The sequence below is a fragment of the Ahaetulla prasina genome, chromosome 4 (assembly GCF_028640845.1).
Source record: "Ahaetulla prasina isolate Xishuangbanna chromosome 4, ASM2864084v1, whole genome shotgun sequence".
Lineage (NCBI taxonomy): Eukaryota > Metazoa > Chordata > Lepidosauria > Squamata > Colubridae > Ahaetulla > Ahaetulla prasina.
In genome coordinates, this window is record NC_080542.1 from 5774494 (window position 1) to 5910482 (window position 135989).

The 135989-nt window shown below is 47.4% G+C and overlaps 3 protein-coding genes across 7 annotated transcripts in view; 2 read left to right on the top strand and 1 right to left on the bottom strand.

Moving 5' to 3' along the window:
- CEBPE (CCAAT enhancer binding protein epsilon) overlaps positions 1-3427 on the top strand; it is a 13248-nt gene extending 9821 nt beyond the window's left edge. Inside the window, exon 2 of the mRNA XM_058183929.1 lies at positions 1247-3427. Within this exon, the coding sequence (XP_058039912.1) occupies positions 1247-1549 (303 nt within the window). The 3' untranslated portion in view covers positions 1550-3427. The remainder of the gene's footprint in view (positions 1-1246) is intronic.
- Positions 3428-24760: 21333 nt separating this feature from the next.
- On the bottom strand, positions 24761-32364 carry C4H14orf119 (chromosome 4 C14orf119 homolog). Of its 3 annotated transcripts, none has more exons than XM_058183932.1 (2): positions 32076-32364; positions 24761-25266 (listed from the first exon to the last, which is right to left on the bottom strand). In XM_058183932.1, the coding sequence occupies exon 2, from the start codon at positions 25263-25265 to the stop codon at positions 24918-24920; it is 348 nt and encodes a 115-aa protein (XP_058039915.1). In that variant the 5' UTR covers position 25266; positions 32076-32364; the 3' UTR covers positions 24761-24917. The 3 variants fall into 3 exon arrangements, with proteins under 3 accessions (XP_058039915.1, XP_058039913.1, XP_058039914.1); XM_058183930.1 differs by having other exon boundaries at positions 32158-32291; XM_058183931.1 differs by lacking the exon at positions 32076-32364 and adding an exon at positions 31735-31857.
- On the top strand, positions 31677-105435 carry ACIN1 (apoptotic chromatin condensation inducer 1). Of its 3 annotated transcripts, none has more exons than XM_058183923.1 (18): positions 31677-31809; positions 49090-49155; positions 51052-51163; positions 58308-58396; positions 63756-64976; positions 71514-71756; positions 71921-72039; positions 78058-78199; positions 87050-87095; positions 90285-90427; positions 90522-90677; positions 95257-95416; positions 95535-95680; positions 99143-99250; positions 100395-100502; positions 101177-101495; positions 103022-103122; positions 104774-105435. In XM_058183923.1, exons 2-18 carry the CDS (start codon positions 49096-49098, stop codon positions 105071-105073), a joined length of 3573 nt encoding a protein of 1190 aa, XP_058039906.1. In that variant the 5' UTR covers positions 31677-31809; positions 49090-49095; the 3' UTR covers positions 105074-105435. The 3 variants fall into 3 exon arrangements, with proteins under 3 accessions (XP_058039906.1, XP_058039905.1, XP_058039907.1); XM_058183922.1 differs by lacking the exon at positions 31677-31809 and adding an exon at positions 32458-32867; XM_058183924.1 differs by lacking the exons at positions 31677-31809; positions 49090-49155; positions 51052-51163; ... (2 more) ...; positions 71514-71756; positions 71921-72039 and adding an exon at positions 75350-75568.
- The last annotated feature ends 30554 nt before the right edge of the window (positions 105436-135989 follow it).

A 135989-nucleotide genomic window follows, 5' to 3' on the forward strand; every position in this document is an offset into this window, starting at 1 on the left:
TCTCTTCTTGTAAACCTCCATGGATGGAGTAGCACACTCACAAATTCTGGTGGCGAGCCGTTCCACAGAAGAATTCTTCAAACTTGTGGGAAATTTCTCCTTGGTTCTCGCTTGCTTCGCTCCTTGATGAGTTTCCCTAATCCCTTGCCTTCTTATTCTTCCTGCCTTCAGGTCTAGTGGCGAGCCGTTCCACAGATTAATTGTTCAAACTCTCGGTTGCTTCTCTCTCCTTAATGCATTTCCATCTCTTTTGCTTCTTGTTCTTCCTGCCTTCAGGTGAGGTTCTACCAGGGATGAAATGCTCCCGGTTCGGACCGGATCGCGCGATCCGGTAGCGATGATGGCGGCTGGTTTGGAGAACTGGTAGCAAAAATCCCTGCCCTCCCCCCATGCCTAGTTGAACGGCACGATCATCAGAGGGTTGGGGTTTTTTTACTTTTAAAAGCATTTTTTCTTCGGCCGAAAAAATGCTTTTAAAAGGTAAAAAAACGAAAACTCTGATGATCGCACGGCTCGGCTGGGATCGTCAAAGCCTTTTAAAAGCATTTTTTCTTCTTTTTTACTTTTAAAAGCATTTTTTCTATTTTTCTTCGGCCGAAGAGGTTGTAAAAAAATGCTTTTAAAAGGCTCTGACAATCCCAGCTGAGTTACCTGATCTCAGAGGCTTTTCTTTTTTTAAAAAAAGGCAAAAAAAAAAGCTTTTAAAAGAAAACAAAAGCCTCTGATGATCGGGCAACTCAGCCGGGATCGTCAGAGCCTTTTAAAAGCATTTTTTTACAATCTCTTTGGCCAAAGAGAGTTTTATTTACTTTTAAGAGGTTTTACTTACTTTTAAAGTTAAAAAAAAGCATCTGATGATCGCACGGCTCAGCTGGGATCGTCAGAACCCTTTAAAAGCACTTTTTCTACAACCTCTTTGGCCAAAGAGGTTGTAAAAAATAAGCTTTTAAAGGGTTCTGGCGATCAGGAAACTCAGCTGGGATCGTCAGAACCCTTTAAAAGCTTTTTTTCCTCTGGCGATCCCAGCTGAGTTGCCTGATCATCAGCGGTTTTTAAAAGCATTTTTTCTACAACCTCTTGGGCGAAAGAGGTTGTAGAAAAAAATGCTTTTAAAAGTAAAAAAAAAAAAAGTTGGCCACACCCACCCAGATTAACCCCCCCTCCCAGAACCGGTAGTAACATATTTTACATTTCACCACTGGGTTCAATCCACGCTTCTCTAATTTCTCCTTCTCCCCGCCTGCAGGGCCCGGCCTGCAGCTCGTCTCCTCCTTGCGGCAACCCCAAGGGAAAGAAATCGGTGAACAAGGACAGCCTGGAGTACCGCCTGCGTCGCGAACGCAACAACATAGCAGTGCGCAAGAGCCGCGACAAAGCCAAGCGGCGGGTAATGGAGACGCAGCAGCGCATGGTGGAACTCCTAGGGGAGAACGAGCGGCTGCGCAGCCGGGTGGAACAACTGATGCAGGAAACCGAGACCCTCCGGGATATTTTCCGCCAAGTGCCCGAAGCCGCCGGCTTGATCAAGGGTCTCGGGGGTTGCAGTTGAAGCTGGATGGGGGGTTGGCACCCAAGGTGCCAAGAGGAGGCGGGGGGGATATGACTGCAATCTAGAAGAACAAAGCTTTTGCAATGTGTAAATTTAAAAAAAAGTTATTATTTTTTTGGCTTGGCTTTAAACATCTCTGGTGGTGAATTTTTTTTTATATATAGTTTATTGATACATTTACAATTAACATACATATGTTAATTGAACAGTGAACAGTGTAATATTCGGGTCAATTGCTTCCATAATAATATATATATAATAACAATAATAATAATAACACGGCTATGGATGAAGCATGTAACAGTGATACCCATTGTCATCGGGGCACTTGGTACCATGTTCAAGAATTTTACAAAACACATCAAGAAATTGCAGATTCCTGCAAGAACACCAGCGGAATTGCAGAAAAACTGCGCTACTCGGAACATCGTACATCTTAAGAAGGTACTTGGTTGATACCTAGGACACTGGCAGCAACCCGTATCAACCATTAGTACCAGTCAATGGTATTTGTGACGCATTTTTAAATGTTCGGTTGACTGAGTTTCATGTTTAATGACTAAAAGAGATAATAATATTAATATTAATGATAATATTTTCCCAGCTCCTAATTTCTACTTCTATTTTCCAGCCAGTTACAAAACAAATCCCATATTTGAAAATATTCCGTATCTTCCTTCTCTTTTCTCTTTAACGTCAGTCTATCCCAGGGGTCGGCAACCTTAAACACTCAAAGAGCCATTGGGACCCGTTTCCCACAGAAAAGAAAACACGGGAGTCACAAAACCCTTCCTGTGCCTGACTATTTCTTGAGCGGCCACAAAACTAGCATATGAAGTTGAATTAAATGTTCCTGTTTTCTTCTGAAACTTTTCTTTTCTTGGATTTATCCATGGTTGGCCGAGTGGGGGTTGAACAGCTCAGTAAATTGCGTGCCGGCGGGTGTCGCACATTGGTGGTTGGTGACGTATATTTTGAGTGACAGGGAGCCGCAGCAGAGAGGTGAAAGAGCCACATGCGGCTCCAGAGCCGCAAGTTGCTGACCCTTGGTCAGTGGTGGGATTCAAATAATTTAACAACCGGTTCTCTGCCCTAATGACCAGCTGGGTAGGCGTGGCTCGGTGGTCATATGACCATGTGGGCGTGGCCAACTCAACATCACTCACGTCGATGGGCACTTCGCCTTAGCTGTTACAATGTAATAAGGGTTAACCGGAGAGGCAGTTTCTGTAAGTAGGGCAATAAAGATTAGTGTCAGTTTTGGAAGCCAATTTTCTTTTTTTCTTGCTTCTTAACTGCCACATATTTTAGCTGGGGAGGAGGGTTGTTGTTGGAGCGGTAGAAAGTTAGTCATAACAACATTCCGTATTCAGGGACATCCTGCGTCTGATGGAGACTGCCTGAAGATTGTATCCAATTGATTGGATAATGTGATGAACTTGTGGGTGTGGGGCAGGGCTGTGAATTGTCAACTGGGTGTGGAAAACCTGGAAGATTTCAGTTTCGGGTTTTCCCAGCTGTGCCAACATGACATCTCTAATAAATTGGAACTTTGCGGAACCTCAAGCCTCAGAGCCTTATTTCGTTGGGGGTGTTCCTTGGAACCCTGACAATTAGGCTAGAAACAACACCAGAATGTTTCAGTTCCTTACAGGATTAGCTCTGTAAAGTGGGAAAAAAACAAAATAAGATTTCTTCCAACAACCGGTTCTCCGAACTGCTTCGAAAGTTAACCGGTTCTACCAAATGAGTGTGAACTGTCTAAATCCCACCATTAGGTCTATCCATTTCTGAGCAATCTAATGTTCTTTTTTAAAAAAATTACGTCTTCTTCACTTGGGAGTTTCCTCATTTTTCCAATACTATGCAAATACAATTCTGTCAAGGCGTGCAATCTTAAATACAAATTCCCTTTTGTATTTGCTGGCTGGGGAATTCTGGGAGTTGAAGTCCATAATTCTTCATGCTTCCAAATTGAAAAACCCTGGTTTCGATCTACCTAGGATGAGACACGACCCTTCCGAAGCATCTTCCAACATCTGAAGCCGATTTGGTGGAGGTAAAAAGTTTTTAGAATGGAAGGGAGGTGAGCCCAACTCTCATGAGAGAATGGGGGTATACCTTCCCAAAGCTAAATATAAATATTTTGTCCATCTCACCCACGTGTCCCTTTTGGTGGCATCTAGTTGAATGTGGTCCCATCCATTTCATTCTTAAAAACTCCTTGAAGTGAGATCACTTTACATGCAGAGGTGAAATCTAAAAATTTTCTCTACTGGTTCTGTGGGCGTGGCTTAATTGGTGGGTGTGGCTTGGTGGTCAGGTGACCCAGTGGGCATGGCTTGGTGGTCAGGTGATTGAATGGGCATGGCCAATAATAATAAATAATAAAAATAATAAAGTATACAAAACTTGGGACTGCACCAGTCTACCTTCTTTAAAAATAGAGGCACCGGTTTACTAATTGCCTTTTTTTGAGAGTGCACTGGTCTACCTTCTTTAAAAATAGAGGCACCGGTTTACTAATTGCCTTTTTTTGAGAGCGCACTGGTCTACTTTCTTTAAAAATAGAGGCACCGGTTTACTAATTGCCTTTTTTTGAGAGTTGGCAATTGACTCATATTTATGACAGTGGCAGTGTCCCGGGGTCACGCGATTCCCCTTTTGCGACAGTCCAACAAGCAAAATCAGTGGGGAAAGCCAAATTCACTTAACAGCCGTGCTCCTATCTTATCGAATATAGGGGTTCCCTTAATGACGGAGGCCAGGGAGGTCATAAAACGGGGGCGAAAAATCCACTTGACACATGTCTCACTTTGGGACAAAAATGTGGGGCTTAGTTATAGATTACCTCTACTTTTAAGTGAAAGGGACGCGGTGGCTTAGTGGGTAAGACGCTGAACTTGTCGATTGAAAGGTCGGCAGTTCAGCGGTTCGAATCCCTAGTGCCGTGTCATGGGGTGAGCTCCCATTCCTTGTCCCAGCTTCTGCCAAACTAGCAGTTCGAAAGCACTGCTTAAAAATGCAAGTAGAAAAATAGGGACCACCTTTGGTGGGAAGGTAACGGTGTTTCCGTGCACCTTTGGCGTTGAGTCATGCCGGCCACATGACCACGGAGACGTCTTCGGACAGCGCTGGCTCTTTGGCTTTGAAACGGAGATGAGTCGGGAACAACTAGCACGTATGTGCGAGGGGAACCTTTACCTTTTACTTTCAAGTGAATTGAGTCAGTGGTTGGACCCCGGCGGCCTAGAAAGCAAGTTGAAGCTTTTTGAGTTACTCTTTGTTTAGAAAAATGAAGGGAAGGAAAAAAGAAAGAAAAAAAGAAAATAAGCAGGAAGGAAGTATTTTTAATGTCCTCAGACAACCCAAAACAAGGGTCGATCCAAACAAACTGACTGGCATCCAATTCAGGAGCCGAAAAGTGCTTCACACGACAGATCTCAAAGGTGCTTTCCTTCCCCCTCCCCCGTACCGCACCACAAGGCAACCGGACTTCCTTTGTTTTTTCCTTGAAGACGTTTCACTTCTCATCCAAGCAGCTTCATCGGTTCGAGCTGGATGGTGGGAGGGGAAGACGGAAGGACTTGTTATTCCTTGCAATCCAAATGAGCCACTGCGCGCTATCCTTGGCTGCGTTAACGGAGGGACAGAATCCAGATCGCGTGAAGCTCTTGTACAACTCTGCAAAGCCTTAGTAAGACCAGGCGGGGAATACTTGCATCCAGGTGCGGGTTATACCGCAATGCAGTAAAAATGTGGAGACTCTAGAAAGAGTGCAGAGGAGAGCAACAAAGAGGATGAGGGCGCTGGAGGCTAAAACCTATGAAGAACGGTTGCAGGAACTGGGTATGTCCAGTTGAATGAGAAGAAGGAGTAGGGGAGACATGATAGCAGTGTTCCAATATTCAAGGGCAGTGGTTGAAATCTAAATTTCTTTCCTCCTGGTTCTGTGGGCGTGGGTTGGTGGGTGGGTGTGTCATGTGACTGGGTGGGCGTGGCTATCTGACTGGGGGATCAAAAGACAGAAACTCACTAACCATGTCCTGCTGGAGCAGGGTTGGGCTAGATGACCTCCAGGTCCCTGCCAGCCCTGGATTATCCTCTGAGGCTGCGTCTAGTGCCAGGTTTGTAGTCCTTCCTTCCTCTCCTTTTTCCTCCCTCCCTTCCTCCCCCTTTCTTTCTTTCTTTCTCTCTCTCTCTCTCTCTCTCTCTCTCTCTCTCTCTCTCTCTCTAACGAACGCCCCCATTTTTTGCCTAGCAGGCTTCAGCTTTTTCACCTTTTAGAAAATGCTTTTAAAAGTAAAAAAAAAAAAAAAAGCCCCTGATGATCAGGCACCTCAGCTGGGATCGACAGAGCCTTGTTTTAACCCTTTAAAAGCATTTTTTTAACTCTTTAAAAGCATTTTTTTATAACGGCCGAAGAGGTCGTTTAAAAAAGTGCTTTTAAAAGTAAAGAAAAAAGAAAAAAGGCTCTGACGATCGCGTGGCTCAGCTGGGCATGGTGGTGGTGGGGAGATTTTTGCTACCGGTTCTCTGAACCACCTGCCGCCGTCGCTACCGGATTGGGCGATCCTGTCTGAACCGGGAGCATTTCACTCCTGTTTTGAGGGGCGAACCTACGTGATGGCGAACCTACGGTGGCATGCGGAGCCATATCAGCGGGCACACGAGCTCAGCTTCAGAGTGCGTGCGCGTGCCGGCCAGCTGATTTTCGGGCCTTCTGGGCCCACCGAAAGTAGGGAAACAGGCTGTTTCCTGCCTCCGGAGGGCCTGGTGGGTGGTGGGGAAGGCCCGTTTTTCTCTCTCACCTGGCTCCAGAGCCTCTTTAGGAGTCTGGGGAGTCTGGGGACAGCAAAAAAGTCAGTTCCTGTCCAACTGGAAGTTGGCAAATTTCTGGCATCCAGAGACCCTCCAGAGGAGTGGGGAAGGCTGTTTTCGTCCTCCCCAGACTCATAGAGAGGCTCTGGAGCCAGGTGTGAGAGAGAAACAAGCCTTCTGGGCCATCGCGTGCGCATGTGCGGGGGCAGGGTGCATAAAATTATGGGTGTGGGCACATGTGCACACGACCCCCCTCGCCCCCCCTCCTGGCACACGATGGCAAAAAGGTTAGCCATCACTGGCATAAGGCATTCAGTTTGAGTAGGGGGTTGGACTAGAAGACCTCCAAGGTCCCTTGCAACTCTGTTATTGCCATTATTTTTATTCACCCCATTCTATTATTCTGTTATTATCTTTGTTCACCTCTAAGCCTTTTTACACACATATATCACACTCAGCTTTGGTCACCACAACATCAAAAAGATGTTGAAACTCTAGACAGTGTGCAGAGGTGAATTAGGGGACTCGAAGCTAAAACAGACGAAGAACAGTAGCAGGAAGTGGATATCTTTAATCTAATGAAGAGATAGGCTAGGGGTGACATGATAACTATATTTCAACATTTGAGGGGCTGCCACAAAGAAGGGGGGGGTGCCCACCAATTCTCCAAAGCACCCGAAGGCAGGAGGAGAAGCAACGGATGGAAACTAACCAAGGAGCGAAGCAACTTGGAACTAAGGAGAAATTTCCTGACAGGGAGAACAATTAATCAGTGGAACCACTTGCTTCCAGAAGTTGTGGGAGCTCCACCACTGAAAGCTTCCAAAAATGAGACTGGACAACCATTTCTCTGAAATGGTATAGGGCAGCGATGGTTAACCTTTTTGGTGCCAAATGTTGTGGTCCGCCAGCAGCCGACGGAGCTAGCAATGGAGTCGGACAGCGATGAGGCAGAGATGAGGCCAGGGCCATCGGGAAGTAAGGCTGCAAACTCCAGAGTCTCCAGAGACTGATAGTAGTGAGGCAGAGGAACAGGAGGACCCTGTTCCTAATGCACGCATGAGAAGAGCTACCAGAGCAGCTCAAGCAGAGAGGACAACTCAGGAGTAAGGCCAGGAGATGATTGGCCCCTCCCATAAGGCTTAAAACAGACCAGCGTTTGAGCTTTGCCGGAAAACAACGTTGTAGCTACGTCTTCTGCTTTGTCCTATGCTTCGTGTACGTCTTTGTTTTTGTGGCTTCTGGACGTTTGCCAGGAAGGGCCTTTGGCATTTTGCCTAATTGGACTGAGGTTTGTGAAATAACTGAGGAATTTGTGTTGGGAGGCATTTGTTTTACTTTGAGTTGACCGACACTGGGAATGAAGTAATTCCCAGCTGTTCGAATAAAGTTTGTTTTTCCACGGACTAAGTTTATTGCTACCTTCTTGGGCCTGGGTCACAACATGAGGGTCCAAAGCATGTGCGGGAACAGATGCGTGCATGCCCGAACCCCCAAAATGCAATGCGAGCATCCCCCATGCATGTGCCCCACCCCCGTGCATGTGGGTGCCCCGTTTTGGGTCTGGAAAGCCTCCTGTACCAACCTGCACCTCCACCCCCGCATGTGGCCCGCCCCCGCACATGCACGGCAGAAAACCAAAGACCAGGCGGCCATCAGGAGGCATGCGTGCAGGGGCTTAGTCTAGAAGACCTCCGAGGTCCCTTCCAACTCTATTGTTTTTTTTTTTATTTGCATTTATATCCCGCCCTTCTCTGAAGACTCAGGGCGGCTTACACTATGTCAGGCAATAGTCTTCATCCATTTGTATATTATATACAAAGTCAACTTATTGCCCCCGACAATCTGGGTCCTCATTTTACCTACCTTATAAAGGATGGAAGGCTGAGTCAACCTTGGGCCTGGTGGGACTTGAACCTGCAGTAATTGCAAGCAGCTGCTGTTAATAACAGACTGTCTTACCAGTCTGAGCCACAGAGGCCCTGTTCTGTTTTATGTTCTACCTGGCTTTAGCCTTCTCTCTGAGTGCCGTCGAGGCCACTTGGAGGTTTATCTGTGCCCCCCGGGGCAGGGGTGCTAGTCACTTACTTTCCCAACGGTTCGGAAATGTGAGCGCCCCCCCACCCCCCGTCCACATACACACCCGGCCTTCCATGCATGTGGTTTGCTGGCACGCGTGCCTCCCTAGCATGCGCCCGGCCTCAAAAAGGATGGCATAGAGCCGGCGTGGTTGGGAAGGCCCACCTACGATTTCTGCTACCGGTTCGGCTGAACCGGTATGAACCGGCTGAATCCTACCTCTGCCTCAGGGCCAGCCGAATTGTGCAAATGGGTGTGGAATCCTTCTTGGAACTGCTGACAAGGATTGCCTTGTAAACTGGAGGTAGGTGGCGCCTTATCCTTCCCCCTCTGTCAAGGGAGGGCCACTGAACGCTAAGATCGATGGCCTCTTTTGACCCCTCTTTCAAACCAGCGGGGCCTTCTCCGTCCAGCATGTGGACTTTGCCGTCTTCCAAAGAGGGGCCTTCGTCTTTCAAACGCAGATGGACCGCCGAATCTAGCCCTGAGGGCTTTGTTCTCCCGTGTTGTGCCGTGTGTTTGTGAGGTGGTTGTTTTGTTTCCCCGATGTACAGGATCTGCACATGTCTCAGAATAACAGAAGAGTGGGGAAGGGACCTCGGAGGTCTTCTAGTCCAACCCCCTGCCATGTGCCATTCTTACAGAAATGGTTGTCCAATCTCTTCTTTAAAAATTTCAGCGATGGCGTGCCCACAACTTCTGAAGAAAAGCCATCCTACTGGTTAACTGTTCTTACTGTCACAGGACATTTCTCCTTAGTTCTAGGTTGCTTCTCTCTTTGGTTAGTTTCCAAGAATTGTTTCTTGTCCTGCCTTCAGGTGCTTTGAAGAACAGGTTGTCTCCCTTCTTTCTTTGGGACAGCCCCTCAAATATTGGAAGACTGCTATCATGTCACCCGCAGTCCTTCTACGCATTAAATTTGACAAACCCAATTCCAACAACCGTTCTTCGTACATTTTGGCCTCCAGTCCTCTCGTCCTCTTTGTGGCTGTTCTCTAAACTCTTTCTAGAGTCTCCACATCTTTTTACATCGTGGCAACCAAAACTGGATGTAGGATTCCAAGTGTGGCCTTCCTTACCAAGGCCTTATAAAGTGGTATTAACACTTTTAACGTGATCTTGATTCTATCCCTCTGTTTATGCAACTTAGAACTGTGTTGGCTTTTTTGGCAGCTGCTGCACACGGCTGGCTCATATCTAAATGGTTGTCCACTAGATTTACAGATCCCTCGCATCCTGGACATAAACTGTTTCAATTCCTACCCTCAAAACGACGCTATAGAGCACTGCGCACCAGAACAACTAGACACAAGGACAGTTTTTTCCTGAATGCCATCACTCTGCTAAACAAATAATTCCCTCAACAAACTATTTACTAAATCTGCACTATTATTAATCTTCTCATCCTTCCCATCACCCATCTCCTTCCCCTTATGGCTGTATGACTGTAACTTTTTTGCTTGTATCCTTACAATTTATACTGATATTGATTGTTTCCTGATTGCTTATTTGTAGCCTATGACTATCATTAAGTGTTGTAAGTGTTGTACCTTGATGAAGGTACATTTTCTTTTATGTACACTGAGAGCATATGCTCCAAGACAAACTCCTTGTGTGTCCAATCACACTTGGCCAATAAAATTCTATTATTCTATTCTATTCTATTCTATTCTATTCTATTCTATTCTATTCTATTCTATTCTATTCTATTCTATTCTATTCTCTATTCCTATTTCTTATTTCTATTCTATTCTATTCTATTCTATTCTATTCTATTCTATTCTATTCTATTCTATTCTATTCTATTCTATTCTATTCTACTCTACTTTACTCTACTCTATTCCTATTTCTTATTTCTATTCTATTCTATTCTATTCTATTCTATTCTATTCTATTCTCTATTCCTATTTCTTATTTCTATTCTGTTCTGTTCTGTTCTGTTCTGTTCTCTATTCTCTATTCCCATTTCGTATTTCTGTTCTATTCTATTCTCTATTCTATTCCTATTTCTTATTTATTGCTTATTTTATATTTCATATTTCATATTTCATATTTCATATTTCTATTCTATTCTATTCTATTCTATTCTATTCTATTCTATTCTATTCTATTCTATTCTATTCTATTCTACTAAGACTCCAAGATCCCTCTCACAGTTATTACTGTTGAGCAAGGTCCCACCTATAAGGTACCTGTGCGTTTGTTTTTTTCTTGCCTAAATGTAGACCCTTCCTTTTTCGTTGCAAGATTGTGTTGGGCGAAATGCTTACCCAAGAGCGCAGCTGTTCAGATCTGGTTCTCAGGAGGAAACACAAAACTAGATTTTTGGAGTATTTTTTTTGTGTTTTTGTGTTTTTTTTGCATTGAACCCTGCCCTTTACACTCATGCAAACAAACCGGTGTCATCGTCTGTCTCAGGGTGACGGAGTCCCATGGCTTCTGCAAAAATCTCTCTGACACAGAATTTGGTCAGAGGACTTCCGACTCCTGGGTTCTCTTCTGAGGAAACGGTGCTTCTCCACTAAGCATGCTGGGAAGGTTGTGTGTGTGTGTGTGTGGGAAATATATATTTGTTTTTAGGGTGCCCCGTTCCTTGAGAGGTGCTATCCTGACCATCGCCAACAGGCCTCCCCCCCCCTCTCTCTCTTTGCTGGGTCTTCGTGGTGGACACCATCCATGAGCTCCTGGAAGCTTTCCAGATCAGCAGAAAGGCATTGCGCAAAGGTGCCCGTTGCAGGATGCCCGAGAAGGTTGTATGAGGAACGGGAAAAGGTGTACCTTCGCGGTCGAAAAAAAGAGAAGTACCGCAACGATGACAAGGTGGGGGGAAGCGGTGTTGGTGAGTGAGTTCGGACCACCGATGGGGCCTTCTGCTCCATCTAGGATCCAGCTGGGCGGGTGAAGAGGACCAACCCTTCAGAGTTTGGGCTGGACTTTGGTCTCTACTTCGACATTGGATGCCCAGTTTGCAAAGGTGGGCTCCGGGGGATGGGTTGGTAGAGTTTGCAAAGGGCAAGGAGAGAAGAGAAGGGTGCTTGTGGTTTGTGGTAGCCTTCGTTCTCCTTCCTGATGGTGTAACAGTTGGTTTCACAAGACAATGCAATAGGGGTAGTGGCTTACCTTGAAGTTAGCTGGTTTCTACCTCCGTCTTGAAGGACAACCTCCAGACAAGGGGACCACGGCCAGAGTGGGGCTGAAACCCAAAAGCTGAGGACCTGGCTTGGAGTGGAATATTCTCCTCAAGGCCTCTTGATTGTGTGTCTGATGTGGTCACAAGATCTCAGGAGCACAAGGAAGGTTGCCCTACTTCTTCTCGCCTCACCACAACACCTCCATCTCTAAGTTACTTCTCCGGAGGTTGTCACATCAACCGCTGCCTTGCACAACTCTTGTGTGTGTGCAAGTCTGTGTGTGTGTGTGTGTGTGTGTGTGGTGGAGGGTCATGGAGAAAACGACTGGGAATCCTTCAAGTTAGGACGTCTGAGACTTGACCTTCTCCTGGATGGTTGGGTGGACATGTCTTAGAGCAGATGTCTCCAACCTTGGCAACTTGAAGACCTGTGGACTTCAACTCCCAGAGTTCCTCAGTCAGCTTTTCTGGCTGAGGAATTCTGGGAGTTGAAGTCCACAAGTCTTAAAGTTGCCAAGGTTGGAGACCCTTGTCTTAGAGATTGTCCAGCCAACCGTCTTTTGAATAATGGATGATGAAAGAGTCAAGACAGATCCAAAAGATTGAGCTGGATCTTGGTGGAGGAAGCTCACCCGGATATTGCATGGCACCTATTCTGTACATAGGTGCAGAATCGGTGAGACCTTGCTCAATAGTAGTAACTGCGAGAGGGATCTTGGAGTCCTAGTGGACAACCATTTAAATAGGAGCCAGCCGTGTGCAGCAGCTGCCCCAAAAAAAGCCAACACAGTTCTGGCCTTCATAAACAGAGGGACAGAATCAAGATCACGTTAAAAGTGTTCATACCCAGTGGTGGGATTCAGCCAGTTCGCACCAATTCGGGAGAACCGGTTGTTAACTGTCATGGCAGTTTGGTAAACTGGTTGTTGGAAGAAATCATTAGGGCAGAGAACCGGTTGTTAAATTACTTGAATGCCACCACTGTTCATATCACTTTATAAGACCTTGGTAAGGAAGGCCACACTTGGAATATTGCATTCAGTTTTGGTCGCCGCGATGTAAAAAAGATGCTGAGACTCTAGAAAGAGTGCGGAGAAGAGCAACAAAGATGATTAGGGGACTGGAGGCTAAAACATATGAAGAACGATTGCAGGAACTTGGTATGTCTAGTTTAATGAAAAGAAGGACTAGGGGAGACACGATAGCAGTCTTCCAATATCTCAGGGGCTGCCCCAAAGAAGAGGGAGTCAAACTATTCTCCAAAGCACCTGAAGGCAGAACAAGAAGCAATGGGTGGAAACTAACCAAGGAGAGAAGCAACTTAGAACTAAGGAGAAACTTCCTGACAGTTAGAACAATTAATCAGTGGAACAACTTGCCTCCAGAAATTGCGAATGCTCCAACACTGGAAGTGTTTTAAGAAGTTGGATAACCATTTGTTATGAAGTGGCGCAGGGTTTCCTGCCTAAGCAGGGGGCTGGACTAGAAGATCTCCAAGGTCCCTTCCAACTCTGTTATTCTATTTAGGGGTGTGCCGATGAACAAAATGCCTCTGAGTGTGGTCGTCTTTCTTGCCAGCGTTTCACCACCCAAACTAGGTAACTTCATCAGGATAACAGAAGAGATGGAAGGGACCTTGAAGGTTTTAGAAGGACAGGTATTTATTTATTTTTCAGCAGGACAGGCGTGGCTTGAAAAGATATCCCTTGGGCTAGGACGGGGAACATATTCAGTAGTGGGTTGCTACCGGTTCAGCCCAGTTTGGGCGAACCAGTAGCAGCGGTGGTGGAAGGCTCCGCCCACCTGCCCGGATGTCATCAAATACGATCTGCATGCACAGATCGTATTTGATGATGCCTGGGCAGGTGGGCGGAGCCTCCTGCCACTGCTGCTACCGGTTTGCCCGAACCGGGCTGAACCTGTAGCAATCCACCACTGAATATGTTCCCCATCATAACCTGTGGCCCGTTTTGGATGCAGGTATGTGCAGGGCGCGCCCAGAGGCTCGGGGAAGGTGAAAAACAAGCCTACTGGAATTTCCTTCCCGGCCGGAAATGGGCCCTTTTCTGGCCTCCAGAGGGCCTACGGAGCCTGGGGAGGCTGTTTTCGCCCTCCCAGAGGCTCGAGGAAAGCCTCCAGAGCCCAGCGAGGGCAAAAAACGCCCTGTCCACCATGGTGCAGGAAGCTGACTAGGCCAAGCCCACCATGGCCACGCCCACCCAGCAACTGGGCAGAGAACCCCTTGCTAAAATGTTTGAAGCCCACCCCCGTTTTCAACCCTGAGCTCCAAATATTCTCCGTTCTTGGAAACCAAACTGTTAAATTCCTCTCTCCTGTCATGAGGTTTGCAAAGCTATGTGGAGGGTGCTGCTCCGTGGAAGGCAGCATTAAGCTGATGGAAAAAACAGGAATGTTTTTTTCAAACAGGATTGGGAAAAAAAACAAGAACACCTCAGATGATTTAGGAGAATTAGAGGTTTAGATTAGAAAATGAGAGGTTTCGGTTGCGACTGTAGTAAGAGTTGCAGAGAAGAGCAACAAAGATGATTAGGATAAAGGTGAAGGTAAAGGTTCCCCTCGCACATACGTGCTAGTCGTTCCCGACTCTAGGGGGCGCTGCTCATCTCCGTTTCAAAGCCGAAGAGCCAGCACTGTCCAAAGACGTCTCCGTGGTCATGTGGCTGGTATGACTCAACGCCAAAGGCGCACGGAACGCTGTTCCCTTCCCATCAAAGGCGGGCCCTATTTTTTCTACTTGCATTTTTTACGTGCTTTCAAACTGCTAGGTTGGCAGAAGCTGGGACAAGTCACGGGAGCTCACCCCGTTACGCGGCGCTAGGGATTCGAACCACTGAACTGCCGACCTTTGGATCGACAAGCTCAGCGTCTTAGCCACTGAGCCATCGTGTCCCTTATGATTAGGATGCTGGAGGCTAAAACATAGAAAGAACGGTTGCAGGAACTGGGTATGTCTAGTTTGATGAAGAGAAGGACTCAGGGTGACATGATAACAGTCCAGTCTTCCGATATTTCTCTCTCTCTGGGCACAATGAGAATATATCTGCTGCAAAAACTCTGCATCGGCAACAAGAAGGGCATCCGGTCAGGAAACACTCAACTCCATTCAGTTGCCCTGACTCTACCTCGCAAGGAATTAGAATAGAATAGAATAGATTTTTTTTTTATTGTCCAAGTGTGATTGGACACACAAGGAATTTGTCTTGGTGCATATGCTCCCAGTGTACATAAAAGAAAAGATACGTTCATCAAGGTACAACATTTACAACACAAATGATGGTCAATATATCAATATAAATCATAAGGATTGCCAGCAACAAGTTATAGTCATACAGTCATAAGTGGAAAGAGATTGGTGATGGGAACGATGAGAAGATTAATAGTAGTGCAGATTTAGTAAATAGTTTGACAGTGTTGAGGGAATTATTTGTTTAGCAGAGTGATGGCCTTCGGGAAAAAACTGTTCTTGTGTCTAGTTGTTCTGGTGTGCAGTGCTCTATAGCATCGTTTTGAGGGTAGGAGTTGAAACAGTTTATGTCCTGAATGTGAGGGATCTGTAAATATTACGGGGTCATTAAACAACAAACAACAACAATGGTTGCAGGAATTGGGTATGTCTAGTTTAATGAAAAGAAAGACCAGGGGAGACAGGATAGCATCTTCCAATATTTGAGGGGTGACGCAGAAAGGAAGGGGTGAAGCTATTTTCCAAGGTACCCGAAGGCCAGACAAGGATTAATGGATGGAAACTGAACAAGGAGAGATTCCTTGGAAATAAGGAGACATTTTCTGACAGGGAGAACAATCAACCAATGGAACAGAAGTTTTATTTATTTATTTATTTATTTACATTTATATCCCGCCCTTCTCCGAAGACTCAGGGCGGCTTACAGTGTGTAAGGCAATAGTCTCATTCTATTTGTATATTTACAAAGTCAACTTATTGCCCCCCCCCAACAATCTGGGTCCTCATTTTACCTACCTTATAAAGGATGGAAGGCTGAGTCAACCTTGGACCTGGTGGGACTAGAACCTGCAATAATTGCAGGCAGCTGTGTTTTAACAACAGGCTTCTTACAGCCTGAGCCACACCCCGGCCCTTCTGAAGTTGCCTTCAGAAGTTGTGGGAGCTTCATCCCTGGAGGCTTTCAAGAAGAGACCGGACTGCCATCTGTCAGAAACAGTGTAGGATCTCTTGCTTGGGCGGGGGGAGGGGGGTTGGACTAGATGACCTACAGGAACCCTTCCCACTCTGTTGATCTGTATATCTGCACGCACAACCCTCAATTAACCGAACCCCTTTTTCAAATTTGCGCAGCCCGTGAAGTGCCTCTGGAAAAGCAAACCAACCGGGGTTAAAAAACTAACCAGGTTACTTTCAGACACGTGCCAAGAGCCAAAGGCAACGTTTGAAATGGTGTTGGGAAGGGACGGAAGCGGAGATCATTTCCAGGGGAGGAAAAAACGTGGACAGCTGTTGGCGTAAACAAAGATTTTTGCTCCGTTCCTTTTCTTTATTCAGATCTCACGGCTTTAATGGCTTCGGCTTCGAATTTCTTATTTTTTTGTTTTTGTTTTCCCCTTTTCTTACGTTTATAAGGAAGTGGCATCCGGTAACTTGATGACTCTTAATGACATAAATTACACAATCTACAGAATTCATTATCTTATGGCACAGGTGATATCATAGCGGCTGGGCACAAGCCGTGTTCTGTCCTCCTCCGCCTCCGTCCGAATGGTGGCTTAATTAGCACTATCAGCTCTGGCGGCAAAAGAGCCAGCGTCTGCCAAGAGCCTCCGTTATTTTCCACGACGCTGGTGAGTCACAAACTTCAGCTCTAGTCAATCAGTGGATTTGCCTGTTACAAAGAGACACACCAGCTTTCGCTGCCTTTTATATCCTGTGGGGTGTGGCTCCATGACTCAGCACTTCCTAGGCCTGCCTCACCCTTGCTTCTGCTGTTCCCTCCTCTCCTGCCTACAAAACCTAGGGTTCAACCAAGCTTGATTGCCGTCAGCTGGGGCTGAAGGCGTAGCCTGGGGGGGGGAAGAGTCAGGGGACGGAGGCCTCATTATTTCTTCTACCTGGCCTGTTTCTGGCTCCTGGAGTCAGGGAAGCTGGTGCTCCCGAGGTAAGCCCTAATGGCCCTTCCCCCTCACTGTCCAAGTCACTTTCTGGCAGCAGGCCCGGTTCCAAGGCACTTCCGGGCATGGGGCCAGGTTCAGGGGCTGGAGTCACAACAGGCCGCTCTCCGAACTCCGGATCAAGAGGCTTATTCGGAAAGGGAACAGCATGATGGGTATCAGGGTGTGCGTGTCAGTGGCGGGATCCAACCAGTGTTGCCACCGGTTCGCTTTGCTCACATGCACGCCTAACTTGCGCTTCGCGCATTGAATTCCAGAACGGCTGAGGCATGGCAATTTGCTCTGCCACGCCTTTCAGCTGGGCTAAGAACGAAGGGATAAAGGAAGGTATAGCGCAGGGGCGAAGCGGGAGGGCCCAACTGACAGTCGGAGCGAACCGGTTTGCTCCAGTAGTGACGTCCGAACCGGTTTACTACCAGTTCGCTGGACACGCGCATGCGCAGTGCACACCACGCACCAAATGCGAGGGGCATGCCCAAAGGCGGCATCGGGTAAGTAGAACAGTGCACGGGGGGGAGGGGGTGATCAGCTGTGGCGCGCGATCTTTTTTTTTATTTTTAAAAGCATTTGGTTTACAACCTATTTGGCCGAACAGGTTGCAAAAAAATGCTTTTAAAAGTAAAAAAAAAAAAAGGCTCTGACAATCGCGCGGCTCAGCTGGGATCGTCAGAGTCTCTTTTTTTTACCTTTTAAAAGCAATTTTTTGTACAACCTATTCCACCGAATAGGTTGTAAAAATGCTTTTAAAAGTAAAAAAAAAAAGGCTCTGACAATCACGCGGCTCAGCTGGGATCATCAGAGACATTTTTTTTAGCTTTTAAAAGCATTTTTTTAAAAAGAAGTGGCAAGCAGGGAAACGGCCGACCGGGCGATTGGGTGGGCATAGGCGGGTGGAGGACAGGGATTTTTGCTACCGGTTCTCCAAACCACCCGCTGCCATCGCTAACGGATCAGCCGATCTGGTCCAAACTGGGAGCATTTCACCCCTGGTTCACTCTCACATCAATATTTCCGCTACCAACTCTCCCGAACCGGGGTGAACCGGTAGCAACCCACCACTGGTATGTGTGTGAAAAAAATATCATACACACAGACAATAAATATTTTGTTTGACTGCAGCCATCTCCCTCATGCTTTAAGGTCAGGGTCACCCAGCTTGGCAATTTTAAGACTTGTGGACTTCAACTCTCAGAATTCCCGAGATAATTCTGGGAATTGAAGTTCACAAGCCTCAAAATTTTAAAACTTGTGGCCTTCAACTCCCAGAAGTCCCCAGCCAGCCAGAAATTCTGGGAATTGAAGTTCACAAGCCTCAAAATTTTAAGACTTGTGGCCTTCAACTCCCAGAAGTCCCCAGCCAGTGAGGAATTCTCAGAACTGAAGTCCACAAGTCTTAAAATTGCCACCTTGGGAAACTCCCTGCTTTAAGACTTAAGATTTTCTGACCTCCATTCCCATAGTAAAGCAGGAAATTTCACAAACCCAGCCTTGTTGATCAAAGGATCCTGTTCATCAAACAACTACAGAAATATATAATAGTCTGAGGCAGCAGTTGGGTTGAGCCATGCTTTAACCGTCGTGTATCAAATAAACCCCAATTGGTTGGCTTTGCATTAAACCATGATTCACCCAACATATGCCAAAGGCCAATAAATCCTGCGTTGGCTTGATGCGTCTCATTAATCAGATCCTCTTTCTAAGAAAGCCAGTTACCAAGAAAGCCTCACTCAGCTGGGTGCTCCAGATGTTTACTCCAGATGTTTACCTTGGCCTAAATTTCCCATAATCCACAGCCAAGGGAGCTGTAGTTCAAAAGAGATACATTAAGTTTGGAAAGGCTGATCTATGGAACTGTGCTCCCTATTGGCCGGTGAGATTATCCACTAAAGCAGTAATTTGATAAACATGGCTATTTTAAGATGTGTGGACTTCAACTCCCAGAATTCCCCAGCTAGCATTGATTGGCTGAAGAATTCTGGGAGTGGAAGTCCATGCCGCTTATAGCACCAAGCTTAAAAAACACTGGGCTGAAGACTCAGTAGGGCCTCTAGTGGTCAGGAGTGGAATTACCCACAAGAACTGAATTTCTATCAACAATGGAAGTTTTAGTACATCCAAATACTTTTAATCTTAGAAATTTTGTTAGGTATAAGGACTTGTTAACAGATAGTGGGGAATTGAAGCAGAAACAAAACTTGGAAGAACAGGGATTGAATTAGATTGGTATATGTATATGCAAATGCAGACAAGATATGAAAAAGATACTAAACGTGAAAATATTTACAGACTCCTCGCATCCAGGACATAAACTGTTTCAACTCCTACCCTCAAAACGATGCTATAGAGCACTGCACACCAGAACAACTAGACACAAGAACAGTTTTTTCCCGAAGGCCATCACTCTGCTAAACAAATAATTCCCTCAACACTGTCAAACTATTTACTGAATCTGCACTACTATTAATCGTTTCATAGTTCCCATCACCAATCTCTTTCCATTTATGACTGTATGACTGTAACTTTGTTGCTGGCAATCCTTATGATTTATATTGATATATTGACCATCAGTTGTGTTGTAAATGTTGTACCTTGATGAACGTATCTTTTCTTTTATGTACACTGAGAGCATATGCACCAAGACAAATTCCTTGTGTGTCCAATCACACTTGGCCAATAAAAATTCTATTCTATTCTATTCTATTCTATTCTATTCTATTCTATTCTATTCTATTCTGATGGATTGGTTGAATTTCCCCAGCCCGCATGCTTTTAAAGTTTTCAAGTTGGGAAAACACTGCCCGACCTCATAACCCAGGATCAGGAAAATGCAAGGCGAAGCTGAACTCCTTTTCTATTAAAAAAACAAGAACAACAAACCCCTCAAGGCTTTGACATTCCCCTTCGCGGATTATCAGTCGACGGATTTCCATCACCGTCCAAAGATCTAAGGCCAGGAAGATAAAGATAAACACTTAAAACTAAACTTTTTCGCTTCTGGTTTCTTTAGGGGCATTTTGCAAAGGGGCAAAAGGATGGACGGAGGCCTCCCCTGGGACACCTTGGCCCATTACGTCGGTCGGTTCACGTAGCCAGGGGTGGGATTGAAATAATTTTAGCGGTTGCTGGGTGGGTGTGGCCATGGGGGCGTGGCCTACTTGGCTTATGACGGTCGCAGTGTCCTGGAGAGGGGGGTGGTGTCACGTGATCCCCTTTTGCGATCTTCGGACAAGCCAAGTCACCAAGGGGAACGCCGGATTCACTGGACAACCATGTGACTCGCTTAATGCCTGCAGTGATCCACTTAATAACGGTGGCAAGAAAAGCCATAAAACGAGGCAAAATCCCCTGGTTTCGCTTAACAACGTAATTTTCGGGTCAATTAGGGCCTCTGTGGCTCAGACTGGTAAGACAGTCTGTTATTAACAGCAGCTGCCTGCAATTACTGCAGGTTCTAGTCCCACCAGGCCCAAGGTTGACTCAGCCTTCCATCCTTTATAAGGTAGATAAAATGAGGACCCAGATTGTTGGGGGCAATAAGTTGACTTTGTATATAAATATACAAATAGGATGAAGACTATTGCTAACATAGTGTAAGCCGCCCTGAGTCTTCCGAGAAGGGCGGGATATAAATGCAAATTAAATAAAATAAATAAAATAAAAAATAAATTGCAGTCGTAAGTCGAGGATTATCTGTATTAAACATTCTAAAAAGAGGGTTTTGAAAAAGCAACGGGTTTTTTTTATTTAATTTCACAGGATGTTAAAACCAGAAGAGAGTAATAAAGATTAATTTTTTTCTCTGCTGATAAATCTCACTTAGTGATTTATATTTGGCTGATCGAGATCTGGGTATTCACGCTTATCTTAAGAGCTTAACAGCAATTTCCAGGCTCTTAAAATAATATAACCAACGATTCGACTAATGATACACTGGAAAAAATATAATTTCTATGGCATTTTAAATCCCTTGTTAATTTGTTTGTGTGCTTTCATATTGTTTGAGTACTGATGCATCTTCTTTACAAAATCGTAAGAAAAAAGGAGGAGGAAGGGAGGGAGGGAGGGGAGGAAGGAAGAAAGAAGGAAACGGGAGGGATAAAAGGAAGAAAAGAGAGGGGAAGTTAAGAAAAGGAGGAAACAGGGAGGGCGTAAGGAGGGAAAGAAGGAAGAAAGCAGGGGAAGAGATAATGCAGTCTGTTATTAACAGCAGCTGCTTGCAATTACTGCAGGTTCTAGTCCCGCCAGGCCCAAAGTTGACTCAGCCTTCCATCCTTTATAAGGTAGGTAAAATGAGGACCCAGATTGTTGTGGGCAATAAGTTGACTTTGTATATAAATATACAAATAGGATGAAGACAATTGCTAACATAGTTTAAGCCACCCTGAGTCTTCGGAGAAGGGTGGGGTATAAATGCGAATAAAAAAAATTAAAAAAAATAAAGGAAAGAAACAGGGAGGAAGGGAGGAAACGGAAGGGTGAAGGAAGGAAAGAGGAAGAAAGGAACAGGGAGCTAAGAAAGGATGGATGGGACAGAAGGAAGAAAATGGAAGGAAGGAAGGAAGGAGCAGAGGGAAGTAGAGGAGGGAAGGAAAGAAACAGGCAGGGAAGAAGGAAGGAAAGAGGGGAAGAAATGGAAGGAAGAAGGAAAGGAAGGGGCAGAGTGAGGTAGAGAAGGAGGGAAGGAAAGAAACAGGGAAGGAAGATGGAAGGAAAGAGGGGCAGAGGGAGGTAGAGGAGGGAAGAAATGGAAGGAAGAAGGAAGGAAGGAAGGGGCAGAGGAGGTAGAAGGAGGAAACAGGGAGGAAGGAAGGAAGGAAAGAGGGCAGAGGAGTTAGAGAAGGAAAGAAACAGGGAGGAGGAAGGAAGGAAAGAGAGGCAGGGGTAGAGAAGGAGGAAGAAATGGAAGGAAGAAGGAAGGAAGGGGCAGAGTGAGGTAGAGAAGGAGGAAGGAAAGAAACAGGGAAGGAAGATGGAAGGAAGGGGCAGAGGGAGGTAGAGGAGGAAGAAATGGAAGGAAGAAAGAAGGAAGGAAAGAGGGGCAGAGGGAGGTAGACAAGGGAAGAAACAGGGAGGGAAGGAAGGAAGGAAAGAGACAGAGGGAGGTAGAGAAGGAGGGAAGGGAAGAAATGGAAGGAAGGAAGAAAGAAGAAAGGGGCAGAGGGAGATAGAGGAGGGAAGGAAGAAACAGAGGAAGATGGAAGGAAGGGGCCAGAGGAAGGAAAGAAAGGAGGAGAAAGAAATAGATGAAGGTAGAGAGACAGGGAGGAAGCAAGGAAAGAAACCAGGATGGATGGAAGGAAGGAGAGGAGAGAGAGAAAGAAGGAACAGATGAAGAGACTGGAAGGCAGGGAAGGAAGGAAGGAAACAGAGTTAGGAAGGAAGAAAAGGAGGAAACAGGGAGGGCGTAAGGAGGGAAAGAAGGAAGAAAGCAGGGGAAGAGATAATGCAGTCTGTTATTAACAGCAGCTGCTTGCAATTACTGCAGGTTCTAGTCCCGCCAGGCCCAAAGTTGACTCAGCCTTCCATCCTTTATAAGGTAGGTAAAATGAGGACCCAGATTGTTGTGGGCAATAAGTTGACTTTGTATATAAATATACAAATAGGATGAAGACAATTGCTAACATAGTTTAAGCCACCCTGAGTCTTCGGAGAAGGGCGGGGTATAAATGCGAATAAAAAAAATTAAAAAAAATAAAGGAAAGAAACAGGGAGGAAGGGAGGAAACGGAAGGGTGAAGGAAGGAAAGAGGAACTAAGAAAGGATGGATGGGACAGAAGGAAGAAAATGGAAGGAAGGAAGGAAGGAAGGAGCAGAGGGAAGTAGAGGAGGGAAGGAAAGAAACAGGCAGGGAAGAAGGAAGGAAACAGGGGAAGAAATGGAAGGAAGAAGGAAAGGAAGGGGCAGAGGGAGGTAGAGAAGGAGGGAAGGAAAGAAACAGGGAAGGAAGATGGAAGGAAAGAGGGGCAGAGGGAGGTAGAGGAGGGAAGAAATGGAAGGAAGAAGGAAGGAAGGAAGGGGCAGAGGGAGGTAGAAGGAAGAAACAGAGAGGAAGGAAGGAAGGAAAGAGGCAGAGGAGTTAGAGAAGGAAAGAAACAGGGAGGGAGGGAAGGAAGGAAAGAGAGGCAGGGGGGGTAGAGAAGGAGGGAAGAAATGGAAGGAAGAAGGAAGGAAGGGGCAGAGTGAGGTAGAGAAGGAGGGAAGGAAAGAAACAGGGAAGGAAGATGGAAGGAAAGAGGGGCAGAGGGAGGTAGAGGAGGGAAGAAATGGAAGGAAGAAAGAAGGAAGGAAAGAGGGGCAGAGGGAGGTAGACAAGGGAAGAAACAGGGAGGGAAGGAAGGAAGGAAAGAGACAGAGGGAGGTAGAGAAGGAGGGAAGGGAAGAAATGGAAGGAAGGAAGAAAGAAGAAAGGGGCAGAGGGAGATAGAGGAGGGAAGGGAAGAAACAGAGGGAAGATGGAAGGAAAGGGGGCCAGAGGAAGGAAAGAAAGGAGGGGAGAAAGAAATAGATGAAGGTAGAGAGACAGGGAGGGAAGCAAGGAAAGAAACCAGGATGGATGGAAGGAAGGAGAGGGAGAGAGAGAAAAAGAAGGAACAGATGAAGAGACTGGAAGGCAGGGAAGGAAGGAAGGAAACAGAGTTAGGAAGGAAGAAAGGAGGGAAGAAAGGAAACAGGGAGGGAGGGAAGGAAGGAAAGAAACAGTGAGGAAAGGAGAAAGGAAATGGGGCAGAGGCAGGAAAGGAATAGAAGGAAGGAAGGAAGGAAAGAAGGGAAAATATCATTCCCACAACACAGTCAAACTATTTACTAAGACTGCCGTCTTCTTCTCATCCTTCCCATTACCTCTCTTCCGGCTTATGACTACAACCTTGTTGCTTGCATCTGTACGATTTATATTGTTTTATTTAATTTCCTAGTATGATTTATGTTGATCGCCTATTTATGACTATCACAAAGCGTGGCATCTTACGACTCCACACCAATTCCTGTGTGTGTCCGACCACACAGGCGGCACGTGAGAGCCATATTTGTGGGCACACGAGCTTTGCCCGAGGTCAGCTGCAGTGCCCATGTGAGTACTGGCCAGCTGATTTTCGGGCATTTTGGGCCCACCGGAAGTTGGGAAACGTGCCGTTTCCGGCCTCCGGGGAATAGGTGGGGGAGGGGGGGCATTTCGCACTCCCCAGGCTCCAAGGAAGTCTCTGGAGCCTGGGGAGAGAGAAAAACGGGCCTACCGGGTCCACTGTGCCATCATGTGCCAAAAGCGGGGGGAGCATGTGTGTGTGTGGGGGTCATGCACGCCTGTGTGGGGACGGGGCACATTGAATTATGGGTGTGGGCACGCGCGCAGACGACTCCCCCGTTGTTCTGTCTCCTTCCCCATTTCGGATCAATGAGCTGGCCTTCAGCCAGTGAATTCACAGCTCTTATCAGTCCTGGCAGAGTTCAAACAAATGACTCACGTAGCAAGACTTTCAGCTCTTTTTGAAATGGTTCAGCTAAACTTTTGCTTCCTGTGGAGTGAGAGCAGTCCCAAAGCTCCTTATATATCCTGTGGGGTGGGGCTCTTGCCCCACCCTTCCCTTTGATGACGCCACCTCTCTAATCTTCTGAAGCGCGGGTCAATCCAAGCTTGATTATTATTATTATCAGCTGGGTCTGAAGGCGTAGCCTGGAGAAGGGAGGAATCAGGGGATGATGGCCTCATTACATCCTCCGACTGGTCTGGTTCTGGCTCCTGCAGCCGGGCCAAAGGAATCAGTGCTCCCAAGGTAAGCCTTACTGGCCCTTCCCCCTCACTCTTGGAGTCACTGTCGGGCATGGGGCCAGGTTCGGGGGCTGGAGTCACAACACCCGTGCTCCCCCCATTCTTGGCACATGAAGGCCATCACTGCTATAAATCAAGAATTCTATTTGCGAACAATATTTTTTTGGTGCGGCTTTTACGCGCGGCTGTGGACAACGATAAGATTGGTCAACGTGCTCGCCGACGTCCCGGATGACGGATAGGGTACAAAAAGGAGAAGAAGAAACAATATTTTATTTTCATATTATTCAGGGTAGCACACGGGAAGGGCCTTTGGCCAAGCTTTCACAGCAGCCGGCTGAAGACGTCCAGAGAAATCGGTCCAAAATAAAAATAAAAACGAGACGGAAAGGAGAGCGCCACCGGCTGCCTCAGGTTTGTCTGGCGGTGGCGGCCACTTCTTGGTAAAACCGTCCCGCCAAATCCGGCATCTCTTCTTCCATCTGCCGGACAAACTCGTTGCGTTCGGCTTCCGACCAGCTGCGGAACCACTGGTCCCAGAGGCGCATCTGACACTCGTAGATGGACGGGGGCTTATCAGAGCCCATCCGGAGCCCCGACAGGCTCTCCAGCAGGGGGGACAGCTTCCAAGGGACGGCCTTGTCCACCAGGTCTCGGAGGAAGCGTTCCCGTTGGGCCAGAGTCCAGCTGGACAGCCAGTGCAGGAGGCAGCGCATCTCTTGGGCTGTCACGTAAGACAAGGGCAGTGGCTCCGACATCCTGCAGGACATGGCAGAGAAACAAGAGTGGGTGGAAGGGGATTTTAGCCAGTCCTCGACTTATGACATTTCTCTCCCATCCTTTCTTTCCTTCTCTCCTTTCCTCCCTCCCTCCCTTTCCTTCTCTCCTTCATTTCTTCTTCCCTCTCTTCTTTCCTTTTTTCCTCCCTCTTTCCTTCTCTCCTTCCCTCCCTCTCCTTTTCTTTCCTTCTCTCCTTCTTTCCCTTTGTTCCCTCCCTCCCTTTCCTTCTCGCCTTCTTTCCTTCCTTTCTTCCTCCCTTTCCTTCTCTCTTTCCTCCCTCCCTCCTTTTCTTTCCTTCCCCTCCTTCCCTTCCTTCTCTCCTTCCCTCTCCTTCCCTCCCTCTTTCCTTCTGTCCTTCCCCCTTTTTCCTTCCTTCTCTCCTTCCTCTGTCCCTCCTTCCTTCTCTCCTTCATTTCTTCTTCCTCTCTTCTTTCCTTTTTCCTCCCTCTTTCCTTCTCTCCTTCCCTCCTCCTTCCTTCTCTTTCCTTCTCTCCTTCTTTCCCTTTGTTCCCTCCCTCCCTTTCCTTCTCGCCTTCTCTCCTTCATTTCTTCTTCCCTCTTTTTTCTTCTCTCCTTCCCTCCCTCCTTTTCTTTCCTTCCCCTCCTTCCCTTCCTTCTCTCCTTCCCTCTCCTTCTTCCCTCCCTCTTTCCTTCTGTCCTTCCCCCTTTTTCCTTCCTTCTCTCCTTCCCTCTGTCCCTCCCTTTCCTTCCTTTCTTCCTCCCTTTTCCTTCCTTCTCTCTTTCCCTCCCTTTCTTCCCTCTCCCTCCCTTCCACTTTCTCTTCTTCCCTTCTTCATTCATCCTTCTAAGCGGGCAGCACCCAAATCATTCATATATATATGTTTTCTGAGGTTTTCGCGGGTGTTTGTATGTAGATCTTTGGTTATTCGGGTTTTCTCCCGCGTAAAATTGGAAGTGTCTTGGCGACGTTTCGACGAAGTCTCGTCATCTTCAGGCTTCAGCTTCGTGCTTCTGGGAGCAATGTGTGACTGCAGCTGTTTCTTCCTTTTTAACTGCTAGTGGGGGTTTGAACTGATTGGGTGGGAGCTTGGCTGTGCTCTGATTGGATGGGGTTTTTTTGGTGCTCTGATTGGATGGGGATGTGTCCTCTTTGGGTGGGGGCTTGGTTGTGCTCAGATTAGTCTGAGCTGCAGGGGGATTTGAGCTGTTGAGCTGCATAGCTGTTGCCTGGCTTCGTGTTCGTGGTCGTGCTACATCTTCATAGTGGGTGTCAGTCTGCTGCATGTATGGATTGGAGGGGTTTGAAATGGTTAATCTTGCAGTTGCGGTCTGGCTTCTGGTCTTTGGTCGTGCTTCTTGATCAGTGTGGGTTTGGGTCTGCTTTCTGGGTGGATGTGTGGTGGTGACATCCTGTGTGGACCTCGTGAGTGTGGGTCTGGTGTCATTCCTCGTGTTAGGGACACGTTTGTCAATAAGGGCAGGTTTCCAAATGGCTGGTAGGCGGGAGGTATCATCTCGTTTGTTCATGCTGTGTGGGCGTTTTTCTATCTCGATGGCTTCTCTGATCATTCTGTTGTTAAAGTGTTCAGTTTTGGCGATAGTTCTGGTCTTTTTAAAGTCAATATATATATGTAGGTCTTTGGTTATTCGGGTTTTCTCCCGCGTAAAATTGGAAGTGTCTTGGTGACGGTTCGATGAAGTCTCATTCGTCATCTTCAGGCTTCAACCGTGCTTCTGGGAGCAATGTGTGACTGCAGCTGTTTCTTCCTTTTAACTGCTAGTGGGGTTTGAACTGATTGGGTGGGAGCTTGGCTGTGCTCTGATTGGATGGGGTTTTTGTGCTCTGATTGGCTGGGGTGTGTCCTGTTTGGGTGGGGGCTGGGTTGTGCTCAGATTAGTCTGAGCTGCAGGGGGATTTGAGCTGGTGAGCTGCATAGCTGTTGTTTGGCTTCGTGTTCGTGGTCGTGCTACATCTTCATAGTGGGTGTCAGTCTGCTGCATGTATGGATTGGAGGGTTTGAAATGGTTAATCTTGCAGTTGCGGTCTGGCTTCTGGTCTTTGGTCGTGCTTCTTGATCAGTGTGGGTTTGGGTCTGCTTTCTGGGTGGATGTGTGGTGGTGACATCCTGTGTGGACCTCGTGAGTGTGGGTCTGGTGTCATTCCTCGTGTTAGGGACACGTTTGTCAATAAGGGCAGGTTTCCAAATGGCTGGTAGGCGGGAGGTATCATCTCGTTTGTTCATGCTGTGTGGGCGTTTTTCTATCTCGATGGCTTCTCTGATCATTCTGTTGTTAAAGTGTTCAGTTTTGGCGATAGTTCTGGTCTTTTTAAAGTCAATATATATATGTAGGTCTTTGGTTATTCGGGTTTTCTCCCGCGTAAAATTGGAAGTGTCTTGGTGACGGTTCGATGAAGTCTCATTCGTCATCTTCAGGCTTCAGCTTCGTGCTTCTGGGAGCAATGTGTGATTGCAGCTGTTTCTTCCTTTTTAACCGCTAGTGGGGGTTTGAACTGATTGGGTGGGAGCTTGGCTGTGCTCTGATTGGATGGGGGTTTTTTTGTGCTCTGATTGGCTGGGGGTGTGTCCTATTTGGGTGGGGGCTTCGTTGTGCTCAGATTAGTCTGAGTTCCAGGAGGATTTGAGCTTGTGAGCTGCATTGCTGTTGTTTGGCTTCGTGTTTGTGGTCGTGCTACATCTTCATAGTGGGTGTCTGTCTGCTGTATGTATGGATTGGAGGGGTTTGAAATGGCTAATGTTGCAGTTGCGGTCTGGCTTCTGGTCTTTGGTCGTGCTTCTTGATCAGTGTGGGTTTGGGTCTGCTTTCTGGGTGGATGTGGGGTGGTGACATCCTGTGTGGACCTCGTGAGTGTGGGTCTGGTGTCATTCCTCATGTTAGGGACGTCGAAACGTCGCCAAGACACTTCCAATTTTACACGGGAGAAAACCCGAATAACCAAAGACCTACATACAAACACCTGCGAAAACCTCAGAAAACATATATATATATATACATATATATATATATATATATATATATATATATATATATATATATATATATATATATATATATATATATAGAACCCCACTAAAATCCAAGACAGAGAACAAGAAAACGGCACAGCCCTCCTCCCATATATAAAAGGCACCACAGACAGAATCAGCAAGATCCTCCACAAACACAACATCAAGACAGCATTCTGCACAAACAGAAAAATATCCACCATCCTAAGAAACCCCAAAGACAAAATTGAGTTAGAAAATCAAGGAGTATATGAAATCCCATGCACCGCCTGCCCCACCACATACATTGGACAAACCAACAGAAGAATAAGTGCACGCATTGAAGAACACAAGAACTCAGTCAAAAAAGAGGAACCAACTTCTTCCTGGTCCAACACTTTAAAGTCACAGGACATGATATTGACTTTAAAAGACCAGAACTATCGCCAAAACTGAACACTTTAACAACAGAATAATCAGAGAAGCCATCGAGATAGAAAAACGCCCACACAGCATGAACAAACGAGATGACACCTCCCGCCTACCAGCCATTTGGAAACCTGCCCTTATTGACAAACGTGTCCCTAACACGAGGAATGACACCAGACCCACACTCACGAGGTCCACACAGGATGTCACCACCACATCCACCCAGAAAGCACACCCAAACCCACACTGATCAGGAAGCAGGACCAAGGACCAGAAGCGAGAGCGCAGCTGCAACATTAGCCACTTCAAACCCCTTCAATCCATACATGCAGCAGACTGACACCCACTACGAAGATGTAGCACGACCACGAACACGAAGCCAAACAGCAGCAGTGCAGCTCACCAGCTCAAATCCCCTGCAGCACAGATTAGACTGAGCACAACCAAGCCCCACCAACACAGGACACACCCCAGCCAATCAGAGCACAGAAAAACCCCATCCAATCAGAGCACAGCCAAGCTCCCACCCAATCAGTTCAAACCCCACTAGCAGTTAAAGGAAGAAACAGCTGCGATCACACATTGCTCCCAGAAGCACGAAGCTGAAGCCTGAAGATGACAAATGAGACTTCATCGAAACGTCGCCAAGACACTTCCAATTTTACGCGGGAGAAAACTCGAATAACCAAAGACCTACACACACACACACACACACACACACACACACACACACACACATATATATATATATATATATATATATATATATATATATATATATATATATATATATATATATATATGTCTTTGGTTGTTCGGGTTTTCTCCGTGTAAAATTGGAAGTGTCTTGGCGATGTTTGACGTCCCTAACACGAGAATGACACCAGACCCGTGTAAAGAAGTGTCTTTTACACGGGAGAAAACCCGAACAACCAAAGACCTATATACAAACACCCGTGAAAACCTCAGAAAACAAATATATATATATATATATATATATATATATATATATATATATATACACACACACACACACACACACATACATATATATGTATGTACGTATGAAATATCTTTGGAAAGCAAAATTTGGAGAGCCGATGGAATGAGGAAACGTTGAAGATACCAGAAAAGCTAGATTATGGAGCAAAAATGTAGGCAAAATCCTATCCTACATGGATATATTATAGGACCAGAGTCATAACTAAAAATATCTACAGCCAACATCTGTACTGAAAATAAATCCGCTTATTGCCACACCGCATTCCCCAAAGATTGTTTTCCTCCAGGAAACACACCATCAAAAGCTTGGGAAACCCAAACCGGCTCTGCATTTGCAATGAAAAGCAGGAGCACAGCATCCTAAGGATACAATTAGCATAGCTAAATAAACCAAAACAGGTTTAAAAATAACATGCAAATTGTATTAAAGGGCCACTGAAACCATTTCCTACTTAACTCTTTTATTCTCCCCAGCCAAACCGCTGTTTGTAACAATTTCTTGCTCTAAAAAACCCCACACGTTATAATAAATATTGCGTACAGTTCAATTTACAGATCCAAAGGGATAGAAAATATGTTTAGGGGAAGGAAGGAAGGAAGGAAGGAAACTTGTAAGTGGTTGGGCAGGGCAGCCACGCAAGTAAAATTCTCTTCCTCTTCCGCTGGGGGAGAAAAACTTGCATAAAGTGCTTTTTAAACTTTGCAATTTTAAGATAAGCAGATTTTAGCTGAAGGAAAGGAAGGAAATAAGGGGGTAGGGAAGAAGGAGAAAGAGAATGATGGAGGGGAGGAGGGGAGGAAGAGAAGACAAGAAAGAGAGGGAGGGAGGGAAGGAAGGAAAGAGAAGGGGGAGAAAGGAAAAGAAAGCAGGAGAGAGGGAGGGGTGGAGAGAAGGATGAAGACAAGAAAGGGAAGAGGGAGGGAAGAAAAGAAGGGTTAGAGGAAGAGAGGGAGAAATGGAGGAAAGAAGCAAGGAAAGAGAAAGGGAAGGAAGGCAAGAAAGAGGGAAGGAGGGAGATGAAGGAAGAAGGGTTAGAAGTCCTTCCTTCCTCTTTTTCTCCCTTCCTTTTCTTTCCCTCCCTCCCTTCTCCATCTCATTCCGTCCTTCTTTCTTTTGTCCCTATCCTTCCTCCCTTTCCTTCCAGGCTTCCTCCCTTCCTTTCTATCCCTTCCTTCCTTCCTCCTCTTCTGTTCTTCCTTCCTTTCCTCCCTTCCTCTCCTTCCTTCCTCCGTCCATCATTCCTTCTTCCCTCTCCTTCTGTTCTTCCTTCTTTCCTTTCCTCCCTCCCTTCTTCCTCCCTCCGTCTGTCATTCCTTCCTCCCTCTTCTTCTGTTCTTCCTTCTTTCCTTTCCTCCATCGTTCCTCCCTCCCTCTCCTTCTGTTCTTCCTTCCTTCCTTTCCTCCCTCCCCCTTTCTTTCTCCCCTTCCTTCCTTCCTTTCTCCCTTCGTCTGTTGTTCCTTCCTCCCTCTCCTTCTGTTCTTCTTCCTTCTTTCCTTCCTTCGTCCGTCGTTCCTCCCTCCCTCTTTCTGTTCCTCTTCCCTCCCTTCCTTCCCTCCCTCCCCTTCCTCCTTCCTTCCTCCCTCGCCTGTTCTTCCTTTCCTCCTTCCCCCTTCCTCCGTCTGTAGTTCCTTCCTCCCTTTCCTATTCTTCCTTCCTTCTTTCCTCCCTCCGTCGTTCCTTCCTCCCTCTTCTGTTCTTCCTTCCTTCCTCCCTTCCTCCTTCCCCCTTCCTTCCTCCCTCCGTCATTCCTTCCTCCCTCTCCTGTTCTTCCTTCCTCCCTTTCTCCCTCCGCCTGTCGTTCCTTCTTCCCTCTCCTTCTGTTCTTCCTTCCTTCCTTCCTCCCTTTCCTCTCTCTCTCCCTCCCTCTCCTTCTTTCATAACTTTCTCCTTCCGTTCTTCTTTCCTTCCTTTCTCCCTCCATCCGTCGTTCCTTCCTCCCTCTCCTGTTCTTCCTTCCTCCCTCTCCTTCCTTTCTCCCTTTCCTCTCTCCCTCCCTCTCCTTCTTTCCTAACTTTCTCCTTCCTTCCTTCCCTCCAACTCGAACCCACCTTTAAAAGTTGCCAAAGTTGGGAAGCCGTATTGAAAAGCCAACGGGGGAGGTTTCCTCTCAACGGAGCAGGCACGTGAGTATAAAGACAACCCTCCCCCTCCCCCAAACAAGTCAGCTTTTGAACAGAACTCGGGTGGGGCAAAACAAACCCCCAATGCTGGCTAGCCCAGCACGAATCCCGGTTTGCCCCTGGCAGAACCCCAGGCGGGGTTAAAACGGCCCCTCCCGGGTCCTGGGTCTCCCCCACTGTCGGAATGCAGCCCCCAGACACGTGCAAACCGGGTTTAGTTCAGCCCGATGGGATTTGTAGTCCCACCCTGCCCACGATCGCAAGCAAACCTAGGCAAGGCTTTTTGCAATCCCTTTGCCCGGCCGGTTCCTTGGAGCCAGGAGACTAAGCCAGCATCGCCTTCCTTCTCACCTGCTTTTTGGCTCAGATCCTGGTTTGTCCCATCGCCGCGAAAGAAACTCTCGTTTTTCGTCCGCTCCGCCTTCGGGAGAGCCTCGGGCGGGGCGGCGGAAATCGCCGAAGTTATCCGGAAATACCCGAAGATGAACTCGGGGCCGCCGGCCTTTTCCGATCGATTTTTTTTTTTTTTTACACTTCGGCGCTGGCCGGAAGTTGACGAAAGTTTTTCCGGGACCGCCCCCCCACTTCCCCACTTGTCCGATGCCGAAGACTTCCGGAAGTTCCCGAGTCCTGCTCAGAACTCACTTCCAGGTTGGGAAGCCATTCTCGATAGACCCGGAAATGCCCCGATGTAGCCCGGAAAGAGTTGCTGGAGCCAGAGCGGCCCCTCCGCCCCTTCCTTCCTCCTCCTCCTCCTCCCGAACGCCGAACGGAAGTCTCCGAAAACAGACGGCGCTCGACGAAGAGCGGCCGGACGTCCACGAGACGGGGTCGGAGGTCGCCTCCGAGCGCCGAGGCCTTCTCCGGAAGTTGCCGAACGCCCCCGAAGCTCCCGGGGAGGGCAGGCAGCAGCGCCACACAAGATGGCGGACGGGGAGGAGGTTACTCTGGACGGGAGGCCGCTTCAGGCGTTGAGGGTCGCCGACCTGAAGGCGGCGTTGGAGCAGCGGGGCCTGCCTAAGAGCGGGCAGAAGAGCGCCTTGATTAAGCGGCTCCGTGGGGTGAGGAAAAAAAAAAAAGGGCCCGGCGGGGAAAGGGGGCCCGGGGGCCCGGGTGGCTTCGCGCATGCGTAAACCAAGACGGGCAGGGTTTTTTCCCCCCCTCTTTCCTCCGGGCTTTTCAGCAACGCGGGCCCCTGGCCCTGGGGTGCCTCTGCTACGCATGCGCGGGGGCAATAGCCCACTACCGCCACCAAGCGGAGGGGGGGTAGAATAGGTCTCTGTCGCCCATAGGGAGAAATGGGGGGGGGGAAAGAAGAGACTCCTATTGGCTGGAGAAGCCTTTGACGTCACTTTGGGGTCGCCCCATAGAAATAAGGGAGGGGGGATCCCCTTTTAAGTGAGTTGGGGGAAACCCTTGCAGAAGTTTAGCAGCCTGTTGGTGGGGGGGAGAAAAATGGGCACTTCCTGGCCCCACCAGTGCTGGGGGGCTATGGGGTCGCCCCATGGAGGCCTGATCCTCTCCCCCCCCCAAAAAAAGCTTCCAGTTTGGCAACTTACCTTCCACTTTTTGGGGGGTGGGGTTAGGCGGGGAGGGTGGGTCTCCATTCATCCCCTAAGAGCCCCCCTCCCCACCCATAAGTTTCCTAACAGAGGTTGCTCCCTGCAGTGAAGATGAGCTGGTTTAATTCAGATTTCGGTAACAGTTTGACCAAAGAGTCGGAAGGGACCTTGGAGGTCATCTAGCCCAACCCCCGCATTGCTCACACAGGAGACGTGTAACTAGGGGTGCGAACCGCCCGAACTGCAGACCTCTCTGATTGAAAGGCTTAAGGTTAAAAAGTTTTCACCTGGGACAGGTAGGCTCCTCACACTGACGACGGTTCGCTTAGTGACCGGTGCTGGAAAAAAAAGGGGGACCGTTTTTCATGCTTAATGACCGTTGCAGCATTCCCACGGTCGCACGGCTCGGCTCTTAACCCTGCTTTTAATTCGGATTTCATTCAAGTTAAAAAGTTTTCAACTGGGACAGGTAGGCTCCTCGCACTGACAACGGTTCGCTTAGTGACCGGCGCTGGGGAAAAAAGGGACCGTTTTTCACGCTTAATGACCGTTGCAGCATTCCCCCCCCCCACCCACCCACGGTTGCAGGGCTCGGCTCTTAACCCCGCTTTTAATTCGGATTTCATTCAGGTTAAAAAGTTTTCACCTGAGACAGGTGGGCTCCTCGAACTTATGACAGTTTGCTTAGTGACTGGCGCTGGAAAAAAAGGAACCGAGTAACGTTTTTCACGCTTAATGACCGTTGCGGCATTCCCACGGTCGCACGGCTTGGCTCTTAACCCTGCTTTTCATTCAGATTTCATTCAGGTTAAAAAGTTTTCACCTGGGACAGGTGGGCTCCTCGCACTGACAAAGTCACCCAGCCAACTCTTATGGCTCGGGCGGGATTCAACTCACCATCTCCTGCTTTCTAGCCTTGGTGCCCTTAACCGCTAGTCCCAAATTTGCTCAGACATGAAGTTACTACCTTCCTGTTGTATAACCAGGTTTTTTTTGGCACTGAACTCCCATCCTTGCCTGAGGCTGTCATCTCCTCCTTACAGCTGTACAGCTTAGCTTGGGATGATCAATATTAAATACGATAATAATCAAAGTTTGCGACGGAATTGAACCAGTCAATGGAGCATCCTAGTCAGTGAGTGTTTCGCACAGATGGCGGCGACACTGAACTTTGTGCCTAGAGAGTTTTTCTCCAAAGGACACGTCGTTGCACAGGAAGTCCTCGACTTAATGGCCGCAGTGGAGCCCCAAATGTCTGTTGCTAAGCGAGACATTTGCAAAGGGAGTTTGGCCCCATTTACAATCCTTCTTGATGTAGCACTCGTTAAGTTAGTAACATGGTTGTTAAGTGAATCAGAAGGTTGCGAAACGTGGTCACCTGATCCCGGGACACTGCGACCGTCATAAATATGAGTCAGTGGCCAAGCGTCATATTTTGATCACCTGAGCATGATGTAGCTGTATGTGGAAAACGGTCTTAAGTCACTTTTTAAAGTGCTGTTGTAACGTCGGTCACTAAACAAACTGTTCTAAATCGAGGACTGACCGTATTCGGTAGGATTTAAACGCAGAACTTAAAATATTTGATGCCTTGTTTGTGTGTCATTGTCTGCTTAATGAATCCTTAAATCTGAAATTATTATGGTTGTGTTATAGGGGGGCATTGCACTCTGTTTTAATTCATTTTTTACTCATTTGGAAGTAAACTTATTTGGGCTCTTAAGGCAGCATAGTACAGTGGTTAGAGTCTGCACTGAGGCAGGTGACTCTGATCCGGTTCATTGCTGACCCAGGGGCCATATAAATTTCTTTTCCTTAGCATTTCCTGCCCCACAAAATAGTTGGAAAATAAAATGAGCCCGGAAAGGCTGCATGTTTTAGACTAAAACTCTCTGGAGAAATAAATAGAAATGTTACGAAAGAACTATAAAGTAGCCCTTGATGTAAGACCAGCCAAATAATTCTATCATGAAGCGAGACGTAAGTGAGTTTCCCCCCATTTTTACAACCTTGCTTGCCGCCATGGTTAAGTGAATCGCGGCAGTTGTTAAGTTAGTAAGAATGGAAAAGCCAGATTAAGTGAATCTGGCTTTGCCATTGATTTTTTTTTGCTCGTCAGAAAGTCTCAAAAAGTGATCACGTGACCCTGGGACAGTCCAACTGTCATAAATACGAGTCAGTTTGCCAAGTTTTTTATTTATTTATTTATTTGCATTTATATCCCGCCCTTCTCCGAAGACTCAGGGCGGCTTATACTATGTCAAGCAATAGTCTTCATCCACTTGTATATTATATACAAAGTCAACTTATTGCCCCCAACAATCTGGGTCCTCATTTGACCTACCTTATAAAGGATGGAAGGCTGAGTCAACCTTGGGCCTGGTGGGACTTGAACCTGCAGTAATTGCAAGCAGCTGCTGTTATTAACAGACTGCATTAGTCTGTTGAGCCACCAGAGGCCCAGTTTGCATTTTGATCACGCGATCGTGGGGATGTTGTAAACGTTGTAAGTTTGAAAACGGGTCACAAGTCCTTTTCTTTCTCCAGTTCCGTGGTAACTTTTGAACGGTCACTAAACGAACTGCTGTAAGTCGATAGGACTGCCTGCCTATGTTGGCTTGGGAGGAATCCACGTGGATCAAGGAAAGTGGAACTCCAAAAACTCGTAGTTTTTAGCAGAGCTGCTCTTTTGCCTTCGATTGGAGAAAAGCCGGCTGTCAGCTTTGGAAGCCATATTAGTCCGGAGGCTTCCGTGCTGCTACTATCTCATATGTGGGAAAATAGCAGGGGGGGTTTAGTAGAGGGGTTGTCTTTAGACATAATAGCATTCTTTCTGTCGGTCAAGGTCAGGCCGAACCTGCATCTGGAGAAGGAGTGGTCGGAGTGTTGTCTCGAGATGGACGGTTGTTGATTGGAGCATGGGATCGACTGCGGAGTCAGGAGATGGTTTGGGGTTTTTTTGATTTACTGAAGGAAAACCCGGACCGCTCAAATTTGGGTTTTCCCAGATATGCCAGTTTACCTATCCTAGTAAATAGAACTTCGAAAGATGCTTGCTTCGGCGTTTTTAACTTGGAGTGGGAGTTTTTTTCTGGAATGCTGACACCGGCTGGATTTAAATCATGGTTTGTCAGGTACCGTGTTTCCCTGAAAATAAGACCCGGTCTTATATTAATTTTTGCTCCAAAAGATGCATTAGGGCTTATTTTTCTGGTTACGTCTTATTTTGGGGAAAATACGGTACTAAATGCGTCCGTCTGGCTGACAATCTTAACTGGGGCTTATTTTGGGGGTAGGGCTTATATTACGAGCATCCTGAAAAATCATGCTAGAACTTATTTTCTGGTTGAGTCTTATTTTCGGGGAAATACAGTACTAAATGCATCCATCTGGCTAACAATCTTAACTGGGGCTTATTTTGGGGGTAGGGCTTATATTACGAGGATCCTGAAAAATCATGCTAGAAATTATTTTCTGGTTGGGTCTTATTTTAGGGGAAACACGATACTAAATGTGTCCATCTGGCTGACAATTTTAACTGGGGCTTATTTTGGGAGTAGGGCTTATATTATGAGATACCTGAAAAATCATGCTAGAACTTATTTTCCAGTTGGGTATTATTTGCGGGGAAATACAGTACTAAATGCACCCATCTGGCTGACAATCTTAATTGGGGTAGCTTATTTTCGGGGTAGGGCTTATATTACGAGCATCCTGAAAAATCATGCTTGGGCTTATTTTCCAGTTTGGCCTTATTTTCAGGGAAAATGGTATTTAGGCTTTGAGGTGCTTGGGTCATAAACAAAAGGTGTGGGTGTGATAGAGACAACAATCAGCCACACAACTCTCACCGAGAGGGATCAGATGTTGTATACAGGTAGTCCTCAACTTACAGCCGTTCGTTTAGTGACCATTCGTACTTACAACGGCGCTGAAAAAAATTGATTTAGGAGGATTTTTCACACTTCAGACCTTGGCAGCATCCGAGGATCATGTGATCAAAATTCAAACGCTTAGCAACTGGAGTATATTTATGACGGTTGTGGATGGTGCTCAAGGGTCATGGGTTTTATATATATATATATATATATATATATATATATTTATATATTTATTTATTTTACAACCTTCCGGCAAACCGAGGCAATGGGGAAAGGCAGATTTCTCCCTTTAACAATCGGGTTACTAACTTTAAAAAAAAGGACAGCGATTCTCTGAACAATTATGGCAAGAGAGATTGTAAAATGGGATGAAGCTCCCTCAAAGGTCGCTTTGCTCATTAACAGAAATTTGTGGTGGGGGGCTAACTCTGGTCGTAAGTCAAGGATTCCCTGTATGTAGTTCCACTGAGAAATAATAATTTTGGACATGGGATGTTTAGCTTTCTTCGGCGCCAATCCTGCAGATCTAATTTCAGGTGCGCAGGTGAGAAACCTGTAGAAAGGTCTGAATTTGTCAATCTCGTCATAACTGTGAAAAACGGTCATAAATCCCTCCATTCAGCGCCATTGTAACTTTGAATGGTCACTAAATGGAACCGTTGTAAGTTGACTCCTTGTATTCTCTGCGATTCCGCAGCATTTTTTCCTATTCTAGTGCTGCTGATTTTCAGCCAAGAAACGGTATTAGATATTTTGAATTAACAATGTACAGAAATTCGCAGCCGTTCAAAAATGTCCCGAAACAGATTTTACTGCATTTTTCTACAGCTTTGCTCCACAATGTTTTATCCCCACAAAAATGCTCTTAGATTACGTACATTAAAGATATAAAAGTATGTATGCTTTAGGATTATTTAATGAGCTTGCAGACTGGAAAAAAAAATATGAGTTTTTGAAGTTCTCTTTTTACCCTTTGCCCTCTTAGCCTCGTTGAAGCCACACGATATAGTTTGTTTGTTTGATATTGGCCTGAGTCTTTCGCTGTTCTGGTATCAATAACCAATGGCATAAGCAAACATATGAACCTATTAAATATGTCCCTGCTTTGAAAGATGTTAATAAAGATGTTAATAAGAGTTGAAATTCCAAAAAGAGCAAGAGATGATGGATAGATATAGAATATTTTTTTAATATGGTGGTTATGGTGGTTTAAAAAAAAGTAGAAAGTAGAAATTGGGAAAATAGTATTATGTATACTGAAATATAATAGAACTTTATAATTGCTATGTATGCACAAATGTTAGAAGTTTTTCTAACACTTGTGTACCATGTTTTCTGCGAAAATAAGACCCGGGTCTTATATTAATTTTTGCTCCAAAAGACACTTCAGGGCTTATTTTCCAGTTACGTCTTATTTTAGGGGAAATACAGTACTAAATGTGTCCATCTGGCTGACAATCTTAACTGGGGCTTATTCTGGGCGTAGAGCTTATATTATGAGCATCCTGAAAAATCATGCTAGGGCTTATTTTCCAGTTGGGTCTTTTTTTTTCAGGGAAATAAGGTACTAAATGCACCCATCTGGCTGACAATCTTAACTGCGGCTTATTTTGCAGGTAGGGCTTATATTATGAGCATCCTGAAAAATCATGCTAGGACTTATTTTCAGGGAAACCGGGTATACATCGTAATTCTAATGTACTATTATGAAAGATTGAAAGATTAGGATTATGTATATTTAAATGCTACTCTTCACTATTAAAATTGTGTGTAAAATATGTTGACCCGGACAATACACTGTTCACCAAGCACTTTGGGATGTTAAATAAAAAATTATATCAATAAAAAATTAGTAAAATATGTTCCTGCTTGTATGTGGAGAAGCACTGCTATACAGGTAGTCCTCAACTTATGACCACAGTTCAGCCTCAAATCTCTCTTGCTAAGCCAGACACTTCAATGAGTTTTTGCCTTGTTTTATGACCTTCCTTGCCACATTTGTTTAAGTTGGTCTCTGCAGTCGTTACGTTAGTAACCTAGTTGTTAAGTGAATCTGGCTTTCAGTCTCCCTCCTTGAAAAGGTTGCTATTGTGATTTACCTCACAACTTACCTCACGCAGTTAGGATACAATTGTCCGACGCAAGTCTTCCTCGACTTACGACCACCAACAAGCCCCAGATTTCTGTTGCTAAGGGAAGACATTTGCAGAGTGAGTTTGGCCCCCATTTTACGACCTTTCTCACCACAGTTGTTAAGTGAATCAGGCTTCCGCCTTGACTTTGCTTGTCCAGAAGGTTGCAAAAACGGGATCACGTGACTCACACACCCCCGGGACGCTGTGACCGCCACAACGATGAGTCAGTGGCCAAGCATCTGAATTTTGATCACGTGACCATGGGGGGGATGCTGCAATGGTCGTAACTTATGAAAAAACTGCCAAAAAAACTCCCTTTTTTTCAGTGCCGTTGTCGCTTTGAATGGTTGCTAAATGAACGGTTGTAAGTTGAGGATCACCTGTCTAGGTAACGGATCCCCATATTTCATTCCTGTGAATGTTGTTTCCTGGAAGTATAAGTAGCCTGTTGATTTGACGGCAGATTAATTTAGCTTGTTAAATAATTGGTTTGCTTCTATGGCGAACCTCATTGGTTCGCTTCTACGACCATAATCTCTCCTAGGAGAGAACATTTAGTTGTACTACCTACCGTCTTTTCCGAAAATAAGTCTTATTTTCTTTTGAACCCCAAAATAAAGGCTTGGCCGCCTTATCGAGGGGTGTCTTCTTATTTGGGGGTGCAGGAGGCGGCGAGCGTGAGGCTGGATGTCCCTTCGCCGCCATCGCCTCCCCTCCTTGTTCTTTGTGCCGGCCGAGCGGGTGGTGGTGTGACTCAGGCCCAAGTAGGTAGTAATAAACTTGGTCCGTGGAAAAACAAACTTTATTCGAACAGCTGGGAATTACTTCATTCCCAGCCTTGTTCAACTCAAACAAACAAATGCCACCCAACACAAATTCCTCAGTTATCTCACAGACCTTAGTCCTATTAGGCAAACTGCCAAAGGCCCTTCCTAACAAACATCCAGAAGCCACAAAAACAAAGACGTATACAAAGCCGAAGCAGAAGATGCAGCTACAACATTGTTTTCCAGCAAAGCTGAAACGCTGGTGCTGATCTGTTTTAAGCCTTACGGGAGGGGCCAATCATCTCTTGGCCTTACTCCCGAGTTGTCCTTTTTGCTTGAGCTGCTCTTGCCTTCTGGCAGCTCTTCTCATGCGTACATTAGGAACAGGCTCCTCCTGTTCCTCTGCCTCACTACTATCAATCTCTGGAGGCTCTGAAGTCAACACCTCGCTTCCCGATGGCCCTGGCCCCACCTCAGCCTCATCGTTTTCAGACTCCGTTGCCAGCTTCGTAGGCTGCTGACGGACCACAACAGATGGTCACCGCTGCCCTGACATATCCCATCGCTGCCTCGTGGAGCAAGACTCTGCAAGGCTTGTTGTGCCGTTGCCCGCACGAATGGCAACACCGCTGCGAGCTTCATCATACCTGCACAGCTAGTGTCCTGCCGCTCGCAGCTGCGCCGGTATGTCGAACCTCGAGAGCAGTGCTGCCGTTCGTGCGTGCAATGGTACAAGCCTTGCAGAGTCCCTGCTCCACGAGGCAGCGGCGGGACACATCAGAGTGGCAGCGGCGGCGGCCAGCGCAAACAACGGGGGCGAGGGCATGTTCTCCCCCTCCCCCCCTCCAGCCTCGCCTCATCACCTTGTGTTGTTTGCGCTGCAAGCAACCAGAGGAAATGGCGTATTTTATCACATGCGCTCAAAAGCCCGTTTGGGCTTATTATCCGGAGAGGTCTTAGTTTCAAGGAAACACGGTAATATGGCATTTAATCCTGTTGAATTTTTTTTTATTTTTTTATTTTATTTTTATTTTATTTTGTCACAACAGTATAAGTAAACCTCGATATAAAACAACAACACATCATAAAAGAAAAACATTTATATAAGTAAAAGTATGCAATAACTATATTAATTTGATATAATGAAAGGGAACAATAGGACAGGAACGGTAGGCACTTTTGTGCTCTTCTGCACGCCCCTTATAGTCCTGTTAGGAATGGGGTGAGGTCAATAGTAGACAGTTTTTGGTTGAAGTTTTTGGGATTTTGAGAAGAGACCACAGAGTCAGGTAGTGAGTTCCAAGCGTTAACAACTCTGTTACAGAAGTCATATTTTCTGCAATCAAGTTTGAAGCGGTTGACATTAAGTGTGAATCTGTTGTTTGCTCTTGTATTATTGCGATTGAAGCTGAAGTAGTCTTTAACAGGGAGGACATTGCAGTAGATGATTCTGTGTGTTAAACACAGGTCATGTCGGAGTCGGTGGAGTTCTAAGTTTTCTAATCCCAGGATTTCAAGTCTGGTGGTATAAGATATTTTGTTGTTTTCAGATGAGCGGAGAACTCTTCTTGTAAAATATTTCTGGACGCGTTTGATTGTATCAATGTTAGAGATGTGATATGGGTTCCAGAGAGGTGAGCTGTATTCAAGAATAGGTCTGGCAAATGTTTTGTATGCTCTGGTTAGTAGTGTAGAGTTTTTGGAAAAGAAGCTGCGTAAAATTAGGTTTACAACTCTTAGAGCCTTTTTTGCTATGTAGGGTTAGGGTTTACCTTTAAGCTACTCCATTGTAGGCAGTTGGTTTAAAGACGCCTGGAGAAGACCAAGAGATTAATTTTTTTTTAAAAAGTAATACAGATAGGCCTCAATTTACGACATAATTGGGATTGGAATTTCAGTCACTAAGCATTGCGGTCATTAAAGTCGTCACTGGACAGATCTGATTTTACAACCGTTTTTCCCACAACTGTCAAGGGAATCACCGCAGCCATCACCTGGTCATTAAATGAATTGCATGGTCATTAAGTGGATCTGGCCTGTCCGATTGGCCTTGTACGTTGGAAGCCGGTTAGGGAGGCCGCCAAATCAAGATCTCACTTACGGGACTGTCTGCTGCCACCGAATGCCTCTCACCGACCCGTGCGCTCTCACAGAGAGGGACTCCTCAGGGTGCCGTCGGCCAGGAAGTGCCGACTGGCGACACCCAGGGGAAGGGCCTTCTCTGTGGGGGCTCCCACCCTCTGGAACGAACTTCCCCCAGGACTCCGCCAACTTCCTGACCTTCGAACCTTTCGCCGCGAGCTTAAGACACATCTATTTATTTGCGCAGGACTGGACTAGAATTTTAAATTTTGAATTTGGTTTTAATGGGGTTTTATTATTTGTATTGCTATTTTTAAATATTCGGCCTTATGTAATAAGTTTTTTAATTGATGTTTTATTTTGTATTTATATGTATGTTTTATCTGGCTGTAAACCGCCCTAAGTCCCTAGGGAGATAGGGCGGTATAAAAATGCGAAAAATAATAATAAATAAAATAAAAAATATCTCACGACCAGCAGACACTGAAACTGTCATAAATGTGAGCCAGTTGCCAAACGTATGAATTACAGTTTGTGTGTGTGTGAGTGTGAGACGGTCACAACTTTGAGGATGGGAACTATGTCTGATATTTCTGAGGATGTCATAACTTCGACCTGCTGTTAAACGAATGGTCGTAACTCAAGGAATGCCGGAATGAGTTTTGGTTTCCCTCCTTGAAAAGGTTGCTGTTGCAATTTACCTCACAAGGTTGTCGCCCAGGTAGGCAGCCTACGATTGTCCGACACAAGTTGTCCTCGACTTACGACCACAATTGATCCCCAGATTTCCGTTGCTAAGGGAAGACATTTGCGGAGTGAGTTTGGCTCCCGTTTTATGACCTTTCTTGCCACAGCTGTTAAAAGTGAATCCCTGCGGTTGCTAAGTGAGTCACCCGGTTGTTAAGTGAATCAGGCTTCCCATCGACTTTGCTTTTGTCAGAAGGTCGCCAAAGGGGATCGATTACATGATCCCTGGACACTGCGACCGTCATAAACATGAATCAGTTGCCAAAAATCTGAATTTTGATCAGGTGACCGTGTGGATACTGCAACGGTTGTAAGTGTGAAAAACAACCATAGCTCGCTTTTTTCAGTGCTGTTGTAACTTTGAATGGTCACTAAATGAACTGTTGTAAGTCAAGGACTGCCAGTATGGCTTCCTAACCGCTTCTGCAAAAACAACAAAACAACAAAATGCTGCTTTGAGCAGACTCCTGCAAGGCAAAAGATACCTTGGACAGCCGGCATGTTTCCTTAGTGCCGTATTCACACGCTTCAGTGTGGAGTCTATGACAAATCGCCATGGCCAACTCGCAACAGGACAACTCACCGCAGGAGAAGAGTTACTCTAAGATCAAAGAAACGGTAGAATAGAATCATTGAAGAAAGGATGCAAAAGGAGGGGACAGAATGAAATGTGAATGGCAATTTTTTTTTTTTGGAAAATTATTTATTTTAAATAATGAAATAGAATTGTTAAATTGTCCTGCAGCGAATTGGCCATAGTGAGTTGGCCGTGACAAGTTGATTGTGGCGAGTTGTCCTGCAGAGAGTTGTGCTGAGTGTGCCATGTTGAATTGGTTGTGATGAGGTGCCCAGAAGCGGGTTGGCCGTGGTGAGTTGGCCATGTTGAATTGGTTGTGATGACTTGGCCGTGGTGAGTTGTCTTGCCGCGAGTTGGTCGTGTTGAATTGGTTGTGATGTGTTGCCCAGAAATGAGTTGGCTGTGGTGAATTGTCCTGCAGCGAGTTGGTCGTGGTGAGTTGGCTGTGATGAGTTGCCTTGGCTGTGGTGAGTTATCCTGTGGTAAGTTACCCATGGTGAGTTGTCCTGTGGTGAGTTACCCGTGGTGAGTTGTCCTGTGGTGAATTGTCCTGCAGCGAGTTGGTCGTGGTGAGTTGGCTGTGATGAGTTGCCTTGGCTGTGGTGAGTTATCCTGTTGTGAGTTACCCGTGGTGAGTTGTCCTGTAGTGAATTGTCCTACAGCGAGTTGCTTGTCGTGAGTTGTCTTGCAGTGAATTGGCCATGTTAAATTGGTTGTGATGAGTTGCCCGGAAGTGCCCGTGGTGAGTTGTCCTGTGCCAAGTTGTCCTGCAGCGAGTTGGTCATGGCGAGTTTTTCTGCAGAAAGTTGGCTGTGCCAAGTTGGCCGTGTTGAATTGGTAGTGATGAGTTGCCTGGAAGCGAGTTGCCCGTGGTGAGTTGTCCTGTGGCAAGTTGTCCTGCAGCGAGTTGGTCACGGCGAGTTTTTCTGCAGAAAGTTGGCTGTGCCAAGTTGGCCGTGTTGAATTGGTTGTGATGAGTTGCCCGGAAGCGAGTTGGCCGTGGCGAGTTGTCCTATTTCATCAGTGTGTTTTGTGTGGCTTTGCCGCTGAGCCTCAACTGTTAAGACTACAAGTGAAAAGTTTAGATAAAGGTTGGTTGTGTGAAAGATGGAGGAATGTGCTGTAGCCAATTTCTCCCAAACAGAATCGGTTCTGATCAAGTTTATGTTTCAAATTTGGTTTGATAGTCCTCGACTTCCAACAGTCATTTATTTATTTATTTTATTTTATTTTATTTTATTTTATTTTATTTTATTTAATCGCATTTTTATACCGCCCTATCTCCCAAGGGACTCAGGGCGGTTTACAGCCTATTAAAAACACAAATATACATATATAAATACAAGATAAAACATTAATTAAAAAACTTATTGAATAAGGCCGAATTAACATTTATAATTAAAATAATAAAACCCCATTAAAAACTAAATTACATTCAAATCCTAGCCCAGTCCTGCGCAAATAAATAGATGTGTCTTAAGCTCGCGGCGAAAGGTTCGAAGGTCGGGAAGTTGACGGAGTCCCAGGGGAAGTTCATTCCAGAGGGTGGGAGCCCCCACAGAGAAGGCCCTTCCCCTGGGTGTCGCCAGTCGGCACTGCCTGGCGGACGGCACCCCAAGGAGTCCCTCCCTGTGAGAGCGCACGGGTCGGTGGGAGGCAGTCGGTGGCAGCAGACAGTCCCGTAAGTAGCCCTGCCCTAAGCCATGGAGCGCTTTGAAGATGGTTACCAAAACCTTGAAGCACACCCGGAAGGCCACAGGTAGGCAGTGCAGTCTGCGCAGGAGTGGTGTCACATGGGAGCCACGAGGGGCTCCCTCTATCACCCGCGCAGCCACATTCTGGACTAACTGGAGCCTCCGGGTGCTCCTCAAGGGAAGCCCCATGTAGAGAGCATTGCAGTAATCCAGGCGAGATGTCACGAGAGCATGAGTGACTGTGCATAGAGCAGTCTAGGAAGGGGCGCAACTGGTGAACCAGGCGGACCTGGTAAAAAGCTCTCCTGGAGTCGGCCGTCAAATGGTCTTCAAAAGACAGCCGTCCATCCAGGAGAACGCCCAAGTTACGCACCCTTTCCATTGGGGCCAGTGACTCGCCCCCAACAGTCAGCCGTGGCTGCAGCTGACTGTACCGGGGTGCCGGCATCCACAGCCACTCCGTCTTGGAGGGGTTGAGCTTGAGTCTGTTTCTTCCCATCCAGACCCGTACGGCCTCCAGACACCGGGACAGCACTTCGACAGCTTCGTTGGGGTGGCCCAGTGTGGAAAAGTACAGCTGAGTATCATCAGCGTACAGTTGATACCTCACCCCGAAGCCACTGATGATCTCACCCATTTATTGACCGTTCGAAGTTACAACAGCATTGAAAAAAGGGGACTCATTGTTTTTCACACTTATGACCGTTGCAACATCCCCACGGTCACGTTGATCAAAATTCAGACACTTGGCCACTGTCTCATATTTATAACGGTTGCCGTGTTCTGGTGTCATGCGATCCCCTTTTGCAATTTTTGGACAAGCAGAGTCAACGGGGGGAAAGCCAGATTCACTTAACAACCGTGTTAATCACTGAACAACTGCTGTGACTTCATTTATCAACTGCGTAAAGAAAAGTCGTAAAACGGCAAAAATTTGACTTGGCAAATGTTTTGCTTAGCGACAGAAATTTCGGGCTCCGTTCTGGTCATAAGGCGAGGATTACCTATATAGGATGAGAAGATGAAATATAGATGTAGATGTTGTGGTCCACCAGCAGCCTGCAGACCTGGCAGCGGAGTTGGACAGTGAGGAGGCTGGAGGGGGCGGGAAATGGGCCTGTCCTGGAGTCAGGGGAAGACCCAGACGAGGGCTTTGCGTCAGAAGCAGAGGTGGGGCCAAGGCCATCTGGGAGTTATGCGCGGACTCCAGAGACTCCAGTGGCTGACAGCAGAGAGGCAGAGGAACAGGAGGAGCCTGTTCCTAGTGCACACATGAGAAAAGCTGCCAGAAGGCAAGAGCTGCTGAAGCAAAAAGGACAACTCAGGAGTAAGGCCAGGAGATGATTGGCCCCTCCCATAAGGCTTAAAAGAGCAGCAATGAGCCAGTTGGATTCTTTTTGGAAAAGCATTCCATTGCTTCTTGTCAGAGTCTCTTCAACTTTGTGGGGGTTTTGCCAAGAAAAGCCTTTGGCAGGTTGCCAAAGGTAACAAAGGTTGGTGATAAGGCTGCAAGACTGTTTATGAAGAATTTGTTTTGGACTAAACTGAGAATGGATTAATTCTCAGCTGTTTTAATAAAATAAGTTTGTTCAGGCCTGTATAGTGTTTGGTAATCACTACTTGGGCCTTGGTCACAACAGTAGATATAGATATACAGGTGAAACTCAAAAAATTAGAATATCGTGCAAAAGTTCATTTATTTCAGGAATGCAACTTAAAAGGTGAAACTAATATACGAGATAGACTCATTACGTGCAAAGCGAGATGGTTCCCGCCTTGATTTGTCATCATTTTGATGATTATGGCTGACAGTTTTGCTGGCTGAGGGATTCTGGGAGTTGAAGTCCACAAGTCTTAAAGTTGCCAAGGTTGGAGACCCCTGGAGTAGAGCAACTAAGCTGATTAAAGGGCGTGGAGATGTGAAGAACGGTGGCAGAAATTGGGTTTGGCCAGTCTTGAGATAAGGTGGACTTAGGGGGTGACATGATAGCAGTAGTCCAGTACTTGTGGGGCTGCCCCAAAGAAGACGAGGTCTACTTATTTTCCAAAGCATCACATGCTTTGGAAATTAATCAAGGAGAGAAGCAATCTGGAATTTAGAATAGAATAGAATAGAGGGCCTCTGGTGGCTCAACAGGCTAATGCAGTCTGTTATTAACACTGCTGCTTGCAATTACTGCAAGTTCAAGTCCCACCAGGCCCAAGGTTGACTCAGCCTTCCACCCTTTATAAAGTAGGTAAAATGAGGACCCAGATTGTTGGGGGCAATAAAAGTTGACTTTGTATATAATATACAAATGGATGAGACTATTGCTTAACACAATGTAAGCCGCCCTGAGTCTTCGGAGAAGGGTGGGATATAAATTCAAATTAAAAAAAAGAATAGAATAGAATAGAATAGAATAGAATAGAATAGAATAGAATAGAATAGAATAGAATAGAATTTTTTATTGGCCATGTGGGATTGGACAAAGAAGGAATTTGTCTTGGTGCATATGCTCTCAGCGTACATAAAAGAAACATTCATCAAGAATCATAAGATACAACACTTAATGATAGTCATAGGGTACAAATAAGCAATCAGAAAACAATATCAATATAAATCGTAAGGATACCAGCAACAAGGTTACAGTCATATAGTCATAAGTGGAAGGAGATGGGTGGTGGGAACAATGAGAAGATTAATAATAGTGCAGATTTAGTAAATAGTTTGACAGTGTTGAGGGAATTATTTGTTTAGCAGAGTGATGGCATTCAGGAAAAAACTGTTCTTGTGTCTAGTTGTTCTGGTGCGCAGTGCTCTATAGTGTCGTTTTGAAGGTAGGAGTTGAAACAGTTTATGTCCAGGATGCGAGGGGTCAGTAAATATTTTTACAGCCCTCTTTTGACTCGTGCAGTATACAGGTCCTCCATGGAAAGCAGGTTGGTAGCCATTTTTTTTTCTGCCGTTCTAATGATCCTCTGAAGTCCGTGTCTGTCTTGTTGGGTTGCAGAACCGAACCAGACAGTTATAGAGGTGCAAATGACAGACTCAATAATTCCTCTGTAGAACTGAATCAGCAGCTCCTTGGGCAGTTCGAGCTTCCTGAGTTGGCGCAGAAAGAACATTCTTTGTTGTGCTTTTTTGATGACGTTTTTGATGTTAGCTGCCCATTTTAGATCTTGCGATATGGTAGAACGTAGAAATTTGAAGGTCTCTACTGTTGATACTGTGTTGTCTAGTATTGTTAGAGGTGGAAGTATGGAAGGGTTTCTCCTAAAGTCTACCACCATTTCTACAGTTTTGAGTGCGTTCAGTTCCAGATTGTTCCGATTGTACCATGAGGCTACTTGTTCAACCTCCCGACTGTATGCGGATTCATCATTGTCTCGAATGAGACCGATCACTGTCGTGTCATCTGCCAACTTCAGTAGTTTAACAGATGGATCGTTAGAGATGCAGTCATTGGTATACAGAGAGAAGAGAAGTGGGGAGAGCCCACAGCCTTGGGGGTGGGGCCTGTGCTGATTGTACAGGTATCTGGTGTGATTCTTCTTAGCTTCACCTGCTGCTTCCTGTTTGTTAGGAAGAAATTTCCTAACGGTGAGAACAAATTAAACCAGTGGAACGGCTTGCCACCAGAAGTTGTGGGTGCTCCAACCCGGGAGGTTTTTAAGAGGCGATTGGACAGCAAGTGTCTGGAATGATGTAGGGTCTCCTTGAGCAAGGGGGTTGGACTAGAAGATCTCCAACTTTACTGTGTAAGCAATCCTGTAAGTGGAAGATGAGTGCAGAACTTGGACCTGTTGAGGGCATTCTAGAGACCTTCTCTAATCTCATCTCCTCTTTCGTTTGTAGGCCCTGATGCTTGAAAACCTACAGAAGCATTCAACCCCCCACACCACCTTCCAACCCAATTCCCAGGTAAGATGTGTCAGCCCATCCTTTCTCTATGGTTGAGCCAGTCCTGCCAGCGACCAGTGGATCTGGCAACAGATTTGGACAGTGAGGAGGTTGGGGAGGAACATGGGCCAATCCTGGATTCTGGGGAAGGCTCTGATGAGGGCTCTGCATCGGAGGCAGAGCAGGGGCCAGGGCCGTATGCCAGTTATCAGCTGCCTTCGGAGTCAGACATCAGTGAGGCAGCTGAACAGCTGGAGCCTGTTCCAAGTGTCCGCATGCGCAGAACTGCCAGGAGAAGGGAACAGCTAAGGAACAAGGGTCGACTCAGGAGTAAAGCCACAGGTAGACGGTGAATGGCTTCTTCCATAGGGAATAAAAGGGGAGTGGAGTTTGCAGGAGACCATTAGTTCATTCTTACATCCTTGCATCTAAAAGATATCGGCCTGGCCACTCTCCAAGCCTGCTAAAGGTCGGTAATTGTGAACGATCTTGAAAGACTCTGGGAGAGGAAAGACTTTGCTGGAGAGGAATTCACTGTAAATGAAATAAAAGGGATTTACCGGGACGAGGACTCGATTTCTGCTGCTGGGGAAACCTAGGTCAGAACACAGTCCTCGGACTACTTCCTTTTTTTCTCCCCCTCTCTTCTTTCCCAGTTCACATGGAAATTAATCATAAGAGTTTGGCGCGCTTGTGGTCCTCAACAGAAGACTTAATTACCACTCATCTCTTGTATCCCTTCTTCTGTGGCTTCCATGCCTGAGAAGTGTGCCAGGCCTCACTCTAGATCGGTTCTCCAAATTTGGCAACTTGGTTGCCAAATTTTGGTTTTTGAAAAAATACAGATAGAAAAATGGACAAAAAAATTAAGGGAAAACTATTCGATAAATAGATGTGAAACTGAATTTGAATATTTAGTATCTCGGATTATGAAAGATGAAATTGGGCTAAAGGGACTCGTTAGTAGGGTTTATAAGATTATAAACTCTGATGAAAAATTACAAAGAGTGATGAGGACAAATTGGGAAAAAGATCTTAATATTGAAATACCAGAGTCAGATTGGAATGTGAATTGGAATAGTAGAATTATGAGAACTTTATCTATAAGGATTAAAGAGCATAATTATAAAGTTGTTTGGAAATGGTATTTGACTCCAGTAAGATTGTCACAAATGGATAAAAAAATTAGTAAAAAATGTTGGAGATGTGAGATGGAATTGGGGACTTATGAACATATGTGGTATAAATGTGATAAGGTTAAAAGTTTTGGCAACAATTGGAGAAAATGATATTTGAAATGATGGGGAAAGTAATAATATTGAGAGTGGAAACTATATTATTGTTGGTAATTAAGGAAATAGAATTAACAAAATATGAAAAAGAATTGATTAGAATTATGATTATAATAGGTAGAATTATAATAGCTAGATATTGGAAACTAGATGTGATTTTTAGAATAGAAGAGTGGAATTCTGAAATGTGGAAATTAGCTTTAAATGATAAAATGACATGTGATATTAAAATTAGAAGTGGTGTGTATAAAGAAGATATTTTCTGGAAGATTTGGAAACCATTCGTGGACTATGCGCTTGGAAAATTGGACGCCTCGGTACCTGTACCTCGAGAACGTGGATTTTGGCAATCATGAGGACATATCCGAAGACCCAAATCTTCCTTTTTTATGTATAGCACAAGGGTGGAATAATGTTTTTTTTTTTCTGTTTGTTAGAAAAAAGCAATTAAAAAAAACCAAACAAATTTGGCAACTTCAAATCTTACGGAATTGAACTCGCCATAATTCCACCGCATGGCTGTGGAAGTCCACAAAGTCTTAAAAGTCTGGAGTTCCTTGCTCTAGATCCGTGTTTCCCGTGCTTTGCACTTCTGACGCCTGTTTTCTCTCCCGCGTCCACCCAGATCGGGGAAGAAATGAGCCAGAACACCATCATTAAGCAATATCTGGAAAAACAGCAGGAGCTGCTGAGGCAGCGTCTGGAACGGGAAGCTCGGGAAGCCGCTGACCTAGAGAGTAAGTGGAGTTTGTCCCATGCCCTCCCTGCCCTCCCTGCTCTTAAGCCATAATTCATTTGGGGGGGGGCGGGGAGAAACCAGCTTGTTGTCTTAACCAAACTCATCTTCGGGCCTCTTCTGTTTCACGCTTCCTTCTGAACTCTGTCGGATCAGGAAGAAATCTTTACGGTAGCCGAGCGTGCAAAAAAAAAAAAAAAAGGCCTTGCAACAAACGGATCTATTATCTTCCATCCATGGATGGATGGATTTGTATCCCATCTTTTATTTTATTTTTTTACAAATGAAAGTGGCCAACATATCCGACACGCCTTCCTTTTTTCTCACAACAACAACCCTGGGAGGTGGGTTGGGCTGCGAGAGAGGGATTGGCCCAAAGACACCCAACTGGGTTTGATGCCTAAGGCAGGACTAGAACTCCCACTCTCCTGGTGATTGGCCCAAAGTCACCTAGCCGGCTTTCATGCCAAGGCGGGACTAGAACTCCCACTCTCTTGAAGATTGACCCAAAGTCACCCAGCCGGCTTTCATGCCTAAGGAAGAACGAAAACTTGCTTTCTAGCCTGGTGCCTTAACCACTAGACCAAACTGTCTCTGTTCCTTTCCTTTTCCTTCTCTTTCTCCTCTTCCTCTTCCTTTTCCTTCCTCTTTTCTCTTTCCTTTCCTTTCTTTTCCTTTCCTTTCCTTTCCTTTCCTTTCCTTTCCTTTCCTTTCCTTTCCTTTCCTTTCCTTTCCTTTCCTTTCCTTTCCTTTCCTTTCCTTTCCTTTCCTTTCCTTTCCTTTCCTTTCCTTTCCTTTCCTCTTTCCTTTCCTTTTCTGTGAGATTGAGCTAAGGGAAGGGACTGACCAAAAGCCACTGAGAAAGTTTTTGTGGCTAAGGGAGGTCTGGATCCTGGATCTCCCTTGATGCTGGTACAATGCCTTCACCGCAGGGGTGAAATGTAAAATTTGTTACTACCGGTTCTGTGGGCGTGGCTTGGTGGGGGTAATGTGACTGGGTGGGCGCGGCCAACCTTTTTATTTATTTATTTATTTATTTTTAAAAGCATTTTTTTTCTACAATCTCTTTGGCCGAAGAGGTTGTAGAAAAAAAATGCTTTTAAAAGGTTCTGTCGATCAGGCAACTCAGCTGAGATCGTCAGAGGAAAAAAAAGGCTTTTAAAGGCTTCTGACAATCCCAGCTGAGTTGCCTGATCGCCAGAACCTTTTAAAAGCATTTTTTTTTACAACCTCTTTGGCCAAAGAGGTTGTAGAAGAAATGCTTTTAAAGGGTTGTGATGATTCCAGTTGAGCCATGCCATCATCAGAGGCTTTTTTTTTTAACTTTAAAAGCATTTTTTCACCCGAAGAAAAATATTTTTAAAAGCAAAAAACAAAAAACCTCTGATGATCACACGGCTCAGCTGGGGGGCGGGGCAGGAATTTTTACTACCGGTTCTCCGAACCACCCACCACCAGCACTACCAGCTCGGGCGATCCGGTCCGAACCAGGAGCATTTCACCCCTGCTTCACCGTTACATGTACCTAGTCCTCAACAACCGTTCCTTTTAGCATTCCATTCAAAACCAGTCTAAGTTAAAACGCCCCTGAAAAAAGCAACTTAACCGATGGTCTTCATGCTTCCAACCACTTACAACATCCCCAGGATCACGTGATAAAAATTTGGGTGCTTGGAGACCGGCATGTGTTTATGACGGTCGCGACATCCCGTCATCCTCCGATCGCCATTTGCGACCTTCCCAGCCGACTCCCAACAGGGCAAAGTCAACGGGGGGGGGGAGAGACGCCAAAATTCCCTGACAACCGTGCGGTCCATTTAACTGTGGAGGCTCTTGCTAAAACACTCTCGCTTAGAAACAGACATGCTGGTCTCGACGGCCGTCATCAGCCAAGGACCGTCTGTCCTAACTCTTGCTTGGAGAGCCGGAAGGATAACGTTCTCGCAAATCCTGTGTTAGCTTTAAAAACAGCTGATGAGACTCATCCTTAAGCTGAGAGATTATTTATTAAGAAAATGTATGTGACCGCCCAACTCTCTGTGACTCCAGCTTCTTCTTTCCTCTTACGTGATTTAACATTTATATGTATTTATAGGTATGGGTGTAGGTATATAATTTGTATGTATGTCTATGTCTATATATGTGTGTCTCTCTCTCTCTTTGTGTCTCTCTTTGTGTCTCTTTCTCTGTGTGTCTCTCGTTCTTTCTGTCTCTCTGTCTCTCTCTCTATCTTTCTGTGTCTCTTTCTCTCTCTCTCTGTCTCTCTGTGTGTCTGCCTCTCTATCTATCTGTCTGTCTCTCTCTGTCTTTCTTTCTGTCTCTGTCTCTTCCTCTGTCTCTCTCTCTCTTTCTCTCTGTATCTGTCTCTTTCTGTCTCTCCCTCTTCCTTTCTCTGTATCTCTCGCTCTCTCTTTCTTTCTCTCTCGCTCTCTCTTTCTGTCTCTGTGCATCTGTATCTCTGCACCTCTGTCTCTCTGTCTGTCTGTCTCTCTCTTTCTCTGTCTCTCTTTCTCTCTCTCTGTCTCTTTCTCTGTCTGTCTCTGCCTCTCTTTCTGTCTCCCTCTCTATTTCTGTCTCTTTCTGTCTCTCCCTGTCTTCCTTTCTCTGTATTTCTCGCTCTCTCTTTCTTTCTCTCTTTGTCTGTATCTCTGCATCTCTGTCTCTGTCTGTCTCTCTCTGTCTGTCTCTGTCTCTGCCTCTCTTTCTATCTCTGTCTGTAACTCTCTCTTTCTGTCTCTCCCTGTCTTTCTTTCTCTCTCTCTCTCTGTCTCCCTCTCTGTCTCTGTCTCTCTATCTCTGTCTCTCTCTATATATGTACAGGTAAAACTCAAAAAATTAGAATATCGTGCAAAAGTTCATTTATTTCAGTAATGCAGCTTAAAAGGTGAAACTAATATATGAGATAGACTCATTATGTGCAAAGGCGAGATAGTTCCCGCCTTGATTTGTCATCATTTTGATGATTATGGCTGACAGCTCATGAAAGCTTATCTAAGCAAGTGGCTTACCAAGATGCAACCCCAATAAACCCCCATGTGACCACAATCAGACCAGCCACTTGGAGGTCTCCAGGTCCATTGGCAGAACCACATCATCGGGACTTTGCAAAAGGATGTCAAAGTTGGGGGGGGGGTGAGTGGTTGAGTGATCTTATCTTCGAGTATGATGTTCTTCAGAGAAGGAGCCACCACAAAGAAGTCTCCTGCTTGAGCTGGAGGGTTGGACTAGATCAGCGGTCACCAACTGGTGGTCTGTGGACTACTGGTGGTCCGTGAGAAAATTTTGATGGTCCCCAGAAAAATTATTGGCATTTTTTATATTAAATTAAATTAAAGTTCCTCAAACTACAGCCCCTGGGCCGGATGCATACAACGAACATTTGTGTTGCTGCAGAGAGTCTCCCCCTTCAGGGTCTCTTTGTGTGGGTCGGAGGGGGGCTGAAATTCCAACTTGGGGGTCTGCTTCAGCTTCCTTGTATGGGGCTTTGGGCGAAGGGTGGAGCTACTGGTGGCAAAGAGCCGGAGGGCCTCATTCCAGTGGGACTGCATCATGGCCTGGAACTGGCTGACCATCTCAGCCCACTGAGCCTTCAGGTGCCTGTACCTGGCCTCACAGTTCTGCAGGTCTTCCTTCTGCTTGGAAAGCCTATGCTTCTAGTCCTCAGTGACGTGCTTCAGCTGAGCCTCCTTCTCAGCCAGATCCAATTTGAACTGAGCCAGCTGTTTTGCCAATTCTTTCTCATGGTGGCTGCTTAGCTCCAACAGCTGCTTCCTGTTAGGGCCCTAAGGAGCCCAGGCGGGCAGGCAAGGAGTGGGTGGGAGGGGCGAGTAAAGGCTGGCGAGCTGTCCCGTGACGTGCGTGACATTGAGTTGGCCACACCCACCCAGTCACATGACCACCTAGCCACGCCCACCCGGCCGGTCATTAGGCAGATCCTATTAGTGGTCCGCGGGATTTAAAATTATGAATTTAGTGGTCCCTGAGATCCGAAAGGTTGGGGACCCCTGGACTAGATGACCTTTATAAGGTCCCTTCCGACTCTTGTTAATCTGTTAGTCACCCCATCATTAAAGTGAATCTGTCTTCCCCGTTGACTTTGCTTGTCGAACGGTCGCTGAAGGGGATCATCGCTTGACTCTGCAACCGTCATAAATGTGAGTCAGTTGCCAAGCGCCTGGATTTGGATCACGCGGCCATGGCGGGTGGAGCAGCAGTCGTAAGTGTGAAAAGCACGCCCACCCTATTTTTCGGACTATAAGACGCACCTAAGAGGAAAACAACAAAAACGTTTTTGGCCTCCACGTGCCCCTATTTCTGCCCTCTTTTTCTGCCCAATTCGAGGCTACTTTTTTTTGGGGGGGGGTCCTTTTTTTTTGGAAAAAACAAGCTGAAAAAAGTCCCCAAAACGGGCCAAAAAAAGCCCTGGAAACGTGCCAAAAAAGTCCTGAAAATGGGCTGAAAAAAAAAGCTTTGAAAACGGGCTGAAAAAATGGCCGAAAATGAGGCGTGCGGAGGCCGAAAAACGGCTGGTCTATAAGACGGCCAGACATTTTCACCATCTTTTGGGAGACAAAAAAAAAAAACGTGCGTCTTATAGTCCAAAAAATACAATCGGTTTCTTTTTTTTTTTTTTCAGCGCTGTGGTAACTCTGAACGGTCAGAAAACGTACCGTTGTAAGTCAAGGACCACTTGTACATGATCTGAAGCCGTTGGGTCCTCTCATAAGGAAAGAGAAAAAATCTGGCAGAAATGGCAAAAATCTCTGCTTACTTGAAAGACTATACACAAGAAAAATATATTTTAGAATGGGAAATGTGGATTGATTATATTCAAAATAAGTATCAGATAAAAAAAATATCGAATAGCATATGAGTAAATTTAGGAAATATTTTGTATTAGATATATTTCTGAAGGAGAGGGGAATTGAGAGTGTGATTAAGTGTGGTGTGACTAGAGATTATAATTTAGGAATTATTTTAGATTATGATTGTTAGTTTTGATACCCTGCATTTTGTTCTGGGAAGTCGGGGTGGGGGGTAAGGGGGAGGGGAATTGGGGAGTTGAGGCTAGAGATGGAGTGATGGTTAACGTACAGGGATTATTGAAGATGTATAAATATAATTAATGTAGGGTCGGGTCTGCCCAGTTACCATTTTAGAACGGTGGGGAGGGAGAAAAGAGGAGAGAGTAGGAGGTAGGAAAGAGGAGAAGAGGAAGGAAGAGGGGTAGAAGAGGGAGAAGGAAGGTGTAGGGTGGAGGGAGGAGAGGATGTAGATAAGAGAAGGAGAGGAAGGTTAGGAAAATAAAAGAAGGTAGAAGAGGGAAGAGTGTTAAAAAGGGGGGTGGTGACTGGACAAGCCCGACTAATTGTATATAACTGTACATTGGATGAGTTGTTTGACATGATTGTAAAAATAAAACTTTTTTATGAGAAAAAAAAAAAAGGAAAGAGAAAAAATATTGGCAATATTTTCAAGGGTTTATTCTAATAAGCCCGTGATGGCACGCAGAGCCATATCGGTGGGCACGGGAGCTCAGCTCCAGGGTGCATATGCGTGCCGGCCAGTTGATTTTCGGGTCTTTCTGGGCCCACCGGAAGTAGGGAAACAGGCTGTTTCCTGCCTCCGGAGGGCCTGGCGGGGTGGGGAAAGCCGTTTTCGCCCTCCCCAGGCTCCTAGAAAGGCTCTGGAGCATGGGGAGAGCAAAAAACAGGCCTACCGTGCCATCACGTGCCAAAAGCGGGGGGAGCGCGGGGTGTGTGTGTCACGTGCACACGGGGCATATAGAATTATGGGTGTGGGCACGCACACATGTGACCGCCCACGCTCCCCACGCTTTTGGCATGCGATGGCAAAAAAAAGATTAGCTATCACTATAATAAGCAATGATGCTGGATCAATTAAACCAGGGAAACAAAAGACGTGAGAATTTGAGGGGGATGGTTATTACAATCCAGACAATCTTGGAAGAAATGCTTCTCCAAAAAAAAACAAAAAAACAAAAAAACACACCAAAATGCTTCTCCAAAAATGGATGATCAGTGGTTGAGAGAAAAACAGAAGGTGAAAGAAATTGGCAAAAAAATATATAAAGTGGCAGAGAGAAGTTTGTCGCCTGTTCTCTTGACTCGGCTCTTCTTCCTGTGTTAAGCAGGGTTTTCTTCTCTGCAGTTTTTTATTGTGTCGCCTTTTTTAAAAAAATACAATATATGTAGTCCTTGGCTAGCAGTGATGCTGTTAACTAGTTGGGTCAGGAAACATCTGCAAGAAAACCAGCAAGCTCAGAGAGAACGGAAGCACCCCCTCTGTGCTTGATTTTACGACCGCAATTAAGCCCAAGATTTCTGTTATTAAGTGAAGCAATTATTGTGTTTTGCCCCCCATTTTACGAACGTTCTTGCCATAAGTGAATCACTGCAGCCGATTAAATTTAGCAACCTGGTTTGTTAAGTGAAAAATGGCGATAAGAGACTTTTATTTCAGTGCAGTTGTAACTTTGAGCGGTCACTAAACAAACTGTTCTAAACCGAGCACTGCTTATACTGAAATAATTTTTCCAATCCCCTCAACGTGATCAAAATCCCCTCACGTCATCAAAATCTCCTCACGTCATCAAAATCTCCTCACGTCATCAAAATCTCATGTCATCAAAATCTCCTCACGTCATCAAAATCTCCTCACGTCATCAAAATCCCCTCACATAATCAAAACCCCCTCACATAATCAAAATTCAGTTCTTTGAATTCATAGTTATGACGGCTGCAGCACCCTGGGATCATGGAATCAATCTCCATTTGTGACCTTCTAACAAAAGCACAGTCGATGGGGAAGCCCGTTTCGCTTAGCGACCTCAGTTACCAACTCATTGACCGCAGCGATTCTCTTCACCCTGAGAAAAGCTGTCCAACGGGGGGGTCCAAGCTCGCTTAACGACTGTCTCACTCGGCCACCGAAATCTTGGCCTCGATCCTGGTGGTACGTCGAGGCCTTCCTGTAAGGGGCAAAGCAGTCCTCGACTTAACAACCGTTCATTTAGCGACCACTGTGGTCGCATGTCGAGGACTGCCTGTATTTTATGAGCGTAAGCCCATACGAGTGTAAAAAATAATAATAATAATGAAACGGACGTTTTGTTCTTTCGCCAGGCAAAAGTTGCGTCATCTCGCGCAAGAGGGAAGAATCGGACGAAGAGGAAAGCCGAAAACCGGAGGAACCCCTTTCTCGGGTCAGGCAGGTAAATGGCCAAAGCACAGGTGGGGCGCGGAAGTTCAGCCAGGTCAGAGACCCACGTGCCTCTGAAGAGGGAGGTGGAAGGGGCCGATGGGTGAGATGATTGGCAGGAATGGAGGGGGGGGGGGGCTGTCTCAACATTTTGGATAAATGTTTCTGCCCAAATTTGAGAATCACCGTTGAGTGATTCCTGATTTTTTTCTTTTCTTTTTTTCTTTTTCATTCTTCCTTTTGTGCTTTTCGACAGCCAAGAAGTAGGGATAGAGCGGTGGCTCCTGTGGCTAAGACGCTGAGTTTGCCGATCGAAAGGTCGGCAGTTCGGCGGTTCGAATCCCTAGCACCGCGGAACGGGGTGAGCTCCCATTAATTGGTCCCAGCTTCTGCCAACCGAAAGCACGTTAAAAAAAAATGCCAGGAGAAAAAAATAGGGACCGCCTTTGGTGGGAAGGGAACAACGTTTCCGTGGGCCTTTGGCGTCGAGTCATGCCGGCCACATGACCACGGAGACGTCTTCGGACAGCGCTGTCTCTTCGGCTTTGAAACGGAGATGAGCACCGCCCCGTAGAGTCGGGAACGATTAGCACAAATGTGCAAGGGGAACCTTTACCTTTACCTTACAGCCAAGAAAGGGGCTTAACGCACCTGTTTTAGGTGCGTTAAGGTGTATAGGAATTAAGGTGACAATTGGCACTGCTGTTATTTGGGGTGGGGTGTGCGTGGCTGCTGGATGTTGGCGGTTCGGGCTGTGTGGGATCATTTGGCTGGTAAAAGAAGCTTCATAAATGGTCCCTTGAATAGGAAAGGATAGGATAGGATAGGATAGGATAGGATAGGATAGGATAGGATAGGATAGGATAGGATAGGATAGGATAGGAAACAGGATAGGATAGGATGGAATAGAATAGAGTAGAGTAGAGTAGAATAGAATAGAAAGCGGGATAGGACAGAAAACAGAATGGAATAAGAGAGTTGGAAGGGACTTTGGAGGTCTTCTAGTCCAACCCCCTGTCCAGGCAGGAAACCCTATAACCATTTCGGACAATTGGTTATCCAACATTTTCTTAAAAACTTCCAGTGTTGAAGCATTCACAACTTCTGGAGGCAAGTTGTTCCACTGGTTAATTGTTCTCACTGCCAGGAAATTTCTCCTTAGTTCTAAGTTGCTTCTCTCCTTGATTAGTTTCCACCCGTTGCTTCTTGTCCTGCCTTCAGGTGCTTTGGAGAACAGCCCGACTCCCTCTTCTTTGTGGCAGCCCCTGAGATATCGGAAAACTGTTATCATGTTTCCCCTAGTCCTTCTTTTCATTAAACTAGACATACCCAGTTCCTGCAACCGTTCTTCATACGTTTTAGCCTCCCGTCCCCTCATCATCTTGGTTGCTCTTCTCTGCACTTTTTCTAGAGCAGTGGTTCTCAACCTTTATAGTGCTGCGACCCCTTTAATACAATTCCCCACGATGTGGCGACCCCTTTAATACAATTCCCCACGATGTGACGACCCCAACCGTAAAATTATTTTCGTTTTTGACTTTATCGCACCTGAAGCCGTATTGGTTAGCGATCTGTACTGCTTGCGATTGCCTTGAGGACGGAGGCATTAAAGCGGAGACTCCTCCCCTATTAAGTTTATCGCGCCTGAAGCCAGATTAGGCTAGGGATTGGGAGTGATTGCAGCTGGCTTGAGAGGGAGACATCAGAGCAAAGATTTCTCTCTTTTTTAATTCATCGCGCCTGAAGCCGAATTCGGCTAGCGATTTGAAGAGCCTGCAGCTGGCTTGTGGAGTCAACCATTGGAGCGCGATTCTTCGACTCACAAGTATACTTCCCATATTTCCGATGGTCTTAGGCGACCCCTGTCAAATGGTCATTCGACCCCCAACGGGGTCCCAACCCACAGGTTGAGAACCGCTGTTCTAGAGCCTCCACATTGGTCATTGTACAGGGCAATGATTAAGTCTGTCATTTTGCACCCCGATACTCTCTGGTTTGGTACAGCAACCAAAACAAGACAGGCACAGAGTACCAATGAATAGTTAGAACCGCAGGGGGGAAAAAAAAAACATTGCAACCCTCCTGCCTTCCATAGAGGACCTGTATTGTCTGTGGGTCGGAAAGAGGGCTGTTAAAAATATTGACAGACTCCTCGCATCCTGGACATAAACAGTTACCACTTCTTCTCTTGAGATGACGCGATAGGGCAGGGATGGCTAACCTGTTTTCCCTCAGGTGCCAAAAGCGCACGCCTGTGCCCACACCCGTAATGCAATGCCCCCTGCGCATGCTCTGCCCCCCCCCCCACACATGTGTGCGCAATCCCCCGTGCTTCCCCATCCCCCTGTACAGGCTCGTGTCACCCTTCCCTGCACTGCACCCCTTTTTGGGCCTAGCAGGCCTCCCTGAAGCCTCCGGGACTTCCGGTAGGCCCGTTTTTCGCCTTCCGGAGGCTTTCCTGGAGCTTCCAGGAGGGCGAAAATGGCCTGTTTCTGGACTTCCGGGAGGCCCGTTTTTTGCCCTTTACAGGCTCTGGAGGCTTTTCCTGAAACCTCCAGGATGGTGAAAATGGTCTCATGAGGCCTTCCAGAGACTGGAAATGGCCCGTTTCTGGACTTCCGGGAGGCCTGTTTTTTGCCCTTCACAGGCTCTGGAGGCTTTTCCTGAAACCTCCAGGATGGTGAAAACGGTCTCAGGAGGCCTTCCGGAGACCGGAAATGGCCTGTTTCTGGACTTCCGGGAGGCCTGTTTTTTGCCCTTCACAGGCTCTGGAGGCTTTTCCTGAAACCTCCAGGATGGTGAAAACGGTCTCAGGAGGCCTTCCGGAGACCGGAAATGGCCCGTTTCTGGACTTCCGGGAGGCCCGTTTTTTGCCCTTCACAGGCTCTGGAGGCTTTTCCTGAAACCTCCAGGATGGTGAAAACGGTCTCAGGAGGCTTTCCGGAGACCGGAAATGGCCCATTTCTGGACTTCCGGGAGGCCCATTTTTTGCCCTTCACAGGCTCTGGAGGCTTTTCCTGAAGCCTCCAGGAAGGCGAAAATGGTCTTCCCCCAGCCCTCAGGAGGCCTTCTGGAGACCGGAAATGGCCCGTTTCTGGACTTCCGGTAGGCCTGTTTTTTGCCCTCCCAGAGCCTCCGCGTGAGCCCTGTACTTACCTGGCATCCAAAACGGGCCAGGTGGAGACTCCTGGGAGGGGAGGGGCGGCATGTGCATGCTCACACGTCTCCCACATGCGTGGCAGAGACCCAAAAATCAGCTGGCCGGCGAGAGGCGCATTGCGCAGTAGAGCTGATTTAGGGCGATGGCTCGCGTGCCCGCAGAAATGGCTCTGCGTGCCACCTGCGGCACATGTGCCATCGGTTCGCCATCATAGCACTGCACGCCGAAAAAACTAAACACAAGGACAGTTTTTCCTCCTCCCCCGCGCCCTGTGCCATCACTCTGCTAAACAACTCATCCCTCCTAGGGATGTGTTTCTATTGTCCTTCTCCTTTTTCCTATGACTCATTTCCTTCTCTTAATGACTATATTTTTTTGTTGCTTCTAGCTTACGATTTGTATTACAGGTAGTCCTTGACTTACAACAGTTCATTTAGTGACCATTCAAAGTCGCAACGGGCACTGAAAAAAAGGGACTTTTGCCACATCCCCTGTTGTAAGTCGAGGACTAACTCGTATACTTAGCCGCGTTGTATGGCTGTGGTATGATTACTATTACCCTTTCATCTTATCTCCTATCCCTTCTTATTGGTATCATGATGATGATTGTTGTTACTCTGCTACTTTGCATATACAGGTTAGTCCTCGACTTACAACCCTACATTTCGTGACCAAAGTAACAGCAGCAATGAACAAAAAAAGTGACTTAGGACCATTTTTTCACACCTTCACAACCACTGAAGCATCCCCATGGTTGCATGATCAAAACTAAGACGCTTGGCGATTGACTCATATTTATGACGGTCGCCGCGTCCAGCAGTCAGGCGATGTTTTGTGACCTTCCGATTGCAAAAGTCAATGGGGAAGCCCAATTCACTTAACAACCGTTGCAGCGAGAAAAGTCGTAAAATGGGGGCAAGCTCACTTAACATACGTTTCACCGAAATTTTGGGCTCAGTTGTGGTCGTGTGTTGAGGTCGACCTGTCCGCTGACAGCTTTTGCATCCGAGATAAATCCCTCGTGGTGTCTACTCACGCTTGGCCAATTAATACAATTAATTAAGGCCTCTGGTGGCTCAACAGACTAAGCAGTCTGTTATTAACACAGCTGCTTGCAATTATTGCAAGTTCAAGTCCCACCAGGCCCAAGGTTGACTCAGCCTTCCATCCTTTATAAGGTAGGTAAAATGAGGACCCAGATTGTTGGGGGGAATAAAAGTTGACTTTGTATATAATATACAAATGGATGAAGACTATTGCTTAACACAATGTAAGCCGCCCTGAGTCTTCGGAGAAGGGCGGGATATAAATTCAAATAAATAAATAAATAAATAAATAAAATACTGCTTCATTGGCCAAGTATCATTAGATACCACAAAGGATTTCCCAAACCTTCCCGGATTGGCAGGAGAAGGGATGGTTCCGCTTGAGCGGCCGGCAAGCGCACACATGCAGAGCCATTTTTGTGAGTGTCGGTGTTGTGGCCCGCCAGCCGCCAGCGGAACTGGCCACAGATTCAGACAGTGAGGAGGTTAGGGAGGAACATGGGCCAGTCCTGGAGTCTGGGGAAGGCTTTGATGAGGGCTCTGCATCAAAGGCAGAGAGGGGGCCAGGGCCGTCTGACAGTTATCAGCTGCCTTCGGAATCAGACATCAGTGAGGCAGACGAACAGCTGGAGCTTGTTCCCAGTGTGCGCATGCGCAGAGCTGCCAGACGAAGGGAACAGGTAAATAACAAGGGTCAACTCGGGAGTAAAGCCACAAGTGGACAATGAATGGCCCCTCTCAGAGGGAATAAAAGAGGAGCAAAAGGGGAGTGGAGTTTGCAGGAGACCATTAGTTCGCTTAATTGGTTCGTGATTCCTTGCCATCTTTTGAAGATATCGGCCTGGCAGCTCCCCAAGACAGATAAGGTCTGCGACTCTAAATTCTCCTTTGAAAGACTTTGCTGGATGTAAATGAGAAGAATTCACAGTAACTTAATAAAAAGAGGTTTTTGTCGGGACAAGGTAGTCTGTTTTGTGGTTTGGGGAATCCTAGGTCGGAACAGTCAGGCATGTGCGGCCGCTGCTTGCGTGGAGCTCACGCAGGGGGGTATACACTCGTCATTTCCGCAGCCCAGTTGGCAAACAGGTTCACAGCTTAGTAGTGAGCCACAGCCTCCAGGTTAGGGAACCCTGCCATACAGTAATCTATTCTCCCCTTCTTTTTAGGCCCGAGCGGTGAAGACCGCAGGCGGCGGCCATCCGCTGGTGAGTGAAGAGCGGGAGACTTCCCTTCGGAGTCGAAGAGCTGCCCAGCGGGTGCCGGTCAAAGAGGAGGAGGAAGAAGAAGAGGAGGAAGAAGAAGAGGAGGAGGAGGAGGAAGAAGAGGAGGAGGAAGAGGAAGATGCGCCCCCTTTGCTGGTCGGCCAGACGCCCATGAGACCAGAGGAGCCAGGCATGCCTGCTCCCCAAGAGACGGGCATGTTCCAAGCTTCCTTGCCCATCGTCCTGCAAGCCCAGCAAACGGAGACTCGCTCTCAGACGCCAGACAGCCCAAGCGGTGAAGCCGCTATGCCAGTCCTCGCGCACTTGCAGAGGTCAGAAGACGAGGAGGCTCAGCCTCGGGCGACAGACCCGGGAGAAAAGCAGCAGGCAGCTCTAATCTTGGGGGAATCCCCCATGGAAAAGGATCCCCTCCCAGATCCCCCGAAGAAAGTTGCACCCCAGTTACCCGAAGCCTTAAAAATGGAGACCAAGGAAGACCTGGACCTTCCAAAGGAGCCGAGGTCGACCGAAACTCCCCAAGAGGAGAAGGAGGAGGAGATGATAGAGCAGGGCGAGACCCCGGCGGCTGTCGTCTTGCAGAAGGAGGGCAAAGCCCAGAGCGAGGGGACCCCAGAAGCAGCCACAACCCAGGTGCTGCACAGCCTAGAGGAAGAGGCGTCTACGGCTGCGGCAACGCTGGTACAACCCTCTCCGTCTCCCCCGCAGCTGATAGAAGCACAACAGTCCCAACAAGATCCCCGGGGAGACGAGCCGCCTCCACCCCTCCTGACCAAGGAAGCCCCCGCGGGACTCGCCCCGGCGGAAGACGAAACCCCTCCTCAGCTCTCTCAGCCATCTCCCCCTGCTCAGGAAGCACCGGCTGCGCCCAGCCTGAGAGCCTCGCCATCCCCCGGGGCGCTTCCACCGCACCAGCCAGTACGACCCGGCAGCTCCCGCTCCTCTTCATCCTCGTCCTCCAGCTCCTCCCATTCTCGTTCCCGGTCCCCGGGCAGCTCGCCACTCCGCTCCCGGGCTAGGAGGACCCGCTCCGCTTCCTCCGAATCACCGGCTCGGAAGCGGCCAGCGTTGGAATCTCGATCCCGCTCCGGCTCGGAGCGGCGTAGCAGTTTGGGCTCCCGATCTCGTTCCAGCAGTGGGGGCAGCAGCAACAGCAGCAGCAGTAAGGTGAGTGGGCTCGGCGCTTTCTTCGCGCCCTCGACGACGGTTGCGTCTTTACAACCATGTCGGGAAATTTTACAGGTCTTCGACATGCAACAGTTTAATTAGTGACCACTGGGAGTTATAACAGCACCAAAAAAAAAAAGTGATTTGTGTTTCGTTTTTCACACCATTGCAGCATCCACCCATAGTCATGTCATCAAAACTTGGAGGCTTGGCAACGAGTACATATTTATGACGGCGGCAGTGTTCTGGCGTCACATGATCCCCCTTTTGCTTTCCGCTGAGCAACATCAATGGGGAAAGCCTGATTCACTTAACAACTGGGTTATTAACGTTAACAACTTTGTTTACTAACTTTAACCACAAATTTTGTTAGGGATTCACCTCACCAAAATGGCAAGAAAGGTCGAAAAATGGGCCAAAACCCACTTAACAAATCTTTCCCTCAGCGACAGAAATTTGGGGCTTAGTTATCATAAGTTGAGGACTACCTGTATGATCCTCCTCCTCCTCTTGTAACGACCCCATCATCCCTTGCGAGATGGAGTCAGGGCAACTGAATGGAGCCGAGTGTTTATCCGGCCGGATGCCCTTCCTGTTGCCAGTGCGGAGTTTTGTTCAGCAGATATATTCTCTCGGTGTATCCAGAGAGAGAAATATCTGCCTCTACCTAGGATCGAACTCACGGCCTTCTGATTGTGAGGCGAGAGCTCCACCTCTAGGCCACCGCACCACTCAATGAACGAACGAACGAATGAATGAATCATCATTTAATGACCCCATAATCCCTTGAAGGGTGGGCAACTGAATGGAGCCGAATGTTTATCCGGCCGGATGCCCTTCCTGTTGCCAGTGCGGAGTTTTGTTCAGCAGATATATATTCTCATTGTGCCCACAGAGAGAAATATTTGCCCCTACCTAGGATTGAACTACCTGTGTAGACATGCTCTATGCATACACTCAGCGACAGAGAAGTTGTTGTTCAGTTGTGGTCGTAAGTCGAGGACTAGCTTGTATAAGCGTAGCTCTTTGCTAGCAAGGCTGCATTTTGAACCCAGGGCCTAGAGCTAGCGGCTCTTGCTTTGAAATCAGAACCGCAGGAACCTTGCGGGACCTTGCCACTCAAGCAAGGCTCTTTTTGAAAACAAATTATATTTTCAGGGGCTAATGAGATCCTTTAATGTAAAGAAATCGTTGGATTTTAGACACCTTCCCACTCGCTTGCCCGCTCAAGCGTTTTCAAGTTTTGCGTCTTTAAAAAGAAGATGCATTTCACAGCTTACCAAAAAAAAAATATATATATATGAGGCAGGGAGTTTGGTTTAAAGAAAAAACGAATTCTTTAAAAGAAAAACTAATTCTTTTCAATTTGAGAGATGCTATCCTTTCGGTCGTTTGTCTGACACGAGTGTCTTCAAAGCCAACAAATTTCCGTTAAAAGGCTCGTTAAACTATCTCCAGAATTTATATCCAGTCATTGAAGTTCAAAAGTCCAGCCATTTTTTTTTTTTTTAAAAAGGCATCTTCATTTAATGGCTTGGCATCGCTCGAATCTATTGAAAGTATAACAAACTGCAGAGGCCTTATAAGATATACCTTCCTTTCTGTGTGAAAAGTGTTTGGTATAAGGCGACGGAGACTTATCTAATTCTATACATTTGATGAAAACGTTGAAAAACGTCCTGTTTCCTCTTTGAAAACGTTAATTCTTTCTCAAAACGTGCGTCTGTAGATTTTTCAGCTGATTCCGTGCAAAATCCACAGAATTAACCAGGGATGGGATTCAGCTGGTTCGAGAAAACCGGATGCTAATATTTATATCTGGTTTGCCGAACCAGTAGTTGCAAGGACTGGCTGCCCTCCCCCCTCCTCCGAGGATTCTCTATGTGGCCCATTTTGGATGCCAGGTAAGTTCAGGCCTGCACAGAGGCTCAGGGAGGGCAAAAAACGGGCCTTCCAGAAGTCCGGAAACGAGTCCGTTTTCGGCCTTCGGAGGGCCTCCAGAGCCCAGGGGAGGCTGTTTTTGCCCTCCCGAAGGCTCAATGCAAGCCTCCGGAGCTTGGGGAGGGCAAAAACGCATACACACACACACATACACACACCCGTGGTGCAGGAGACCAAGTAGGCCATGGTCACTGTTCTGTCTCCGTCCCCACTTTGGAGTAACGAGCTGGCCTACAGCCAGTAGATTCAAGGCTCCTATCAGTCCTGGCAGAGAAAATGCAGCTGCCTGCCAAAAAAGTTCAAACAGAGTAAAACTTCAGCTCACTTCGACACGGTTCTGCTAATTTGCTTCCCGTAGAAATGAGAGCAGTCCCAAAGCTCCTGTCGTGTCCCACTCCTCCGCTGACGGCCGGGTCAGGGAAATCCGAATCAGGCGTGCCTCTGCAGCTCTGCCAAAGTCCTAGCAAAGTCCTCAGGGCAGGCAGGAGACCAGAAAGAGACTTCAGCAAGATATGTTTAGACTTTGCCTGACTCAGAGAATGCCAGAAAGCAGATCCTTTATATAGGCCATGGGGTGTGGCTCCATGACTCAGCACTTATCCAGGCCTGCCTCTCCCTTCCTTCTGTTGCCTCCGCCTATCAAGTCTTCTGACACGAGGGTCACTCCAGTCGGCAGCTGTTGGTAATTGACCTCCCTCAGGCTCACATGCTGTGGAGGAGGGGGAGGGGTCTAGTTGCTCCGTTTGCCTGGGCATGGAGCCAGAGCTGGGGGCTGGAGGTATTTCCTCCTCTTCAGCCTGTCTGGGCATGGAGCCAGGGCTGGGGCCGGGAGGCATACTAGGACATTCCTCCGGAAGCAGATAAGAAGGCCCCAGTTGTGGTGAGATCAGACGAGACACAACAGCTCCTTATATATCCTGTGGTGATATATATCCTTTTGATGACGCTGCCTCTCTAATCTTCTGAAGCGCGGGTCAATCCAAGCTTGATTATTATTATTGTCAGCTGGGTCTGAAGGCGTAGCCTGAGGAAGGGAGGAATCGGGATGACGGCCTCATTACGTCCTCCGACTGGCCTGGTTCTGGCTCCTGGGGCCGGGCCAAAGGAATTGGTGCTTCTGAGGAAAGCCTTCCCGGCCCTTCTCCCTCACTCTCAAGAGTCACTTTCGGGCATGGGGCCAGGTCCAGAGGCTGGAGCCACAACAGTCACCATGGCCACGCCCACCCAGCCGAGAGCCGGTTGCTAAAAATTTTTTGAATCCCACCCCTGGAATTAAACCTTTATTCTGTGAGCTTGGTGGTTTTCTTGCAGACGTTTCCTGACCCAACTAGGTTACGTCATCAGTGCTAGAAGGGAGTAGGGTTTGTGGAAATGAGGACGAGGACGATGACTGGTGCTTTCCCCTTGTGCTCTCCGAGCTTGGGGTGGGGTTGTCTTTTTAAAGACATTTCATGACCAACCTAGGTAACATCATCAGTGCTGATGGGATGTTAGTGCTGGCACTGATGCTGTTTCCTAGTTTGGATGTGAAACGTCTACAAAAAAACCACCCCAGCTCAGAGATCACCAGGGTCCCCCGCAATTCGCCCCTGAGCTACATAATATGAGTCCTTGACCTACAACCACAATTGAGCCTAAAATTTCCATTGCTGAGTTAGTTTTACGGGTTTTCTTGCCACGGTCGTTAAGTGAAGCTAGTAAACATGAGTTGTGAAGCCAGTCCGGTGTATCACGTCGACTTTGCTCGCCAGAAGGTCACAAAAGGGGTCTGTGTGTGTCACATGAACGTGAGTCAGTCAAGCGTCTGAATTTTGGTCCTGTGATCGAGGGGACGCTATGACGGTCATACGTGCGAAAAACGGTCCCGAGTCACTTTTTTTTCAGGGCCCTTGTAAATTTTGAACGGTCCCTAAATGAAGCGTTGTAGGTTGAGGACTACCTGAATTCTCTTCTATAGAAAATGAATGAATGAATGAAAAAAGGAAGGCAGGCAATGAGGGGGAGGAAGGAAGGAAAAGGGAATAAAGTAGAAAGAAAAGGAGAGAGGAAGAAGGAAGGAGGAGGAAGGCAATGGGAGAAGGGAGGAAGTAGAAAAAGAGGAAAGAAGAAGGAAGGACAAAAGAAAGAAAAGAAGAAGAAGGAAGGACAAAAAGGGAAGAAAGAAAAGAGAAGGAAGGGGAGGAATGGAGGAAGGAAGGAAGACAATGAGGGGGAGGGAGGAAGGAAGGGAATAAAGTAGAAAGAAAAAGGAAGGAAGGAAAAAGGAAGGACGAAAGAAAGAAGAAAGAAAAGAGGGAAGGAAGGAGGAATGGAAGAAGGAGGGAAGGCAATGAGGGAGGAAGGAAGGGAAAGGGAATAAAGTAAAGAAAAAAAGAAAGGAAGGAAGGAAAAAGAAAGGACAAAAGAAAGAGAAGAAAGAAAAGAGGAAGGAAGGAGAGGAAGGAAGGCAATGAGGGGAGGAAGGAAGGAAGGAAAAGGGAATAAAGTAGAAAGAAAAGGAAGGAAGGAAGAAGGGAGGGTGGGAAGGAGGGAGGAGAGGAAGGAGGGAGGGGAGAAAGAAGAAGGAAGGAAGGAGGGAAGGGAGGGGGAGGGGTCTAGTTGCTCCGTTTGCCTGGGCATGGAGCCAGAGCTGGGGGCTGGAGGTATTTCCTCCTCTTCAGCCTGTCTGGGCATGGAGCCAGGGCTGGGGCCGGGAGGCATACTAGGACATTCCTCCGGAAGCAGATAAGAAGGCCCCAGTTGTGGTGAGATCAGACGAGACACAACAGCTCCTTATATATCCTGTGGTGATATATATCCTTTTGATGACGCTGCCTCTCTAATCTTCTGAAGCGCGGGTCAATCCAAGCTTGATTATTATTATTGTCAGCTGGGTCTGAAGGCGTAGCCTGAGGAAGGGAGGAATCGGGATGACGGCCTCATTACGTCCTCCGACTGGCCTGGTTCTGGCTCCTGGAGCCGGGCCAAAGGAATTGGTGCTTCTGAGGTAAGCCTTACCGGCCCTTCTCCCTCACTCTCAAGAGTCACTTTCGGGCATGGGGCCAGGTTCAGAGGCTGGAGCCACAACAGTCACCATGGCCACGCCCACCCAGCCGAGAGCCGGTTGCTAAAAATTTTTTGAATCCCACCCCTGGAATTAAACCTTTATTCTGTGAGCTTGGTGGTTTTCTTGCAGACGTTTCCTGACCCAACTAGGTTACGTCATCAGTGCTAGAAGGGAGTAGGGTTTGTGGAAATGAGGACGAGGACGATGACTGGTGCTTTCCCCTTGTGCTCTCCGAGCTTGGGGGTGGGGGTTGTCTTTTTTAAAGACATTTCATGACCAACCTAGGTAACATCATCAGTGCTGATGGGATGTTAGTGCTGGCACTGATGCTGTTTCCTAGTTTGGATGTGAAACGTCTACAAAAAAACCACCCCAGCTCAGAGATCACCAGGGTCCCCCGCAATTCGCCCCTGAGCTACATAATATGAGTCCTTGACCTACAACCACAATTGAGCCCCAAATTTCCATTGCTGAGTTAGTTTTTACGGGTTTTCTTGCCACGGTCGTTAAGTGAAGCTAGTAAACATGAGTTGTGAAGCCAGTCCGGTGTATCACGTCGACTTTGCTCGCCAGAAGGTCACAAAAGGGGTCTGTGTGTGTCACATGAACGTGAGTCAGTCAAGCGTCTGAATTTTGATCCTGTGATCGAGGGGGACGTTGCGACGGTCATACGTGCGAAAAACGGTCCCGAGTCACTTTTTTTTCAGGGCCCTTGTAAATTTTGAACGGTCCCTAAATGAAGCGTTGTAGGTTGAGGACTACCTGAATTCTCTTCTATAGAAAATGAATGAATGAATGAAAAAAGGAAGGCAGGCAATGAGGGGGAGGAAGGAAGGAAAAGGGAATAAAGTAGAAAGAAAAGGAGAGAGAGGAAGAAGGAAGGGAGGGAGGAAGGCAATGGGAGAAGGGAGGAAGTAGAAAAAGAGGAAAGAAGAAGGAAGGACAAAAGAAAGAAAAGAAGAAGGAAGGACAAAAAGGGAAGAAAGAAAAGAGAAGGAAGGGGAGGAATGGAGGAAGGAAGGAAGACAATGAGGGGGAGGGAGGAAGGGAAGGGGAATAAAGTAGAAAGAAAAAGGAAGGAAGGAAAAAGGAAGGACGAAAGAAAGAAGAAAGAAAAGAGGGAAGGAAGGAGGAATGGAAGAAGGAGGGAAGGCAATGAGGGAGGAAGGAAGGGAAAGGGAATAAAGTAAAGAAAAAAAGAAAGGAAGGAAGGAAAAAGAAAGGACAAAAGAAAGAGAAGAAAGAAAAGAGGGAAGGAAGGAGAGGAAGGAAGGCAATGAGGGGGAGGAAGGAAGGGAAAGGAAATAAAGTAGAAAGAAAAAGGAAGGAAGGAAGAAGGGAGGGTGGGAAGGAGGGAGGGAGAGGGAAGGAGGGAGGGGGAGAAAGAAGAAAGGAAGGAAGGAGGGAAGGGAGGAGGGAGGGAAGGAATGGAAAGAGAGAAAGAAAGAAAGAAAGTCAGTCCTATATTTCACCTTAACCCACCCAGCCTTTTCGGAGAACCGAGAAATGTCAAAAATTCTCTTTTTTTCTCTTCTTTTTTTCCCCTCCAGTCCCGCAGTCGCGAAGCTTCGCGGGACAGCACCAGCTTTCCCCCCGCCAAAGAACCCTCTCTACCCGGGGCGCGGTTCCCGCCCCACAGCCCCAAAGCTCAGCACCAAGAGGGCCCATCCAGCCCCAGGGAAGAAGGGAGACGGACGCCCTCCTCCTCTCCTCCGAGGCAACACAGCCACACCCCACCACAACCACAACCACCAGCACGCGGCATGCAGGCCGAGAGCACATTTCCAAAACGAGTATGGGGGCGTTCCAAGAGGGGGGGGTTCATCTCCTCGGAGGGGGGGTGTCCCAGCTTCGCTTCAGCTTAGAATTTGGGGCGGGGGCAGAGGTGGCAGGCAGGAGACTCGGCCCTGTGGCCCCTTCCTGCTAAATTAACCCTTTCCCCCCCCCTCCCCAATAGGGCAGCCCAGAGCCCCTCTTTCCGACGGAGGGGTCTGGTGTAGACATCGGGGGCGCCGCCTCGGAGCCGCCGCGCCCGATCGAGCTGCTGCGCCCGATCGAGCCGCCGCGCAGCAAAATGTGAGTATCGGGGGTGGGGGGGGAGAGCTGAGCCATGGTGGGGTAGCTCACTTGATTGTCTTACCTTCAAGGATGAGGTTCTTCAAAGAAGGAGCCACCCCAAAGGAGTCTCCTCCTTGAGGGGCGGCGGGGGTTGGACTAGATGACCTATAACCATGATGGCGAACCTATGGCACATGTAGCCATACCGGTGGACACGTGAGCTCAGGTCTGGTGTGCATGCACGCAGCGGCTAACTAATTTTCAGGACTTCTGGGCCCATCGGAAGTTGGCAAACTGGCCATTTCTAGCCTCCGGGGGTGGGGGGGTTGGGAAAGACCGTTTTTGCCCTCCCCAGACTCCTAGAAAGGCTCTGGAGTCTGGAGAAAAGCAAAAAATGGGACTTCTGATCCTACCATAAGTTGGCAAACGGGCCATTTCCGGCCTTCGGGGGTGGGAAAGACTGTTTTTGCTCTCCCCAGGCTCCTAGAAAGGCTCTGGAGCCTGGAGAAAAGCAAAAAATGGGACTTCTGATCCTACCATAAGTTGGCAAACGGGCCATTTCCGGCCTCCGGGGGGTGGGAAAGACTGTTTTTGCTCTCCCCAGGCTCCTAGAAAGGCTCTGGAGCCTGGAGAAAAGCAAAAAATGGGACTTCTGATCCTACCGTAAGTTGTCAAATGGGCCGTTTCGGGCCTCCGGAGGGCCTCCGGTGTGGGGGGAAGGCCATTTTCACCCTCCCCAAGCTCCTAGAAAGGCTCTGGAGCCTGGGGAGAAAAAAAAACCGGGCTTACCAGGCCCACCGCGCCATCACGTGCCAAGAGTAGGGGGGAGAGGGGGTGTCACGCACGTGGGGGGTGGGGCGCATAGAATTGTGGGGGTGGGCACGCGACTCTCCTCCCTCTCCCCTCTCCTGGCACGCGATGGCAAAAAGGCTAGCCATCACTGACCTATAAGGTCCCTTCCAACGCTGTTAATCTGTTAGACTTGGGAAGGTCAATCAGTTGGGGCAGCGGGGCACCCCAAAAGCGCAGGAGACAACTCTCAATGGACCAGAACATACCAAGTGAAACCAGAACTCTCACAAGGCACAAGCAGAACGGCTGCAGGGAAGAGGTTCGAAACCCGATATTGCTGCGAAACTGACCGGACCGTGGCCTGTTCCACTGGGGCCAAGTCATTTTTTGGGCGTTTTAAGGTGTCCGGCCAGGAGGATCCCACGCAGGGGTGACTTCACTGTCCTTTCTCACATCCCAGGGTTGTGATTCAAGAGGGGGATATATTTTTTTTAATTCATCCCACTACAATTATTACAGTTATTAGGGTTGGCTAAGACGCTGAGGTTGTCGAGCGAAAGGTTCGAGTCCCTAGCGCTGCGTAACAGGGTGAGCTCCCGTTCCTTGTCCCAGCTTCTGCCAACCTAGCAGTTCGAAAGCCCGTAAAAAATGCAAGTAGAAAAAATAGGGACCGCCTTTGGTGGGAAACGAACCGGTGTTGTGTCCGCCCTTGGCGTTGAGTCATGCCGGCCACGTGACCACGGAGACGTCTTTGGACAGTGCCGGCTCCTTGGCTTTAAAATGGAGACGAGCACCGCCCCCTAGAGTCCAGAACGACTAGCACATACGTGCGTGGGGAGCCTTACAATTATTTGCAATTTTTAAAAGGGTAGCCCCCCAAATTCTAGCCCGAATTAAGTAATTATAGGGTCGGGCCACCCAACTCCAGTGGTCCAGATCCCAGATCGGCCAGATGGGCCCTGCGCAGAGGGTGGATCCCGTTTCCTGGAGAGGGGGGGGGGAGCCGCCTTCAAGGCCCCCTCCCCATGCCCAAAAGTTTACAGGCACCCTCCTCATCCGGAAGGTGCCCTCCCCATGTGCGAAGCTTAGTGCTCAAACTCTTAAGGGAAGGTTCCTTCATGCTTGACCGGTTGGATGGGGACCTGGCCTTTAAAGGGAAGGCATCTTGCAGCCTCCTAAGGGAAGGTTCCTATATGCTTGACCAGTTGGATGGAGGGATGGATTCCTGCAGCCACTAATGGAAGGTATCTCTGTGCTTGACCGGTTGGTTGGATGGAGGGAGGGAAGGATTCCTGCAGCCATTAAGGAAAAGTTCATGTGTGTTTGACCGGTTGGATGGGGATCTGGCCTATAAGAGTCCATCCTGCAGCCACCTAAGCGGAGGTTCCTGCTGTGCACTTGACTGGTTGGATGGATGGATAGGGTGGAAGGGGAGAAATGGGGTGTCTGGCCTTTAAAAGGGGACCCCCCCCCTGCAGCCTTTAATAATGAAAGGTTCCTGGGTGCTTGACCAGTTGGATGGGGGCCTGGCCTCTAAGAGAAGTGCTCCTGCAACCTCCTAAGGGAAGGTTCCTATGTGCTTGACCAGTTGGATGGAGGGATGGATTCCTGCAGCCACTAATGGAAGGTATCTCTGTGCTTGACCGGTTGGTTGGATGGAGGGAGGGAGTCCTGCAGCCATTAAGGAAAAGTTCATGTGCGCTTGACCGGTTGGATGGGGACCTGGCCTATAAGAGATGCATCCTGCAGCCACCTGGTTCCTGCGCGCTTGACCAGTTGAGTAGGGGCCTGGCCCCTAAAAGAGATGGATCCTGTGTGCTTGACAGGTTGGTTGGTTGGTTGGTTGGTTGGTTGGTTGGTTGGTTGGTTGGTTAGTTGGTTGGATGGGGTGGGCGGGGGTGGGGAATGGGGTGTCTGGCCTTTAAAAGGGGATGGATGCTCCCCCTGCAGCCTTTAATAATGGAAGGTTCCTGCGTGCTTGATTGGTTGGATGGGGGCCTGGCCTCTAAAAGAGAGGCCTTCTGCAGCCTCCTAAGGGAAGGTTCCTGTGTGCTTGACCAGTTGGATGGAGGGATGGATTCCTGCAGCCGCTAATGGAAGGTATCTCTGTGCTTGACCGGTTGGTTGGAGGGAGGGATGGAGTCCTGCAGCCATTAAGGAAAAGTTCATGTGTGCTTGACCGGTTGCATGGGGGCCTGGCCTCTTAAAAGGGATGGATGGATGGATGGATGGATGGGGAAAAATGGGGGTGTCTGGCCTTTAAAAGGGACGTCCCCCCCCCGCAGCCTTTTTATAATGGAAGGTTCCTGCTGGGCGCTTGACCGGTTGGATGAAAAGTTGGTGGTGGGGGGGGCCTGGCTCTTAAAGGGGACGCCTCCTGCAGCGCCCACCCACCTATGCCGTATTGGGGGAGGGAGGGTCCCTCCTTCCCCCCTCCCAGCTTCGGCCCCGCCCCTCGGTGAAGGGGAGGGGGCTTTCTCCTCCTCCTCCTCCCGGGGGCTGCCGGGAAAAAAAAAAAAGGGAGGGAGAAAAAAAAAAGGAGGTGGGGGGGAAAGAAAGGAGGCTCGGCGCCCGGCAAGATGGCCCCGCCGCCCGTCCGCGGCTCCGCTTTTGCGCCGGGCCCCCCGCCGTCGCCCGGGCCCCCCTCCCGGCCTCTGCGCCGCCCGCGGGACTGCTGAGAAGGCGGAGCCCCCAGGAAGCCGAGCCCCGATTTTTTTCCCCCTCCGGCCATGCTGCTCTCCGAGAGCAAGGGAGGGTGAGACCGGGAAGGGCCCCCGGCTGGCCGGCCTTGGCTGCCTCCGCGGCCCCCCCTCCCCAATCCCTTCTTCCTTCCCTTCCTTCCTTTCCCTCTCCTGCGCCATTCTCTCCTCCCTCCCTCCCTCCCTCCATTCATTCATTCATTCCCTCCCCCTCCTCTTTCTCTCTCTCTCTCTCTCTGCCTCCCCTGCTCTTTCCCTCCCCTTCCCCTCCTTCCTCCTCCTGCCCTCCATTTTCTCTCTTCCTCCAGCCAAGCTCTCCCCCACCCTCCCCAGCGCCTCGGCCCTTCCTTTGACAGGGGCATCAAACCCCTTTCCCCCCATCGCTTTCCCTTTCTTCTTCCCAGGAGGTCTCCCACTTTCACTGCGGGGGTTCCTCCCCTCCCCTTTGCTTGCTTGGCTGGCTGTTTCCCTTTCCTTCCTTCCCTCCCTCCGTCCTTTCTCTCCCCTCCCCTCCCCCCCTTGCCCAGTCTGGGTCTTCTGCCTGCCTTCCAGCTGCTTCCTCCTCTGCCCCTCCTTCCCTTCCATCCATCTATCTTCATCCAATCTCTTATTTCTCTCTCCCCGTCCCCATCTCTATCTCTTCCCCATCTCTCTCTATCTCTTATCTCTTCCCCTTCTCTCTATCAATCTCTATCTCTTTCCCCATCTCTATCAATTTCTATCTCTTTCCCCATCTCTTATCAATCTTTCTTTCCCCATCTCTCTCTATCAGTCTCTTTCCCCATCTCTCTCTATCTCTTTCCCCATCTCTCTCTATCAATCTCTTTCTCCCATCTCTCTCTTTATCTCTTTCCCCATCTCTCTCTCTCTCTCTTTCTCTTCCCCATCTCTCTCTATCTCTCCCCCATCTCTATCAATCTCTTCCCCATCCCCCATCACTTATCAATCTCTAGGAGTCCTGGCCTCTGCTTGTTTTCCAGCTACTTCCTCCTCTGACTCCTCCTTCCCATCCATCTCTCTCTCTCTCTCTCTCTCTCTCTCTCCCCTCCTCCCCAAGTCTTGGCCTCTGCCTGCCTTCCAGCTGCTTCCTTCGCTGCCCCCTTCCTTCCCATCCATCTATCCATCCATCCATCATCCAATCTCTATCTCTTCCCCACCCCACCCCAGGAATCCTGGTCTCTGCCTGCTTTCCAGCTGCTTCCTCCCTCCCTCCCTCCCTATCTATCTATCTATCTATCTATCTATCTCTTCCTCTCCCCAGGAGTCTCGGCCTCTGCCTGCTTTTTAGCTGCTTCCTTCTCTGCCCCCTTCCTTCCCATCCATCCATCCATCCATCTCTCTCTCTCTCTCTCTCTCTCTCTCCATCCAATCTCTCTCTCCTCTCCCCCAGGAATCCCAGCCTCTGCCTGCCTTCCTGCTGCCCCCTCCCTCTGCCCATCTCTCTCTCCCTCGCTTTCTCTTTCTATCTTTCTCTGCTCCCCACCCACCCAGGAGTCTAGTCCTGTGCCTGCCTTTCAGCTACTTTCTCCTCTTCCCCCTTTTCTATCTCCCTTTCCCCATCCATCCATCCATCTGTCTTGTCTATCTATCTACCTATCTATCCATCCTCCTCCCCCAGTCCAGGTTCTTTGCCTGCTTTCCGCTGCTTTCTCCACTAGATTCTCCTCCCCCTCCTCCTCCTCCAGGGCTCAGCCACGCATCCTTTTCTCCCCCCTCCTTTTTTTCCCCACCGCCTGCCCTTTTCTCTGCAGAGATATTTTTTTCCTTCTTCTCCTCCTTCCCCCTCCCTTCCCGCTCCCTCTTTCCATCCCGCACGTGTGTGTCTGCTTCCCCCCCTCCCCACTCTCCTTCCCTCTTTCTGCCTCTCTAGCTGCCGCTTTTCTGCTCCTGGCCCTTGGGCGGTCACCCCCTCCTCCCCGCCCTTCCCCTACCCCCCCCCCAGCAACAGTAGGGGGGCCCCCAGGACGAGGAGGAGGCGGCCCGGAGCCCCGGCCGAGATGATGGGGTTGTGGGTGGGTGGGCTCTGAGATGGGAAGGCTTTGGTGTAAATGACCGGGGGATGGAATATGCGACATGAAAGGAGGTACAGGTGGGTGGTTTGGGGGAAGGGGCTTGGCCATTTAGGGGGTCCGGCCTGGGTACCTGCTCACCCTCCCCCACCCCTCATTTGGACGGGAGTGGGGAGCTTGGAGCCAGCCCTTTGAGCAGCCCTTGTGTTTTGTTATGTGTGTGTGTGGGGGGTGTTACTCCGAAATTGGGGAAAACATACTCCAAGGATGCTTGGGGACGGAGAAGTCACCTTTAGATGGGCCGCAGTGGAGGAGACGAAGGAAGGCCGCAGCGTGTAGCCAGGAAGTGAATGAAAGTCGGGGCTGCTATGGGGCAGAGGTTTTTTTGGGACTGGGGGGGGCCAGAAACCCCTTGTTGTAAAGGCGGCTGCCCTTCCCGATAACAGCCAGGCACCCCTTTGTCCCCTCGCGACTCCCCAGTCCCCCTTTCCCTCCCCCACTCCAATTATCGCCTCTCCCCTCTTTTTTTCACGCAGCGAGGAGAAGCAGACGATGTCGATGGAGCTGTCGGAACCCCCGCCGGAGAATGAGGCCCTGGAGCCCGGCGGCCCCGAGGATCAGCCCTCCGCAGAGCCTCCGGGCCCCGAAGCGGGCCCTGAAGACGAGGAGAAGAAAGAGGTAGTGTGTTGGGAGGCGCCCTTCAGCAGCATAGAGGCGGGGGGGGGCCCTAGGGGGCATCCATCTGAGCGGCTGGGGAGGATGGGGTTTTCTTGGGGCAGATGAAGGGCCGTTTATCACTACAATGGAGGGCAGGTGCGATGGGAAGGGAGGAAAGGCCTGGCGGGAAGAGGGGGGGGGTTTCAGAATGCTTGGTGAGATCTAAGCCCCCCAACCCCTATCAAAATCTTTCCACTAGCGACTTGGCTCCTAAGCGTGACACCTCATTTGTAGGCAGGGGAATGTGGGTGCAGCACAATTCACCTTTAATTTTTTCCCCCCCCAGAATGTACAATTCTGCTTCCTAAGAATTTCCATTTGGGTGTGCTTTGGGGGAAATCGTATTTCTCCCCCCTCGCGTTTAATTTTACATAATAAAATCACTGCAATTGGAAAATACGTGAGGCCTATCGGGCTGAGAACGAGGAGAAACGCAAAATCAGCCTTTGGTGCCGTGTTTTTCAACTGTTGTCGCTTAAAAGACAGGGGGGGGGACTTCAACTCCCAGAATTCCTCAAGCCTTCAAAAGTCGAAATCCGTCATGCCGGCTGAGGAATTCTGGGATTTGAAGTCCACACGCCTTAAAGCAAGCTGGCTGGAGAATTCTGGAGAAGTTGAAATTGAACCGTCTGAAAAGCATGCCGGCTGGCTGGGGAATTCTGGGAGTTGAAGTCCACACGTCTTAAAATGGCCACGGTTGACAAGCACTGCACCAATGGCTAGCAGAGAGAGAGAGAAAAAAACCACTTCTTGCCTTTTTAAATTTTTCTTGGCTAGCAAAGCACCTGCATTCATGTCCCAATTTAGGGCCAAATTATATCCCAATAAGAGAAAATATTGCAATATTGACATGCAAGAATTCAGAATCCGGGGGGGGGGGTGTTGGTGGTTATGGTTTTATTTTTTTTGTCCAGTCCGGAGGCAAAACCTATATTCTGAGTCTGATGCTTCTTACATCCTCCCTGCCTTAAGCCAAGATTGGTTTGAGTTTCTTCAAAGCAGGGAATATCCCCAGCCCTCCAGCCGGTCCCTTAAACCAGGATTCCTGCTCTCAAGCACATTTTGGCATGCTTAATTATTTTTTGTGTGTGGTGATGGTTGTTTACTATAGATCCATTGCAAAGATTTGGTTTACCCTTCGGCCATTGCTGATACTTTGGCCTCTGTCCCCTGTGTTGTGTAAAGAGGGGAGGGGGGTTGAGTGGGTTTTGTGATAGGAGGGGGCTGGGAGGTCTGGGGAGTGGGGGATTGAATACATTTGTGCGCCCGCACGTACATATTTTGCACTCACGACTCAGATCCTGGCTTTTCCGTGCTGCTGAGGAAGAGAGGGGTGGGTAGGGACAGGCCTTGCTTCTCCCCTCACCCTTAAGATAGCTTCCCACAACCCCCTCCTCCCCCGTTGACATTCTCCTCTGGACTCGTTTGTTCTGATCCCCGTTTTAAAGAGGCATCAATCTACTGGGAATGCGAAAGAGAGAGAGAGAGTGAGAGAGAGAAACCGGAGAGAGAGAGAGCGTGGACACGTTTGAGCAGGCCGCAGCCAGGCGTCGGTGAAGGTGGACTGGAGGAGGAAAAAAAAAAAGAGATTTTGGAGATGATCTTCCTTGGCCCTTCCTGGAACTGTTTTCTGCCTTCGTTCGGCGGAAAACCCTCTGTACATCCGTAGCCGTGGAGAGAAACTGCCTCTCGGAGTCCCACCTGCTCCGGGGGGGGGGTCGTGCTTCCGAAAACTTGATGGTGCACCTCAACTGGTTCCTTGTTCATCGCCAACGTCCGGGAAAACTGCAGCTCTTTTGGAAGGCCACCTGGTGAAAACTCGGGCCAGCCTTCGGAACGAGGTGTCCAAAAGACAGTCACGCAACACGTCAACCTGTTCCGTCACCTCCCCGAGGCAGTTTGAAGCCACATCTCCTTCACCGTCCCGAGGAAGGCTTCCTCGCACGATGAATTCCCGGGACCTTTCTTGCCCTGAGAAGAGCTATCCAAATTCTTCCGATCTTTGTCACCGATCCCATCGCTCTTACAATCCCACTGGCTTCCCTGATTTGGGGGGAAATTTCGGCACCTGAGTGACTTTTCCATCCGCCAATGGGGAGTGTCCCCCCCCCCCCGTCGCCAAATCCTTAGGAACCAGATTGATACCAGATCCAACATTCCACCTATTGATTCCTGAGACCGGGCTCCAGAATTTGTGGGGAAGAAGTTCCTCTGCCTTCCGTAACGCTGCGGGTACGCAGAGGTCTTCGACCCGTCAGCAGCGGCATCTCGCACAAGTCCCACACTTTCTCCACCAGCCCCACGTAGGACCTGTTTGTGGCTTCTTTTTTGGGGAGGCACCAAGGCTTGCCTAAATAGGACTTGGCGCGTGGAGCGTCCCACAGACCCCGGCAGTCTTTCCATATCGAGGACATCCTTTGCGGTGTGTTATTTCTTCCAAAACAAAAAAGAACAAGGACTGTCAGATTCTGTTTTCATTTGTCGTTGGGATGTCTGCCCCGATTTGTGAATTTTGGTTTTCACTGACACTTTCCACTTAAAAAGAGAATCCCCGCCACGAACCGGACAGTGCTACATCCTGCTGTCCCGACGGTCCGCAGCCGCCTGCTGAGAACTGACGATGCCTTGATCCTCATGATGTTCCCCCCCCCCCTTTCAGCCCTTGTGGGGGGGGTGACTTCTGTCTCGCCCTCTCTCTTCCGGGACACTTTGACTTCCGACCACCAGCCAATCAAGCGCTAGGTTCCTACCTACTACCTACCTACCGGCCAACCAATCAGCACCTCTCTTGTCACCCAGCCCAACCAAGCACGCACCTTTCAGGCCAGGGAGGGCTCGTTCCGATTGGACCAGCCGTTGCCTAGATACAGCGCACACACACTGAGGTGTGATTGGCTGAACAGAAGACCCTGCCCCAGGTGTGAGAGGGTACCTGGAGCGCTTGTCCTAATTTTTTTTTCTTTTTCTTTTTTCTTTTCTTTTTTTTTTTCTTCTTAAAAAAAGTTTTTTTTCCTTTTCTTTCTTTTTGTTATTTTTTGGGCTTGTTTTCTTTCGTGTTCTTAATTTAAATAGAAAAAAGAGAGAAAGGGAGAATTGGAACGGCCAGGCGGGCGGGGGGTGGCGGATGGATGGATGGGTCCCGTTAACGGTTTAAAATGGAGGGGTTTCCCCCCTCCTCAGCTTTCTTTGTTTCTTAAATGATGGGGAGTCTTGGGACATTGGCTCAGGAGGTGCATTTCTCTCCCACCCCTCCCCAAATCCTTGTTCAGCGTGACCCCTCTGTTGACATTGGGGCGACCCGTGGTTTCCATTCACCTGTCTCTTTCGAGGGACACCCGCTGTTCAGCCATGAAGTGGAGAATAGCCGAGTTGGAAGGGACCTTGGAGGTCTTCTAGTCCAGCGGTTCTCAACCTGTGGGTCGGGACCCCGTTGGGGGTCGAATGACGATTTGCCAGGGGTCGCCTAAGACCATTGGAAATATGGAAAGTATACTTGAGAGTCGAAGAATCGCGCTCCAATGGTTGACTCCACAAGCCAGCGGCAGGCTCTTCAAATCGCTAGCCGAATTCGGCTTCAGGCGCGATGAATTAAAAAAGAGAGAAATCTTTGCTCTGATGTCTCCCTCTCAAGCCAGCTGCAATCACTCCCAATCGCTAGCCTAATCTGGCTTCAGGCGCCATAAACTTAATAGGGGAGGAGTCTCCGCTTTAATGCCTCCGTCCTCAAGGCAATCGCAAGCAGTTCAGATCGCTAGCCAATACGGCTTCAGGCGCGATAAATTCAAAACGAAAATAATTTTACGGTTGGGGGTCGCCACATCGTGGGGAATTGTATTAAAGGGGTCGCAGCACTATAAAGGTTGAGAACCACTGTTCTAGTCCAACCCGCTGCTCGGGGGGAGAGTGAGGCTATCCTAAATTAAAAAAGGGGGTTCAAAAAAGGGAGAACCGCCACAAAAGTGAGGAGCTGAGCGAAATATATTTTTTACAGAAATGCAAATATCTCTGTGCCCCCCCCTTCCCCCCCCCCCCAACTTGGTGCGAAGAAACGGCATAAGACCCCTGAAAAGCCTCATGGATCACAAATCTTTTGTTGTGTATGTTGGCTGAGTTTAGCTTGGTTGCTTTCTTGTGGACGTTTCATTACCCAAAACTAGGTCACCTGACCCATCTGTTCCTTTAACGACCATTGAAAGTTACGACGGCCCGGGGGGAAAAAAAGTGACCTAACACCCATTTTTCACATTTACGACCTTCGCAGCGTCCTCGTAATCGCATCATAATTCAGATGCTGGACAACTGCTCGTATTTTTGACCGTGATCCTCTTTTGTGACCTTCCGACAGGGACTCACCAGATTCACCTCAGAACCGTGTTAGCAAGTTAAACTAATGCCGTGATTCCGTCAGGGTTCAATTCTTTTTTACAAAATATTTTTTTAAAAAAAACAGATATTTACATTTTTGGTAAAACCCTCACTCCATGAATCTGCAAGCTGAGGTAAAATGCACTGCATGGAGGCATTTGCACAATTTCGCAGCAGAAATGACAGTTGCTTGTTGAAAAAATTACGATTTAAATCGAGTGGCTTTAAACTTAGAACAATTAATAAGTGGAACGACTTGCCTTCAGAAGTTGTGAATGCTCCAACACTGGAAATTTTTAAGAAAATGTTGGATAACCATCTGACTGAGATGGTGTAGGGTTTCCTGCCTGGGCAGGGGGTTGGACTAGAAGGCCTCCAAGGTCCCTTCCAACTCTTATGTTATGTTATGTTATGTTAAATCAAACCTTTATTTACTACCGATTTAAATCAGGATTTAAATCGGCTTGATTTCAATCAAATCCAAACCCTAGATTCCCTTAACAACTGTAGCAAGAATGGTCGTAAAACGGGGCAGAACTCACTTAAACACATGTCTCAACGGCGGACATTTTTGGCTCAATTATGGCCGTAAGTCGAGGACTATCTAGAAACCAGCCAAGCTCAAGCCCATGGATTTCAACCCCGAGCTACAAATATTCTCCTTTATTAGCATATAGTCCGATTTGCAAAATGCTTCCTTTGACACACACACACCCTAAAAAAAACCAACCACCATTGCCAGAAAGCAGAGGCAGGCAGGAGTGGAAATAATTTGGCCTGAGACAGACGGAATTTTCCGGTTCAATTTCCCACCTGGTTTTGCGCGAGTCTATAAAATTGGCGTGGGAGAGGAACAGTTCCTTGAGGGTGGGGAAAAATCAGGAATTGTGCAAGCCGTCAAGAATAACAAAAGAGTTGGCTCCTCAAGCAGGAGACCCCTACACGCATTCCAGACAAATGGTTGTCCAATCTCTTCTTTAAAAAGGGATGGAATACGTGTCAGGAAGTATCTCCTTCAATCCACAGGTAGTCCTCGACTTCATGACCAGCAACGGAGCCCAACACTTACGTTGCTGAGTGAGAAATTGGATCAAGTGAGTTTTGCCCCGTGTTTCGACTTGCCACAGTTTTTAAGTGAATGGTTGCTGCCGTTGTTCAGTTAAGTCACACGGTCGTTAAGTGAATCGGGTTGACCCGTGGATTTTGCTCATTGGAAGGTCGCAAAAAAGGAGATCGTGGGACCCCGGGACGCTGCGACCGTCATAAATTGGGAGTCAGTTGCCAAGCATTTGAATGTAAGTCACGTGACCATCGTGACTGCAACGGCCGTAAGTGTGAAAAACGGTCCTAAGTCCCTTTTTTTTGTAACCGGTCACTAAGTGAACTGTTCTAAATCAAGGACTACGTATACTCAGGGGTGAGGAACTATGCCTTTTTATGACTCGTGGAATTTAGCTCCCAGAATTCCTGAGTCAGCCATGCTGGCTCTGGAATTCTGGGAGTTGAAGTCCGCAAGTCTTTAAAGGGGCCATAGTTCCCACCTCTGAACGATTAATTAGGATTACTTGAAGAATGTCTGAATAAATGCTGAATAAATGCTACAGCTGGGTAAAATCTCTCCAAAATAGCCAGAGGAATGAAAAGGCCCAATTTTTAAACCTAATCTGACGTCATCATTTGATGGCTTGTTTCAAAATGAGTAAGCCGTATTTGAAAGAATATATATATATTCTGGGGTTTTCGTGGGTGTTTGTATGTAGGTCTTTGGTTATTCGGGTTTTCTCCTGCGTAAAATTGGAGGTTTCTTGGCGACGTTTCGACGAAGTCTCATTCGTCATCTTCAGGCTTCAGCTTCGTGCTTCTGGGAGCAATGTGTGATTGCAGCTGTTTCTTCCTTTTTAACTGCTAGTGGGGGTTTGAACTGATTGGGTGGGAGCTTGGCTTTGCTCTGATTGGATGGGGGTTTTTTTGTGCTCTGATTGGATGGGGGTGTGTCCTGTTTGGGTGGGGGCTTGGTTGTGCTCAGATTAGTCTGAGTTGCAGGGGGATTTGAGCTGGTGAGCTGCACCGCTGCTGCCCGGCCCCGTTGCTGCCCGGCCCCCCAGCCAATCAGAGCACAAAAGAAACCCCATCCAAACGTCGCCCCATCCAAACGTCGCCAAGACACCTCCAATTTTACGCGGGAGAAAACCCGAATAACCAAAGACCTACACACACACACACACACATATAAAATGTAGGGAAAACCCACTGCTAGCAATTCTTTAGTATATCCTGTTTCTGTTTTTTAAATTGAAATATTTTTGCCCGCTTTCTGGATTTTTAGTTTATTTATTTATATCTATCTCTATCTATTTGTCTATATCTATGTGAAATATTTTTGCCTGCTTTCTGGATTTTTAGTTTATTTATCTATATCTATCTATCTGTCTATCTCTATATATTTATCTATATCTATGTGAAATATTTTTGGCCGCTTTCTGGATTTTTAGTTATTTGTTTATCTATCTGTCTTATCTATCTATCTCTGTATATTTATCTGTATCTATGTGAAATATTTTTGCCCACTTTCTGGATTTTTAGTTATATATTTATTTTTATATCTATCTATCTACCTATTTATTTATTTATTTATTTATTTGATTTTTATACCGCCCTTCTCCCGAAGGACTCAGGGCGGTGTACAGGCAAGATAAAATAATACAATATACAGATTAAAATACCATTTAAAAAACTTATTTAAATTAGCCTAAAATTAAAAAATTCCCATACTAAAAACCCCGTTTAAAAATTGATAAAAAATAAAATTCAATTTAAGACAGCCCCGCACAAATAAAAAGATGCGTCTTCAGTTCGCGACGGAATGTCCGAAGGTCAGGTATTTGGCGTAAACCCGGGGGAAGTTCGTTCCAGAGTGTGGGAGCCCCCACAGAGAAGGACCTTCCCCTGGGGGCCACCAGCCGACATTGCTTGGCGGACGGCACCCTGAGAAGTCCCTCTCTGTGAGAGCGTATGGGTCGGTGGGAGGCATGTGTGTGTGTGTGTGTGTGTGTGTGTGTGTAATGTGTGTGTGTGTGTGTGTATGTATGTGCAAAAACATTTCAATTTAAAAAAAGAAACAGGATATACTAAAGAATTGCTAGCAGTGGGTCTCCCCCACATTTATGTGGGCTTTCAATTCCCATCATTACCAGTCAGTGCAGGAAAGGGTAGGCTGGCTGAGGATAATGGTACCTGTAGTCCTATGCAGCTGAATCCCAAGGATTTGGGCCTTCCCCCGACTTCAGCCTTCGCTGTCACTCCAGCTTCCTTATTTTTTATTTTCATTAAAAACATCCAGTTTTCTTTCCATAATACAGAAGTAAAGAAACGCTGAGGAGAAACTATGAAAAGCAGGAAATACAACCGTGGAAGTCTTTTTTAAAATTATTATTATTAAAACCATTCCAAAGCAAATCTATGAAAAGGATAGTTAAAAATACTGCTAAAATAATGAAAATCAACTGTTGTGTTTCTGAATAAAAAGGGGATCTGAGTAGAACTGGTCATTTTCCCTCGATTCGGTGCCACAACTAACAAAGCTGTGTGTTTTACCCACTGGTCACTAGCGGGACTTAAATAAATGATTTAGTCTTAAATAGATGATTTAATCAATTACATTTCCAAACTTGTAGCTCCAGAAACGTTTACGCCTATAAAAGAGAATTATTTACAGCTCAGGGTTGAGCTGTGCGCTTAATAATGCTGCAAAACCTCTCTCCTTTCTAACGCTGATGACATTACCTGGCTTGGCAACGAGACGTCTGCAAGGAAACAACCCCAACCCGCAGAACCGTGTTCGATTTCTCGTACCCGTGAGGACTAGAAACCCTTTTTGAACATGGTTTTTTGTGTTTTATTTTTTTTCCCCCCCTGTTTGACCTCCCGAAGGGCCAAATAGAGCAGGAGTCTCCAACCTTGGCAACTTTAAGCCTGGAGGACTTCAACTCCCAGAATTCTCCAGCCAGCTTTGCTTTGCTGGCTGGGGAATTCTGGGAGTTGAAGTCCACCAGGCTTAAAGTTGCCAAGGTTGGAGACCCCTGAAATAGAGAATGTTCTAAAAGGGTTTCTAGTCCTCATGAGGGAATCCCACTCCCAAGTATTAGGGAGGCAGGATTTTGCCCTCTCCACTTCATTGCTGAGGCAGCCGGGCACCCCTTTGCCCGTTTTCCCCCTCCCACACTTCATCTGGGCCCCTCCATTATTTAGGCCTTCTCTCCCACCCCCACCCCTTGATGTCCCTCAGATGCGACGGCCGCTTTCCAAAACCCCGATACTGACTTTACTTCCCCCTCTACACGGGGTTTTCTTTCTTTTGTCTGTCCTTCTCCCATTTCTCCCCCTCTCTTTCTTTCTCTCTCTCTCTCTCTTTCTTTCCCTTCCCTTCTTCCTTCCCTTTCTCCACAGGGTTCGGCTCAGCCCAAGGCCTTCAAGAGGAAGATCTCCGTCGTCTGTAAGTAAAAGGGGCAAGGCAGTCCACCCGTTGAGCGCAACTTTCACTTTGGTGAGACATCGGAGGAGGGTTGGAGGTCCTCTGGTGTCCCACCTCCCACTCCTGAAAGCAAAAGTCTCCAAACTTGGCAAATGTAACACTTGTGAACTTCAACTCACAGAATTCCTCGCCTCGGCATTGCTGGCTGAGGAATTCTGGGAGTTGAAGTCCACAAGATGCCATGGTTGCAGACTGGCTGAGGCATTGTGGGAGTTGAAGTCCATAAGTCTTAAACTTGCCTTGGTTGCAGATTGGCTGAGGAGTTCTGGGAGTTGAAGTCCACTTGGTTGGAGACTGACCGAGGCATTGTGGGAGTTGAAGTCCACAAGCCTTAAACTTGCCTTGATTGGAGACAGGCTGAGGCTTTGTGGGAGTTGAAGTCCACAAGCCTTAAACTTGCCTTGGTTGGAGACTGGCTGAGGAATTCTGGGAGTTGAAGTCCACAAGCCTTGGTTGGAGACTGGCTGAGGCATTATGGGAGTTGAAGTCCACAAGTCTTAAACTTCCCTTGATTGGAGACAGGCTGAGGCATTGTGGGAGTTGAAGTCCACAAGTCTTAAACTTGCCAAGATTGGAGACTGAGGAATTCTGGGAGTTGAAGTCCACAAGTTGCCATGGTTGCAGACTGGCTGAGACATTGTGGGAGTTGAAGTCCACAAGCCTTAAACTTGCCTTGGTTGCAGATTGGCTGAGGAATTCTGGGAGTTGAAGTCCACAAGCCTTGGTTGGAGACTGGCTGAGGCATTATGGGAGTTGAAGTCCACAAGTCTTAAACTTCCCTTGATTGGAGACAGGCTGAGGCATTGTGGGAGTTGAAGTCCACAAGTCTTAAACTTGCCAAGATTGGAGACTGAGGAATTCTGGGAGTTGAAGTCCACAAGTTGCCATGGTTACAGATTGGCTGAGGAATTGTGGGAGTTGAAGTCCATAAGTCTTAAACTTGCCAAGGTTAGAGACTGACTGAGGAGTGATTTTCACTCCCACTCACTCAAGGCTGGCTAATCTGATAGCTACCATTGCAGGCCGGGGTCAAGGGTGAAGGACTCATGGGGTGGGGAGGTGCCCCATCTGGGCCTTGGCTTTGGGGAGTGAGGCTCAAGTCACATTCCCGGAGTGGAGGCCAGTGTGATTAAATACACACTATATGCAGTTACATTAAATACACTAAGTTGAATACATTAAGTACACTGGTTATACATTTAATGCACTGAAATACAGGTAGTCCTCACTTAACGCCCAGTTGCTTGGTGACCAGCTGCAGTTACAACTGACCTTCCCAGCAGGTGCTTGCTTGTTAAAATTTTTAGCCCACTTTTATAAGTAAAAAATAGCCAACCTACCTTCTTCCTCCTGTTTTCTCCACAACAGCCCTGTGAGGCGGGTTGGACTGGGAAAGGCAGACTGGGGCAAAGTCACCCAGTTTGCTTTCATGCCTAAGACAGGACTAGAACTCCCAGTCACCTGGTAATTGTCCCAGAGTCACCCAGCCGCCTTTCATGCCTAAGACGGAACTAGAATTCCCAGTCTCCTGGTAATTGGCCCAGAGTCACCCAGCCAACTTTCTTGTCTAAGGCAGAACTAGAACTCCCAGTCACCTGGTAATTGGCCCAGAGTCACCCAGCCAACTTTCTTGTCTAAGGCAGAACTAGAACTCCCAGTCACCTGGTAATTGGCCCAGAGTCACCCAGCCAACTTTCTTGCCTAAGGCAGGACTAGAACTCCCAGTCCCCTGGTTTCAGAGTCAACACCTTAACCACTAGATCCAACTGGTTCTTGCAAGAACTGCAACCTGCAATTTTTGGACACTTGAGTACCAGCTCACATTTATATCTGTTGGCCACATCCTGCGGTCACATGACCTGTTTTTGGCTGGTTTCTAGTATTTACTTCCGCTTTCCAGGTAAAAAAATTCCCCGTCGAGTGTAATGGCTTCGTTTAACGACCGCTGCAAAAAAAGGGGGGGTGGGGAGGTTGTAACTATAGGCACAATCACGTAGTGACTTGCTTTTAACCGCAACTTACGACTAATTCTAGGCTCAATTGAAGTTGTAATTCGAGGATTCCCTGTGTGCATTTGATGGGATGGGATGCGTATTTCTTTATTTTTAAAGATACGCCTGGTAAAGTATCCTTTGCACCAATTGCTTCGGCCAGCTTACTGTACGTAGTTTTGGGGTAGCAGAAGCATAGTTCATTTAATACCTGTAGTAATAATAAAGGCAGCTGTGATGAAATGGCTAGCTCAGTGTTTCTCAACCTCTGCCCCTTTAAGATGGGTGGGCTTCAACTCCCAGAATTCTTTGCTATGCTGGCTGGGGAATTCTGGGAGTTGAAGTCCACCCATTTTAAAGAGGTGGAGATTGAAAAAAAATGAACTAAATTCTTTTTTCTCTCCCAATATATAGCCCTCAGCTTACAATAATTCATTTAGTGACTGAAATTACAGCAGCATTCAAAAAGAATAACTTACGACCATTTTTCTGACTTGCAACCCTTGTTCACACGACCGTTGCAGCAGCCCCATGGTCACCTTGATCAACATTTGGGCACTTGGCCAGCAGTTCATATTTATGACGGTTGCAGCATCCCGGGACCACGTGATCCTCTTTTGCGACCTTCTGACAAGCAATGGTGGGAAGTCAGATTCCCTTAATGGTCATCTGACTAACTTAAAAACTGCAGAAATTCACTTAACCGCTGTGGGCAAGAAAGGTCGTAAAATGGAGCAAAACTCAGTTGTCTCACTTAGCAACAGAAATTTTGGGCCCCATTGTGGTTGTAAGTCAAGGACTACTGTACTGGCAGACCATGCAGAAGAAGGCATGGGGGTTAGGGAAAGAGGGCGGACGTGAACTGACTCACTCACACCGGCCCTCAAGACCAAAGCTGCCCCAACTGTGTTAAGAAAGGTCGTAAAATGAGGTAAAACTCAATTATCTCACTTAGCAACAGAAATTGGGTGCAATTATGGTCATAAGTCAGCCACCTGTATTGGCAGATCATACAGAAGAGGGCATGGGGCTTAGGAAAAGCGGGTGCACGTGAATTGACTCGCTCACTCGAGCCACCTCAAGAGCAAAGCTGTCCCCAACCGTGTCCTGAGAAAATTGCTCAGGTTTTTAACTCCTTTCCTCCCTCCCTTGCTTTTAGCGTCCTCCGTGGCCAAAGGGGCCGTCGCCACAAACAGCGACACCGAAGGAAGCCAGCCGGCAGGGCGCAAACGGCGCTGGGGCGCCAGCACTGCCACGACCCAGAAGAAACCTTCGATAAGCATCACCACCGAATCCCTCAAGGTAACCAGCTAGCCAGGATCAAAAGTTGACTCCGGGACAGCCTAGATCAGACCCTGATGTGCTTTTCTCCTTCCTCCTCCTCCTCCTACTCCAGAGCCTGATCCCGGAGATTAAGCCACCGCCGGGAGGCCAGGAAGCCGTGGTGGACCTTCATGCCGACGACTCCCGCATCTCCGAAGACGAAGCCGAGCGCCACTTGGAAGAGCCGGCTCACGAGAAAGCGCTCAAGATCTGCCGTACGGTCACGCAGGTTGGTGCTCGGGGGGGGGGGGGCAACAACAGCTCCCAATCGGTCCCAGGGCGGAAGCAGCACTCGGGCGCGAGACGTGGCAAGCTACGAAGCTGCACGCACGCCAGATGACCGATTTATTCAACTCCGTCGTTTTTACTGCACTCTCTTCTCCCATTGATTTCAGGGTGATCAGTGGCCAATCTCCCATAAATGAAATCATTAAGCTCAAGGCTTTTTTTATTTTTTTTTAAGGCAGATATTAATTGTCAGGGCCAAGGCAGTGCTCGGATTTAGACGCTGGGAAAAACTAAAAAATATCCTAAAACCTGAGCGTAGCTGTCAGGTTCTTCATCTGCAGGGAGATCCTCCTCTTTTGAACACGACACCCCACCCCCCCGGCCGCCCAAAATTAGTCTTGCAAAAGGTATTTGGCTACGCTGATGACGTTATGTACTTTGGTAAGAGAAACGTCTGTAATCAAACCTTAGGAACGCCAAAGAATATAGGATTAATTCTATGGATTCGCCATTGAATCAATTGGTTGTTGTGGCCCGCCGGCAGCCAGCAGAGCTGGCAGCAGAGTCAGACAGTGAGGAGCTTGGAGTGGAAATTTATTGGGTTAGAGATTTTCTGTCTTCACTGTGAGTTGTATTGTGTTGGGGGGGGGGAGGGTGCACTGAGGGAGCTCAACCAATCGCATTGTACGTATGTTGTGCAGCGACAATAAAGATTTGAATTTGAACTTGGGCCAGTCCTGGGGGCTAGGAAAAGCTCGGACGAGGGCTCTGCATCGGAGGCAGAGAGGGAGCTAGACAACAGCGAGGCAGAGGAACAGCTGGAGCCCATTCCCAGTGTCTGCATGCGCAGAGCTGCCAGAAGACAAGAACAACTCAGAAAGCAGGGTGGACTCGGGAGTAAAGCCACTCCTTGGAGGTGATTTGCCCCTCCCATGGGAAACAAAAGAAGAGCAAACGGATAGTGGCCTTTTGCAAGAAATCATTCATTCATTCTGTGCCAGGTTTCGCCTTGTACTGCGGCTGGCAGCTTGCCAAACGAGATACGGTCTGTGCTGAGAAATATTCCTTTGAAAAACTGTTTGGACAAGCCTTGCTGACTGTGATTGAATGTAATTCACAGTTGTGTAAATAAAAGAGGTTTTGCCTGGATTAATTCCTGCCTCCTGCTTGTTACAGGAGTCTAGGTCAGAATATTGATAATGTACTCTGTGTATACAGTACACTATCAATGTTCTGACCTAGGCTCCTGTAACAAGCAGGAGGCAGGAATTGATACATACATACATACATACATATATATATATTTGTTTTCTGAGGTTTTCGCGGGTGTTTGTATGTAGGTCTTTGGTTATTCGGGTTTTCTCCTGCGTAAAATTGGAAGTGTCTTGGCGACGTTTCAACGAAGTCTCATTCGTCATCTTCAGGCTTCAGCTTCGTGCTTCTGGGAGCAAAACATTGCTCCCAGAAGCACGAAGCTGAAGCCTGAAGATGACGAATTGAAGCCTGAAGATGACGAAAGCATTGCTCCCAGAAGCACGAAGCTGAAGCCTGAAGATGACGAATTGAAGCCTGAAGATGACGAAAGCATTGCTGAAGCCTGAAGGTGACGAAAGCATTGCTCCCAGAAGCACGAAGCTGAAGCCTGAAGATGACGAATGAGACTTATATATATATATATTCTCCAAAGCACCAAAAAACAAGACAAGAAACAATGGATGGAAACTAATCAAGGAGAGAAGCAACCTTAGAACTAAGGAGGAATTTCCTGACAGGACAATTAATCTGGAACGGCTTGCCACCAGAAGTTCTAGGTGCTCTCCAACACTGGAGGCTGTAGGGTAGGGTGGAGTGGAGTGGAACGGAACGGAACGGAACAGAATAGAATAGCATGGAGTTAGAAAAAATGGAATGGAAATAGAAATAGAGAGTTGGAAGGAGGTCGTCTAGTTCAGACCCCTTCTAGTTTAGGCAGGAAACCCTTTACCATTTCGCTTCTTAAAAACTTCTAGTGTTGGAGCATTCACCGATTCTGGAGGCAAGTTGTTCCACTGATTCATTGTTCTCACTGTCAGGAAATTCCTTCTTAAAGGTAAAGTTTCCCCTTGCACGTATGTACTAGTCGTTCCCGGCTCTACGGGGCGGTGCTCATCTCCGTTTCAAAGCCAAAAACACAGTGCTGTCCGAAGACGTCTCCGTGGTCATGTGGCCGGCATGACTCAACGGGGAAGCAGCACCGAACGCTGTTACCTTCCCACCAAAGCTGGTCCCTATTTTTTCTACTTGCATTTTTTTTACCTTTTTACTTTCGAACTGCTAGATTGGCAGAAGCTGGGACAAGTAACAGGAGCTCACCTAGTTACGCGGCACTAGGGATTCGAACCGCTGAAGTGCCGACCTTTCAATCGACAAGCTCAGTGCCTTAGCCACTAAGCCACCCCCGTCCCTTAATTTCTTCTTAGTTCTAGGTAAATCACTTTTAAGAAGAGATTGGGCAACCATTTGTCTGAAATGGTATAGACCAGTGGTGGCGAGCCTATGGTCCGCGTGCCAGAGGTGATACTCAGAGCCCTCTATGGGCACATGCACAGTAGCTCCATCATGCTTCTCCCGTAGGAGGGAGGGAAAGAGAGAAAGAGGGAAAGAAAAAGGGAGGGGGGGGAAAGAGAGGGAAAGAAAGAGAAATGATATTGTTGCTAACCATAATATTTCAAAAGCAGGAAAAAAAACGAAGGGGCATAAAAGTGCATTTATCACATTTTTCGTAGAACAATTAGCTGAACTCTTGCAGTTGCTGATCATTATTTTAGGTCATCAAACCCTGCTAAGACAGTCTGTTATTAGCAGCTGCCTGCAATTACTGCAGGTTCTAGTCCCACCAGGCCCAAGGTTGACTCAGCCTTCCATCCTTTATAAGGTAGGTAAAATGAGGAACTAAGATTGTTGGGGGCAATAAGTTGACTTTGTATATAAAGATACAAATAGAATGAAGACTATTGCTAACATAGTGTAAGCCGCCCTGAGTCTTCGGAGAAGGGCGGGATGTAAATGCAAATAAAAAATAAAAAAAATAAAAAAAATTCAGGTTCAATTGCCGAGTTGGCACTTTGCGATAAATAAGTGGGTTTTGAGTTGCAGTTTGGGCACTCGGTCTCTAAAAGTTTCGCCATCACTGGTCTAGACCGTCACTGCTTGAGCAGTGGGCTGGTCCCCTTTCCAACTCAGTTATTTTGTTAAATACACGTTGGAGAAAGAAAAATTCTTCTCCAAAGAGAAAAATATATCATATAGGGAGGAAATTATTGTTACATTTGTCAGTGTTCGCTTTTATCTATTGCCTTTTTTCACATTTTTTTAAAAGGTTCTTGCCTAGTTTTGTTTTGTCTCTTGATTTATTTATTTTTCCTTTCAGATTTTTTTTTTAATTTCAATTTTCTGAATAAAATAAAAAATTGACAATTATAAAAAAGAAAACCGAGTTTAAAGAGCCCCAAGGACCTCCCTCCCCCCAAAAAAACATTGGTATTTCTCATGTCATGAGGTCTAGAAATCCTTCAGAACAGTCTCAATTGAACATTCTTATCATTCTCTGATACCCCTTGAACCGAAAAGGGCAGGAAGATCCTTCCTCGTCTTCATCTGCGACACGCAGATCTTCAGATCGAGAAAAGCCAGGGAGGAAGGGTCCCCCACAAACTGGGTTTAGCAAAAAAAAAACAAAAAAACGGTCCTGCACAAACCGCCGTTTTGTCAAGTTCTGCCTCTATCCCAGCGGTCACCAACTGGTGGTCCGTGGACCACTGGTAGTCCGCAAGAAAATTTTGGTGGTCCACAGAAAAACTATTTGCATTTTTTTATATGGCACTAAATCGGGGGTCCTCAAAACTACGGCCCCTGGGACAGATACGTGCAATGAACGTTTGTGTTGCTGCAGAGAGTCTCCCTCTTCGGGGTCTTCTTGTGGGTCAGAGGGGGACAGAAATTCCGACTTGGGGTCTGCTTCAGCCTCCTGGTGTGGGGCTTTGGGTGAAGGCTGGAGGGAAGCGCTGCTGGTGGCAAAGAGCCGGAGGGCCTCGTTCCAGTGGGACAGCATCATGGCCTGGAAGTGGCTGACCATCTCAGCCCACTCATCCTCCAGGTGCCGGTACCTGGCCTTGCACTCCCGTAGGTCTTCCCTCTGCTTGGAAAGCCTATGCTCCTAGTCCTCAGTGAGGTGCTTCTGTTGAGCCTCCTTCTCAGTCAGATCCAATTTGAACTGAGCCAGCTGTTTGGCCAACTCTTTCTTACGGTGGCTGCTTAGCTCCAGCAACTGCTTCCTGTTGGGGCCCTAAGGAGCCCGGATGCGGAGGCGAGGAGTGGCTGGGAGGGGAGGGCCGAGTAGAGGCCTGCAAGGCACCCCTCGACATGAGTGACATCGAGTCGACCACACCTACCCAGTCACATGACCACTGAGCCACACCCACCCACCCAGCCAATCATTAGGCAGATCGTATTAGTGGTCCGTGGGATTTAGAGATGAATTTAGTGGTCCCTGAGATCCGAAAGGTTGGCGACCCCTACTCTATCCCACTCTTTCCTCCCAGGTGGTCCCCGTCGAAGGGCAAGAGAATGGCCAAGGAGAGGAAGAAGAGGAAGAGGAGGAAGAAGAGAAGGTCCACGAGGAAGAGCAGCCGGAGTCGGTGCCCGTTATAGCTGTAGAGACGGTGGTCCTGCCTCCCCCGGTAGAGCACGAAGTCAAAAAAGGTATGTGGGTAGAACAGGACGGGGGGGACGACCGGCAGAGGGGGGGGAAGCGAGTGACACTCCCCCCCCCGACAGGTAAGACTCACCTGTGGGCTTCTGTCTCCCTTTGCCCCCGCAGTCACGCTGAGCGATACGCTCACCCGGCGGTCCATCAGCCAGCAACGTTCCGGGGTCTCCATAACCATCGACGACCCCGTCCGCACGGCCCAGGTCCCCTCCCCGCCACGGGGCAAAGTCAGCTGTATCGTTCACATCTGCAACCTGGTGAGTGCTTTTTGGGGGGAGGGGCTGTATCCATTTCGGGGGGGTTTTTTGGAGGCATCAGGTGGCGCAGTGGTTAAGAGTACAGTACCGCAGGCTCCTGCGGCTCCTGCCTGCAGTTTGGCAGTTCAGATCTCACCAGGCTCCAGGTTGACTCAGCCTTCCATCCTTCTGAGGTCGGTAAAATGAGGGCCCAGATTGTTGGGGGGGGCGGGGCAAGAGGCTGACTCTGTAAACCGCTTAGAGAGGGTTGTAAAGCATGTAAATAAGTCTCTCCTTTTTGGGGGGTCCAAATTTTTTTATTTTATTTTAATTCAAATATCATCTTCCATTAAACAGTGTGTCGCCTGGGTACAAATATTTTGTGCAAATATTTTATACAATAACAATAGAATACAATAGAATACAATAGAAAATATAGAATAGAATAGAATAGAATAGAATAGAATAGAATAGAATGAAATAGAAATAGAAAATACGGAAGGGAAGGGAGTAGAGTAGAATAGAATAGAATAAAATAGAAAAAATGGAATGGCATAGAATAGAATAGAATAGAAAATATGGAATAGAATAGAATAGAATAGAATAGAAAATATGGAATGGAATGGAATGGAATGGAATGGAATGGAATGGAATAGAAAATATGGAATGGAATGGAATAGAATAGAATAGAATAGAATAGAATAGAATAGAATAGAATAGAATAGAATAGAAAATATGGAATGGAATGGAATAAAATAGAATAGAATAGAATAGAAATAGAAAATACGGAAGGGAAGGGAGTAGAGTAGAATAGAATAGAATAGAATAAAAAATACAGAAGGGAAGGGAGTAGAGTAGAATAGAATAGAATAGAATAGAATAGAATAGAATAGAATAGAAATAGAAAATACGGAAGGGGAGTAGAATAGAATAGAATAAAATAGAAAAATGGAATGGAATAGAATAGAAAATATGGAATAGAATAGAATAGAATAGAATAAAAAATATGGAAGGGAAGGGAGTAGAATAGAATAGAATAAAATAGAAAAATGGAATAGAATAGAATAGAAAATATGGAATAGAATAGAATAGAATAGAAAATATGGAATAGAATAGAATAGAATAGAATAGAATAGAATAGAATAGAATAGAATAGAATAGAATAGAATAGAATAGAATAAAAAATACGGAAGGGAATAGAATAGAATAGAAAATATAGAATAGAATAGAAAATATAGAATAGAATAGAAATAGAAAATACGGAAGGAAGGGAGTAGAGTAGAATAGAATAAAATAGAAAAATGGAATGGAATAGAATAGAATAGAAAATATGGAATAGAATAGAATAGAATAAAATAGAATAGAATAGAATAGAATAGAATAGAATAGAATAGAATAGAAAATATGGAATAGAATAGAATAAAAATATGGAAGGAAGGGGTAGAATAGAATAGAATAAAATAGAAAAATGGAATAGAATAGAATAGAAAATATGGAATAGAATAGAATAGAATAGAAAATATGGAATAGAATAGAATAGAATAGAATAGAATAGAATAGAATAGAATAGAATAGAATAGAATAGAATAGAATAGAATAGAATAAAAAATACGGAAGGGAATAGAATAGAATAGAAAATATAGAATAGAATAGAAAATATAGAATAGAATAGAAATAGAAAATACGGAAGGGAAGGGAGTAGAGTAGAATAGAATAAAATAGAAAAAATGGAATGGAATAGAATAGAATAGAAAATATGGAATAGAATAGAATAGAATAGAATAGAATAGAATAGAATAGAATAGAATAGAATAGAAAATATGGAATAGAATAGAATAAAAAATATGGAAGGGAAGGGAGTAGAATAAAATAGAAAAAAATAGAAAAAATGGAATAGAATAGAATAGAATAGAAAATATGAATTGAATAGAATAGAATAGAAAATATGGAATGGAATGGAATAGAATAAAAAATACGGAAGGGAAGGGAGTAGAATAGAATAGAATAGAATAGAATAGAATAGAATAGAATAGAATAGAATAGAATAGAAAATACGGAAGGGAAGGGAGTAGAATAGAATAGAATAGAATTCTTTATTGTACACACAAGGAATTTGTCTTGGTGGATATGCTTGCAGTGTACATAAAAGAAAAGATACGTTCATCAAGAATCATAAGGTACAACACTTAATGATAGTCATAATCATTAGTCATAATTAATGATAGGTACAAATAAGCAATCAAATCATTAGGAAACAGTCTATAAATCATAAGGACACAAGCAACAAAGTTACAGTCATACAGTCATAAGTGGAAGAAGGTGGGTGATGGGAACGATGAGAAGATTAATAGTAGTGCAGATTTAGTGAATAGTTTGACAGTGTTGAGGGAATTATTTGTTTAGCAAATTTGTTTAGCAGACTGATGGCATTGGGGGGAAAACTGTCCTTGTGTCTTGTTGTTCTGGTGTGCAGTGCTCTATAGTATCGTTTTGAGGGTAGGAGTTGAAACAGTTTATGTCCTGGATGTGAGGGGGTCTGTAAATATTTTCCCAGCCCTCTTTTTGACTCGTGCGGTATACAGGTCCTCCATGGAAGGCAGGTTGGTAGCAATTATTTTTTCTGCAGTTCTAACGATCCTCTGAAGTCCGTGTCTGTCTTGTTGGGTTGCAGAACCGAACCAGACAGTTATAGAGGTGTAAACTCAATAATTCCTCTGTAGAACTGGATCAGCAGCTCCTTGGACAGTTCAAGCTTACTGAGCTGGCACATATTTACAGTCATACAAGGGCCTCTGGTGGCTCAACAGACTAAGTCTGTCTGTTATTAACAGCAGCTGCTTGCAGTTACTGCAAGTTCAAGCCCCACCAGGCCCAAGGTTGACTCAGCCTTCCATCCTTTATAAGGTAGGTAAAATGAGGACCCAGATTGTTGGGGGCAATAAAAAGTTGACTTTGTATATTATATACAAATGGATGAAGACTATTGCTTAACATAGTGTAAGCCGCCCTGAGTCTTCGGAGAAGGGCGGGATATAAATTCAAATTTTAAAAAAATACTATTTTAGCTCTTCTTAACTTAATACTAATAGTAATATATACCATACCTAATGCTATAACAGTCCTCTCCTTAACTTACTTAACTTTATTAAAACATTTTCTCTCTTTCACGCCTCTGCTTTTTTTCCACTTTTCATATTTATTCTCTTAACCATTGATAAAATAGTTCCCATAAGTTATCAATTGGTTCCTTCTCTTTAATTTCAAGCGTGAACTTATTGATTTCCGCACGTTCTAACATTTTCCTAAATCGCATTTGCATCCATAGGGATCTCTTCCATTTTTTCCCCCAACGTCGTGCGAATACAATCCTAGCTGCAGTCATTAACGTGAATTATCGAAATTAAAAAGCGGGTATATAAGTCTTAAGTGCTATTGCTATCGGGAGCCTTTTCTTAATCCTCGGATGTTTGTCCGCGCGGGTAGGTGAGGCCCTTCACCCTGGGGCAACTGAAGGAGCTGCTGGGCCGGACAGGCACCGTGGTCGAGGACGCTTTTTGGATCGACAAGATCAAATCGCACTGCTACGTCACAGTGAGTCTCCTCCAGATATTCGCCTTTCCAGAAAAATCAGCATTTCGCATCTATTCCGGCTGTGCTCAAGCCGTACTTTTGAAGGCGAGAAAGTGGATGCTAAACCGAGGAGCCCAGATGGTCTGGGTTTGTTCAGGACGCTGCTCAATGCCAAAAAACGGCGTCCGGGTTTTTAAAGGGAATTTAGAGAGAGAATTTTAAAGTAAGCTGCCCTTTCGGGGAAATTTTTAAGTGGAATGTTTATGGGGATTCTCTTATCATCAAAAGTCATGGTTGTCCCAAAGGTGTTTTTTTTTTTTTTTTCCCTTGAAAACATTTCGCTTCTCATCTAAGAAGCTTCTTCGGTTCAGTTTAAGAGGAACACTTTGGGATTTGGGGAGCAGGGGGGAGAAATAGCTGGAAACACATCTCTCTCTCTCTCTCTCTCTCTCCCCCTGTATCTTATCTCTCTCTCTCTTTCTCCTTTTTCTCCCCTCTTGTCTTTCTTTCCACCTTTCTTTCTCTCCCCCTTTCTTCTCTCTTCTCTTTTTCTCTCTTCTTTTTCTTTCTCTCCCTCTCTTTCTCTCCCTCCCTCCCTCTCTCTCTCTCTGTATCTCTCTCTTTTTCTCCCCTGTCTTTCTTTCTTTCTCTCTCCTCTTTCTCCTTCTCTCCTCTCTTTCTCTCCCCCCCTTTCTTTCTCTCTCCTCTTTCTCCTTCTCTCTCTCTTTCTCTCCCCTTCTTTCTCTCTCCTCTTTCTCCTTCTCTCCTCTCTTTCTCTCCCCTTTCTTTCTCTCTCTCTCCTTTTCTCCCTGTCTTTCTTTCCTCTCTTTCTCTCCCCCCTTTCTTTCTCTCCCCTTCTTTCTCCTCTCTTCTCTTTTTCTTTCTCTCTCTCCCTCCCTCCCTCTCTCTCTCTGTCTTTCTCATTCTTTCTTTTTTCCCCATCTTTCTTTCTTTCCTCTCTTTCTCTTTTCTCTTTTTCTCTCTCCTTTTTCTTTCTCTCTCTGTTGCTCTTTCTCTCCCCCCTTTTTTCTCTCTCCTTTTTCTTTTTCCCTCCTCTCACCCTTTTTCTCTCTTTGTCTCTCCTCTCTCTCTCCCCCCCCCTCTCGTTCTGTCTCTCTCTCTCCATTTCCGTCTCTTTCTCTCTTTCCCCAATATTGCCTTTCAGTATTCAACAGTGGAAGAAGCCATCGCGACGCGAAACGCCCTCCACGGGGTCAAGTGGCCGCAGTCTAACCCCAAGTTTTTATCCGCTGATTTTGTGGAGCAGGATGAGGTACGGAGCCCAAGGGGGAACAAAGACAGGATGGGTGGAAAGGGATGTGTGTCTTCCCCCTCCCCTGTGCACTGGAGTTGGGTGCAAGAAAGTGAAACAGGAATTAATGCCCCCAAAATGATGGGGTTTTTTCAGAAGACGTTAGCCATACAGGGAGTCCTCAACTTACATTTAGCGTTACAACGGCAATGAAGAAATGCGAGTTATGACCGTTTTTCACACCGTTGCAGCAACCCCATAGTCACATGATTTACATTCTGGGGCTTGGCAGCTGACTCACGTTGATGACGGTTGCACCGTCCTGGGGTCGCGTGATCCCCCTTTTGCTACCTTCCAACGAGCAAAATCAATGGGGAAGCCGGATTCACTTAACAACTGTTATAGGTAGTCCTCAACTTACAGACACCTCTAGGCCACTCATTATAGCTTCCTTAAATGAACAGTTGTAAATCGAGGACTCCCTGCGGTGAGTCACTTAACAACTGCCTCGTTTAGCAACTGAAATTCTGGAATCCGGGGGGGAACAGACTGGATTCACTTACTGATCGTAAGTCAAGAACTACCCGCAAAGTTACCGCCACAAGATAATGTCTCTTACCTTTCTTGCAAGTATGATTTTGTATCTTGTGGAGCTTCCACTTGCTCACCTGAGGCCCTTCATTTCTCTTCCTCAGCTGGATTTCCATCGTGGTCTTCTGGCCGACCGTCCCGCAGAGGTCAAGGCAGACGAAGCGCCCACCTTCCCCGGGGTGGGCCCGACCACGCGGGGGGAACGGGAGCTGTCCCGGCGCTCAGAGGCACGGGAGCGGGAGGCGGCCGTGCGGGAGCAATGGGCCGAACGGGAGCGAGAGATGGAACGCCGGGAGAGGACCCTGGCGGAGCGGGAGTGGGATCGGGACAAGGTGCGCGAGGGCCCCCGTTCTCGATCCCGATCCCGAGAGAGACGCCGCAAGGAGCGGCCCAAATCGAAGGAGAAGAAAGCAGAGAAGAAAGGTAACAGGAGAGAGAGTTTGGTCTAGTGATTAAGGCACCAGGCTAGGAACTGGGCAATCATGAGTTCTAATCTCACCTTAGCCATGAATGCCGACTAGGTAACCTTGGGCCAATCACCAGGAGACAGTGAGTTCTAGTCCCGCCTTAGGCACGAAAGCCAGCTGGGTGACTTTGGTCCCATCACCAGGAGACTGGGAGTTCTAGTCCCGCCTTAGGCACGAAAGCTGGCAGGATGTCTTTGGGCCGGTCCCTCCCTCTCAGCCCAACCCCACAGGGTGGTTGTTGTTGGGGAAAACAGGAGGAGGAAGCAGTGTTAAATATATTTGCCACCTTCAGTTGTTTATAAAAATAATAAAGGCAGAATATAAATTAAAACAATTTGCCTACCTCCCCCCCCCCCCAACATCCCTAGAGTTCATGGTCGCCTAGTTGGAAGTTCAGCTTTGAAGTTTGAAGCCCAGTTCTACTTCAACGTGGAACGAACGTCCATAGAGGTTCTCCCATCACCCAGGCTGTGGGTGTCCCAAAGCCGCTTTTCCAAAAGACATCCAAACTTCCTTTTTTTTTTTCAAACTCCCCATCTTGAAAACATTTCACTTCTCCTCCAAGAAGATTCTTCAGAAAGCCGTTTCTTGGAGGAGAAGCGGAATGTTTTCCAGGAAGAACCAAAACCCGAGAAAGTCTGGTTGCTTTTTGGAAAAAGCACTTTGGGGCAGTGCTGACGTTCAAATTTTTTTCCCTACCGGTTCTGTGGGAGCTGGCCACACCCACTCAGTCACATGATCCCCCCACCAAGCCACGCCCACAGAACCCAGTAGGAAAAAAAATACGTGTAGGAGCATGAGAAGGGCTCATAGTGAATGCTGTGGCAGAGAGAAGCCAAACTTCTCTCCCTCCATTCACAGTGATGCTGCTGCTCCCTTTATGGTCCGTCTGTCCTCCTGGGGTCAAAGTACCTTAAAGGGACAGGCTGCAGCAGTTCCGCTGTGAATGGAATGGAGGGAGAAAACGTCAGACTCTCTCGGCTTGAATTCTGTGGCAGAGAAAAGCCGAACTTCTCTCCCTCCATTCCCAGCGGAGCTGCTGCAGCCTGTCCCTTTAAAATAGTCCTCAGGAGGAGGAGGCTGTGGAGGACCATAAAGGGAGCAGCAGCTCCGCTGGTGAATGGAGGGAGAAAAGTTGCACCCTATAGTGCGGCAGTGAATGGGCAGGTCGAGCGGCTGGAAGGGGCGACCATGGGCAGGGCCAACCAGGGATGGTTTTTACCAGTTCAGCAAACTGATTCAAATCGTCCCTCCCGGTTCAGCCGAACCGGTTGAATTTCATTCCTGCTTTGCGGGCTTTCTGCTATGACTGTAAAGATAATGTCTCTGGGACGACTCACGTAGGTTTAACCCACCCCTTTTTAACCAGGGTTGCTCTTTTCAGGTAACCAAGCTGTCGTCAAACCTGGCCTTTTTTTCAGCCTCTTTATTGGCAAAAACTCAGAATAACAACCAACCTTCTTGCTTTCATTCCCCCAACAGAAAAGGCCCAGGAGGAACCCCCGGCTAAACTTCTCGACGATCTGTTCCGCAAAACCAAGGCAGCCCCTTGCATTTATTGGTTGCCCCTCACGGACATTCAGGTGAGAGGGGGACGGGCACCTACAGGAGCGGTGACTTCGTCACCAGGTGTGGTTTCTTCAGCCCTGAGGATGAGAAGGTGCATTCAGGATACATGTGTGGATGCCCTTTATAGGCAATCCTCGATTTACAACTGCCATTGAGCTCTCATTGCTAAGTGAGATGGATGTTAAAGGTGAATTCTGCCCAATTTTCTGACCTGTCTTGCGGCCGGGGTTAACTGAATCCCCTCAGCGGTTCAGTTAGAAACCCAGTTGTCACGTTGAATCTCGCTTCCCAGCTGACTTTGCTCGGTGGAAGGTTGCAAAAGGGGAATCGCACGACCCCGGGACCCTGCAGCTGTCATAAATATGAATCGGTCACCGAACGACTGAATTTTGATCCCGTGTGTGGGATGCTGCTACAGTCCTAAGTTGTGGAAAACTATTCGTAAGTTGCTTTTTTTCAGTGCCATCGTAACTTCCAATGGTCACTAAGCGAACGGTTGTATGTCAAGGACCGCCTGTTCTTCTCGTCCCAGGCTTTTGAGAAACAAGAATTGTGGTTGTTGATGGTGATAAAAAAAAAACCAGAAGGCGTCTCGGAGCACATATTCCGACAAAAGATTTTAAAAGCTTTTTTTTTTTTTTTGCAAGCTACAATTTAGTAAAATTGCAAGCTGCAATATTAATAAAAATGTTCCCAGATTCTTTCTGATTTCCAGTCCCTAGGAAGCAGATTTGATGACTGGGCATTTTTTTGCCTGACCCAGAAACTTCAGGTGGAAAAGATAATTCCGATATTTGGAGAAATATTTCATACACAAGTAGCACTTGACTTACCACACATTTATTTAGTCATCATTTGAAGTTACAATGGCACTGAAAAATGTGACTTACGACCATTTTTCACACACAGCGACCATTGCAGCAACCCTAGGATCGCCTGATTAAAATTCCGCTTGGCAACTGGCTCATATTTACGACGGTTGCAGTGTCCCGCAGTCATGTGATCCCCTTTTGCGATCTTCTGACAGGCAAAATCAATGGAGAAGCCGGATTCACTTAACAACTGTAATATAGGTAGTCCTCAACTTACAACCACAATTGAAGCCAAAATTTCTGCGGCTAAGCGATACAGTTGTTAAGTGAGTTTTGCTCCATTTTACAAACTTTTGTTGTTAAATGAATCACTGCAGTTGTTAACCCAGTTGTTGAATGGTTGTAAGTGTGCAAAACGGTCCCAAATCACTTTTTTCAGTCCCGTTATGGATTCAGGAAATCATCATCATCATCATCTTTTAATGACCTCATAATCCCTTGTGGGGTGGAATCTGGGCAACTGAAGAGCTGAGTGTTTACTGGCCAGATGCCCTTTCTGTTGCCAATGCGGAATTTTATTCAGCAGATATATTCTCATTGAGCCCAGAGAGAGAAATACCTGCTTGTACCTAGGATCGAACTCACAGCCTCCTGATTGTGAAGTGAGAGCGCCATCTCTAGATCCCTCGTTATAGCTTCATTAAATGAACAGTAAACCGAAGAGACTCTGCAGCGATTCACTTAACCGTCTCACTTAGCAACCGAAATTTTGGAGTCGCTTGAGCTCTTACATGGAGAACTGCCTGTACGTGGCTGTCCTTCAACAGTTGCTCTTCCCCTCCTCTCCTTGCAGTGTGTCCAGAAACAGGCCGAGCGAGCAGCTCGGGCTCGCGAACGGGAACGCCGGCGCAAAGAACTGGAAGCCGAGGAGGCCCGTCAGCGGGAACGCAACCGCCAAGCCGAGCGGGACAAGCGGCGGGAACACAGCAGAGAGCGAGAACGCGAGCGCCCCAATGCTACCAGCTGTGGTGGGGCCAGTCGAGCGGGTGAGCGCGGCGGCCGAGGAGACCGCGAACGGCGCGAAGCCAAAAGCCGCCACAGCCGGAGTCGGAGTCGGAGCACGCCTGTACAGGACAGAGGGGGGCGCCGCTGAGCTATTCCCCAGCCTTTCTTTTGACCTTCGGGCGGGGGGAGGAGTTGGTGGCGGGGGCACTTTCCCCGAAATCAAGCTCCTGAGTTTTGCGGCCAAGGAGGATCAAGGAAGGGGAGTGAGTTTCTTTGCCCACCACTGGAAGGGCCGAGAGGGGTCCGGCGTGGCTGGCGGGCGGCCGAAGTGGTAGGGTTCTCCCTCCCCCTAACGTGGGGATAAGTTTGATTCCCGACCCCTCCTGCTCCCCTCTTCTGGAGCCAGTATCCTTCCCGTTGATTTGTATTTTATTTTGGGAAAATGTTTTTTTTATTCTTCTGATGATACAGGAAAGAGAGCATAAATAAAGAGATGGCGTTAGTTTTAAAGCTGCTGTCCTGCTTTTTTGAGGAGGGGGCGTGGAAAACGGGGAGTCCACTGCCGATGCCGGGAAAATAGTTTACTATCCTCTTGCAAAGACGCTTGAATCCTCTTCTGTTACATTGGGCTGTTGTGTGTTTGCCCAACAGGGAACTTCTCTAGCAAATTGTGGTAGAATTTGTTCCTAAGCCACTAAGCTCAGAGGGCGCCAGGGAACTCACGCTGGTTTTCCTGCAGATGTTTCATTACCAAACTAGGTAACATCATCAGTGCTAGAAAAGACTGAGGTAGTGTGGAATGTGAGAGGAGGAATGCGAGGTCCCTGATGCTCTCTGAGCTTGGTGGTTTTCGTGCAGACGTTTCATGACTCGGCTAGGTAACAACATCAGTGCTGGAACGGAGTGGGGGCTTGTGGAGGAAGAGGAGGGAGGACTGTGGGGTCCTTGGTGCTCTCTGAGCTTGGTGGTTTTCCTGCAGATGTTTCATTACCAAACTAAGTGACATCATCAGTGCTAGAAAAAGACTGATGTGTGGGAGGAGGAATGTGAGGTCCATGGTGCTCTCTGAGCTTGGTGGTTTTCTTGGAGACGGTTCATGACTCGGCTACGTAACAACATCAGTGCTGGAAGGGAGGGAGGGAAATTTGTTGAGTAAAGAGGGAGGAAGAGGAGGAAAGGGAAGAGTGTGAGGTCCTTGGTGCTCTCTGAGCTTGGTGGTTTTCTTACAGATATTTCATGACCCACCTAGGTAACATCATCAGGGGAGTGCTGGAGTTTGGTAAACAAAATCCCAAACGAAGCACTACCAACTCACACAAACAGTAAACAACCGCCGAATCAAGGAGCCACCAAGAACACCCACCAACACTTAACAGGGCAAGCCGCTAGCCTATAAACAGACAGCAAACCTTACTCCCTTCTAGCAACTGATGATGTTACCTAGTTGGGTCATGAAAGGTCTGCAGGAAACCAACCAAGGACCCCAATTGACCGGCTCGTATTCATGCAGAAAAAGGCCCTTTAGAAAGAACATTGCTTGCGAGGAGCACTGGAATTTCTGTGCATTATATTTCATACATTTATTTCAAACATTTCTAAAGCCCCCGCCCCTCTTCTAACCAACTCTGGCCGGCTCACACTCCAAAGTTAAAAACAACCCATAAAATCATTAAAACTATAAAACAAAACCCAAGAGTCAAACGGACTTTCTGGTTTTTCTTTCGCTTCTCATCCAAGAAGCTTCTTCGCCTTTTGACTATCGGATGGTGGGGGAGTGGAAGGATTGTCTGCAAGGAATATAAATCTTTCCATTCCCCGCCATCCAGTCAGAGCCGAAGAAGCTTCTTGGAGGAGGAGGGAAACGTCTTCAATGAAAAAAACTAGTTGCCTCTCGAAAAAAAGCATCTTTGGGTATCCACCGGCTGATTTTGACTTTCACGAATTCCAGAGTTTAAATTCAGTCACCCAAATTTCACTTTTAAATAATGATTATAAGATTTTTGTAAAAATAATAGCAAATAGATTAATGTTAGTTTTACAACAAAGAATTCATACTGATCAATCTGGTTTTATAAAAGGGAGGCAGATGAGGAATAATGTTAGACAGATTATTAATATATTGGAATATTTGGAAAAGAAGAATACTTCAGCGGCACTTATTTTTTTGGATGCAGAGAAAGCCTTTGATCGATTGCATTGGGATTTTTTATTTAAATTAATAGAGAAAATGCAATTTGGAGACTGTTTTATTAGAATAATTAAAGCGATTTATGGAGAGCAAACAGCACAGATTATAGTAAATGGTAGTTTGACAGAAGTTATTAAGATTGCGAAAGGAACAAGACAGGGATGTCCCTTATCACCATTATTGTTTGTTTTGACTCTGGAACCATTATTAGATAAAATACGAGAATTAATGAAAATAGAGGAATTAAGATTAGACAATATGAGTACAAAGTTAGAGCTTTTGCAGATGATGTAGTGGTTACGTTAATGAATCCTATAAATTCAAGTAGATTTTTGTTGGAAGTAATTGATAAATATGGAAAGGTATCAGGATTTAAAATAAATCAGAAAAAAACAAAAGTGATAATTAAAAATATGTCTATACAACAGAAACAAAAACTAGAGGAAATGACAGGATTTGAGGTAGTAAAAAAGGTTAAATATTTAGGGGTCTATATTAGCTCATCGAACAAGAAACTTTATAAGAATAATTATGACTTGCTATGGCAAAAAGTTCAGAATGATATGAATGGCTGGAAGAAATTGCAGTTATCCCTATTGGGAAGGATTGCGGCTATTAAAATGAATGTGTTACCTAGATTTTTGTTTCTGTTCCAGATGATACCTATAATTAAAAAGGATAAAAATTTGGAAGATTGGCAGAGGGATTAATAAATTTATATGGCAGGGTAAAAAGGCGAGGTTAAAATGAAAATAATACAGGATTCACGGGAAAGAGGTGGTTTAAGAATGCCTAATTTTAAACTATATTATGAAGCAGTAACCCTTTCAGTAATAAGTGACTGGTTTAACTTAACAGAGGAAAGAATTTTGAATATAGAAGGTTATGACTTGTTATATGGATGGCATGCGTACTTATTTTATGGAAAAAGTGGATAGGGCTTTTAAGAATCATGTGTTGAGAAGTGCTCTTTTGGTCTGGAATAAATATTCCTATAAATTAGATTATAAGATTCCTATATGGGCGAGCCCTAGACATGCAATAGAGAATATAAATATAGAACAGAAACAGGAAATGATTACATATAAAGAACTTTCGTATGCTGAAGGAGGTAGATTGCAATTAAAATCATTACAGGTATTAAATGAAGAAGGAGGAATTATACTTGGTTTCAATATGGGCAAATAAGTGCTAGATGGAAAGAAGATCAAAAATTGGTATAATGCAAAGGAGGAAAATTTAATAAAGCAAATTAGAAATCAGACCCAGGAGCATATAAAGAGATTGTATAATGTGTTGCTTGAAATAGATTCGGAAAAGGATTTGGTAAAGGATTGTATGATAAAATGGGCACAGAATATTCAGGAACCAATAATGTTGGAAACATGGGAGAAAATTTGGGTTAGAAATGTTAAGTTTACACAAGCACAGAATTTAAGGAAAGTTTTTATAAGATGTTTTATAGATGGCATTTAGATCCCAAAAAATTATCATGTATGTATCCTAATATCCAAGCGAAATGTTGGAGGTGTGATTGTGATGATGCTACATATTTTCATATTTGGTGGACTTGCAAGAAAATTAAGGTCTTTTGGATAAGAATTTGGTGGATTATTCAAAATGTACTGAAGAAGAAGATAAAGTTCCTGCCACAATTTTTCCTTTTGGGAATTATAATGGATTGTACAGGGATTGAGACTAAACTGATTTTGAACTTAATAACAGCAGCAAGACTGTTGATTGGACAATACTGGAAGAAGAAGAGATACCTACAATAGAAGAATGGATATTGAAAGTTATTAATTTGGCTGAGATGGCTAAAATCTCAGCGCTTTTAAAAGACAATACGCAGGAAAGATATTTAATTGAATGGAAAAATGGATTGATTATCTACAAAACAGATATCAGATTAAGAAATATCAGATTGCCTTTGAATAATTAGAAAGTTATTTTATGTAATGGGGAGGGGGTTGGGAGACGAAAAGCTTTGGATGTGGTTATTTGGATTGGACTTTACCTTGTGATTGACCCGGGAAGCCGGGGGTGGGGGAGGGAGGGGGATGTTTTGTTTTTTTTTTTTTTTGGGAGGGAGGGGGAAAAAAGGGGGAAAATGTTTTTGTTTTTTTTAAAACTCTTTCAATAAAAAAAAAAAAAATAAATTCAGTCACCCAAAAATGGAGCGCAGAGTGCAGAATTCAGCAGACAGACAACTATACCTGCCCGTCATACTCTCTCTTTTCGGCGAAACTGACGTTAAGCAAAGCAGAAGTAATAAGACTTTCAAGATCCGATCTGGGTCGTTCAACGGGACCAGAGGTTTCGAATTCGTCCTTGGAGCCCATCCTCAGGGAACTTCACTCTAGCAGAGTGTGTGCTTTGGACAATTCTCTTGCAGCTGTTCAGATTGTTGCCTGAGCAGGGACAAAAACAGCCAGGGAGATAGTGGAAGCGTGGGAAACGGCCCTTTGTCAATCAACCAGCTTATCAAATATTTAGCATTTGCAACAAACAGCCATCGACAACTAAAAAAACCCCACACACAAGTCGCCATATAAATGCAGGGAGTCCTCGACTTACAGTTGTTTGTTTAGTGACTTCAAAGTTACAGCGGCGCTGAAAAATGTGACTTACGACGGTTTTTCACAGCTGCACCCTTTGCAGCCTCCCCTGCTCATGTGATTAAAACTCAGATGCTTGGCAACTGGTTCATGCTTAACGACTGTGGTTCTGTCCCGTGGTTACGCGATCCCCTTTTGACAAAAGCAAAGTCAACAGGAAAGCCAGATTCGCTTAACAGCTGGGTTACTAACCTAACCAAAGGCAGCGATTCACTTAACAACCGTGGCCAGAAAGATTGTAAAATGGGGGCAAAACACTTCTCAACAGAAATTTCGGGTTCCATTGTGGTCGAGGACTACCCATATTCACCTTCAGACCCCCCCCATCCCAGCCGCATAAGTTTCCTAGCAGATGTTCCTGCAATGATATGAGCCAGCAGGGTTCTGCTCGTACCCTGGTTTAATTCAGGTTAAAAGTTTCACCTGGGGCAGGTAGGTCCTCAACTTACAACAGTTCACTTAGGGACCGAAGTTAACAACGGCACTGAAAAAAAAGCAACCTAGGAGCCTTTTTCACATTTAACAACCATTGCAGCATTTCCCCCCCCCCCTCCGTGGTCGCATTCACATGCATGACTCACAGTTATGACGGTTGCAGTGTCCCGGGGAGGGGTCACACGATCCCCCTTCTGCGACTTTCGGAAAAGCCTAGTCGATGGGGAAGCCGGATTCGTTTAACCGCTGGGTTACTAACTTAAACCAACGGCAGCGATTCACTTAACAACCGTGACACAAAAGGTTGTAAGATGGGGGCAAAACTCCCTGCACGCCAGTAATTTTGGGCTCCGTTTGTGGTCGTAAATCGAGGACTAACCCTTATTGGCCATCGTTCGTGAGACTTTTGAGAATTCACCTTCAAAGGAAACGAAAGGCCGGGAAAAAAATACGTAGGGAAAAAAAAGGGGAATTTTAAAATCGGGAATCTTTAAAAATTAGGCCACGGCGTAGATCGTCCTCGGAAACCTTAGCTGGAAAACTGGCTTGATGTCTTAAAAGACTGTTTAGAAACTTACATAAACACGATTAGCGTTAATGTTCCAATAAGATCCAAATATAGCTGAATGTCTTAACGCGAGGGCTAAACTCAAAAAAGATTTGCGCCGCGCTTGGAATTAGCTTGCAAACACCCTTTTTTTTCCTGTCTCTGTCTCTCCAAGTGGAATAAATTACTTTTCCCTTTTTTTTTTTGCACTTCTATTTTCTCCCCTCTCTAAGAGCTTTGGGGGGGCGGGGCGGAGGGCATCCGCATCTTTTTTTTTCTCCTTTCCGTTTTCCCGCTCCGATGGAGAGGCATGATTGATGCACACGACAAGAGCTTTCCGGCTAGGATTTGCACACACGCACAATCCTGGCCAAACGCCACAATGACAGATGATGATTTACAGAAGGTTTCTCTCTTTCCCCCCCCACCCCCCCACCCACCTCAATGGAAGTAATAACACCGCGCCAGGATTTATCAGATGTAGTTGTTCCCTTCTTGGCAGATAGATGGCGCCGGTCTTCCACATAACCTGGTCAAAGGATGGAGGCAGGTCACGTACTCAGTTCATCTACAAAAACACACACAAATCGCAGGCCAAGGGGACAAATTGTAGAAAGAAAAGGGGCCGAGCGAGAAGGGAAAAACATTTCTGCTCTCAAACCCTGGTCTCTTTCACCTTCTAACCTCCCCCACCCCCACCAAATCTTGGTTTGTCGTCGTCCCCCCACTTCGCTCCAGAACCACAAGATGCTCGCTGCGCCCCTGAGGAACATCTGCAGCTGCGACCCTGTCCTTTTTCCTGCTTCCAGACATCTGTTTTGCTTTCCGCTCCTTTGCCATGTTCCTCTTTTTTTTTTTCCCCATCCTTCGCACAACCCTAAGCGCTCCCCTCTCCGACATTCCCCCCCCCTCCTACCTCACCCTACTCTTATTTTTCTTCCTCTCCGCCCAAGGCTCCTTGGAGGATGGGAATTGTCATCCAATTTTTTTTTTTTTTTGGTCCTGCATCCTAGAGCTTCAATCCCTGTTTCTCGGACGCCAGCATTTGGCATGCGGGGTCTGTGAACGAAAGGAAGCATGTTTTGCAAAGTTTTTAAGGGCCCACTCCCATTGTTCACCCCACCTCCACCCCTTAAAAGACACCCCCCCCGGCCCTTCCAAATTGTCGTCAAAACTTGATTTCATTGAGGGCCGCGTCAGGGTTGTGTTTGACCTCGGGCCGCTGATCAGGTTCGGCTTGGCCAGTTTGACGTCACTCCTCAAGGCTCCAGTTTTTTGTCACGACGGCCAAAACTCGGGGAACTCGGGGAGGCCGCGCATGTGTCCCACCCAGCCTCTGTTTTTGCCAGCAGAGGGTTGCGGTAGGCCGTCACGGCGGAAAACGGAGCCCGGGTAAGACACACATGCCCCCCCCCGGAATTCCATTTTCACTGGCAGAGGCACAGTGGGGCGGTCCTTCGTTGTTTCCAGGGCAGGCCAGCGGGCCAGATCTAAGCACCCTGCAGGCTGGATCTGTTGTGACCCAAACCCAAGTAGATAGTAGTAGACGCAATCAGTTCGAAAACAAACAGACTTTATTAGAACAGCTGAGAATTAAACTCATTCTCAGCGTTGTCCAAACTAAATCAAAAACAAATTCTTCACAGCTCAACTCTTCTGTCTGATCACCAACCTTGGTCTAATTAGGCAAACTGCCGAAGGCTTTTCTTGGCAAAAGTTCAAAAGCAGAAAACGCCGACAAGTAATAAATGCAGCAAGACAAAGAGCAAGTCTATCAATGTTGTTTTCCGACAAAGAGCCCAAACGCTGTTGCTGGTCTTTTAAGCATGATGGGAGGAGCCAATCTTGGCCCTACTCCCAAGTTGTCCTCTTTGCTTGAGCTGCTCTTGCCTTCCGGCAGCTCTTCTCATGCATGCATTAGGAACAGGCTCCTCCTGTTCCTCTGCCTCACTACTGTCAGTCTCTGGAGGCTCCGGAATCCGCACGTCACTCCCAGATGGCCCTGGCCCCACTTCTGCCTCTGACGCAGAGCCCTCATCCGGGCCTTCCCTAGCCTCCAGGACTGGCCCATCTTCTTCCTCAGCATCATCACTGTCCGACTCCGTTGCCAGCTCCGCAGGCTGCTGGCGGACCACAACAGGATCCTTGAGTTTGACACCCCTGATCTATACTTTCCCCCATCCATGTACTTTCCTCTGCAGATTCCAAGATCTGGTGCCTTTGATCCGCTCCTTCAATCCTCCAGCTTGCTTCTCTGTGGGTCCAGGAGAAATTGGGTGCAGGGCATAGGTGGGATTCCCTTCCCTTCCCTACCGGTTCGCACACCCCACCTCTGTGCATGCGCATGGCCTTCTGCGCCGGTGCAGTACTCGCGCATTATGTCCAGGCGAGTGGGCGGAGCCTCCCACAGTCGCCACTACCGGTTCGCACGATCCGGACAGAAACGGTTGAATCCCACCACTGATGCAGGCTCCCGACTGAACTTAAAGGCCAGCTGTTTCGGCAGCAAGTCCCAAAATATTAAATCTCAGTTTCTTTCGGTGAGTTGGGAAGCCTTTCATTACAGTTCGTCCTTGACATACGACCACAATTGACCCCCAACATTTCTGTCGCTAAGCGAGACAGTGGTTAAAGGAGTTTTGCCCCATTTTACAACCTGGAAAGTACTAGCATTGTTGACTGAATGGCAATTGTTAGGTTAGTAACCCGGTTGTTAAGCAAATCTGGCTCCCCTCTTATCAGCGTCGCTTGTCAGAAGGTCTCAAAAGGGGATCACGTGAACAGGGCAAAATTCAGGCACTTGGCAACCGACTCATATTTATGACGGTTGCAGTGACTCGAGGTTATGTGATCATCTTTTACGACCACCTGACCATCAAAGTCGACGGGGAAGCTGGATTTCACTTAACAACGATGTCACTAACTTAACAACGGCAGCGATTCACTTACCAACTGTGACAAGAAAGATGGTAAAATGGGGCAAAACTCGCGGAATAACTGCCTCGCTTAGCAACCAAAATTTGGGCCTCCCTTGTGGTCGTAAGTCGAGGAGTAGCTGTACGAAGAACGTTATTATTTCCTCAGGTTATTGTTTCATCTCTTCTCTTTTCAGTTTCTCCCTAAGATAAAACGAACACCGGGTGCAGCCTTTTGTTTCAGGAGTTCCGTCGAGCAGATCTATTTGAACCGATGGCTTCTAGTCCTCATTGAGGTCCGGGAAGAAAAAAAATTACCACTAAGAATCAAGTTGAACGTTGGGATGACGAAGCGGCTTTTCTAGAGGGCAAATCTCGGATATTTTACCTCACAGGTAAACTGGCCTCTTTCTAGGTAGCATATACATATTAAGGCCTCTGGTGGCTCAGACTGGTAAGACAGTCTGTTATTAACACAGCTGCCTGCAATTACTGCAGGTTCAAGTCCCACCAGGCCCAAGGTTGACTCAGCCTTCCATCCTTTATAAGGTAGGTAAAATGAGGACCCAGATTGTTGGGGGCAATAAGTTGACTTTGTATATAATATACAAATGGATGAAGACTATTGCTTGACATAGTGTAGGCCACCCTGAGTCTTCGGAGAAGGGCGGGATATAAATGCAAACAATAATAATAATACAGGTAATCCTCAATTTATGACCAGAATGAAGGCCAAAATTTCAGTTGGTAACATTTGTTACGTCTGTAACACGGTTGTTCAGCGAATCTGGCTCCCCCGTGGACTTTGCTTGTCAGGAGGTCACAAGAGAGGGGGGGAAATCACATGATACACCCCCCCCGAAACGCTGCGACCATCATAAATATGAGTCAGTTGCCAAGCGTTTGAATTTTGATCACGTGACTGTAGGGAATGCTGTCACGGTCGTATAAGTGTAAAAAAACCAACAACTGATCATAAGTCCCTTTTCTCAGGGCCGTCATAACTCCGCGCAGTCATTCAACGACTTACGGTCGTAAGTAGAGAACTCCCTGCCACCACAAAACAGCGGCCTAAAAACATCACCCATTACTGGGTTCAACAACCCGATACTTTTAGACGAGGATTTGACCTGGAAACGGCCCTCTGGCTCCCTCCTTTTCGGCTCTCGCCGTCTCCTGCGCCCCACAAAAGTGGGGCCTGAGCCACCCCCATTCTTCCCAGCCACAGCTGACCCCCCGCCCCACTTGCAGATGTGAAGATCTGGCTTGCCGGCAGGCGGAGAGGTTATTCCAGCTACTCCTGTGGGGATCACGGATCCAAATTTTGCTTCCGCAGGAAGGAGGAGGAAGAGGAAGATGGCTGAGAAAATGTCCCCCTCTTCTGCCGGCTGGTGGGGGGCTTGCGGTGAGGGGTTGGAGAATTCTCCAGCAATTCTGGTCTATTTTTATCCCCTTCCTTCGTTCCCCTTCACCTCTTGTTGGAGAAAGGATTGCTCAGGAAATCTGCTGAGCAGGCACCGCTAGAAGTGGGCTGCTTCTTGTAAAAGACCCAGACCAGAGGTGGTATTTAGCCGGTTCGTACCGGTTCAGGAGAACCGGTAGCAGAAATCGCGACTCTACGCCGTCCTGTTTCGGCACGTTTTTGAGGCCGGGCCAGTGGTGGGTTGCCCTCGGTTCGGACCGGTTCTATAGAACCGGTAGTAAAACTGACAGAAGGCTCTGCCCACTGACCCGAACATCATGAAAAGTGATCTGCGCATGCGCAGAAGAGCGCGTGAGCGGAAAGAGCGAGCATGCGCGGGCACGATGCGAACCTGTAGTAAAGGTAAGTAGAACCCACCCTTGGGCCGGGCGTATGTGTGGAAGGCGCGTGCAAGAGCAAAGTACATGCGTGGAAAGCCAGGTGTATGTGCGGAAGGCAGGTGCGTGCACGAATTGGGCGGGCACACGGCAAACCAGTAGTAACAAAATGGGAAACCCACCGCTGACCCGGACTGAGCTTGCCCTTTGACCTCTTCTCCCACCCACCTACCCACCCACTCCCACAAAATAATTCCCTGCTATTTCTCCCGTTTCTTTCCTCCCGCTCTGTCAACTTCGGTTCCCCTCCTGCCTTCTCCAAGTGCTGAGTTGTAATCTTCGATAATCTAATATCTGATTCATCCTTCTATCAACTGTAGGACCTACACATGATGAAGAATAGAATAACAGTCTTGTGGTCCACAGAGCTAGCAGCAGAGTCGGACAGTGAGGAGGCTGGGAAGGACAATGGGCCAGTCCTGGAGTCAGGGGAAGGCCCGGACGAGGGCTCTGCGTTGGAGCCATCTGGGAGCGATGCGTGGACTCCGGAGCTTCCAGAATCGGACAGCAGAGAGGTAGAGGAACAGGAGGAGCCTGTTCCTAGTGCACACATGAGAAAAGCTGCCAGAAGGCAAGAGCTGCTGAAGCAAAAAGGACGACTCGGGAGTAAGGCCAGGAGATGATTGGCCCCTCCCTTAAGGCTTAAAAGAGCAGCAAAGGCCCTTGGGCTCTTTGTAGGAAAGCAACATTGCTACATTTGTTTTGAGTCGGCATCCCTTGTTTCTGAACTTCATGGGGCTTTGCCAAGAAAAGCCCTTGGCAGGGTGCCAAAGAAGACAAAGGTTTGTGATAAGGCCGAAGGACTTTTTCTGAAGGACTTCGTTTTGGCATTAATTTGGACTAAGCTGGGAATGAAGTAATTCCCAGCTGTTATAATAAAATAGGTTTGTTTAAGACTACTTGTGTCTTGGAGCCTAAGTCAAAAACAAACAGAGGGATCTTGGAGGTCTTCTAGTCCAACCCCCTACTCAAGCAGGAGACCCTATACCCTTTCAGACAACAGTCAGGAGAAATTTCCTGAGAACAATGAATCAATGGAAGAAAATTGGTGAATGCTCCAACACTTTTAAGCTTTTAAGCTTTTAAGAAGATGTTGGATAACCTCTTTGTCTGAAGCGGTGTAGGATTTCCTGCCTAAGCAGGGGGTTGGATTAGATGACCTACGAGGTCCCTTCTAACTCGGTTACTCGCTTATTCTCCTTTCTTGAGAATCTCAACCCTCCTCCAAAATCAGGTGGTGTGATTTTCGGCTTAATTTCGGCCCCTCCCTCTCTGCTTGGTTTAATTGGGAGGGTGGGGGGAAGGAGTTCAAGAGGGGGGGGTTGATCCGGGGAGGGGCGCTCAACGGGCTTCCCTCTCTGCTCAGTGGCCCACTCAGACCCCCCCTCCCCGAATCAAACCCCCATCCTGAAATCCCCTCAGATTAAAAATGGGGAAACCCCCCCCACACACACACACACATTCCTTGTAGCTCTCCCCAGGGAAAGAGTTAAGACCCCCAAACATCTCCCCTAATTCCAAATTGCCTCGCCTCTTGTCTCTTCCGCAGCCCCGTTTCCCCTCACCCCCTTCCCCAACCCGGCAGGTTAATTACACGATTTAAATTCCCTCAAATAATCACAGCCAGTTAATTAAACCTCAATCGATCGTTAAAAAAACCGGGCCAATAATGAATATTCCTGCTGTCTCGCTGGGAGGGCGCCGATGCTGTTGACTCATAGGCTCTCCCCATGGCTGTTATCCTGGTTAACATCCCCCCCAAATCAACATCGGGTTGGGGGGGAGCCTGACCTTTGACCCCTAAGAACCCCGTCTCTTGCCTCGTTCGACACTCTTCCTTCTCCGTTTGGGTTCCTGTCTTTTCCTTTTCCTTCCTGTGGGAATTCTCAAACTTCTCACCCGCGAAGGCCCCGTACGGACAAGTCCTTGTCTTACGACCCCCCGTGGAGCCCCGAATTCCGGCGGCGAAGTGAGATGGACTCGCCTTTCAGTACATTTCAACCCTCCCACCACCACCCGTTTCACGCCCTTTCTGGCCACCGTCGTTAAGCGAATCCTCGCTTTCCTTCAGCGAGTAGAGACGGTTGTTCGGCGAAATCTCTGGCTTCCTCGCAGACTTTCGCTCGTTAGACGGGCGCAAAAGGGGACACCCCGCAATCGTCGTAAATATGAAGTCGTTGCCTAGCGTCCAAATTTTGAATCCCATGACCGCTGCCATGGTCGTAACTACGAAACCGGTCACAAGTCACGTTTTTCGGGTGCCTTTGTTATTACTAATGGCTTAAATGACTGTGTCTTCTGGGGTTGTGCGTGAAATGGGGGGATTTATTGTTTTTTATCTTTTTTTTTATCTATACAGTGGAGGTTTTTCTTTTTCTTGGCTTGTAAGCCGGCGAGACTCGTCGGGGAAGCTGAGTTGGTGGCTCTATAAATTTCCTAAATAAATAATTACATTTTCGACTGTCGCTAAATGAAGGGGCGGTAAGTCGAGCCTTATTTTTTTGTGGGGTGGGGTTAGCCCTCAACCCATCCTTTTTTTCTTTCTTTGAAACTGTGGGTCCCCCCTCTCTTATCTGGGGCCATTCCCCCTTCTCTGCCCCCCCCTTCTCCCCAAACAATAAAAGGAAATGCACTCCTTTTATTCTGCCTCTAAACTCCGCTATCAATTTTTTAAAGCGAACCCTTGTTAGAAATTCACAAAGTTTCCCCTGGAGAATGAAATCCGTGGAACAAAACAAACTGGGCACATTAGGATGAGCAAGGCGAGAGGAAGGGAGAGAAAAGGAAGGTGTCGGGGGGGGGTCCCCCTCTTCCAAATTCGAGGTGGGGGGGAGAAAAGAGAGAGAGAGAGGGCTTTCTGAGCTGGCACCCCAAATTTTGCCGACGGGCCAAATTCCCACCTCCAAATTCCCGCCACTTCGGGTCTCTTAAAATAATAATAATAATAAAAATTTGTTCAAGTGCAATTGCAATTAAACAATTTTTTGGGGGGGGCTGTTTACTCACATGGCGTATTGAGAGGGGGGAACGTTGAAGGAAAGAGGGTGGGGAGGGCAGGAAGAGTTGAGAAAATTGGAACCCCTTCGATTTAAAATAAATATATGATGATGATTGTTAGTAGTGTTATCTTGAAAAATGGATATTTTCTCTCCAGTCCTTTTTTTTTTTTTAAATGTGGTCTTCGCCTGCAAGGAAGGAAACCCACCCACCCCCGCATCTCGTTTTATCTTGCTGGGGACGGGGCGGGGGGGGGGGGAAGATAGGTGAGAGGGTGTTGCTGGGCAGTCTGTACATGCTCAGAGGCCCCCTCGCTCTTCCAGTTTTGTGGGGAGGGGGTGTTTCTCTCTCTTTTTGCATTCCTCCCTAAAGTCCTCCGAGGTCAGTTTGGCTCAAGGAGGAAACCTTACCGAAAGGTGTGATTGAGGAGGGGGCTTTTGACCCTGAAGGAAAGGATCTGGGATTAAGAAGGGGAGGATCTTTGGTTGGGGAGGGGGATATATTTTCCGCGGGGGGGGGGAGGACCCTACAACCCCTCCAGAAGGAGTGAAAGAAGAGAAATAGGGTAGAAAGAGAAAAGGGAGGGGAGGTTAGGGTTTTCCTGCCTTAAGCAGGGGGTTGGGCTAGAAGACCTCAGAGGGCCCTTTCCAACTCTTATTATTCTAAATATGTGTTTTCTAAATACAGACTCCAGGCGACCAAGGTGAGGGTGGGGGGGGGGCAGGATAGAGGGCACGGTCGAAGATAGGACCCTCCCCACCCCTAGAAGGGCTGAAATTTTGGGGTGCAAAGTGGAGACCCTCACAGTTTGGGGTTCCGAGGAGAGAGAAGAGTAGGGGGCAGAGTCCTGGAAGGAGATTCCTGGGGGGGGGAAAGCAGACTCCCAGGGAATGTGAGGAGGGGGCTTCCCGATATGGAGACTCTCAGGGAATGTGAGAAGGGGGCTTCCCAATATGGAGAATCCCAGAGAATGTGAGGAGGGGGCTTCCCAATATGGAGACTCCCAATGGGAATTTGAGGAGGGGGCTTCCCGATATGGAGACTCCCAATGGGAATGTGAGGAGGGGGCTGCCCGATCTGGGGACTCCCAGGGAATGTGAGGAGGGGGCTGCCCGATCTGGAGAATCCCAGGGAATTTGAGGAGGGGGCTTCCCGATATGGAGACTCCCAATGGGAATGTGAGGAGGGGGCTGCTCGATCTGGGGACTCCCAGGGAATGTGAGGAGGGGGCTTCCCGATATGGAGAATCCCAGTGGGAATTTGAGGAGGGGGCTTCCCGATATGGAGACTCCCAATGGGAATGTGAGGAGGGGGCTGCCCGATCTGGGGACTCCCAGGGAATGTGAGGAGGGGGCTGCCCGATATGGAGAATCCCAGTGGAAATTTGAGGAGGGGGCTTCCCGATATGGAGACTCCCAATGGGAATGTGAGGAGGGGGCTGCCCGATCTGGGGACTCCCAGGGAATGTGAGGAGGGGGCTGCCCGATCTGGGGACTCCCAGGGAATGTGAGGAGGGGGCTGCCCGATATGGAGAATCCCAGTGGGAATTTGAGGAGGGGGCTTCCCGATATGGAGACTCCCAATGGGAATGTGAGGAGGGGGCTGCCCGATCTGGGGACTCCCAGGGAATGTGAGGAGGGGGATAAGCCAGGGTCGGGAGTGGGAAAAAAGTCTTGTCGCATTGCCAGACACTGGGGAGGGGGTGGGTGGGATAGTGTGTGTGGGGGTCATCGGTTGCTCTCTTCCCCCCTATCCCCCCCCATACCGCCCCCCCCAGCCGGAATTTTGGCTCAGGCACCTCTAGGTACTCCCCCTCCCCACCCGGCAGAAGAGGGGAGGGGAGGGGGGAGAGGAAAGGGAAAAGGAGGGGAGGGGGAGCGCGTAGTAGCCGAGCGAAGACGAGCGGAGGGAGGTGAGAGCTTCAGACGGGCAGCGCCGCATCCCTCCGTCGCCGCTCCTGCCGCGCTCCCTTCTTCCTCCTCCTCCTCTTTGCCCTTTTGCCGCCCCGCCGGCTCTCCCCACACACTTTCTTTCCCCTCCTTCCCCTTCCCTCCTCTTCTTCTTCTTCCTCCTCCATCCGGACCCAGGTAGGTCCCGTCCCCTTTCTCGGGAGAAAGTGGAGCCCACCCCTCAAAAAAAAGACGGGGTTTTATTTTGGGTGGGTGGGTGGGTTCCGTCCTGCTTCCCCCCCGCACATCTTCAGCCTCCTGGGTCGTTGAGGGGAGGGAGGCAATCTTGAGTTGGGGGGCAGAGAGAAAAAAAGGGGGGGGTGGGTGGGTCCCGTCCTCCCCCTCTCTCCCCCCTTCAGCTCCTGGGTCGTTTGCGGGGTGGGGGAAGGCAATCTTGAGTTGGGGGCAGAGAGAGTGAAAGAGAGAGAAAAAAGGGGGGTCCAAGAGACAGTAGGCGAATTTGGGGCGGTGGGGAAGAGTTCCTGCTTTTCTTCCTTTCCTCCCACTTTCTCCTTCCCCCCTTTCCCTCCCCCCTCTCCCCTCCACCAGCTGCAGGTGGGGCGCCCCTCTTCTCCGGCTTGTCTCGCCCCCCTCCCCATCTCTGTCTGGTGGGGGGGGAAAGCAAATTGGATGGATAGGAAGGGGAGGGAGAAGCAGGGGGTCCTCTCCCCCTCTCCCACAAAACCCCCTGCCCTCCTCCACTCGTCCAGCTTCATTCTTCCCCCTTTTCCCTCCCCTCCCTCCACCAGCTGCAGGTGGGGCGCCCCCCCCTCCCCATCTATGTCTAGGGGAGAAGGAAGGGGGCTCCAAGTTGGATAAAGGAGAGGAAGGGGATGGGGAGCAGGGGGTCCTCTCCCCCCCCAAAAAAAAGCCCCTTGCCCTCCTCCACCCGCTCAGCTTTTTCCTTCCTTCCTTTCCAAGTCCGTAGAGAATTTGGTTCTGGCGGGATTCCCCTCCGGGCTGGGGGGGAGGAAGGGGATGGAGGGGATTTGGGGGAAGGGGGGGCTCTTTCTCCCCCACTCCCCCCCACCACCAGTTATAGGGTCTCCCCCCCACAGCCCCCCAACCCCTCCAGGCTTGCCCGCTTGCGAAGCCCCTGATTAAGGATTTCAAGCACGGAGCTCCGGATTGTAAATCTACCCCGGGAGTCTTCTAAGACTGCAGCGCGGGGGAGGAGGCGGGTGGGGAGGGAGGGGGGGCTCAGGGAGGGAGGAGGAGGAGGGGGTTGGGGAGAGACACCCCCCCACTTGCCCCAGCGGGCGGGGAAGGGTCAGCAGGGGTCTCCCCATCCCTTCCCCTGGCCTCCCCCCCCCATCCTCCAGCCCAGCAGCGTCCCCGAAGGGAGGCTGGGCGAGACAGAGGCGGGCAGGCAGTCAGAGAGGGAGGGAGGGAGGGAGGGAGGGAGCGCGGCTGGGTCACGTTGCTGGCGGGTCTCTGGCAGACCCCCTTCCTCCCAAGACCTCCCCCTCCTCCATTTGCGGGAGAGAGACCCCTCTGGCCCCCCAACCCAGGTCTATAGCCCCTTCTTCTCCCCAACCTAGATCTATAGCCCCTTCTGCCCCCAACCCAGACCTACAGCCCCTCCTCCCCCAATCCAGATCTATAGCCCCATTGCCCCCAACTTAGGTCTATAGCCCCTCTGGCCCCCAACCCAAGTCTATAGCCCTACTGCCCCCAACCTAGGTCTATAGCCCCTCTGGACCCCAACCCAGATCTATAGCCCCTTCTTCTCCCCAACCTACATCTATAGCCCCTCTGGCCCCCAATCCAGATCTATAGCCCCTCTGGACCCCCAATCCAGACCTATAGCCCCTTCTGTCCCCCAACCTAGGTCTATAGTCCCTCCTCCCCCAATCCAGATCTATATCCCCACTGCCCCCAATCTAGGTCTATAGCCCCTCTGGACCCCCAATCCAGATCTATAGCCCCTCTGCCCGCCCCAACCCAAGTCTATAGCCCCCTTTACTCTTTTCTCAACATCTTTTCTAACCCTCCCTCCCAATAACCAACCCCCTCTTTCTGGGGTGCATCCCGACCTCCCGGCGCCCCATCCTCACCAATCTAACTCTGGTTACCTCCTCCTTACCCTCTTACCCTCTCTTTCCCCCCCCCATGGCCCGCTCAGCCTGCTTTGAGCCCCTCCGTGGGGATTTTTCTTTTGGGGAGGGGCCGCCGGCTCTTGGTGGGGGACACAACCTCCTCTCCCCTCCTCCCACCGAGACTGGCCTGTCGCACCCTGCCTGCAATCAAGGCAGCCCCCTTCCCTTCCCTATGCCAGCCCCCATTGGGAAATCATTCACCCCCAATGGGGTAGAAGAGAGAAGGATCAGCCAGAAGGGCTAATCTCCACCCCTCTCAAAAAAAAATCTGTTGCTTTCACACAAGTCCATTAAACAGCCCCTCCTCATCAATTCCCCCTTTCCTCCCCCTCACTTGAACATCAGGATGATGGGGGTAGAACCAGGAGAGTACAGTCTGCCCCCTGCCCAAAAAATGCCCCTTTCAGCCTCAGCAGCCCAGACCAACACACAACTCCATCAAACAGCCCCCTCCTCATTTATCCCTCTGGGATGGCCAGCTTTCCCCCTTTCTTTCTCTCCCCCAAGGAAAACTGCCCACTTCTTCGCGCCCTCCGACGCCCCCCCCCTCTTCCCCTTCCACCCCACCCCACACGGGTTCTTCCAGAGTCAATTTTCTGATAAGATATATTGAGTTTTGTTCTCTTGAGTTGTTATTATTATTATTATTATTTTTTCACACCCCGATCTGCGTCGGGGAATAACTTAATCCTAAACAATCCGCTTAGATTTGGGCAAAAGCTTCCGGAGAAAGCAGAAAGCCGCCAGGCAGAGAGGAAAAGCGGGGGGGGGGGGGGAGGGGGGAAAGAAAGAAAAAGGGGGAAAAAAAACCCAAGGAATTCGTAATTAAAACAAACAAGACTAGCGGAAGGTTTTTTTAAAAAAAGGTAATATTTGGAAATAAATCGGGGTGCCCCGATTCGTGTGCCCGGAGGAGACCCAGGGGCTGATGGTGGTGGAGAGGCCGTGCCAAAAAATCTGTTGATGGAGAGAAAGGAAATTGGCAGCTAGCAAACAAAACATCAGAACGGCTCTTTTGAGTGCTGGGGGGGGAGGGGGGGAGCAGATAAATAAAATGAAGGAGGGAGGGAGAAATTAGAAGAATTTGGGCCTGGGGTTTCTTGGTCCGGGCTGAAATAAATGAAATAAAATAATCTATCGCTCGCTCTCGCTCTCCCATCTTTTGACTTCCAGGTGGCAAAAAGCTTTACTTAGCAAGGTTTTTTTGGGGGAGGGGGCTATCGCTGGGGGGGTCAGGACCCCTTTGCTGGTGGAAATGGGAAGGGAGGGTCGCAATATGGAGAGAGAGAGAGAGAGAGGCCATGTCAAAATGTGTTTTAATTGAGGTGGTGAGTTAAGAGGGAGAAGCCAGGAAAAAGAAATAATAAAGGAGTTTCAACCATCCCAGGACTTCAAACAGACTAACAAGTCCCTTTAACCAAACATCTTCTAAAGATTGACTGGGCCTGTAGTAAAGGAAATGGAAAGAGGGAGGGAGGGAGGAAAAGAGGGAAGGAAGGAAGGAGGAAAAGGATGGAAGTAAAGAAGGATGGGAGAAGGGAAAGGAGAGAAGGAACAGAAGGAAGGGGAAGAGAGAAAAGCAGAAAGCGAGGAAATGGAAGGAGAGGGAAGGAAGGAAGGAAAGAAAGGATGGAAGAAAAGAAGGATGGAAGAAGGGAAAGGAGAGAAGGAACGGAAGGGGAAGAGGAAGAGAAAAAAGCAGGAAAGCAGAAAGCGAGGAAGGAAAGAAGGATGGATGGATGGATGGAAGGAAGGAAGGAAGGAAGGAAGGAAGGGGAAGACGAATGGGAAGGGAGAAAAATAGAAAGGGAAGGGAAGGAAGGAGAAAAAGGATGGAAGAAAAGGATGGAAGAAGGGAAAGGAGAGAAAACAGAAGGAAGAGGAAGAGAGAAAAGCAGAAAGCGAGGAAATGGAAGGAGAGGGAAGGAAGGAAGGAGAAAAAGGATGGAAGAAAAGAAGGATGGAAGAAGGGAAAGGAGGGAAGGAACGGAAGGAAGAGGAAGAGAGAAAAGCAGAAAGCGAGGAAATGGAAGGAGAGGGAAGGAAGGAAGGAGAAAAAGGATGAAGTAAAGAAGGATAGAAGAAGGGAAAAGAGGGAAGGAACAGAAGGAAGGGGAAGAGGAAGAGAAAAGCATAAAGCAAGGGAAGGGAAGAAAGGAAGGAAGGAAGAAAAATAGAAAAAGGAGAAGGAAGGAAGGAAGGAAAAAAGAAAGGGAGAAAAGCAGAAAGGAAAAGGAAGGCAGGAAAGAAGGAAAGATGGAAGAAGGAAAGAGAGACAAGGAACAGAAGGAAGGGGAAGAGAAAGGGAGAAAATCCGGAAGGGAAGAGAAGGAGAAGGAAGGAAGGAAGGGGAATGGAGAAAAGCAGAAAGGAAAAAGGAAAATAGAGAGGGAAGAAAGAAGGAAGGGGGAAAAAAAAGAAAGGAAGAAAGTTTTACCTCAGGTTCCCTCCCTCCAATCCAGTCTCAAAGCCCCTGTTATTTATCTACTGTGGGAAGGAAAAAAAGAAAAAAAAAGACCTTTTTCATCAAAAGCAGCATTTATTTCTTAAAACGGATTCGCGATTACTCTTTGAGCATCGGCACGTAAAAAGCCTTCCGCCCAAGCAGAGTCTCTTTCCTTAAAAAGCTAAATAAAATAATTGGCTACTCCCAGGCTGTGATGTCCTTTCCTCCCGACAAAAGAAAAAAAAACACCAAAAAAACCACACATACACACAATCTTTTATAGTTCTGGCAGATTAAAGCCTTCGGATTGTAGCTGAGACCAAAAGAGAGAGAGATTTAAAAAGAAAAAAAAGAAGAAAAAATTGGAACTCCCGGCCAGATAACAATCCCTCAGGGTTTCCCCCGCTTTCAAAAGAAAATTAAAAAAAATAAAATCAAAATATAGAGCGTGGAGCCAGTGCCCTCTCTCAGTTGCCAACAGCACTAGAAAAGCAAATAACGAAGGGGGGAAATAAGAAAGAAAGAAAGAAAAAATCAAACGCAGGAGTTTCCCAAAAAAAAAAGAAAGAAAAAAGGCAGCGGGGGCTGCCCTCCGAAACTCCCAGAGAGATTTTACTCTCAAATTAATTTTCTCCATTATACAGCAGCGTCAAGACGAGGAGAGAAAACAAATCATTAGATTTTTTTTTTTAAAAAAACAACCACCTAAAAATAAAATAAATAATCAGGTGCGAATTAAAAAAGGTGGGTGGGTGCTTCTGCCCTCCAGAAATCTCCCGGAGAGATTTATCCTCAAATTAATTTTCTCGGTTATAACCGTCATGGTCCAAGGTGCGTCTCTCTCTCTCTCTCTCTCTCTGGCAAAAAGGGAGAAAAATATTCCTTCAGGCACAGAAATCTTTTTAAGTCCCCGTAGAAGCGGCTTCTAAACCACTTTTTCTTTTTCTTTTCTGTTCTTATTACTTTTCTTTTACTTATTTTTCTTTTATTATTTTATCGATTACTCACCGTAGAGGGGTGGGGGGGCTTCGAACCACTCGATCTTATTATTTTATTTTACTTTATTTCGTTTTAGGCCTGACGGAGGGGGGGCTCTGTGGCTAAGACGCCGAGCTTGTCGATCAGAAAGGTTGGCAGTTCGGCGGTTCGAATCCCTAGTCCAAATCTCCTGTATGAGGAGGGGGGGTTGGACTAGATGACCTCTGAGGTCCCTTCCAACTCTGTCACTGTTTATTTTACTTTTTTATTTTATTTTATTACTAATTGGGGGCTAATTACTAATTGAGAGGGGGCTTCTAACCTCTTTTTATTTTTATTTTATTTTACTTTTTATTTTACTTCATTTTTTAAATTTAATTTATTATTACTTTACTTTACTTAGTTTACATCGTTCCCCGTGCTGGCTGAGGAATTCTGGGGGTTGAAGTCCACAAGTCATAATAGAATAGAATAGAATAGAATTTTTATTGGCCAAGTGTGATTGGACACACAAGGAGTTTGTCTTGGTGCATATATGCTCTCAGTGTACATAAAAGAAAAGATATGTTCATCAAGGGCCATTAAGTCATAAAGGGGCCATCATTCCCCATGCCAGCTGAGGAATTCTGGGAGTTGAAGTCCACAAGTCATAAAGGGGCCATCGTTCCCCATGCCGGCTGAGGAATTCTGGGAGTTGAAGTCCACAAGTCATAAAGGGGCCATCGTTCCCCATGCCGGCTGAGGAATTCTGGGAGTTGAAGTCCACAAGTTATAAAGGGGCCATCTTTCCCCATGCCGGCTGAGGAATTCTGGGAGTTGAAGTCTATAAGTCATAAAGGGGCCATCGTTCCCCATGCCGGCTGAGGAATTCTGGGAGTTGAAGTCCACAAGTCATAAAGGGGCCATCGTTCCCCATGCCGGCTGAGGAATTCTGGGAGTTGAAGTCCACAAGTCATAAAGGGGCCATCTTTCCCCATGCTGGCTGAGGAATTATGGAAGTTGAAATCCACAAGTCATAAAAGGGCCATTAAGTCATAAAGGGGCCATCATTCCCCATGCCAGCTGAGGAATTCTGGGAGTTGAAGTCCACAAGTCATAAAGGGGCCATCGTTCCCCATGCCGGCTGAGGAATTCTGGGAGTTGAAGTCCACAAGTCATAAAGGGGCCATCGTTCCCCATGCCGGCTGAGGAATTCTGGGAGTTGAAGTCCACAAGTCATAAAGGGCCCATCATTCCCAATCTATGGGTTAGAAGTTATGGCTTCCCCTCCATCCTCTGTTTCCCGTGGCTGATTCTAATCTGAGTTAGTGGCCTGCCAGGGGTTATTAAAGGCTGCATTAATTCGGATTAAAGGCCCAGGCCAACAAAGAAATCTTGTGGGGGTCTTTGCGTGTTGCCATGTACATTGTCACTAATTTGGATTTAATTCATGCGTCCGCTTTCCCCATAAGGGAGGATTTGACCCTTGGAAGCAGACCAAAGGAAAAAAAATATACAACCACTCGTTTAGTGACCGTTCAAAGTACAACGCCACTGGGGAAAAAGTGACTGTTAGGACCGATTTTTACACTTAACGACTGTGGCAGTTTATCCGTCATCACGTGTTCCAAATTTGGACCCCATTGTCCTGGGGGGTGGGTGGGTCACGCGATCCCCTTTTGCAACCTTCTGACAAGCAAAATCAATGGGGAAGCCCGATTCACTTAACAACCGTGTGACTCACTTAACGACTTGCCGGGGGTTGTTCCCTTCAAGGCTGTCAAAAGGGAGCAAAATTCATTGAACAACTGTCTCGCTTAGCAACAGAAGTGTTGGGCTCAATTGCGGTCGTAATGCGAGGAATACCTGTGGCGGTAGGGTTTCGCTTATTCTTACCACTGGTTCGCCCCGCCCGCGCGCGCCTTCTATGCATGCGCCCGGCCTTCCGCGCATGTGCTTTGCTCATGCTTGCCTTCCGCGCATATAACTGGCCTCAAAAACGTGGCTAAATAAGACGGCATTACAGTCGCCGCAACCAGTTCGACCGAACCGGCTGAATACCAATCTGAATACCTGTATTCGGGAAAAATATTTTCATACGAAACCTGGTGATTCAACAGTTGGCTTCTGAAGTTCCATGTTAGTTCTTAATTCTCCGAGATACATTCCCAGGGATTTGCAGGCAGATCATGGGGCAGGTAGTTCCCCAGGAATGGGATCTACCTCCTCTAAGCTTTCACTGAAGTTTCTTTCCCGCCATTTTGGAAAGTCCCCCGTTTCTCCAGAACTTCCTCAGTTTTCCAGCCTTGAATCTCTCTGATCTTAAAAGCAGTTTCTTGTAATTGAAACGGGGTTATTTTTATCTGCAGATTAACTCAACCCGTCTTCCTTCTAGCGTAAGTTTCTCATCCTTTGGCAATTTGAAGATGAGCGGACTTCAACTCCCAGAATTCCTATCCTGGCTGGGGAATTCTGGGAGTTGAAGTCCACCCATCGTCCAGCCGCCAAGATTTAGAAACACTGCTCTGGATATCTGGGTTTTCAACTCATCCATTGACCAGTTAAAATTTTGTTAACACTGCGCGGACTAACTCCCAGAATTCTGTGTGGCTGGGGAATTCTGGGAATTGAAGTCCACCCGTCTTAAACTTGCAACCTCTTAAAATTAAAATGGCAAAATTTCTGGGAATTGAAATCCACCTGTCTTCAACTTGCAACCTCTTAAAATTAAAATGGCAAAATTTCTGGGAATTGAAACCCACCCGTCTTCAACTTGCAACTTCTTAACATTAAAATGGCAAAATTTCTGGGAATTGAAGTCCACCCGTCTTAAACTTACAATCTCTTAAAATTAAAATGGAAAAATTTCTGGGAATTGAAACCCACCCATCTTCAACTTGCAACCTCTTAAAATTAAAATGGTAAAATTTCTGGGAATTGAAACCCACCCGCCTTGAACTTGCAACCTCTTGCAAGCTCCCGTTGCAAGTCGAGGACTAGCTGTCCTTCACAATCCAGTGCCCAAATGAGGTGCCTCTGAGCCCGCGCAGAGTGCATTCTCTCCTCACCCAAGTGCCTGGCTTGGCACCAGCCCCCCTCCCCAAAAAAAGGCTGGTGCCAATCCAGGCACTTGGGTGAGGAAAATACACTCTGCACAGACTCAGAGGCACTTTATTTGGGGTGCAAAGAATGGCACCAGCCCCCCCCCAAAAAAAGGCTGGTGCCAAGCCAGGCACTTGGGTGAGGAGAATGCACCCTGAGTAGGCCCAGAGGTACTTCATTCGGGGTACAAAGAATGGTTTTTGGGGTGCAGGAGAGGGGGGGGGCCTCAATGATTTTGAGGGATGGGCAGCCAGGGAGAGAAAGGGGTCCAAAAGAGAAAGTTTCTCTCCCCCCTCCCGTTTTTTGTTTTCTTTTTTTCTTTTTCCCTGCTGTTTATCTTCCTTCGGGATCGATAGAAGGGAAGGCAAGCGAGGGACTCCGCCGTCGCCCAGAATGAATGGCGGTGATTACGAGCCGCTTGCCCGAGAGGCCAGGCAGGAGGGGGGGGAGGACCAGGAGTGGGGGAAGGAGGGAGGGAGGGAGGGGGAGACCCTGGCACTTCCCTGCCAAGGCTGAAGGGGCAGAGAAGTGGGGGTGGGCAGCCAAGGGGGTCCAGAGGGAGCGCTAGCAAGGAAGAGGGGAGGGGAGAGAGGCAAGCCAAGGGGCAAGGGGAGAGGCAGGGGGAGGGGATAGGAGGGAAGGGAGGGGGCAAGGAAAAGGAAGGAAGGTGAAAGGGAGAAGGGAGGGAGGAAAGAAAAGGGAGGGAGGGAGGAAAAGGAAGAAAAGAAGGAAGGGGAAAGGGAGAAGGGAGGAAGGGAGGAAAAGGGAGAGAGGGAGGAAAAGGAAGAAAGGAAGGAAGGAAAGGGAGAAGGGAGGAAGGGAGGAAAAGGAGAGAGGGAGGAAAAGGAAGGAAGGAAGGAAGGAAAGGGAGAAGGGAGGAAAAGGAAGGAAGGTGAAAGGAAGGAAGGGAGGAAGGAAAAGGGAGGGAGGGAGGAAAAGGAAGGAAGGAAAGAAGATGAAAGGGAGAAGGGAGGGAGAAAAGGAAGGAAGGTGAAAGGGAGAAGGGAGGGAGGGAGGAAAAGGAAGGAAGGTGAAAGGGAGAAAGGAGGGCAGAAAAGGGAGAAAGGAAAAGGAAGGAAAGAAGGTAAAAGAAAAAAGGGAGGGAGGAAAAGGAAGGAAGGTGAAAGGGAGAAGGGAGGGAGGGACGAAAAGGAAGGAAGGAAGGTGAAAGGGGGGAGGGAGGGAGGAAAAGGAAGGAAGGAAGGAAAAGGAAGGAAGGTGAAAAGGAGAAGGGAGGGAGAAAAGGAAGGGAGAAAAAGGAAGAGAGGAAGGTGCAAGGGAGGGAAGGAGGGAGGAAGGAAAAGGGAGGGAGGAAAAGGAAGGAAAGGAGGTGAAAAGAAGAAGAGAAGGAAGGAAGGAAAAGACGGGAAGGGAGGGTGGAAAAAAGAGAAGAAGGAGATGGAAGTGGAAAGGGAGAGAGCTTTGCACTGCTTAGAAGAGCCAGCCAGGTGGCAGCACTTAACCAACCTCCAATAATCTCAACCGCCTCAGCAAAGCTGGATTTCTGGTTGAGTTCTTGGATGGGAGACCACTAGGAGAGTTCAAGATTGTAGGATAGTCTGCGAAATCAAAGTATTGTTCCCAAAAAAAAAAAGACATTCGCCAACCTTCTTGCCGTTAAAACCAAAGAAACAACAGGAAAGTGTCAATGAATTCGACAGGAACTAAACTTGATTCAAAAGGGGCGTTGAGAACCCTTAATCGCAGGGTGCACAGCAATCTTAATCCCAGTTTTCCGGGGATGAAGGGGAATTCTGGGAAATGGAAGTCCACCCATCTTAAAGGTGCCCCGGTTGAGAAACACGGCTTTCTTAAGGCAAACCAAATCCTTACATTCTCACGAGACGGCAAACAAAGCCCAGATACCCAGCTCACATAATCTCAGTCTAACACAGGGGTGAAATTCTACCAGTTCAGCCCGGTTCACCCGAACCGGGAGTAAAAAATGTAGGGAAAAAAAACTTCTGACGATCAGCTGAGCGACGTGCGATCATTGGAAACTTTTTTTTATTTTATTTTTTAGGCATTTTTTTTACTACCGGTTTTCTGGAACCGGTAGTAAAAAAAAAAAAGGCTTTAAAAAAAGTTTTAAAAAAGGCTCCGATGATCACAGCTGTGGCACACGATCGTCGGAGCCTTTTTTTCAACCTTTTAAAACATTTTTTTACTACCTATTTGCCCGAATAGATAGCAAAAAAATGCATTTACATTTTTTTTTTTAAAAAGGCTCCAACGGTCACAGCAGTGGCGTGCGATTGTCGGAACCTTTTTTTTAAAAACTTTTTTAAAGCATTTTTTTAAACTACCCATTCGCCCAAATAGATAGCAAAAAAATGCATTTAAAAATGTTTTAAAAAGGCTCCAATGATCACAGCTGTGGCGCGTGATTGTCAGAACCTTTTTTTTTTTTTTTTGCTTTTTTAAAGCAGTTTTTTTATGATCTATTCGCCCGAAGAGGTAGTAAAAAAATGCTTTAAAAAAGTTTTTTTAAAAACTCGTATTTGGTGCATGGTGTGCAATGCACATGCACAGCGCATATTTGGCCTGCAGAGTGCATGCGCAGCCACTAAACTGGTGGTAAACCGGTTCGGATTTCACCACTGGTCTTAACATAGTGTGAACCCGGCTGCTCGGCTAGAAACAAACCGACATTCCCTGCTTAATCCCTCCGAGAGCTTTTCTTTTCTTGCGAACCAGATCAGAGCTAGGCAATATGGCTTTCCGTCTTTTCCAGACGAAAAGACGGTTCCAGTTTCAATCCGATTTGATGCGTGACACATTCGGGTCTTTTCCCATGTAAGGTTGAGAGTATCTTGGCGACGTTTCGACGAGGTCTCACTCATCATCTTCAGGCTGGTGCTTTCGGCTTCGTGCTTGTGCAAGCAAAGCGTGGTCGGAGCTGCCATCTCTCTATAAATACTGGTGGGGAGGTGGGGAGTGTGGCTGTAAGCGGGTTGGTTGGCTGTGTGGCTGCATCTTGATTGGTAGATGGAGCGGGTGTTTGCAGATTAGTCGGCTGTTTTGAAGCATCCTGTGTGGGTGTGGTCCTAGTTGTCTGCCCATTAGTCTTCTGTGTTGTAACAACCTGGTTAATGGGCTTCCTGGAAACATCCTGAGTTCTGGGAATGTGACCTCCTGTAGTGGTAATGGGCTTCCTGGAAATCTCCTGAGTTCTGGGAATGTGACCACCTGAGTCTTGTGCTGTAACATCCTGGGTGGTGGGTTGTGTTGTAACGTCCTGAGCTTTGGTGTTGTGGCCTCTGGACACTCCCCACCTCCCCACCAGTATTTATAGAGAGATGGCAGCTCCGACCACGCTTTGCTTGCACAAGCACGAAGCCGAAAGAACCAGCCTGAAGATGATGAGTGAGACCTTGTCGAAACGTCGCCAAGATACTCTCAACCTTACACGGGAAAAGACCCGAATATGCCAAGACCTACATACCTACACCCGTGAAAACCTACGAATACACACACACATATATATATATTTTCTGAGGTTTTCACGAGTGTTTGTACGTGTGTGTGTGTGTGTGTGTGTGTGTGTGTGTGTGTGTATGTAGGTCTTTGGTTATTTGGGTTTTCTCCTGCGTAAAATTGGAAGTCGCCAAGACACTTCCAATTTTACGGGGGAGAAAACCCGAATAACCAAAGAGCTACATACAAACACCCGCGAAAACCTCAGAAAACATATATATATATGGTATAAAAGCTGCTGCTTCAGCCAGCCAGCCAGCTGTTATCCAACCCGCAGGATTGCCAAGTATCCTCAAAAACAGTTGCGGGACTCGTAAATCATTGCCGGAGGCTCTTTTGCAAGACTTTCAATCCAGGTGAATCAGGATCCAAGCTACAAAGCTCACGGGCTCCTTGCAATGGTTCCCCAGGGGGTGCGATTTGGGAGGGGTGTGTGATGGGGGCTGTTTTCTCCCCGATTTGCGATTCTCTTTGCAGGGGTCTCCTTTGTTTCGAACAGGCCTCTGGCGGTTGCAGCCCCCCCCACCCCTCTCTTTGCGTCCATCGATCCATCCATCACTTTATATTTTTTTCCCTCCCTCCTTTCTTGTCTGCAGGACAGCTGGGCGAAGAGTGTGGGAGGGGTAGGGTGGAAACCTGACATGAATGCACAGGCAGGCAAGGAGGATGGGAGAAAGTGAGGATGGGTTGAGGGGTGGGTGGGTTTGCAAGGTGGGGAAGGGGGCGGCAAGAGAGACGGACATCCCGGCCCGGAGGGAGAGATAAATAATCCTGACAGATGGATGGATAGGCAGGTGGGCAGCTCCGATGAATAGCGAAGGGGCCCTCGGTGGAACAGGCGGGTGATGGACAGGTGCACAAAACGGAGGGGGGGCACCCCCCCAGAGGTTTCTGTGGGCGTTGAAAGGGAAAAAGAGGGATGTGTATGCACGCAGGGTCGGGAGGGTGAGGAAGAGGAAGAGAAGGAGAAAAAAGAAAAAAACAAAGTTCAGAGAGGCTTGGATTAAGATCCGTGGAAGGTCAGAAGCTGGGTGTGTGTGTGTGGAGGTGGGGTTCAGGATTCAGGCCAGCTGGGGAGGGTTGCGAGGCAGCAGGGCCTCAATGAGGACTGGTGGCTTTGCGCTCTGGCGGCTTACATTGAGCTTTGGAAAGGAGGCAGAATTAGGGGGCTTCTAATGGCAGATTGGTACACGGTGGGCTCAGGGGCTAAGACGCTGAGCTTGTCGATCGAAAGGGTGGCAGTTCAGCGGTTCGAATCCCGAGTGCCGCATAACGGGAGTGAGCTCCCATGACTTTTCCCAGCTTCTGCCAACCTAGCAGTTCAAAAGCAGGTAAAAAAATGCAAGTTGAAAAAATAGGGACTACCTTTGGTGGGAAGGGAACAGCATTCCGTGCGCTTTTGGCGTTGAGTCATGCCGGCCACATGACCACGGAGACGTCTTCGGACAGCGCTGGCTCTTCGGGTTTGAAACAGAGATGAGCAGCGCCCCCTAGAGTCGGGAACGACTAGCACTAGAAACCTTTACCTTTTTAATGGGATGGTAAGGATAGGGAATCCTGAGTTCACCGAACTAGCGATGCCCTCAAATATAATAAGATGTATGGACTTCAGCTCCCAGAATTCCCCCCCTCCCCTGTCAGCATGCTGAGGGGGGGGGTCTGTGCTTGGCTGGAGCATTCTGGGAGTTGAAGTCCACCCCGCTTGAAATCGCTGAGGTGGTGGAGGAAGGTTGGTCTCTCTCATGGCTTAATTCGTTGGGGCCGCGTCACACGATGGTTTCAAGGCGGGCTTGACTGCTTGCGGCGCAGAATATCGGCAGGCATCGGACGGAGGCTTAGGGTTGGGTTCTTTCCAAGCCCTCAGCCAGGGATTTATATATGGATTAAATTGGCATTTCAAATGCAGTCAAATCACATCACTCCCCCATCCCCTGGTCCAGTAATTCTGATATTCAGCCATTATACCTATCTATTTTGATTACAATGAGATTTGATCTGTTCCAGGCTGATGTGGGTGGCTGTCTGTCTATCATCATCTGCATCCATCCATCTATTGTATCTATCGCTATATCCAGTGGTGGGATTCACATAATTTAACAACCGATTCTCTGCTCTAATGATTTCTTCCAACAACCAGTTTTCCAAACTGCTCAGAAAGTTAACAACCGGTTCTCCCGAAGTGGTGCGAACTGCCTGAATCCCACCACTGGCTATATCTATCTATCTATCTATCTATCTATCTATCTATCTATCTATCTATCTATCTATCTTATATCTTCGTCCATGCATCTATCCCTCTATCCATTCTCTTTCTCTCTCCATTCTCTGTCTCTCTCTATATATATCTTTCCATCCCTCCACATCCACATATCCATCCATCCATCCATCCATCCATCTTATTTATCTGTGTATCATCTATCTATATCACCTGTCTATCTATATCTATCTTCATCCATTCTTTTTCTTTCTTTCTCATTCTATACAGTATCCATCCATCCATCCATCCATTCATCCATCCAGTCTATCATCATCCATTTTCTCTCTCTTTCTCTCTATATACAGTATGTATATCTCCATCTATCCATCATCCACATATCCATCCATCCATCCATCCATCCATCCATCCATCCATCCATCCATCCATCCATCCATCCTATTTATCTGTGTATCGTCTATCTATATCACCAGTCTATCTATATCTATCTTCATCCATTCTTTCTTTTTCATTCTATACAGTATCCATCCATCCATCCATCTATCCATCCATCCAGTCTATCATCTATCTTCATCCATTTTTTCTGTCTGTTTCTCTCTATATACAGTACATATATCTCCATCCATCCATCATCCCCATATCCATCCATCCATCCATCCATCCATCCATCCATCCATCCATCCTATTTATCTGTGTATCGTCTATCTAATCACCTGTCTGTCAATCTATATCTACCTTCATCCATGCTTTTTCTTTCTTTCTCATTCTATACAGTATCCATCCATCCAATCATCCAGTCTATCATCTATCTTCATCCATTTTTTCTGTCTCTTTCTCTCTCTATATAGTATGTATATCTCCATCCATCCATCCATTATCCGTCCGTCCATCTGTCCATCCTTCCGTCCTTCTCATTCCCTCCCTCCCTCCCTCCCAGTCTGTCTGTCTGTCTGTTTTATCTGTCATCTATCATCTATCTGTCACCGTTCTATTTTTCTGTTGGGCATCCAGAACCTTGCTGGATGCTAATCCAGAACCAAAGGCTCTTGGTTGCAACCTTTCGAGAGAGAGAGAGAGAGAAAGAGCAGGGGCCTCCCCCGGAGTCATCATTTGGAAAAGAAACACAGGGAAAATATTTCAGGGATCCATCTGGCTAGAGGAGAGCCAACTTCTGGGAAAATCAGTCTGGCTGGAAATGACCTCATCAGGACCCCTCAATTTCGGGAGAAGCAGCTGAGTCCCATGGTTGCAGGAGGAGA

Coding starts and splice junctions, on each gene's coding strand:
- C4H14orf119 (XM_058183932.1), bottom strand. CDS start 25,265: ATGTCGGAGCCACTGCCCTTGTCTTACGTGACAGCCCAAGAGATGCGC.
- ACIN1 (XM_058183922.1), top strand. CDS start 32,730: ATGGCGGACGGGGAGGAGGTTACTCTGGACGGGAGGCCGCTTCAGGCG. Junction 72,040..78,057: donor GAGCCGCCGCGCAGCAAAAT/GTGAGTATCGGG, acceptor TTTTTCACGCAG/CGAGGAGAAGCAGACGATGT. Junction 90,428..90,521: donor TCACCACCGAATCCCTCAAG/GTAACCAGCTAG, acceptor CTCCTACTCCAG/AGCCTGATCCCGGAGATTAA.